This window comes from Camarhynchus parvulus, chromosome 11 (genome assembly GCF_901933205.1).
Source record: "Camarhynchus parvulus chromosome 11, STF_HiC, whole genome shotgun sequence".
Lineage (NCBI taxonomy): Eukaryota > Metazoa > Chordata > Aves > Passeriformes > Thraupidae > Camarhynchus > Camarhynchus parvulus.
The window spans coordinates 8,477,717-8,618,160 of NC_044581.1; the positions used below are offsets into that span (position 1 = coordinate 8,477,717).

General features: G+C 43.6%; 5 protein-coding genes across 6 annotated transcripts; 3 read left to right on the top strand and 2 right to left on the bottom strand.

The window, feature by feature from the left end:
* Nucleotides 1–1,178: 1,178 nt before the first annotated feature.
* CBFB (core-binding factor subunit beta) lies at nt 1,179–38,869 on the top strand. Of its 2 annotated transcripts, none has more exons than XM_030955772.1 (6): nt 1,179–1,291; nt 1,520–1,606; nt 6,015–6,131; nt 19,703–19,819; nt 23,938–24,064; nt 36,564–38,869. In XM_030955772.1, exons 1-6 carry the CDS (start codon nt 1,214–1,216, stop codon nt 36,584–36,586), a joined length of 549 nt encoding a protein of 182 aa, XP_030811632.1. In that variant the 5' UTR covers nt 1,179–1,213; the 3' UTR covers nt 36,587–38,869. The 2 variants fall into 2 exon arrangements, with proteins under 2 accessions (XP_030811632.1, XP_030811631.1); XM_030955771.1 differs by having other exon boundaries at nt 23,938–24,033.
* Nucleotides 38,870–47,778: 8,909 nt separating this feature from the next.
* On the top strand, nt 47,779–82,760 carry C11H16orf70 (chromosome 11 C16orf70 homolog). Its single transcript, XM_030955858.1, has 17 exons — nt 47,779–47,836; nt 48,190–48,316; nt 52,907–52,989; nt 56,785–56,868; nt 61,536–61,579; nt 61,868–61,947; nt 66,466–66,560; nt 69,017–69,114; nt 70,684–70,796; nt 72,790–72,923; nt 73,591–73,674; nt 74,370–74,452; nt 75,220–75,263; nt 77,213–77,256; nt 78,608–78,666; nt 80,225–80,297; nt 80,721–82,760. Exons 2-17 carry the CDS (start codon nt 48,253–48,255, stop codon nt 80,808–80,810), a joined length of 1,272 nt encoding a protein of 423 aa, XP_030811718.1. The 5' UTR covers nt 47,779–47,836; nt 48,190–48,252; the 3' UTR covers nt 80,811–82,760.
* Nucleotides 82,761–88,339: 5,579 nt separating this feature from the next.
* On the bottom strand, nt 88,340–99,473 carry B3GNT9 (UDP-GlcNAc:betaGal beta-1,3-N-acetylglucosaminyltransferase 9). The gene is given in 4 exon segments (XM_030956360.1): nt 88,340–91,255; nt 91,257–91,703; nt 92,490–92,532; nt 99,195–99,473. Coding segments are annotated over 2 exon segments (1,248 nt in total). The 5' UTR covers nt 91,640–91,703; nt 92,490–92,532; nt 99,195–99,473; the 3' UTR covers nt 88,340–90,390.
* Nucleotides 99,474–101,272: 1,799 nt separating this feature from the next.
* On the bottom strand, nt 101,273–112,803 carry TRADD (TNFRSF1A associated via death domain). Its single transcript, XM_030956375.1, has 5 exons — nt 112,711–112,803; nt 111,376–111,527; nt 107,944–108,221; nt 106,091–106,283; nt 101,273–105,154 (listed from the first exon to the last, which is right to left on the bottom strand). Exons 2-5 carry the CDS (start codon nt 111,515–111,517, stop codon nt 104,847–104,849), a joined length of 921 nt encoding a protein of 306 aa, XP_030812235.1. The 5' UTR covers nt 111,518–111,527; nt 112,711–112,803; the 3' UTR covers nt 101,273–104,846.
* A 4,423-nt stretch (nt 112,804–117,226) lies between these two features.
* Nucleotides 117,227–137,119, top strand: HSF4 (heat shock transcription factor 4). Its single transcript, XM_030956200.1, has 13 exons — nt 117,227–117,349; nt 120,880–120,988; nt 122,064–122,191; nt 123,050–123,174; nt 125,396–125,471; nt 126,904–126,968; nt 128,606–128,705; nt 129,408–129,532; nt 131,329–131,553; nt 132,783–132,888; nt 134,217–134,282; nt 135,808–135,895; nt 136,923–137,119. The coding sequence occupies exons 1-13, from the start codon at nt 117,227–117,229 to the stop codon at nt 137,117–137,119; spliced, it is 1,533 nt and encodes a 510-aa protein (XP_030812060.1).
* The last annotated feature ends 3,325 nt before the right edge of the window (nt 137,120–140,444 follow it).

Sequence of the window (140,444 nt, forward strand, 5' to 3'; positions counted from 1 at the left end):
TTGGGTTCTGTCATTAATTGCCAGAGACAGCACATAGGTGCCTGTCTCACCATTTCCCCTCACGAGGAAGTTGTAGACAGCAATGAAGAATCGAGGTATAAAGTAGGTATGTATGAAAAAACAGATTTAGAGGCAGGTGATGTATGTCCCGCAGTGCTCTTGGATTGAATTAGCTCCTGCAAAATCCGTGCTCATGAAGAATCAAGAGAACAGGCTGCTGTGTTTCTAGCCTGAAAGTGAACTTTTCAAGCAGCGCTGCAGCGAAGCGCTGGGTTTTTTTGGTTTTGCTCTAGACTGACACCACAACTTCAAAGACACCGAGCCACATCCTGAGGTGGTGACGGGTGCTCCCGCTCCCCTCGGGAACGGCTCCCACTCCGGGCAGTGCGGCCGGGCGGGCGGAGGGACTGACCGATGGACGCACCGCGTGTGGGGCGGCAGCCGGACAGCGGGCTGCCTCCTGTCAGCGGCGGGCTCCGCGACCACCCCGGGCTCCTCCAGCCTTCACGCTGGCCTCGGGGACAGAGCCAGACGAGGAGGTGCGAGGCCAGCGCTGTCCCTTCCGACCTGCCCTATCCTCACCGCCACCCTCGAGGCGGGGGACGCGGCGCGGCCACCGCCTGCTCCCCACCCGAGCGGGCCGGCGGAGCAGGTGCTGTGAGGGGAGCGCTCCCCATCGCCACCGGGGCGCGGGGGGCGGCCGCTCCCTGCCCGCCGCAGTGCTGGGGCTGCTCCCCTCGCAGCGGGGAGGCGGAAAGCGCCGAGCCGCGATGTCGGGGGGAGCGGTGACGGGGGAGCGAGCACAGCGGCCCCGCTGCGGGCGAGCCAGCGCCCGGCCGAGGGACGCTGAGGGGCTCTGAGTCACCCCTCGCCCGCTTCCCGCCTGGCGCGGCGCATGCGCGGCGGCGGCGGCGGAGTTGTGAATGGCGCGGCTGTTCGGGCCGAGTTTACGAGCCGGGAGGAAGTCGGAGGGGAGGGAGCGGGCTGGGGGCGGGAGCGGGCGGCGGCGGCAGCGGCAGCATCGAGCTCCGGCGGCGGCTGCGGCTGCTCTGCGTGCGCCGCGGGAGGAGGAGGGACGGGAGGAGGGAAGGGGGGGCGCCGCCGGCGGGGGCTAACAAAGGGCGAGGCGAGCGCTGGGGCTGGGACAGCGCGGGGCGGGCGGGAGGGAGGGAGGGAAGGAAGGAGGGCAGCCGGCGGCGGCGGCCCCACCACCATGCCGCGGGTTGTCCCCGACCAGCGGAGCAAGTTCGAGAACGAGGAGTTCTTCAGGAAGCTGAGCCGCGAGTGCGAGGTAAGGCGGCGGTGGCGGCGGGGCTCCCCCTTCTCTCCCTCCCTCCCTCCGCCCGCCCGCCGTGGGTAAAGTTTCCGCGGGCCGCGGAGGGGCTGGGGCAGCCCCGCACCTCCTCTCAGCTGCGGCGGGAGCCGAGCCGGCAGCGCGGGGAGGCGCAGTCAGTGCACTCCGCTGCCCCCTTATCGCCGGGATTGGCCCCTTCCTGATTGCGCGCCCTGTTCCCCGCAGATTAAATACACCGGCTTCAGGGACCGGCCGCACGAGGAGAGGCAGGCCCGCTTCCAGAACGCCTGCCGCGACGGCCGCTCCGAGATCGTAAGTGGCGCCGCGCTCCCCTCGGTGCCCGCCGGCACCGGGCCGGGCCGCGCTCGGCTCGGGAAATAAAAGTTTGGGGGAAGCCGTCGGGGCAGCGAGCGCTGCGCGGTGCCTGAGCCCGAAGGCTCGGGGCCGGGACGGTGCCTGGGGCCGGTCGGGGCCGTACCGTGAAGGAGAGTTTTCCTTAAGGAGGGGAATGACATCGGCTGCCTTTCAAACGCCGAGGGAAAGGAGGTTTTCGGGGTGACAGGCAGCATTTCTGTCCGCCGTAGGAGTAGCGCTTTTTCAGTCGGAGGTGTCGGCTCGCTCCCGAGCGGGGACAGCGATTGTCCGGAGAGCCGGGGTGACAGGGAAGGAAGGAAAAGCCCCGGCAGTGAGAACGGGCTGCGCTCCTTCCCTGGGCACGTGCTACAGCTACGAGCTGCTAGTTTCAATATTCAGCTTTTTTTCTTTTCTTCTTTTTTTTTTTTTTTCTTTCCGGAAACAGTAGCTTTGAGAAATGAGTAGCATTGTTCAGAAGGCACTTGCTTAAAGTCCTGAGTGAGTTGTTTGATGTATTTGTGAACTAAATCAGACGCTTTTAAAATGAGGCTTTGAAACTTGCAACTTCAGCTCCGTTTTTCTCATTCATTAAGGTTAGTTACAGACTACTGTTGCCCTCTGAAATAAGAAGTGAGGTGAAGTATGGCTCAGAGTAATCAAGAACTATTTCCTGGTTTGATTTCTGCTCCAGGTTGCTTCTATAGAATTAGTATTCCATAGCCTTGTTAAGTTTGTAACTCTACTATTAAAATGCAGAAGTAACCTCTTTTTCATTTACAGTATGTAGCGAAAGCTAAGGTAAAATAGAAAACAAACCCCACTTCCACCAAGTTTGCTTTTATGAACATTCTTTAATTTCTCATAGTATGCGTACTGCTAGTCAGTTCACAGTGAAATTATTCTTATGCACAATGCAATTACTCTTATGCACATCCAAAAATACTTGAATATCAGTTACCATAACTGATCTCGTTCTTTTGCTTTTGTCAGTAAAAGGACACACACTCAAGAACACAGTTACCTTTTACTGAATAGCTTTATTTTAGCTGAATCTTATCTCTGTTTGTTAGCTCTTGTTTTAGAACCTGTAATATTATTTTACAAGAGGCCTCCTGTAGACAGGTTCTTAATTTTACTATTTTTTTTGTATTCATTTTTCTTTGTGCATGTTTGCTTCCTTTAAGAAAACACCAGGGAAACAATGGGTAGGTAAGGAAGGTATAGTTTGCTAGCTTTGGAAGTTCCTGTACAGGTGAAAATGCATAATACACCCGAATCCCTGCCTAAAGAACAAAAAGGCCATGTAGCTTATGACTAGCTTTCTAATGCAGCCTGTGCAGTTATTTGTATAAATGGGAAATCGCTGTAGTTCCACCTTTGTACTTCTCTGCCTGCTGCTGCCTTTTTTTGCCAGAACTTCATCCCTTGGAAGCAAGCAATGATGCATATTCTACATATTTTCACTCTACTTAATTATAAAATGGGCTCTATATTTCTTCATCTGAAACATCTGGTTTTGTTTTGTGAACAGGCAGGAGTAGTCAGGTTTATTTAGAAATGTAGTGTATGTAATGACTGATGTTAAAAAGGGCTGGTAATTTTACTTCTTTTTTTTTTGGTCTTGAATGTTTTTCCAGACATCAAGGATTTATTCTTTTATCTCCAAAGGGAGCCTTTGCAAATGACCTTACATATTTTGAAGCAGAAAAAAAAAGCCCAGAGAACAGCTCAGGGATTTAATGTAGAACCGGCAGTAAGTTGTTGGTTGCGTGTGTCAAATAGCTCTTGATTGAATAAAGGAAATAATTAGCAATATTACTGAGAAGTAAATGTGAAGTGTATTGAATAAGATTTCACATTTACTGGCAATGCTTTGATAACTTAAATAACCTCACATGTTTGGTTTGCTTTGGAAGGTACTTGTATTTACGTTGTCTGTGTGTGGGTCAGGTTGCCCTTGTACTACCTGATAAGCTTTTCACAAAATTCATAACATAAATGTCTGATAGCTTTTCAGACTGAGCTTTAAAAGGCTCTGCAGACAAGACTAGAGTTTTCTTACTTTCAAGTTTAAAACCAAATTAGTGGTGTGATTTCTTTTTTAATCATTATTGTTATTTTTTATTTAATTTGTTTGTTATTTGGTGCAAATTAATGGCTTCCATGTAGTCTTATGTGGTTATTAGCAGGATTGTTCTTGAGTTTTTCAGTATTGACCTATGATTTGATTTAAGAAGCATGTGGGTACTTTAACTGGATGGTTTTGTCTCTTCAAAGGGAGGGAACAGGCTTCAAAAATCCAGAGAACAAATATCTACATAGCTTTTCATGGTTTAAATGGTGCCTGCCTGACTGTGTGAGGATGTGGAATTTGTGTACTTTTATCTTCTTCTTTTCTCTCATACTTTTCCCCTGTTTTCATGGCCCTCCAGCACACATTGGGGGTGGAAGCAGGAAGGCATGGGCACTTCACTGTCTTCTGGGTTTCCCAGAAAGCAAGTACAGTTCTTTTGACCCAGTACCCAGAACTGTCCATAGGGCTTCAGTGGACAACTGGGTTACTCTCAAAGATCTAACTCCTTGATATTTTAAATGTATGAATTAAGGAGTATAAAACACATATTTACTAAAGATGCTTGGAGGTAGGCAGACAGTTCTTGAGCAGACTAAGTGGTGAAGACTCAGAGCCACAAATATTTGGAGATAGGTGTATTTTCTTTTGTTGATACTAATAGCACCCCTTGCTAAAGCAAAGGGATGATAGGAGGTAGTGAGCCTGACAGTGATGGTCTGCAGCTCTGACAGGTTGAATGCCTCCTATTTGTGCAAGTGTATTCTTGATGAAACTTCTGTTACGTGGATTGAAATGTTTGTCTTTGCAAACAAATATTAATGCACCAATACAGAATTCTTCTGCTATTACTAAGACTGGTTTGTTAATTTTAATGACATTGAGAATGTGCTTACAGGAGACCAAGCAAGCAAACAAGAACAACAACAAAAATTTAAAAATCTGTTTTTAAGAATAGCCTGGAACCAAAACTGATTTCAGAGCATTAGTCTCCCTTGCTGGAGGGGGGAAGAGCCAAGACAAAGCACTTCTACTTTCAAAATGGGAGGTATTAATCCTGTGACATTGGTGCAGTCCACGACTGGAACTATCTTAAATAACATGTAGCTATAGTGGTACAAACACAGGTAGCAGTACAGTTATACTATGAAGTGGCTGAATTCTGGGTTGCTTGAAAGAAATCTGCTTGCCAGGAATTTCCAACTGTTAAAGTAGTAGTTGTATAGCTTTTAAGAAAAACTATATTCTAGGTTAATGGCCATATAAATCTAAGTGATCATGGCAATAAATACTGTCGTTTGATTGCAACAAATTATGTTTAACCCTGGGCTTTTGATTGGAGTGATATGCTGTGAGCCTGAGTATGCACACGCTTACAGGACAGCATGCTCACCTGTACCAGAGAAAAGTATATAAATACTGTCAATCTGATTTCTGCTTGCAAAAATAATTTTTTATTTCATGTCTAGGAATTTCTGTACTCATCATCACTTGGAGTTAAGATATATTAACAAATACAGGCAGTTTATAAAGAAAACTGAATCCCATTTTCATTTGAAATTGTAGAAAATTTTTTGCTTAAAAGCAATGCGGGCTTTTTCTAATGGGTCTAAGCCAGTCCCCTTAATGATTTTACAAAGGGCTGCAGCTGAGAGGAATTCCTACAGTTGCCTTTTTTCACTGACACAGCATCTGCTGATCTGGGTATCACTGATGTCTTAATGTGGCATGAGGACTTTGTCCTGTGCAGCTTGATTGAACTGTGTATTGATGCTGCATGCCAGCAGATGACAGAATAGGAATATTTATCTTTCAGTTAAGTGTCTAGCTAGGTATAATTAGATTGTGAAAGGAAACAAATCCTTTTCTTTCAAAAACAGTTGTCCTTAGTAATGGGTCTAAGGAGTTAATTTTCCTTCAGCAGTACTTCTTTTAGAGATAGGCAGCCTCTTTGAAAAGCACGGGCAGTTTTTAATGTTGCAGGTACTAAGTTGGTGCAGGGTATCCAGACAGAACTGAAAGGACAGATTCTAATGTCAGCAAAACTGATTTGAAAGAAGTATTGATTCCATGTTGTATTTTATATCTGAAGCAGCCAATGGCAAATGTTGTCAAAATGGAATCAGATGTTTGTAACTTAATACTTAAGAAAAATGATGAGTGCATGTTTTTGACTTTAAGTATTCTCTATGCTGCCTGGCTTAAGACATAAACTGATGTAAAAATAAATGACTGCCTGCATAATTTATGTAATGTCTTGCTCCCTGATCCTGTTTGTATTGATTTTTCTAAAAGGCTTTTGTGGCCACAGGAACCAATCTGTCTCTCCAGTTTTTTCCGGCCAGCTGGCAGGGGGAGCAGCGACAGACACCGACCCGGGAATATGTTGACTTTGAAAGAGAAGGAGGCAAGGTAAGGAGGAAACTGTTCAAACTGAAAGAATTTTTTTTGTTGTTGTTGTGCTTATGGTCTTACTGGTATAGACTGCACGTATGATGTGAGATTTGTAATATTTCACACCTCCATGCAGGTAGGTAGTGATGTGAGTACAAGTGGAAGATGGTAAGATAAAATACTGCTTTGTTTTAAAACATGCTGATGTTTAGGCAAATGGAAGAATTGGGAAATGTGGGCAGTACTGGTGGCTTTGCATTTATTTTGAAAAAGAGAAATATTTCTGCTGTCATGCTACGATAAAATTTTGGGGAACAGTCTAAATTTGGGGTTATGTGGCTGCTTCTAAAGAAATTTGGCCAATGAATTGTGGTAGACTAATGAAAATTTGCACTTTCAGCGGGTTATTTCATTGTGTCTTTGGCTGCCAGTTGGTACAGCAGGCAGTCAGTGTGCTCTAAGTGGAATGAATCTTTTTCTCAGTTTCACCATCAGCTACAATACAGAAGCATCACCACGTTCAGAATTGATTTCTGAGTCTCTTTTTTTCTGAGGTGGTTGTCCCATAGGCTGATATTGAAAGCTCAAATTCCCTAGTGGCAGTGATGGTTATTGTGAAGCTGTATTAGATTTAAAGTCAGAAACCTTGCTTAGTCTCTTCAGAATAAAGTTACTGAAATCACCTACAGCTGGTTTGGTTTTACAGGAAAAACATACCTTTAAAATATAGATGCTGTCTCTTATCTGTGCTCGTGTGGGTGCTTTGGGACTGATCCAGAGATCACTGAATTCAATAGGAGACTTTCTTCAGAACTTTCTTCAGTGGGTGTATACCAGCACTTAAGCCCTCATAGTTTCTCTGTTTCAGACTAATTTTTGTGTATTTTTTTATTTTGAAAAACTTTTAATGGACTACAAAATCCTTCCTTTTGCCTACATTTTTTCTACCTACCCTTGTAACAAGAAACAGCTAATGCTACCAAACCTACCAGGCTGGAGGAAATACTTGAAGCATATTCAGGTTTAATGGCATATTGGGTCTTTTAAATGCTGCTAGGTGGAAGAAAAATATTTCCTATAGTGGGAAAACTTGATTGGAAGAAAAAAAAATTCCTGAGGGCAGTTATGGTATGTGGAATTCCAGTTAATGAGTTTTTTGGGAAAAAATTGTTTTCCATTTAGTCCTGTGAGGCTTGCAGAAGTTTGACAAATTGGGGGAGAAGTGAAGTTGGCTGTCTGGATACTGACTGCTTTGCTAAGGAAACTGAATTGAATCTGGCTCTTACTGAAAAATATTGATTCTGGCTCACAATTGAATGAGGAATTTTTCTTGTAATGTGTAAGAAGACTGAAGTCTCTCTTCTTGCCAGTTCAAAACTAATTTTATTTACTCCTATGATTTTTTTTAACTTTGTTTTCTCTGAATGAATTCTTAAAGTACTGAACTACTTCATCCATTTTCTTGTGTTGTCTTAATCATGTAAGAGCATGGTAGGTATGCTGGATATTAAAATAGAACATGAGCCTCATTAATGAATGCCACTCCTCCTTTTATGTGTGTTTACAGTAAATTCTAGACTGCTTCACTGAAATGTTTAGAAGAATTCCTCTGAATGAGGCTAGAGGTGGACAGAGAGATAAATGGGAATAATGCTATGCTCTGGTATGAACAAATCACAAATTCACTGTTGTAATCAGCCCTCACTTGTGTAAATCACTGTGCTCTGCACAGAATTAAAGTGCTCTGAAAGTCAGCCACTCCCATGATTGGAGCAGAGGAATGAGCAGTGGGAGAGTGTTTTATGTTATCAGCGGAAACAGTTCAAGCCTTTCATATGAATTGTCTGAGATTGTTCTCTCTAGATTTTTGTCATTTGGCTTAATTAAGAATTTCTTTCACAGGCTTCAGCAGTCTCTTAAAACCATGTGATTTTTGTAGCTCTGTGCAACATTGTTTTATGAGCTTTGATTCATGAGGCAGTGCATAATGTGTGTTTGTTCATCACTGGATTTATGCCAGTAAGGCATGTTTTTAATTATATGAATAAAAAAAGGCTAAGGGGGAAGCTGTCAGTTAATAATTATCTTAAGCATTAGTTTGAGATCTAGAATGTAGATAAACTTACCAACATTAGAATATTTTTATCCTGGAATTCTGCTTTGGTGTTTGGCTAAACAATGATGGCCCAAAACAGTTTATCCAGATTTGAAGTATGTCACTATTGTGCTAAAGCAGTTTTTACACAGATTGACAAAGCTACCAATGCAGCAACTGCTAGAATTGCTGCTTAAGTGATTGAATTTTAGAAAGAGCAACACTCTTGTGAAAGTTGGGATTCTGCAAATACATACTTCATAGGCTTGAGGTTTTTCAATCTGGTATTTCTTAACTGAAGGGGTTTTTTATATGCTTAATTTGCCTTTTAATTTGATGCATCTGATGTTCACAATGGGTGGGTAGGCCTCTGGTGGATACCCTGTCTTCATTAATCCAAAAATTGGATGGCTCACTGTACGCTTAATGTTTCTGCTCATTTTAAACTCAAGTTTAACATTTTTTTGAGATAGCTTTAACATTCTGTGCTGCCTTTGACCTGCAGCAAATTTAATTGTGTATTTGAGCAATTTTTCAGGTTTGTCATAGCAGAAGAAAAAGCAGCACTAAAAATAGGTCCCTAGATCGTAAAAATGATGGAACATTGTATTTCATTGGGATTGTGGGTGTGTGTGGGGTGTGTCAGATGCTGTGTGTGTCCTGTTTCTGGGGCGTTGAAACATACTAAGACTTTCTGATCATCTGTGTTGTTAGCTAATGTCCAGAGTGTTTTTATTTGTTTTTTTGTAAAGAATAAATGAACAGATGTTAAGAAATTGAAAGATAGGTAATGTAGTAGTCTAATGTATTGACTGAAATATTAGTTAATTGAACCTTGCAATTAAATGGAGAGCTTTATTTTCACCTTGGTTTTCTGGTATCATTTATGACTTAGGCTAGTTTTATTGTGATGAGTGAAGTTTGGTAATTTTTATTTCAGTTTTGTACTGATGACATACGAACTTAAGGCTGAGCTGTATATCGACTTCAGCACTTCTTAAAATCTAATCTTTTTCAAAGTCCCTCTGTTTTGTTAAGAACTGTCTGGTCAACTTTCTTTGCATGATTCATTTTGTATACTTCTTAGAGTAAGATAATGTCCCCAGTTTTCATTTCTTCTTCAAGGTGTTTCTATAGCTCTACTTTTTCTTACTTGGAAGAACATGAGTTCTCAGATACTCTTTTTCACTGTTAAAATACCAGTCACTGATGAAGTCTGTGAAGTTGTTTTACTTCCCCTCCCCTTTATAATAAAATTCTCCATTTCATTCTAGTGCAGCTTTACTTCCTGTCTGTTTTTTGGTGGCAGCTGCTGGTAAACCAGAGTCTTCCACACAGGTTTATTTCACTGTAATATACCATGAACTCTGCAGCTTTGGAGGCAAGCACATCAGACATGATTTAAATTGATTCAGATTGCCTGCTGTGCCACATGTGATGGGGCTAGGATTTCTACTCACTAACTGTTAACTTTGTTCTAGCCATAACTAAAGATTTTGAGTTTTCTTCCTAAAGATGCTGAGTTTCTACTTGCACAATTTTTTGTCAAAACTAGATTTTATTTTGCTCTGAGTTGGTGTTAACTGCTTGGGTGAAGATTAAAAAAAAGAAATCTTTGTTATGCTGCAGGTGTTATGGCAGGAACAGAAGTGTAATGAGAAATAGTTTTTATTAAAATACAACACCTATTCAAATGGCAGCCAATAGTACCAGCTTTCCACTTTTCCTGAGCAGCCTTAAACAATTGTTACCCTCCTACTCATACCTTTTTGGGGGTGTGATGACCTCAAAACCTTGTGGTAGCTGGGAGAGGTTCTTCTGTGAGGAGCAGCAGGTGGTCAGGGAAGAGGCATCAGCTGCTGGTCTGTCTGTGTGCTCAGAGCCTTCGAGATACTTTTGCCTGCTCCAGCCAAGGGAAGTGGTGTTGTCCTGATGAAACACACATCAGTGTTCTTGCATTTGATCTTTCTCAGGCTTTTCTGTGAGCTTTAAACAAGGAGGTCAGTGTGTGGTTGTTCTCACAGCAGATGAATGGGTTTGGTGGTGTATCCAGTTTGTACCCAGGCTGGCTAAACAGCTTGATTTTATTTTTTTTTCCCTTGGAGTTGCTTGGTGGGAGTCCTGTAAAGGCTTTGTGAATGAGAAGAATCCACTTTTCTTGATGATCCCCTTGATCAGTTTTCATCCAGGAGCATCTATATGGTTTGAGTAAAATACTGGTTTTCTATAGGTGCTTGTGATTCTAGAATTTTTGTGGTTTTGCTTAAGAGTCCTTTAGCTGGCAGAGACTTCTCTGTTTCTTTTTCTTTCTAGTATTTTTCCCAGCAACATCCTTTGTTTATGCTCCTGAACTCATTTTTGCTTTAGAGAAGAGTGAAAATTTTTATCTTTTTTTTTGTCTAGATACTTGGAAGTGTTCTTCCTTATGAGCTGCTGTTGCATAGAGGAGTTCAATCTAAACTCTGTCTGAAGCCACAGTCATAGTGTACCTGTGCTTATTCACTTTACCTCACAGTTAGGAGATGCCTCTCTGTGCATACAGTTTATGCACTGTGAACAGTTAGAACTTGGATTTTGGGAAGGGAAATCTTTAGAGGACGTAGACTGGACACGTTGTCCTGGCAGGCAGCCCCTGGCTGGGTTTGGACAGTTGTTCCTGCAGAGTGATTTATCCTCAGTGCCCTCTGCCACTGGAGCGTGAGTCACCCCAGGCACCTCTCATGTGACAAGGAGCCACAGCCTTTCCTCTGGAATCCTTTCACCCCCCAGTCCTCCAAAATCCTTTTGGGACTGCCCACAGGCTCATCCCTGTGACACGGTGCAGGCAGTGACGATGCCATTTTGAAACAATGCTTGGGAGCAGTGCTTGCAGCACGGCTGTGCAAGTACTTAGGGGCTGCTGTCTGTAAACCTGCTCCTGCTTAGCCTTTATTATGTATTCTAAAAGCAGTTATTCAGTCATACTACCTTGAACTCTTTCCAGTGGCTTAAATGCACTCGTTTGAGTTGTATAGACAAGATTTCAAATATACCCATGTCATCATCCTAAAGTTTCCCAGAAGAGGAACAAAATTGGAGTTAGTGAGCTAAATTTTTCATTTGGGAAGCAGCTATATATAAGGACAGATGAGTGGTGTGTGGATGAAAGCACTACTTGAGATTTCTGCAGCATAGATGCTGGAAGAAGTCCAGACATTTGGATTGTTGAATTCTCTTGTTTGCATATCAGTCTCCACTTACTAAGGAAAGTTGCTAATATTATGCTTCTTTCCTCTTCTTATAAATGAATCAGAAAAGTAAGAGAGTCATTGTTGAGAATGTCTGCTTCTTTCTGAAAATCACTTAATAATTCATATTAAAAATAAGAAAAATTCAATAAGATGATGAAACATTTGCTTCAAGAAACTGTCATTTTCTGAAAGCTACTGAAATGGTTCTTCAAGCTTTATTGTCCAAAGCACAAGTAACGAAATGAGCTCATTAGCTTGCATAATTGCAAGTTTGATGTTACTCTGTTAAGGACAATTTCCAGTCATTGCTAAGGATGTTCTTTGCAGAAGCTGATAGTTTTCTACAGAATAATTATGGCACTATGAAATTTTATTGAATGATGAAAACTGAATAGTTGTTATAGCATACAAAAACAAAAAGCTACTAACATTATTGTAAGCCTTGATGCAGCACTACTCGTTGAGCAAATGTTTGAACAGTTTTTTCCAGACTTGAATCCTGCTTAAAGGGATGGGTGAGGCTCTTGGAGTGCTCAAGAAGGCAATGAAAGCTAGAGGGTAGAGGAAACAGCTTTTCTTGCCCCTACCTTGCTTGAGTCAGAGTCAGTTCCTGGATGTTTTTATTACCTGCTTGCCCGTATTGTCAAAATCAGGTAACTTCTTTTTTGTGTAGTTGAGTATATTTGCATTATGTGTTTTTAGTTTCCAGTCCAAAAGAGGATTAGCAGGCTGTTTATTTGCACCCAGGCAGCATGGTGGGCAGGTGATGTGTTTTAGATAAACCTCTCTTTGTAATCCTCTGTTGCAGTTGCTAGTTGTAACTAATTTTTGCTCTGTGATTTTCTGAAAGCTTGAAAAGAATAAATCTCACAACCAATTTTGAAATTTGTCTGGAAAAATATTCTGTCAACGTGGCAGAAAGCTGTGTGTCTGTTAGTTACTGGGTTTGTGAGCAGAAGCATGCTTGTGTACTTGGAGCTGCAAAACCAGCAGCCATCTCTGGGCAATATTTTGCTGCAAAAGCATTATTTTTTTTAATTGTTGCAAGAAAAAATGAGTCTTTTTTAAATGCATGCCCTCTCCATTAAAAGAGAGTATAGGTTTAAAATCCAGTCATCTCTCTCTTGCAGAATCTAGTGTAAAAATAGGCTGATAAAAGACCCTGTAAGGTTTCACAGGGGAAAACCCCAGCATATATTTTCCTTTCAGATTTTTCTTGTTATGCTCCTTGCATTTTTGTTGATTTTCAGTTCCAGCTCTGTGGCTGGTTTTGTGTTTTGAAGGCAAATGGATAGAGCCTGAGCATGACATGCATTTCTCTTTGGGAGTCCCTTCTGTAGTGACAATGTGAAAACTAGAAGCCGTCTACTTTTTGCTTTGTACTGGGGCTTTTTTGGTGGTTTTGGTCAAGTCTGGTTCATGTTTTCTGCTTAGTTGAAAATTTGCAGTATTTTGGAATGATGAACTGTATCTGGAGACTTGGTTATTAGATGATGAGTATAATTTCTGTGCAGTAGCATTTCAGTATTTTTTATCTGAGCTTCTAAGCAGATGTACTGACCAGTGATCTTAATCCACAAATAAAATGCTCCACAGATTTTAATCACATTTGTTCTGACATCTTTACTGCTTCTTATCTGTTCTTAGTTAGAGACTTGGTTTTAGTTAAGTGAAATAGCAACCTGCATAATTTAATGAAACATTGATCTGCTTTCGAAAAGGAGTCATGATTACATAGTTGAGCTAACTATGCAGAAAAAACCTAACAAATGAAACCAACCAAAAAACCATAATAATACCAGGTTTTCTACAAGGGACTTGTAAATTTTGACTCTGCAGTAAGGTTAGGGAAATTCTTCAGCTATTCCTTTTGATGTTTTAGAAACCGACCCCCCCCACTGTAGTATTTCAGTAGTACACAAAGCATGTTGAGAGAGGTTTTGTCACAGCTCTGATATTACTTACGAAGATATTTTTGAAATGAGTGTGTACATGGGTATTTCTGCTACATAGAATTGTAAAAATGGACTGTGTTGCATTGTTTACTGATATTTGTAGTAAAACCTGGTGACTTACATAAGCATATTTGAAAATTGAACAAAGTAATATCTGACCATCAGGTTTTGCTATGAAGTTGAAAATTGTATTATGTTCTGAGGTGTTTTTCTAGTTCTGAATTGGAGTGCTTTCTTTCCTCAGCTGCAAGTGAAATGTCTGTGTGTGATCACAAGGAAGCAGAGCTGGAGGAACAGGTCCCAGGCAGAGAAAGGGTGCTGGGCCCAAGGAGGTGTCCCAGGAGTCCCACCTTGGCAGCTGCTCAGGAAACAGCACTGGCCTGCTGGTGGTGGTGTGGCACAGCTGTGCCATGGGTGCCACCCTTGAGGAACTTGAAAGCCACAATTGGGTAATTTATGCACGAGTGTTTAGGAAAGGCTCTTGTTTGGTCAGAAAGTATCAATTCCCATAGATTTTTGCAGAAGAGTGTAAGGTTTGAATTTTAACAAAACCTCATTCTCATATAATGGAAGAAATTCCAAGATGTAGCTTTTAAAATAGAAGATGTTTTCTTCGTGTGTTTGAAGAAAGAATAATATGTTTTAAGGGATGAGACAGAAAGATTCATAAAAATTAAAAACACTAAAAAGTCTTATTTTTCTTATAGTTTCTTTCTAATTGGGATCATTTCCAGCTGTTTCTATGTGTGTTTCATTCCAGTTTAAATTATGTTGCAGGGGTAGCGTATGGGAGTCAAACTTTGGAAGTCAGATAAATGCTGTAAACTCTGTTCAGGACTTGGTTGCTTTTCATTAGTTTCTTATAAACCAGTGATCAATATCTGAAAGAGTAGTGTGAAGTCTTGCATGAAGTTATCAGCTTTTGCTGTGACTTCAGTTGGTGCTATACTAGTGAAGTTACTGTTCTGTTTTGTTCCCCAAATAGTTGAGGATTTTAGTGTGTAGGTTCTGTTGCAAAGTTTTAGAAAAGCTTTTTTTGCTTTTTTCTCTTTTTTTGCATTTCATGGATTCCTTCCTCCCTCATGCTTTGCCCCCTTTTTGAAACCCAGGCTAGAGACCCTTCTGTGTGGTATGAAAATGAGTCTTTGTATTGTGGGGGGAGCACAGGGATGGGGCTGATGCAACTTTACCTTTCAGAGCGGTCATGCCACATCCCTGTGGCAAGATCACAGCATTTTAATTATGAAACTGTATAAATTATCATATACTGTTGCTGTTAAAGGAAACAGTTGAATACATAATTTCTCATTTGAACATTTTGTACAGGTTGTTTCCTTTTACTTGCTAGTGTATACAGATAATGTCAAGAGAAGCTGAAACGATGAGGTTAGCCTTATCCCATTTAACATTTTCTTTCTTGCAGTAAGTGTTCAGAGCTGTTTCTTTTTTGGTGGTCAGTGTTTCACATATGAAATCACCAGGGAAATGCAGTTGAAGTGTTTAAAAGTGGGGTATGATTCAGGGGAAGGTGGGATGGGTGGATGGATGGCCGTGGCTCAGCCGAGGGGGGCAGCCCGTTATGAATGGGCAGATGTGTGCGTGATGAGGCACAGGGTGAGTCAGAACTGAGCCTCTTCTGCAAGAATGCATTCTGCTCCAGCGTGCTGGGAAAATGAAAACAGAAGGGAGGGGGCTGCGCCACTTCACTGGGGACTGGTGTTTCCTGGGGGGTGAAGCTGCTCTCCTCGGCGGCGCTGGCTGTTGAGAGCCTGCTGATTCATGAGTTGGTGGGTGGTGAGAACTGTGTGCAAGCGCTGGGGGAGGAAATGGCTTGGTTGCTGTAGGAGAAGGAGCATTTTCTGTAACTGCAGGATGTGTGGATGGAGCACACAGATAGCATTCCTCCAGCAGATCAGTTAAATACCCTGCTGGTGTGAGATAAAGGTTTACTAGATGACTAAAATAGGATGTGAAACCGAGGTTTTTTGTCTTGTGCTAAAACACAGTAGCTTCTTAAAAAGTAATTAGTTTGGATTTTAAAAGATGAATGAATGGTGTTACAGGAGCCATGTCCCTGCCTGTTCTTAACAACAGAGATAATTCCCAGTTAATTGGAGTTGGGGGAGAGGGTTGTTCATTTAAATGCAGATGAAAAGAAACAACAGATTAGTTAAAAGAATACAAAAGGGAAGGTGAGATACACTAAATGGTGAAGGTGTGGCACGGAGGTTTTGAGAACAAGCCAGCAGGAGGCCGAGGAAGCACAAACACAGCTCAACAACTTAGAGCCCAGCTAAGCCTATTCATGCAGCGCCTTCTCAAGTTTGTGTGTGTTTACGGTGCTGTTTGTCCTCTGTCCAGATAATCTGCCCGGAGATAAGAGTGTTTGCTCTTGCTGCTTGTTCGGTCAGCAAGCAGAATATTTGTTCTAATACTAAAAGCCTGTTTCCAATGTAAAAGTAACATGTCTGTGTTTCTCATTTAAAAATTCTAATGCTACTTTGATCTGTAGTAGGAGTTTGAAATGGAAGGTGTCATTTGAGATGAAATTAGTTCTGTAGTAGCTACCTGAACAGAAATTCAGCTGCTATAAATTAGTAAAAGTGGCATCTTTCAGTGTGTGACAGTTTGCTTAGGTCTCCTAGTCCAACAAAGCTTTGGCTGTGCTGGTGTGTGGAAAATGAGGGTGCAAAATGAGAGAGAACTTTCATCCTTCAACATGTGTACAAAGATTCTTAACTTACCTACACAACTGTTCACAGTCAGTGGCAGAAAAACCATACTTCCTTTGGTTTATAGGATGGACTGTATTCTGAAAAGAGGCTGCTGCATAATTTAGCTTTTCCTCTTTTATGTCCCTATAATGGTGTTTCTTTATGTAACATTAAATTTGTCCACTGAATATGAATTTGGTAATTGCCTGACTTCCACCTTCTCCTTCCTTCTGTTCTGTAGTGCTTTTCACCTGTCTCTTGAATTTTACAGCACTGACTGCCAGACATTATTACAAAAAGTACCCAGAGGTGTGTGGAGGATTTATAAAATGATTTAAATGCAGGTAATCTGGGTTAGCATAAAACTTTGAAAGAGTTGTTCTAACAAAGACATGTTTTTATCTACTTCCATAATATTAGGAAGGTGGGGGGAATTTGGGGTCTTTTTAGAAATAATGCATCTTTTGCCCTTGGTCTTCTACCACCACTGTCTTGAGGCAGTTTTCAGAGCAGACAATTCAGAAATTTTTTAGAAGACCACTTTGCTGGATTTTGAGGTGCCATAATAGATAATGTGTTCACAGACAGAGCAGTAATTTATTAATAATTCTGTTAAGTTCAGAAGTTGAAAGGGAACCAACATGGCTTTATCTGAAAAGAAGGAAATATGTGGTTAAACGTTTTTTGCTATAATCTTAGGTGGTTTCCATTTTCCTGAAAGAGGAGAGGGGGGAAAAGGAGTTTAAATTCCTTTCTTTAAAATAAATTTAAAAGTACCAGTATGCATTATTGTGTTTTAATGAGAGAAAAGTTCCTACATAAGCTTGTGGGGTTTCAAGATGAATGATTCCTACGTTTGAATGATTGTGTGGTAATTTCAAAACTCAGAATATCTTGAGAATGAATTCATGCTTTCAGTAGTGAAAAATGTTTGTTTATCAGAGTTTTGAAGACCTCCTGAATCTGGTAGTGTAAGGCTTCCAGGGCTCTCATTCAGGAGCAAGGGCAGACTGCTTCATCTGGAAAGGTCAGGCTGCGTGCCAGAGGTTCCCAGGCTGCTGTGTCAGCAGCTCAGCTGCTGGCCGGCGTGCTCAGGGCAGATTGGAGGGATCAGGAATCACATCAGCTCTGTCAAATTGTTTCCCCTTTGACTTCTGAAGGTTTTCATAGCATTTGCAGCACTGCTTGGGCTTCCAGGTGATGCATGAGGCATCGCTGAGCCTCAGCAGCTGTGTCTGAGCTACCTGCTGGTACACTGAGGCAGGAAATTTGTGTGTCAGGCACTGGCAGCTGCAGTGACCAAGGCAGCTGAGCGGCCACTGAAATGGGTCAGTGGCACCATAACATTCCTTATCAAAGAAACAAACAGAAAGTATTCCTGGACAACTTGGGAAGCTGGGTTTTGACATCTGTGGGAAGGCCTGTCTAACTTTTGATGTCCCAGGCTCCTGTTGTGGGCCAGAAGGATAGGGGAGGTTGAGTGAGAGGTAAACCCTAAATGAAAGTCAGCAAAGTGCTTTTTGCTCATGTAAAACATAACCAGCATTAGAGTACAGGCTTTTTTGTCTTTACAGACCCATGGTTAGCTTATACTGCCTTTTTATTTCCCCTCTTGAATTATTCTTCATTTGCCTTAGAAGAGAATGACAGTTCTAATAGCCTCTTTTAACTGTCTTTCACTTCTCAACTAATTAAATGCATCTATTAAATGGATGCTGCATCCTTCATTTGTTTCTTGTGAGATGAATGGGTGAAGACTGTGGGAAGGGCTGCAGCGTACTTTGTATGTTTGAAATGTTTAATCTTGAAATGAGGGCTGTGGGAGGTGGTTTCCTGGTAGTCCACATCTTACTCATGATGGTTCTGACACCTCTGCTCACAGAGGCTGTTGGCCGGTGGATGTGCCTGCTGTGCTGTCCCCACGCTGTGCTCTCCCCATGCAAGGCTGGCCTGTGATGACTCTCTCAGATGAGCTGTGAGTGCATGCACAGAAAGCCAGGCTGTGCTCTTAGCAGACAGCCTGCAGTAGAAATGCTGGTGGGAAGAAGAGATGCTCAAACAAATAACATTTATTGCTTCATTATTGAGCTGCTGCATGTTGTACTAATTAAAAGGTTTAAAGCTGTGTCACTTCATACCAAAGTGTGATAAGTTGTAAAATCAGGTTTGGAGATCAAATGTTTGTTTTCTTTGGCAAATAACTTTACTTGTTTGTCAGTTCAATTCATGTTATTTGCTCCCTGTTTTCCATTCATGGGTTGCCTTTCATGTTGTTCAGTGCTTAATTCTGCCAGCACAGCCTTTGCATGAGGGGGGCTTCCCTTCCTCTGTGCCTCCTGGAGCCCTCTCTTTTCTCACTCGAGTGACCTTAGCTGGTAAGTGTGGAACTGAGCAAGCAGGCACAGTGGGGGCGCTTTGAAATGCGTTATAGTGCTAAACATCAATTAGGCTTTGATGAGGATTTGCCAGAGGATTAATTTAGAACTGTTAGAGAGGCACTGTCTGAAAGTTCCCTACCTAGCTGAGCCCCAGCTGCTCCTGAAGGCTGAAAAAACCTCAGATGGCTTTGGAATGTCTAAGCAGTCTTGTCGATTACTAAATTCATATTCAGTGGACAAAATCTGGAGTGGGTGCAGGTGTGTGTGCAGGTTTGCCTCTCTGGTGATTCAACACGGACAAACTCCCATCCCATGAGAGGTTTTGACTTGCCAAGTAGGCTGAAATAACTATTGAGGGTTGATTTTCCTAACTTTTTTTTCTTTTCTGTACAATTCAGGTAATTTTATTGTGACTGTTTTGTTTAAGAGGGATATTATGAAGTATAACATGTCAAACTCATGTAATTTTGTATTTGCTTCTTTTTAAGTTCCCTTGTGACATCACTTTGTGCACTGTTATCTGGATGTAGGGCCTTAAGATCACACATTATTCTGTGCTTCAGCACAAGGCACAGTGCACATTGGTGCTGTACTTGGGTTTTCATCAGCTGGTGTTGCTTCTTTTGAAAAGCCTTTCACACATGCTAGGATTGACACAGGAAGACTTCCTTATTTTTAGCACAATGTGTATGTTGTTTATTTCACTGAACTCTGAGTAGTTTGTAAATTTGAGGAGGACTGAAACCAGTGCTTGGTCTTTGTTGAAATCACTCATTTATTGGGATGAAATACAGTGTTTCTTGGGATTAGGAAGGAGAGTGCTCATTTAACTATTTAGATGTGCTGTAGGATCCTCCCTGACTGGCAGAATGCCACTTCCTTTGTGACACAAAGGTAAGCTGACAAGAAAAACTCCTGGTTTAACTGCAAGCATAAGAATTCTAACGAAATCCTGGTGCACACCAGTTTATAAAATGAGAACACAGCTTAAATTTATTCCATCCAGTACAGTAGGCAAAAGTTAAAGCACTCACTTGATTAAAATGAGTTCTTGGAAAGGAAGCAGTAGAAGCTGTTAAATGGAGTCTCATGTTACCAGCTGGTTTGGATGTTCTTCTAAGAATACATATGGAAGCTTCCTGGATCAGTATTTTCATTGTGCAGGCACATGTGTAAGGGCTTGCAAATTCATAGCATGTGTTTTGCTTTTATTCCAGGTGTACTTGAAGGCACCTATGATTCTCAATGGTGTCTGTGTAATCTGGAAAGGCTGGATAGATCTCCAGAGACTGGATGGTATGGGCTGCCTGGAATTTGATGAAGAGAGAGCGCAGGTAAGGCAGTCTGCCCTTGGCTACTCACATATTTGTTCTTCTGGAGGGAAACCCAGATTTTGCCTTCACTCTGAGTACAAACTCCAAGGAAAACTTGCAGTATGGAAGTTCAGAAACATGTGGTTGTAGCAAAACACTACTTTAGTTGCATTAGGTCAAAATGTTAGGGGCAGGAATCATTTGTAATTTGCAACTTTGAGTGATTTTGCACTGTTACTATGCTACAGAGTAATAAGGTATTTTAAAACTTCGATTCCTCCAAAATACCAAGAACACTCTTCTATTGTGCCTTGCCTCTCCCTAACTTAAGAAACTAATTTTTACATTAATGAGGTGATGTTAATGTGACTATGTTTGGGATTAAAAGGAAACACTTTGTGTCAAAGTCCCTGCCCTGAACACTTCTTCCATGATGCCTAGAAAGAGAGAATAGTCCTGCCACCCTTTGTGAATCCATGAGAAAAGCCACAGACCAAAGCTTTTACTCTAAATCAACTCTTGCTGTGCATTCATCTCTTTCTAAGCTGTGTCAGTGACTTGGGCAAGCTCAGTTCCAGCTGCAGCAGAGTCATTGCTGTGGACTCCATGGTTTAGGGGACCTTCAGGCTGTAATGCCTTACACAGCCAGTATTTAGCCCTGAGGAATGTAACATAAATCCCAACGTTCTTGATCTGTAGTTAATAAGTTTGATACATAATACTATGTAGTTAATAAGTTTGATACATAATTCTGAACTGAGAGCAGGCTGATGGGAACATGCACTCAGGAGGAGACAGTGTCATCCTTTCCAAAACTGGAGGGTGCCTGAAGAAAGTGGGCACCCTTCCAAAAAGGAGAGGGGTCAAGTGACTGCTGGGTTTAATTTTTCTCTTCTTAATTTCCCAATAAATGCTTTTGCAAGTGCTTGGATTACTTTAGTTTCCCAATGTGTATATGCTGTCTTAACAACAATTAAACAATCCCCTTTTGCTGTCTTCAGGAGGTGTTTGTGCACAGAGGTTGTGATTTACTCTTTGTGTGTGTGAGGGCAATGTGTGCATGCTCTCAGGTGTCAGTGCTTTCCTGAGTTGTGAGTAAAGGATGCTGAGCTGGAGGTGTTGCTCTGTATGGATCTACAGAGATGTTTGCACTCAGTTACAGGTGTGTAACTTGTTTTTAGTTTGTGATTCTTGGTGAGGTCATCAATGGTCATTCTGTTTCCTACAACAGTGGTACCTAATGGTGCCCAGTGTCATACAGACACAGGAGTAGCTGCACCCTTATATGTGTTAGTATTGTAAACATTTGGGCAATCTTTTGCATTCTTCAGTTTCCTTTTTCCTGTATCTGTCACTGCTTCCTTGTTTAAAACTGTTGTAATATTGCTAATGGCAGTTGACTGAACTGCTGACTTTGATCCCAAAATAACCCTGATGTCAGAAGGGGCTTAAGTGCCTCATGTGGTATTGCCTGTGTACCCACGTCCTTTGTAAGAGGTCCAGCTGCCCTTCACCCCCTCATTTTTTGGAAGCTTGTCTTAAGCAAATGTACTCCTGCATTTTCCTGTCTCTTACCACTTCATACTAATGCTGGGATCAAATAAAATTTTTCTTTGCTGTCATACTTTGGAAAATGTACTACCCCTCACCAGGTCAACAAATACTTTAGGGAGAGAATCCACATGTGTTAACAGTGAAATATTTTAATTTTACCTGTTAAGCTATTGGTTTTTCCACTTAATCAACAGCCTATCCATGTCTTGCTACTAAGTGGTCTAACTTTTTGTTAGTGAAAGCTCTGGTTCTACTGCTTGCTCGGACTTTGATGGACCAACACACACAAAGCTGTACATACGTGCTTGAATATCTTACCTCTTTGGGGCTCAAATTTCCCTGGATTTGATCTTTGAGTGTCTTTAGGAGACTGTTTCTGTCCTCAGTACTTTTGCACCTCTTCTGTAGTAAAGCATCTTGCTATCTCACCAAGTCTTTTCCTACTGGGCTGCTGTGAGGATTTGTGTATAAGTGTGAATGTGTGTAAGCTCATTTTTAAAATATTTTTTAAATTTTTATTTTCTGGACTGGGAGGTTTGGTTTTGTTCTGTTGTCATGTTGATTGCTCATTCTGTTGCTCATGTTTTGCTTATTCTTACTTTTCTTTGTAAATTTATACCAGGAACATTTTAAGAGAATAAAACTAAGACGTATAAATTATTTGGACTCATACAGCTGAATTTGCTAGGCTATTATTACTAGAATTGAGAGACACTTAAAAAAAATCTTTGTTAAATTCTTGTTCTATAAAGTTGTGTTGTTGGTTGATTTGTTATAATGTATCACCAAGAATAGAGCAGAGTTTTATGTTTTACTAAAAAAGTTCTGATGCTTTTATCCCTTTCTCAGACATGAGCAAACCAGTATTTCAGCTGTTAGCATGTCTTCATTCTGGATGTCAACATACTGATTTTTTTCCCATGCATTTCTAATTTAGTTTCTTTTGGTTATGACCATTTCTTTAAAATATTCCATCCAAGGCTGTATGTCAGCCTTCTATTTCATAACCACTCTAAATGATGGTAAAATGCAAAAACCTTTGATAAAAAAGAATCTTTTTCTATTTAAATGTGATTTAAAATAGAAGGTAATAAAACCATACATCTCTTTTGTAAGCTAAAACTAAGGCAGCTTTTCTGGAGTCATCTGGGACACGAGCTTATCTGTTCTCTCTCTAACCTTCTGCATTATTAAGAACAAACTTACTTTCCACTCTCTGACCCTGATTTCTATACCTTGTATGAACACTAAAATGGCTGTAAAGGGCAAAATTCTAATCTTAAAAAGATCTTTGGTGTTAAAGTATGCTCTTGTTGGCAGCTTTAAACATTGCCCACGCCTCCCCAGAAAGCAGAGCCTGGGCCTGGCAGCTGTTTGTATTTCCCTGCCTTGGGCCACCAGGGAGCCCCTGCACAGAGCAGCTCCAGGGCCACGATTGTGCCCACGGCAAAAAAGGCAATTTAACATTTTCTCAGGCTGGGGATGCTTTATCTTAAATTGAAAAATTTATGCACTTAGTCCCCAGGTATATTAAAACTTAGTTTTGCTCTCTACATGTTTATGTCCTCTAACAGTGAAGGTCAGCTTTTTAAAAAAATTATCAACTTTGAAATAACATTTGCATGTATGTGGGAATTGTCAGCAGAGTTAGCAGTAATTACAGTTGAAGAGCTGGAAGGAGAGAGAACCAATACACTTTATCCCTTCCTGGTTTGTGGGGCCTCTTCAGATGGGACTCTTCCGTTCTGATGGGGAGAAGTAAATGTGTTAAAAGGTCTCTTTAAGAAAAATAACTTCCAACCCAATTAATAATGGCTCCACATATTGCTAACTTTTTCTTTAAAACATTTTCTAATAGAAAATACAGTTTGAAGGAATTTTTTTTGAGTGTCAGTTTATTAAATCTGTTCCTGTGCATAAGCCATTATTGGAAATAAGCAAAAGGGCTGTTGAAGACCTGCAGGTTTCTCCTCCATTGTATGGGAATATGTGCAGATTGGTGGAGGACTAATTTCTGCTTTGCACTTTCCTGTGCATCTAAATTTAAATAATATAAATGATACACAAGTATTGAGAATGTTCATACTGATGCACCTGCAGCAGCTTTTGATAAAATGAAGGATTTATTTGGTTTGTAACTTGAGTAATACTTACTTTTAAATACAAGATAATTAAATTTCCACTGTTTGTGTAGTGATTTGTCTAGCTATACCTGTGAATACTGTCTTCAAAATGGCTTTTATAAGGAGAGTAAAATGTATTGCCTTTTACACAGAACTTCTGAGAGTTTCTAGCCTTAAAATAAACCCAGCAGCATTTAAACTACTTTGGAACAGGAGCTCTCCTTTGAAAATGTATTTTAGTAGTAGCTGCATTCCAGCTTTGGTTATCTCTACTGCTGTAGTGAAGGTGAGTAATATTTCATTAACCTGTATTGACATTTGCTGGAACCCGCCTGTGTTCTAGCAGGTCCTACCGGACATACTGGACTTTGCTGCCAAAGGGTAGTTAATATTCAAAAGAAATGTGATTTGGTGGAAATGAGAGTCACCTTTTGTGTCACTCTGTGTCATCTGCTTTGGTAGCAGGAGGATGCATTGGCACAACAAGCCTTTGAAGAGGCTCGACGAAGAACTCGTGAATTCGAGGATAGAGACAGGTCTCATCGGGAGGAAATGGAGGTGAGGGTTTCACAGCTGCTGTCAGTAACTGGTTAGTACTTTCCCAAACTTTAGATTGTTTCCATTTTTGTCTGTTTGTACAATGTCGTGTATTGTGTTTGTTCGGTGATGTTATATAAAAATTGCAAAATGCATTGTTTTTTACTCTTGTAAAATGGATTTCAAGTTTTTTAAAGTTTTGATAAGGATTCTCTGATCATGTACTTTTTTCCTTTCTGTAGATGGTCTTTGCTGTGGGTATTTAAGCTGTAAAGATGTTTATTCAAAGAGTTGCCATTTCTCTCTGAAATTATACTTTAATAGCTGAGAGAGGGATCTTTTGCCTCGTGCATTTCTCATGAACACAGAAAAGGCTTTGGGAGCTGCAGGGGCAGAATTTTGGAGCTTGTTATCCCATGTTTTGGGAAAAATTACCAGCCAATTTAATCAGACGCCACAGTCTGCTTTCTTGTACAGGCTAGTTTTACTGTCTTCTCACCTTTTTCTTACTGGTGGGAAGTCTCATTCCTTTTTTTCACTGGTTTAGTTTCCCTGTCTTGTTCTTTGCTTCTTCAGGGCCCCACAGTCTTGAATCTTGTTCTTTCTTGATGAAAGCAGAAATTACTGGGATTGAGAAAAGAAGAGCCAGGAAAGGGAATGGAAACCAGCTGCTCTGAGATGTCAGAAAGGCAAGAGCTGTAAGAGGACAAGCAATAATACATAAGGGGAGTTGGCAAGTTAAGGCAGGCTGCAGGTCAGGAGAGAATAGGGAGAACACAGAAAGGCTTTGAATTTCTTTCCCTTACTAATGCTGTTTCTTACTTCCTGCTTCATCAGTAGATGAGAGGGCCTGACCTAACTGTAATCAAATATGATCAATCTGCTGGTTCTATGGTTTTTAGAAAATTTGATTATTATTATTGCTAAGCTACTTTTCTTTTGGCATTCTTTTGGATAATTGGGATGATCAGACAGGCTCTCTTCCCTTCCAACTACAACTGGAAGGCACTGAGCATGAGAATGAGAGGGAACAGATAGGCACAGAGGATAATATCTCTCTTTGAAGTGGCTGGAGTGTGTCTCCTTGCAAACACTGCTGCAGCCAGGTCAGATGTCAGCTGTAATAAAGGTAAAATCCTTGCCTTGGAGGCCCTGCTACTGCTGGATTCTTGGACCAGCTGCTGGATTGCCTGAATAATTCTGTCTCAGCATAGCTACAACCTGCTTGTAAGTTCAGAAGGAAGGTAGAATTAGCTTTAAGCTGTTCATGAAGACCTGTGCCAGCCTGCTTTACTGTTAACAACACAGTAGGAACTTCAGGTTCCTACTTTAGGTTCCAATCTTATGTCTTTGACCTCAATGTACTTAAAAATTTCTTGATATATTTTCCTTGCACTATGCCCTTCATCCCCACTCCTCTTATTACACAGAAGCCATGTGCATGCTGAAGGTTAAAAAAGAATGAGGCTTCCTGAAATAACTTCTGGAGTTCTGAGACAATTTTCCTCCAAGTGTAGAAAACCTTTACTTGCAGCTAGGCTGTGCAAAAACACTATTTCAATTAACAGTGAGATTGAGGTAATATGGAGCATCTGGGGCTTCATGACAGACATCAAAACTTGTGACTGAGACACAAAAAGCAACATTTTTGGCTGTCTGCAGGAGCTGGATGCAATAACTTCTGAAAACACTCTTGCTTTTAATAAGGCAGAAGGCTGTTGCCATTAAGTGATGTCCTTATTAGCTGCTGGTACCCACTTTCTCTTGAAACACAATAGTTGTTATCTGAGCTCTAAAGCGCTGGTATAGATCACCTACAGAAAGGAAGAAAAGAAAAAATTACTGACTTTTCATTCTACTTAAACTTATTTTAAGTATTATCAAAGGCTGTTTCAAATTTGTGATGTCAAATGCAAATCTTTAATAATTGTAATACATTGTTTTGCATACTTTCCTGTTTATTTTACTGTGCCTCTTGGATATGTCTAACCAACAGATTTTTTTCCTCCAGTACTCATAGGTCTATAATTGGTTTTTACATTTCAGTTTTCATTCCTGTGTTTGGGGTAAGATGCCCTGAACGTATATCTGGAATGTTTACAGGCAAGCTTTTTTACTCTTGACTGCATAAAAATCAGGATCTTTTGGGATGAGATGGTAGAGAGCAGAAATAGACTTACAATGCATTCCTAAAGAGGAATCAGATTTCCAAATCATTCATTGTTACCCTTCTTTTCAATCTAAGGCAGCATTTGGGCAGAATCAAATGAACTTCAATCAGTAAGCACTTGGTGTTCATGATCCTTGTACCCAATTCTCAATAGAAAGTGATGCATAAAAGTTCATTCCTGTGTTTGTTGTATTTGTGGCCTGTATTGAATTTTCTGATGCTGACGTTCTCAGTCAGCTTGGAAATGCAGTTTGCCAGTGGCACCCTTCTGATGATTGCATTGCTGACAGCTGCAGAAACCTTAATCCAGACTGCCTTCTGTTCTGTTCCTGTAATTTCAGTGGGGCCAGCAGTATCTTTGGTTTCACTACAGAGATGGTACTTGAAGGCTTTTATATGGGAAAGGCCAGTTCTGAGTGTGCTGAGTGAATTTTCATGTATGTTATACTACACACAAGTGAAGATACTTTCCTGGTGATCATTTTAATATGTTTTCGTTACAGCTTTCATCCTTAGGAAAGTTTTAGATTTTTCTTTTCTGCCATGCTTGGCATGGACAGTAAAACTCAGAATTCGCAGATGTGGAACAGGATCTCATCAGTGTTAATGATGGTTTTAAGAATTGCAACACTGTAGAAAATCAGGATATTTCTGACAGTAGAATTACAGTTGAAATGCCTTTAATAGAGACCAGATTCTGCTTCAGTGGGGGAGGGAAGGGGGATCCTGCAATATTCCACCCATTCCTACCCAAAACAGAGGCGCCAGCTCTTTGGAAATATTTATCCATCCAAAGCCTGGCAGCATATGAAAATGATCAGATTAAATTATTTATTTATACAGCTTTCTGGGTAGAAAAGATTCCCTATTCTAAGTCTTTCTGTAGACTTAACATGTAGTCTGTAGACTTATCACTGACCACTCGTCTGTGGGGAGTTTTAACTCATTGAAAACAATGTTAAAGTGTCTTGTGTGTGACAGTTGGATTTTAGAAGGGTGACACTTTGCAAGGGGAAAAAATTGCAAGTGCAGTAGCAATTTAGAAATTATCACTTTGCTAATTTTCATTTTTAAGTATCCTAAAAAACTCCCAACCAATTAAAAAATTCTTCCCCTTAAAAAAAAAAAAGGCAAAAACCCCTTCAGGGTGTTGTGAGGTTTTGTTTGCCATCTTTTCATCATATAGAATCTCTTCCATTCTAGTTTAGCACACCAGATCTTTATTTTAATGAACATATTCTTTGCATCTGAGGGCATCTGAGGTCGGTTGTGCTTGAATTTTCAAAGGTGATCATGTTTTTGTGCAATTACAGCACTCTGATGTAAATAGGGTGGGCGTGGATTTAGGAATTTTCATTGAAGTTTTTAAGCACCTCGGAGTTGAACTGCCTTCTGTTACATTTTTAACATAGTTTGTTTTGAATACAAGATGCTTTTGAGTTTTTATATCAACTTGTATAGCTCAGTTACATCAAATGCTGCAAATCCAGCCCCACTCTCCAGGATTCTTCTGTTTCAAAGATGCTTTTGAAGTCCACTGTTCTTAGTGCCTTCAAAATTAATAAGGTATCGCAATGACTTTTACTTCTACAAAAATGCTGGAATGCTGAGACAGAGAATGTTTAATAATACACATTAATAAAGACCTTATCCCCATTTAAAGATTGTTTAAAAAATGAGGTGTATGAACTTGAAGTATTTGAACACTCCCCTTTGCCAAACTAGAAGAGTGAGGAAACTGAAGGGATGTTGGTGAGGCAGATGTTTAATTTTCATGTCTTTATCTCCTTGTGTCGTGGTTGAGAGTCAGTCTGAGTGTCTCTGCTGTGGTTTCAGTATGAATGACCAGAGTTAGTGTCAGGACAAGAAGTGTTCTGCAGAAATTACTGTGAAGTTGCTGTCTAGACGTGAATTTCCAGGAAGAGCTTTTGCTTGTTTTTCGGTCTTCTGGCATAGTGGCATGATGCAAAAATGTGTTACACTGTCCAGAATGTCTTGGGGAGATTTAAACAGCCTCTAGTTGGCGAAATTAGAATTTATTGGAAGCAATGGCCCGTGTTCAGTGAGGAAAGGCTGCAAGCAGGTGCCTCCTGACAGCTCTTTGCTGGAGCAGATGGCACAAAAGGATGGATTTTCAAGGGGTGGGTGAAGAGAAGAGGCCCTCTGGTGTGTTGCTGTGTGCAGGTGTGGGTATTCTGTGAAGGTTTGTTTTGTACAAGGACAAGCTGTAATTTCAGACTTGCAGGGTACACAGTTTGTCCAGCTGGGCTCTCCAGAGCTTGGCTAAGGATGTCCCCATGGCTTTACTTGGGGATGGGTTGGATCTGTTCTTAAGTCTTCCAATGTCATTTCTTCAACCAGTATTTTTAAAAGGTCATATTTTTCTGCTTTGTGTTCCTTTCCTATGTTGCTGCCATGCTCTTTATTTTAGCAATGCTGTGAGTAAAGAGACGGAGTGGTTTGCTCTCCCTAAAACAGCCTAGTCTAGCAATCTGTCTGTTTGTGGTCTTGTGCTAAATATAAATTACATTAATGGCTAAGCAGAGCCATTTTGGGAAACTGCATGAAATTCCCATTTTAAAAGCCTTCATTTTGCTGAAAAAAACCCTGTTATGGAACTTGTTTTTCTTTCAGAAGCAATCCCTCTCAATACAAAGCACCAGAAATCCCCACCAACCCCACCCTTTAAAAAGTGCTGGAGTAGAAATTTACCTAAATTTTAAATATTGTGTCCTGCCCTAGGTTTTACATATTATTCTTGTTTGTTGGGAATTACCAGTTGAAATGGGCAAGATACATTTCATTTAATTTTGCTGAAGTTGGGAACTCTTAAAAAACAAACAGGATTTTGTTACAGACATGTAAACAGTTTACAGTTGAAAGAAAATAAAGTAGTAAGACTGACTTTCATGTTCTTCCCAAGGTTCTAGACACTGAAATTATTCTCCTTAATTTTTTTCTAAGATGAAACTCCTGGTGTAAATAAATGCTCTAACTAATTATATTTTTCTCAAATACAACTGGCTTCAGAAGAAAGTGTATAGTATTACAATAAGTATGTGGGGACTTTTTTGTTTTTAATTTTGGCTCGGGGTTTTTTACAGAAAATTTTCTCATCAGATTTTAAAGAGGTTTTTTCCTTATTAATCTGGAATTAATTTAATGAGTGTTTATTGTATGTACTCTCCAAACTGATGATGATAGAAAAATAGTATAACCTTTATCACAGGTTTTTGGATATGAAAGAAACCCAAACCATTGTTTTTTTATATGGAGTGGGTAGTGTAGACTTGGTATGTGCTTGTATATAAGCATAAATAATTTGTTTAGGTGCAGGATGGGTACAACATAACTTGGAAAGAGGTGTTTGGGTGGGAGTGTGTTGCCTGAAAAGGTTCTGCAGTTCCAGTCCAGTACAAGAAGGCCAGTTAAGTTATGACTGGTTTGCTTCACAAGAACTTAAATAGCTGGTGTTTGTGCAAAAGTGCTATAGAATGCATAGATCAGAAAAACAATTTGTGCTGTACAGAATCAATGCTGACTGTGGGACAGAGGAGATCAATCTTGCAAATCAGGGAATTCTGTAATATAAGCGTCTTCTTTCAGTCAATGAAGGTTAGAAAGGGGCTGAGCAACAGAGGAATACTGTCTGGAGGCAATCAATATTAATTATAAATTTATAACCTTTAGACCAGCTTTCAAACAGTGCTTTCTAAAAGGGAGCACTTTAAGCTTTTTTCCCTTGGAAAAGAAGTTTTAATATGAAAGTAAAAATTTCAGTCCCTACTCAAAACTCTTCAGAGCTACCTATTCCTGCTGTGCTTTTTTCTTCCTTGGCTTGCAGGGACCTTGGTCCAGTTTGGGGCAGCAGAATCATTACCTTCATAATAGCCTTTAAACAAAGATGCAACCATTGCAAAGGTTTCAGGTGAGGGGGTGCATGGGGTCAGGAAGCAGCTGTGCTGCTTGGCCTGGTTATGCTCTGCAGGGAGAGCAGGCTCTGCAGAGAGTACAGTTCATGGGCGTTTTCAGTCTGTTCCTAGGAAGTAGATAGTAGTTTGAAATGAAGTCTTGATGGAGGTAAGTGCTAAATAACTCTTATCAATAGCCTTTGTCAGGAAAATTTTTTATTTTGACTTTCAGTGAGCTCGAAAGACTATCAGAATGGAAGTAGGAATAAAAAAGAGCATTGGGTATAGAATTCATGGCATTAATAGTTCTACAGTTACTTCAGTCTAACATCCACATCTCTTGCCAAGTTTGAAGGCCTGTTTTCCATTATTTGCATAATTTAAGTGGTACTTGACATTATAATTAAGAAAGATCAAGGCTACTTCTTCCCAGGTTCAGTGAAAAGGAGAGCTGATAGCAAAATGAATGTTATGGGCAGCCAACAAAGCAACTGCAGAGACTGGATCCAGGCCATGAAGTCTAAAGCTGATAGCTGTGCCTGCTAGGAATGTGGTAAAGATCACATATATCCCCTCTGGCTGCCAGTGGCTCATGGATGCAGTGTGTAGTGGTGCTGCTGTGGCTAAAGTTCTGGGAAATGCAGATTGAGAGTCTGTGCAAGGCCCCCAGAGACTAGGAAGCACATGGCCTGCTTCATCAAGCTGTGACCAAAGGAGTTCTGTGATATATAAGTTGACATTCTCACTGTGCTGTAGGGCCCCAGCTTTGCTGACTCCAGTTCTGAAGGCTGAGTTTCTCCTGCCCTCTGTCCAGTAAAGGTTACTGGAGGCAGGGCCAGCATTGTGAGCCATGCTCACATCTCCATGGGAGAGGCTGTTATTAACCAGCAACTCGAAGTTTTCAGTTCATTGCTGTGGGTCTGCCTCAGGTACCAGGACTAATGTGAAGGTGTGCTTGGGTGTAACTGGTCATTTTTCTCAGTATTGCTCTCTTTATTTCAGGGCTGGGTTTTGTTGGTTTTTTTTTTTTCATTTGGGTGGTTTTTATCCTGTGGTTGTATACTTTTGTAAAAAGTATCTGCAAAGTATTCTCAGGTTTGGTTGGTTGGGGTTTTTTTATCCATTTTCGGGAGGTTGGCAGTCCTAAGAGAATCCAAATGTTCAGTGTTTAGTTTTTCATAGCATAGCCTGATTTTTCACTTATTTAGTAAATTATAGATGGCAGATGCCAAGGCACATAATGCTTTTGCTCTGTCTGTTTCAACAGGACAGAGCTGCCAGAATCCAATTAAAGAATTGCAGTGAAGTTGTCCATGGAGAGACTTTATTTTGGCTATTCTTTTTGTGACAGCCCTTCTTCAAATTAGCTCCCTCTTCTTTCCCTCCTCTTCACCAGTGTCCCAAGTTGTATATGCAGTGGGTATGGTTGTGTTTGTCATTTCACTGTGTGGCATTCAGAGGTCCCAATTTTCCCTGCTACTTTTTGTAAGCAATTCATATAAAGGGGGGGCCATCTTCCCTGTCCATCCTTACTAAATTTGCTTCCAACTTTCTCAGTTCTGCTTTCTCAGAGCTATCATGTAACCCACACAGTGGGACTGCATTATCTTTTCCTGATGAGCTCATGTGGTAAGAGGAGTTGGTTTCCTTAGGTATATTTGAGGCCTCAGAACATGCACAGGAAGGGGCTGGTTAGAGATGCTTTCCTAAAGTCAGTTTAAGGAGTTTTGTTAGCACAGTTGGAAGCACAATAGGCTGCAACATTGAGTGGCTGGAGAGGAGGAGGAGGAGGATGTGTTCTGACTGTCTTGGCCGCTGGAGGAACTGCTTATGTGCCACCTTCCTTATTGCCCATCTGTTTTTCCTTTGTGCCCCAGTAACAGATGTAAAGCCTCCAATGTGGTTCTTGTTCAGAAAAGTAAATGATAAAACTTACTGATAAAATGATTCCAAGCTATCTAGTTTATTGAGAAGAAAAACAATATGATACAGATATTACTGCATCTTACTCTTGCTAGGACTTTCAGTCCATTCCCCTTAGCCTGTGTTTAGGCTTGGGAAAAGCTCAGACATGAGAGGTTAAAGAGAGCAGAGGTGTAAAAAGTACTATAAGGCACACTTTTCATGTTTACTCTCAAAATGCTTTTGTTAGTAACTCTTTTTTTTGTCAGTCATTAGCCCCATGGTACCAGCATTATGAGTTCAGCATGAATAAGTCTAGAGTAGCATTTGAGAGAAGGCTTTGAAATGCCAGATACGTTCCTGCAATTCTTTCAGTTGGTCATGACACCCTCTCCAGGGTTAGAGGTTTTCAATGGCTTGTGGCCAGTTACAATTCCTTCTGTGCAGCAGAAGATTTGCATGGCTTCATGTTCTGAAAGCTGAGTGCTAAGTATTTTTCAGTGTTGAAACTCCTGATGTGTCCATCAGGTTAACTCTTCTGTTCCTGGATATTTGGAAGAAAACTGGCAATGTTGGTTAAAATACATTAATTTTTAGGATAATTGCAACTCTGGTGGGATCTGTGTATTAATTACAAGTTTCTCACAAGCAAATATTTGTTATTCTTTCACTAAAGAACAGATGAACATGTGAAGTAGTGCTCCTTCAAACTTAAAATCAACGTTTGACTGAAAAAATGAAATACACAGAGAAAAGATGAATAACTGCTGTTTTCTCATGGCTCATTAAGCATGACTCATAGCAGTGTATTCCATTTCCCAATGGCAAAGATAGATGCATCTTTCTTAATTGAAGCAAGTCTCCTTAATCCTTGAGAAGCTGAGCCCATTATTCACTGAGAGTAATACTGCTGCTTTTGTGTGGCAGCAAAAGGTATGCATTTCAAAAATTACAGCAAAAATTGCAATTTAGAGGATTGATTAGCTATGCTGGGTAGTATAGGACCCCCCCAGTGGTGAGAAGTCTGGAAATTGCTGGTTTACATCTATAAAAGGGAAGTTTTAGCTTCCTGTAACAGACTGAGAACTAGCAGATACTACCCCACTTGTGTAGGGTACTCGTGTGGTAGTCACGCTCCTCCTACAAGGGAGTGTTAAGGACCTTGTGTCATTTCTTATGGGAGTGCTTCTTGCTCCACAGCATGCTTCCTGTCTTTGTTTGAAGTGATTTTTCTAGTCTTTACCAAGCATCTTTTAATTTTTGTATTTTTCTTTCAGCATGTGAAGCCCAGTTGTAGTTGCTGTATACTGAGCGCGTTGTGCCCTGGCAGAATGGCTGTGACTGCTAGAACAAGCCTGCTTCACACATTTGTCTTTTTGCTCAGTAGTAGCACAAGGAAAGGAGGGTGCCCGAGTCAGAGCTGTCATTCCAACATGTTGCAGTTGCTCGTGTAAATCCCCACTTACTGAATTGCAAAATTACACCTTTATCCACATACACTGTTGTAAGATACTGTAATGACTGGTTTTGGTATATTTGAGGGTCATTTGTCATGCCTTTTGCATATCACTTGAAAGGGCAAATCTGGCAGTTGTTCACTAGTGGCTTCTGCAAACTCTACAAGTAGCAATGAGGTCAGGAATCATGCAAATTCCTTCATATGCTTTGAAAGAAAGGGCCACTTTAAGCAAAGCATAAATGCAACCATATGCTCATATCTTGGAGCCTTCACTGAAATTTGACAATAAAATTGCTGTGCATATGATTTGTTTTCTGAAGAAGAAACATTGTTGTTTTTAGAGCAGTATTATAGCAGCAATTAACTTGCTGGTCTTTTCTAGTTAAGTATAAAAATGTTTATCGAGTGCAAAATTGGTAGAAGTAAGATTTTGGTAATTGTTAAAGACAGAGCATGTCTTTGTTTCATTTTAGAAGAAAGAGGCACCAGTAAAACCAGAAGAAATCTTGTTACAATCTGTTCAATAGAAGGATATGCAAAGTAGAACTGTTGCTGTTTTGTTAATCTTGGTACAACTCTTAAATTAGACTGGAAGTATCTATTCAGACTTGATGAACAACCATTTCATATGAAGAAAATATTTACAGCACAGTTGACTTTTCTGTTGAAGGAAAAAGGAAGTGTGGGGTTTCCTTCAGTGATTTTGATAGTCAAAGCTGAATTATTTGGCTTTTGGAAATAATGTAAAAAGCTTAATTAAATACCATCTTATAGTACTTTGTATCTCTAGAAAGAGGACAGTGTGCAGAAGTTGTTTCAAGGGCCTCAAGGAATATGCCCTTAAACACTTAAAATGATCAGTGCTGTGTGGTGATTAGAGCAGTTTGCTTTAATGTGATTCCTCAGAAAGATTACTGAGAAATCTGTGGGTTTGTGCACCAGCACTGGTGTTGGTTCTCACCTTCAGATTTCTTCTGCAAGCAGGAGAAGCAGATTGTTCCTTCAGAGTACAACTAGTGCAGATAGAACGGAGCGAAAAGATTGGCTCACTCTTAATTATCTAAAGTGCAGCCAACACTGAATACATAAATGTAGAAGGTAGCAATTGTGATATTTAAGTTAGTGGAGGTGTTTCCAAAGCAATATTGGCAGTGTGACCATTAAGGAGAGTGCAGGAGGGGATTGTCAGCTCTGGAAACTTGCTGATTACTAAAGGGATTTATTGAATGAACTCCATATGCATCAGAAAGGGACCACTGCACATGAAAGGAAAATGCAGCTTTAAATTGGCTTTTAAATAGGAGAAGGAAGCAGCAGTTCTCTGTCTGGGTGCAGCTAACATAGTGCACTGGGAGCATGCAATTAGGCAGACAAGAAGGATGGTAGATAAGGGAGGAAGAAGTGAACAAAGGAAGGTCTAAGTTGGGAAAAGTGGTGACAACAGTGCATGCCAGAGGGTCTGGGGTGAGCTGGCTGTGCTTGCTCACCCTTTGGAATGGGAGTGCAGCACCTGGTGAGCTGGGGCAGCTGCTGTGCTGTGGGGAGGCTTCCTCTCTGTCAGTAAATGAGGCTCAGAAGAGCCCAGGGAGCACCCAAAGCAGCACCTGTGCCCCTGTTAGTCACAGCTCTGTGTGATGGTACCAACACGGTCACTGCATGAAGGGTATTGCAGTGGCACAATGTCTGTGTTAAGGCTGTTCCCCAGCCTTTCAGGAACATAGGAAAAGTCTTTCAGAACAGGGAAGTTGTCACTGGTTTGCATTTTTTAAAGCCCTGAATATGGCAGGTTATTGCAGCTGATGGACTAAAGCCTGAGTAGTGACACCTTCCACCAGCTGAGAATGTGGCCTGGGACTGTTTGGGACATGTGGCAGTTACAGGCCACGGTGCCAGCTATTCACTCTGTAAACCTTAAATACAAGTGCTGCTACTAAAATGTCTTAAAAACCAGCTAGTGTGTATTAAATGTTCTCAGAGTTGAAGTATGGCTTTAGAATTTTAAGGAAATCAATGTTTTTAACTATTTATGTGCATCATTTGTGTGTGCTGTACAGGTAGAGAAAGTAGATAGCCATGTCTTTCACTGTGACTGACCACACTTCATTCCCTTTTTACAATGTCATTAACTCAAACTGTTTAACAGAATAATTTATTTAAAGGAGAACTTGCATTACTTTTTTTTTAATACAGGGGTACAATCATATGTCAGAGTTTTCTCAGTTTGTTAACTTTGCAGGTGCACCAAGGAAGAAAGTAAAATCCCAGTTTTTATGAGGTGTTAAAATGTGTGTCCATCTATGGATTTAATTGTGCTCATGTGTTACTGTAAGTCTCTTGATTCTAGAGGAAGCTAAAGTAAATGTTTCCCTCATAAAATTATCTGGAAATGATGTGATGTATTCTATCTCATATTGTAGCCTTTCTCCCTAAAACTGACAGAAAAGGTTAACAGAAGGGAACTTCACAGGAAAGAAAATTTTTTTTTGGAAGAAGAGACACAAAATTGTTACCTAACTATTGTGGGAGTCTCTTGTTGATTGCTGAAGCAATGTTTGAAGCCTGGCAGTGTGAGTGTGCACGTGTGTGAGCACGAGCACACAGCTCCTGCTGGGGAGGCACAGCAGGCTCTGAGCCCCCTCAGGGCTGCCCTCCTGAGAGCCTGGGGGGCAAGAATGATTTTAATGTTAAAAAGTATTGTTTTGCTCACTGCTGGAATTGTAAAATTTCTTTTAAATTAACATTGCTATCTCTATGTAAATACTGAACTTTCCCGATCATCATTTAGCATTCTGCTGCTTTCCATATCTTAATGCTGGCATTAAGATCACGGCCCTTACCCTCTGCTGGTTAGTGCAGACTTTTTAAAGTGCATTTTAAGTTGTTGATGCAATTTGATATTTTTCATAATTTCTATTTAAACTGAAGTTGCATCATCTTTCTGGAATTCATCTCCTGTAAGAGTTGCCTTAAGCTACAAGGATTGCTTTTGCTACTTTTTGTGTTGTACGTTTAACTTGTATTGGTTATGGTCTTATTTGTGTTAATATACTGAATAAGAGAGCTGATCATTTCCTGCTTGCTGATGCTCAGAGTGTGTTTGTTCCTGCAGGCAAGAAGACAGCAAGACCCTAGTCCTGGCTCCAACCTGGGCAGTGGCGATGATCTCAAACTGCGTTAACCAGCGGCAGCAGCATCCCCCGGCTCTGCACACATGCATTGCTTCTACTTGGCAAAGGATTGAATAAAAGACCAGAAACTGTGAGAACTGGGTATATTATGGTCTGTTTCCTGACCTGCGGCAGTCCGAGTCACCAGAACTGCCATGGTTTGCACTATGTTTATGTTACAATACCTGCATTTCCCATTTTAAGCATGTAGCCAGTGGCAATTCAAAATTTTGTTTTTCTATGCAAACTTATTTTTGTTGGCACTATTTTAGTGAAATGGAAACTTATGCAGCTATAAAACCATTTTTCTCAACTGTAATAAAAATTGTCACTTAAAAATAGGTCAAGATATTACAGATTTAGAACAACTTTTGGCTTTGTTTTTGTTTTTTTTTTGTTTGGTTGTTTTTTTTTTTTTGTGTAAACTGCTGGAAGCCAATGCATTCCAAGCTTAATTTTTTAATATGGGCTTTTGGAACTTTGATTGTCCTTATTGTGTTCCTGCTTTATTTTAGATAATGCATTCTTATCTTTCTTTCAGTTTTCTTTTTTTCTAAATTTGCAAGACCTTATTAAAACTGCTAACATTATTTTGCATTATTTCCAAGCTAAACCCAGTGAATCAGAGCTGTTGGAATCAGTTTTCAAACTTTGTGGGTTTGTAAACGTTACAGTTGCAGTATTCGTTTAACTGCGAACAATTCATTGGTTCCACTTTTAAAATTATAAAAATCTTAAAATGTATATTCTCATGCATTAATGCATTCTGCCCCGTTATCTGTCTCAGATTTTATTCTGTTCCAAGTGAGTTTGGGTGGCTGTTATACCCTGTATATAGTGCTTTACTGAAACTCAGAGGAAGTCGCAGGCTGGCTTCTGTTTTATTCAGGGATTTTTTTAACTAGCTCTTCAAAGGGATACTGCAACTCCACAATCAGATTCAACAGCATTTAAACTGGGAACAAAAGTGATCAGCTGCCAAGGTGATATATATTAAATCATGTTTAAGATAACTGCTTTAAGTATATTTTATATCTTAGGCTTTTTGTAAAGTTGTGCTGAATGGTGAAAGCTGAGATGAGCTTGTGTGCTGGAGTCTCTTACTGCACATAGGCCCCTTCTATTAAATCTTATGCAAATTAAGACTGTTGCAGTATATATTGCATTTTCTAACAGGGTAAGATTTGGGATGAATTAATGTATGAATTAATCTTGTTTCATTTGGGGTGATGGTGAATGGACTTGCTCCAAAGATTTCATTGCATCCAATATTTGAAGAAAATTGATTGGAAATGGGATGTCATTTGGCTTTGTTAAAATGTGGTGCTTCCGGTACAGCCTGATTGATTAAAATGTCACTTAAATACCTTTTTAAAATAAGGGATCTGAATCCAGTATTTTAAGAATTATTTTAAAGGTAGAAACTCTATATGGTTAAAACAGTTAAATCTTAATTAAATTCTATGATTAAGACAATTATACATTCCTCATTAATGGCAAAACAATTGATGCAAAAGAGGTCTTGCAAAATGTAAGCAGATGTCAATGTGAAGGAGAATCTTTGTATGTTAATAATATGAATATTTAACATTCACTTAAAAATGTCATTAACTGTAAACTGTGAGAATGTCATCAAATAGAAATATTTTGATACTTCAATTTAAATGTGATTCACCTGAAAGATAATCTTTTTCACTCTGTGGCCACATATTCTTCTTGCTCTTCTTCTCCCAAAGAAATAATTTTTCTAAAGTGTTTCTGCAAAGAGTTATTTAAGGGACACCCGCATGCATCCGCACGCATCCCTGGCCTTGGATCTTCTCTGCCATCTGTGTATTTTTGATGGAATAGTCTGAAGATTTATTTTAAAAGGTTTCCCTAACGTTTCAGACAGTGGTTTTAAACCATAAGTACACAGGAAATGACGCTATCAGATATTAACGTTGCTATCTCTGTGTAAATACTGAACTTTCCCTATCATCATTTAGCATTCTGCTGCTTTCCATATCTTAATGCTGGCATTAAGATCACAGCCCTTACCCTCTGCTGGTTAGTGCAGACTTTTTAAAGTGCATTTTAAGTTATTGATGCAATTTGATATTTTTCATAATTTCTATTTAAACTGAAGTTGCATCATCTTTCTTGAATTCATCTCCTGTAAGAGTTGCCTTAAGCTACAGGATTGCTTTTGCTACTTTTTGTGTTGTATGTTTAACTTTCATAATAAACTTCTGTGTAGTGAAAACAAGGTACTGTAAGTTTATTTGACTCCCTGGTAGTCCCTGCTGACATATTTTGTTTAGGTGCAAGGCTGCCTTGGTGTCCGTGGCTAAAGCAGTGGTGACATCCAGTGGTCACTTATCTAACTGACCCCTCTGCTGTGTTCAGCTGCTGTCTGGGAGCAGCCTTTAATAGAAGGGTCTGCACTGGGGAAAATGTGGATTTTGCTGCCCTAAAACTCTAATTTCTTAAAACTGATATGCCCTTCTTACTCTGAAATTGTGGATCTGCTCCAGGGGCCCCAAGCAAGGGGCTGTGTGAGTTTACAGAGTGCTGTTTGTGGGCACATTGTGAGAGCAGCCACCAAACCTTGTTAATTCTGCTGCTTTGGGCAAGGGGGGAACTGGGGGGGATTACTGTGTAAGTGCAGGAAATGTGGTGAAGTTCTGTGGGGAAAAGATGAATGTTGTATGCTACACCTGGAAACTTCCTGAAGCTGCTAAAATTTTAGGTGGTGTAACTTCAAATAGCTAACGCTGACTGACTGACAGTGCTAAGTCCTGAAATCAGGTAAAGGATTGCTTGTTTCATAACAATGTTTTAGAGATATTTACATGCAAAAGGATAACAAGTAACCTTATTTTAGACTTTTAGCACTTGGCTGTGAACAGACCAGAGAGCATCAAAGAAAAACAGCACTGCTGTGACCTGTGGCTTTCCTGGAGATGTTCTTCAGTGTGAAAGGGAGGTAGCTTTTGAAAGAGACAAATAGCAAGCCATGTTGCTCTGCTTCCCTTGCAGAGGGCAGATGGTGTCTGCCAGCCCTGCTGTCCAGGCAGTGTTTTAAAGGCATCTGCAAACAGCTGCTCACAAAGCCATTGGGTAATTTTTCCATTTACCTGCAAGCCCATGGATGGGTTCACTTTTCTGCCCAAGGCACATCCCGAATGGGTGAGTCCAGTACTTGTACAGCCTTTTCTTGGCTGAAGGTGAAGGACAGAGGCACTTTGTCCTCTGGCTCTTCCTAGATGGAATTTGCCTCTCAAGTGTGTGATTAGCAAAGGGAATCTGAAAATCTCCCTGCATGAAGCACATACAGCAGAAAAGAATTTTAAAAGCATTATAATCCAGTGCCTTAACTAGCATGACTTAGGGATGGCTGTCCTTGATGTGGGAGTGAAAGACCACTGGAAATGCTGAAACTTACTGGAATTGAGAAGGATGTCAGGACCTGGACCCCAACCACAGCAGGTGAGATATGGTCACTTCCAGATGGGTTTTTTAACCTCCTGCTCTTACATGACCTCTTCTGAACCCAAGAGAACAGAGTATTAACTGTTTCTCAGAATTCTGAAATAATTTGGGTTGAAAGGGAGCTCATCTAGTTCCAACCTCCCACTAGACCACGTTGCTCAAAGCCCCATCGAGTTTGGCCTTGAATGCTTACAGGGATGGGGCATCCACAGCTGCTCTGGGCAACTTGTGCCAGGGCCTCACCACCCTCACAGGGAAGGATTTCTTCCTTAATTCAAACCTCTTCTCTGCCAGTTTGATGGCATTTCCCCTTGTCCTGCCAGTCCATACCCTTGTCAAAAGTCTCTCTCCAGCCTCTGCTTACTGGGAGGGCTCTGAGGTCTCCCTGGAGCCTTCTCCAGGCTGAGCTCCTGCCTGCACAGGAGAGGTGCTCCAGCCCTCAGAGTTTCTTTGGGGTCTCCTCTGGGCTTGCTCCAGCAGCTCCATGTCCTTTTGTTAAGGACCCCAGGGCTGGATGCAGCATTGCAGGTGGGGTTCTCAATGTTTAGTCCCTTTACTGAAGTCCTCAAAATGTGGATAAGCAGGTTTCCTAGTTTCTCTGGAGGGAAACAGCAGCTGTCCTGGGCTCATGCTCCCCTTTCTGAAAGCAGAAAACTGAGAAAATGAACTGTGAGTGAAAACAACAGCTTTTCTGTTCCTGCAGACCTATGCTGGTTTGTCTAATACCAAACCTTGTTCAGGTGAGGGCTGGGAAGTTGGATGAAGATGTGGTTTCAGAGAGCTCCAGAACTGCATGGCCTGGGATGACCTTGGCAAGACTTCTATATGTATATATTTTTTGTTTGCTGTTAGTTCAGGATTCCGCTCTGTCATAGATGTATTAAAGAATCCATCCTGTCTGCACAGAACTAGGACCAGTTTCTGTGAAGTTGCATTATTTTGTTACTACATTTCCAATGCAAATAAGAGAATGACAGAAATGGCTTCAAGGATGGGAATTGCAGTGAGAACTTAGAGCAGAGTGAACATTTGCATGGGCAACATTTCTCATAGCTCATTTGCCTGACATCCTGTCTTCACACTGCCACCAAATGTAAATCCCAGGCCATGCATATTCATCAACTGCTGCAGCTCAGAGCTGCTCAGGGTTTAAGTAACTATTAAATAGGTTTCTCAATTACAGGTTGAGATAAGTGAATTTTCAGAATTGCCTTGGGCTCATTTCTTAAAGCTCAGGAGTGAGGGGAAAGTAGCACAGAAGAGGTGAGTGCTGCCTCCCTGGTGCTGTCACCTGGCACAGTGCATGGCTGGGGAAAGGACTGGAAACCAGAGCACTTCTTGCTCAGTTTTGTGCCTCTCCCTGGGCCTGGTCCAAAGTTTACCACAGCTGGTAATCTTCTGCCAAGTCTTTGTTACTTCCCACAACTCTTCTGAGATGTAACTGCTTTCTACCCTGACTTGATCATGGGGTCTTGGAGGACCCCAGACTGGGCTTTCCTGGGGCTCCACTTTCTCTTGTTCTACAGGCTGTGATTCTCTGCTTTTCATGGGAACTGATGGCTTTGCCACCTTTCCCCCTTTGCAATCTTCCTTCTTCCCTGGAGCAGGTCATGGGTTTAACTTGAAAAGAGAAAGACCTTCTAGGGATGGAGCAAAATTCACACCTGAAAGCTCCTGGCTTTTCTAGCTGTTATCCACTGGCTTGCTGGGAGAGTCTGTCCCTCTGAGCCTTTCCCACCTGCATGTCCAACCCTTTCACCTTTTGTTAATCATACCTCACAAAAACCCAGCAAAGTCTAGGCATAGAGAAACAAGCAGTGTAAGGAACCAAAGCTCTTTGTCTGTGGGATGCACTTGTCCCTGATCACTTCCCATGTGACTGTTACTGAAGCAGATGACTGGGGTGGTTCTGCTGCCCTTGCAGGATTTTGGAAGAATTTCAGGGCTTTGCCCCTCACAGCAATGGTGCACAGTGGAAATGACATCCTGATGAAACTCCAGGAGCTCTAAGCTTGGAGGAGAGCTGAGAGGTTGGTGGAGGGAATGTGGGTTTGCTGCTGGATTGCAAACAAAGCTGTGGAGGGGACAACTCTTACCAGAAGACAATTCTTAATAGAGAGGCAGCTCTACCCAGAAACACCAGACTTGCCATCACCTCAGGGCCAGGAAGGCTGCTGAGTATCTCACTTCCCAGAATTATGTGCCACCTACCCAGAAGAAGCACCAGGTTCCCTCCCACCCCACCAAGAACAGCCTGTCCTTCACTCCAGCCCCTGCTCCCCCATGGTCCCTGCACGTGAGATACTGCAACCCCCTTCCAGCACCATGCAGTTCCTCACTGGCCTTCCCCGGCCAACCAGAGGGTGGCCACCAGCCTGCAGACACCTGGGTAGCCTGTCCATGGAGCCAGGAGCCTGTGCCCACAGCTGCTGTGGCCCAGGAGGATGAGGATGGCTGGGGACGCTCAGACCTGCATGTGATCCAGGCCACAGAATCATACAATGCTCAGGGCTGCAAGAAATCTTAGAGAGCATTTAGTCCACCCCTGTGATGGACAGGGAAGATTCCAGGTCATTTGCTTTGGCTGTGTTTGAGGTCTGGGGCCAGGCAGAGCTGCAAGCACAGCCTGTCCCTGTCCCTGAGCTGCCCAGTGAGTGCCTCCTGCTCAGGTCAGAGCTGCTGCTGAGGAACCCCCAAACACTTCCTTGGCAGCGACAGCCCCGGTCCAGAGCCCCTTGGTGGGTGCTCCCACGCAGATGAGAGGACAGATCCTCTTTTTGGTTCTGCTTTCAGTTCTGCTCTGCAGAGCACATCTGGCGTGTGACTGCCGGGACCTGGGGCTGGTGGTCCCGGAGGCTGCGTGACTTTCTGAAACCACCACCCCCAGCAAGGTGCCTCAGCACCAGCTCCTGCACACCCTCTCCACGTCCAGACCTCTGCCTCAGGGGCAGCACGTGCCAGCAGGACCACGGGGCACTGTCCTGGGAGGAGGCTCAGGGAGCACCTCTGCTGTTGGTTCTGTCCACCACAGCCCGTGAGTAAGACCCGAGTCACACCCTCGCTGCTCGTTCACCAGAAGTCAGTGACAATATGGGCACAGATCTTCAGGGGCTCTGAGAGGGCCCCTGCAGCTCTGACTCTTCTTCTTTTAAATGATGAAACCCCAAGCACCAGAGCTGGAGCAGGATGGTGCAGGGGCTGAGTCTCCTCCTTCCTTCTCATACGGTGCCCCACGGCCCTTCCTCATCATCAGCTGTGACAATCAAACATCCCTTTTGGAAATATACCTGGAGGTGAAACTGAGCCCAGGTGAAAGCCCTGCCACATGTGCAGCAACCCTGGGTCCATAAACCCTTGCAATAAGGGGTTTAGGAATTCTGTAGAATCCCCAAATCCATCTTTTACCTTTTTTTTTCTCCCATAGAACCTGTGCTTTAAAATATTTTTTTTTTACAGAATCCCTGCGCTTTTCCCCAGGGTAAATTTCCCCACCAGGCATGATTAAAACCCCAAGTGCTGGGCTGGATGGCAGCTGAAGGCAGGATGCAGCAGCTGAAGGCAGGATGCAGTGGCCAGAGGCTCCTGGAAGGACTGATGGTCCCTCGCAGCAGCTGCTGAGGCCGCTGGCTCCGTGCTGAGCCCCCGGGCAGGGGTGCCCACCCCCGTGCCCACCCCCGGTATCCACCCCCGGTGTCCATCCCCCGGTGCCCATCCCCAGTGCCCATCCCCAGTGCCCACCCCGGTGCCCATCCCCAGTGCCCATGCCCGGTGTCCATCCCCGGTGTCATCCGGGTCCATCCCCGTGTCCCCCCGGGCCCCGGTCCCACAGCACCCTGGCTCCCTGCCCACGCCTGGCGGAGAGAGAAACCAGCGCATCTGTTTCTAATGAAGCCGAAGCCAGTTTAGATGTATCCCTGCACGAATCAGAGCTGTTGGAATAGATCTGGAGTTCTGTGAAATGCACACGAAGCGCTGCCCTGGGGCGGTGCAGGGGAGCCGCTGCCTGGTGGTGAACAGCCCCTCCCGAGGCCGGCCTGTGCTGCTGCTGCTGCCTTTCCTTCTCAGGAACGCTCCATGCCCATCCATCCCAGCCCCTGCCCTCGCCCCAGGCCTGTGAAACGCCCCGTGTGGCGGGGCAGGGGCTGTGCCTCTGCCTGGTCAGGGTTTTAGGTGTTTTATCTCATCAGCACCCTCGGGTGAGCGCTGAACCCTCCCGTTCCTGCCCGATCTCCAGATGCCAAGCACGGTGCAGAAATTCAGGAGAGCTCCTGCAGCCGCCAGAAGCCCAAATCTGGGATGCGAGGAGTGATGCTGACAATCACCGTGGTGCTGGCTGAGGACAGGCTTTAGCCTTGCCATGCTCCCCACAGCCCGTGTCAGGCACGCATCACCTCCCCACCCCTGGCCAAGCACGGAATCACCTCCAAAATCTTTCTTGCGGATGTGCTGCACAGTGCAGCACGCAGCAGGGAGGAGGATGCTGGCCTGGAGCAGCCCGGGGAGGCTCCGGACAGGGCTCAGGACAGGCTGGAGGCTCTGTGGGCCCGGTGGAAAAGGCACCTTGTGCCCTTCAGCCCTGCACGGCAGCTCCTCGCAATACCGAAATTTCTGGTTTTGAGCGCTGATCCTGCACAATCCGCCCGTGTCAGCCTCCGGAGGGTGTCAGGGGGACTGAAAACCACGCGGGCACGGCAGGGCAGGGCAGGCTCAGCCCAGGCGAACACGGGAAAAGCGCTGAGCCAGGGAAGAACAGAGCCGAGGTCTCCTTGGGAAGTTCGGGTTCGGTGCTGCAGCAGCCCCTGCCCGCCCGGGAACCCCCGCCTGGCCCTGCCCAGCTCGGAACCCTTGGCTGTGGGATAAATTCCCCTGAGGAGGTGGGATAATCCCCCTCGGAGAGTGCAAGGCTCCCTCTTGGAGCTGCCAACCCCGTTTGGATCCATTGCCGAGTGCCAACCCAGAGCGGGGCCAGCAGGAAAAACACCTCCAATAAATCAGAGCAACTTCAGAGCTTTACAGCAAATATCTTTCCTCCCTCTGAATCAGCGCTGCCAAGGCTGGGATGTGCCTCCAGCCCGTTTTTCCGACAGCCACGGGGCAGGATTCCCTGCAGAAATGTGTGCTGCTCTGGGATCCATCGGGAGAGGGCAGCTCGCCTCCGCCTGAGAGCGGTGCTTGTCCGTCCTGGTGGCTTCTGCAATTTTCTGCTTGCTTTTCACCAGCTGGGCTGAAAAGCCCAACTCTCCTTAGCAAACATCTCCCCGCAGACGGTGTAGAATTTAGAAAAAATCTCAAGTCTACAAAATTCTTAAAAATTTTAGAAAAAAATCAGTAAAAATTCGATTTTCACCAATTTAGGGATTCATTAATCCCCTATAGCTGCTGATCTCACTCCAAGGATTTGTTAGAAGCATCTCTGATGAGTGCACCCACGGCCATTCATTCAGTCAGAAATGTTAACAACAGAGCCAGGCTTTAAAAATTTATTATGATTTTCAGAAAGATGTGCATTGCTTCCTGAGCCCTGGGGCTGAATTTCCCAAGAAGTGCTCCATAATCTGGAGAGTAAGAAGGGTAGTTTTATCCTTTTAAAATGTAAGTTTTGCCGGTCATGAGCAGTTGCCAAAATGATGGTGCTCTGCCCAATCTGCCCCAAAAGTGGCAGAGCTGGCAGTGCCCAGCCCTTCTCCACTTAGCCTGGGGTTTGGGTTGATGTGTGAAAATGGGTGGTAGTGGAGAGGCACACAGAAATAATTTCTTTCTTTTTTTTTTTTTTGCCATTGTATTTGGCCTTTATTCTCCTTGGTGAATTTGGCTTGCGCTCATGATACTCTCCTACAAAGGAGGTTGAATCTTTTTCAATGAAAGCCCAGAGTGCTGCATCCCCCAGTTTGCAGCACTGGGCATTCAAAGGGCATCACCAAACACAGGAATGAGGTGGAGAAGGGTTTCTGCAAAGCCCAACTGCTCTGCAGCCACCTGCTTTCCACCAGCACCTCAGCCTGAGGGCTGCACTTGCCATGGACCTGCTCAAAAGCAGGTGCTGTGCTTTGTCTTCTGTTAAATGAATGAGGCATGCAAAGCTTCTAGCTGCATATTTATTCTCTCAAGTGCATTCCTTATGGGTGTCACAGAATGAACTTACATATAAAAACACACAAATACTGTATATATACAAATATATATATATTTATTCATGCATCTACAGTGAGCTGGAGAGAGGCAAGTGGCTCATAAGGATTAGCTCTGCTCCCAGGAGAGGAAAGGCTAATTTCTGGTTTTGAGCCAATAAAGATGTGTCAGAGGGCTGGAGTGAAGGGGAAACATTGGCAGCACCTCTCTGCTTTTGAGCATATTAAGATGTCACCATGCTTGGATTAAAAAAAAAAAAAAAAAGCAAGCAAGGCATGAATAATAAATAGAGCAACATGCAGCTGACTTCAAGGGAAAACTAATTTCCCTGGGGCTTGCTCCACTCCATATACACTAAAATCTCACCTGCTTTGACAGCTCTGTGAGCTGAAGAGAGATGCTGAGAAATTGGTCTTCAGAGCAGAGTCTGGCCGAGGTCCTGCTCCCAAACATGACTGGGATTTCTCTTCAATGCTTTGATCCCCCCTGCCAGCCATGGCTTGCTCTGCCTGTGGAAGGAGCCACAGTGCAAACCTAGCTGCAATTGTGTTTGACTTTTTTTTTTCCAATATGCAGCCCTCAAATTCTGGTGTTTGGCTACCTGAAAGGTGTGCTTTCCTGATATTTTCTGTCTTGCTGTGGGACAGTCCATGTGATGGGGCTGCCCTGCTGCAGACCCATGGTGGGCACAGGGATGGGGTGTGGGGTCAGGCTAGGATTGCTACTATCCTCAAATAAATATGGAAAAAATGCATCTCCCCCCACTCTCTGCTCCCCCCTGGAGCCTCAGCCTGTCAGCAGCAGAGTTACAGCTGCCTCCACACCCTCTGCACCCTCTTGAATTTCCATCTCTGGTGCTGCCCTACTCCAGAAGAGCTGTCACTTTGTGTGAGCATGGCACAAGTCCATAGCCTTGGTTTCTCTCTGTTAGTTCTCTGCTTATTTGGGCAATGCTTGACCTGGCGTCTTTCATCTTGGATCAAGTTTCCACCATAACAACGAGGGCTGGTCTCATGTGGGCTGTCCCAGGTGGTGGCACATCCTGGCAGACGGGGAGGGCTCAGTTTCCTCCTCATTCTGTGGATGTTTCTGGCACTGGGGATTTGGGTGTAACCAAAGCAGGTTCCTGTGCTGAGCCCCATCCCAAGGGAAATGTGGCCTTTCCCGGGCTCAGCACTCTGGGGTGGCACTATTTGCTCAGACAACACTGCAAAGCCACTGACCTCGTTACTCCTCTCTTCCTGACTGAGTCACTCCCGAGCTCATCCCGAGCTTTGCTCGTGCCAATGACTAATTTCTCCCTAACTCTTCTTTCCTGCACTCTGCCCTTTCAACTGGAAGAGCGGGCTGGCCGTGGGCAGTGGTTTGGGTGGGTTATTGTTTTGGATCCCGAGGTTATCTGGGTGTGACTGGCGCTGCAGGGCTGAGCCCCATCTGCCAACAGTGCCGAGGCGGGACTCGAACCCGAGCCTCCGACTTCTCCAAGCCGACGCCTTCCCCGCTCGCCCACGGCCAGGAGGGCGGGGCTCACCCCGGCCCCGCCCTCACCCCTCCCCCGCGCGGGCGCGCCTGACGACAGCTGCAAAGCACTTTTTCAGCAGCCGCAAGTGAGGTGAGTCGTGGCCCCGCGGCGCGGGGGGGGTCGGAGCCCCCCCGGCCCCTCAGGCCGGGCCGGGCCCAACGGCGGGGCCGCGCCCGCTCCCCCGCCCCGCCGGGACCGCGCCGGGGCCGCAACGCCCGCGCTCCGGCACCGGGCGGGGCGGGGGGCGCGGGCGGCGGGGCCGCGGGGCGGGGAGGGGCGGCCGGCGGCGGGAGCGGCGGAGCCCGCGCCTCCCCGGAGCCCGGCGCGGTGCCCGGCGCCGTCCCGGGGCTGGGGGCGGCCGGTCGGTGCCCTCAGGGGGCGGTGGCGGGGCCGGGCTCGGGCTGCCCGCTTCCCCGGCGCTTCCCTCCCGCGTCCCTCCGCAGGGGTCCGGCGCCGCGCCCCGGTGACCGCCGTGCCAGCCCGCGGCCTCCGCGCTACCGGAGCCAATGCTCGATCTGGAGGTGGTGCCCGAGCGCTCTCTGGGGAACGAGCAATGGGAGTTCACCTTAGGTAAGTGTGCTCTACCCCCGGCCTGCGCTCTGCCGGTCCAGAGGGGCTCTCCCAGCGCGCTCGGGGAGTTGGGGAGAAAAAGGGAGCGAGAGGCAAAGCTCGCCTTTTGCTGTCGCTAAAAATACCAAAGTACGAGCTTTAAGGATTTCCTTAGTTCATAGTTTCACCTTTAGCTTTTGCGTGCCAGCTCGTGCTTTGTTTATCTGATTGTGTGCTTTCATCTGCTCGTTTGCTTTGTTTTGTCTTGCCGTGTAAGACTAGTCATTCTTTTAAATAACTCCGAAAAGAGGAAGCATGAATGTGCTGATTGTCACCTGAATATGTGTCAGGTGATACTTGCTCTAACTGCTGTGCTTTTCTGTACAAACCCTTCATAAACATGAGTCGAGTTTCACAATTTCTTTGTGTCGCTGTTGGGTTGCGAAATAGTGGAGAAAGTAAACTTTGGAGATATTTTCTCAGGGTTGGATAACAAGTATTTTTTCCCCCAGTCACTTGTATTTTTTCATCTTGCTGAGTAGTCCTTCCCTGCCAGTTATTGCTGTAGTTACTGTGATGAGAAAGAACTTTCCCTCAGCTGATGCAAATTTGGCTGGTGCTCAGGCAGGACACTTACATGAGCAGTTGAAATGGGATGATGTGGATTCTCCGGGTGACCTGTGTTTTCAAGCAGATATTGGAAGTCCTTAAAACTCTCAGAAAGTGCTGTAGATGTCACCTTTGCTTGGTGGTTGTGTGACATATCAATGTTGGCCTCTTTCATTTCCGTTTTGCATCGTTGCTGCAGCTCTGTGTGTAAAGGTGGTGGGGGTTTGGTGGGTGTAAACGACCCCTCTGTGTCACCCTCTGTCCCTGCATGAACTTGAGTTTCACTCGGTCTGCTGCTCTTGTCACCTGGAGCAGCTCAGACTGTTCCTCAGGACACTGTTACACAGTTGCCCTGAACTAGGCTGGTCCTAAGGAGTGGTGCTGTGCCTTGGGGTTGTTTATGTGAAACCCATCAAACACAAAGGGCTGTTTATGCTGCTGTGCCTTCAGTCGAGCACAACGTGATGTTACAGACAGGGCTCACTGGCTTTTGGAGGCTAATTATAGCACCTCAGGTCCCACCCTTGGAAATCTGGGGAACTCCTTGTACCCTAAATGTTCTGTGCTCTCCTCTTGTGTCACCTGGGGAAAAGCAACCTCCAGCTGCCTACCCTCTCTTCATAAATACAGAGTACCAGCTCCCCTCCATTCTCCATATCAAAACAAGAAAAGGAAAGAGAACATGTTCTTCCTTTTCCAAGGAAAGCCTGTCAGTGCAGTCTCATGGTTAACATTTTCCAGTGTCTCTGTGTGTGTGCACAAACACACACATGCATAGATGTGAGAGGAGGAAACTCAGCTGTATTTCTTGGAGTAAACATAGCCACCACATGATGTGTCTAATATATAATTAGCATGACCTGCTGGTGCAGAGCAGGAGGCTGGCTGGGTCTGAGGATTCTTGACTGTGTCCTGCAGCAGCAGTGGTGTGTGAGGATTGTCCCTGCTGACAGAGCTGCTGCAGCTGAGGCAGTGCTGGTGTCAATGGGGCTGTCACTGCCAGCCCTGTTCCACTCGTGATTTGTTTAGCTCTGCTCCTAGCAGAACTAATGGCAGTATTCCTGAACTGCTGCTGACTCTGGCTTCCAGCACTGTGCCCACAATGGAGATGACTGAGGGGAAATGCCAGGAAAATTTTGTACATGACTTTTTGGATTCTGTTTCTGGCTCCAGTGTTGACTCACAATGTGACTAAAGCATGAAAAATTTAACTGAGACTGAGTTTAGATACCTGTGCCACTGCACCTCTTGGGCTGCATTCCTGCTGTTTTAAAGGAGAACAATTAAATAGTTATTCTGTAGGGCCTATAGCTGTATTATTAGTGTTTGAGATGTATAATTTCTAAGGCATACTTGCATTTCTCTTGGGCTTTATACTTTCTTTTCCTACAGAGTTTCACATATCTTTATTTAATGCATTATGATTCATCTTAGATTTTCTTGTATTTTTCTCCTAATCTTTATTCCCTTCTCTATCCCCATCCCTTCAAGCCACACATTCTTAGCATAGGCTGATGCTTCAAGCCATGATGTTCCTGACCAGTGTATGTGAGAGAACTGCTTGTGTCACTCCAGCATTTAGAAGAGGGAAGGTCTGTGACAGAGGAGCTCTAGCACTGGTCTTTGTGGCCATTACTGCCATGGCTCAGTTTGGTTGGGTGTCTGATGTGTTGGAAACCATGTTTGCTTCCCCATTCCGCCTGACTGGTGAGCAAGGGAAAAAGAATTCTTTGTTTTCTTCTTTGACTGCAAAGGCTGACGAATGTTGAGGAAAAAGGGGATGTTGTGTGTGAGAAGATTGGAGAAAAATAGCCCATTTTTTTAATCCTTCTTTGACTTTCTAGAAGCAAAGGGAGGATAGTGGCCGTTCAACACATTTTGGGTGCTGTAAACTGTTCCTGGAGAATTTGGGTTGCTCACTGTAGCTCTGCTAAGCAGCTGCATGGCCAAATTTGATTCTCAGTGGCTGAAAACTGAACCAAGCCAGTCTACGTCCATTTGCTTACAGCCTGAGAAAGCTGTAAGAGAGTCACATGAGCCATCTGTTTGCACACTTAGCAGCCCAGGATTGCATCAGTTTACGTGAACTTGGTGTTTCTGCACTTCTTGAGTTGGGTGCTTTCTGACTGAATCCCCACAGGCTGCTGGCACCATTGGCCTGTGGGCTCTGTCAGCTCTGCTGCCTGGGCTTCAGCCTGTGCCACTGGTTTATGTTTTAACTGAACCCATGGTCTTAGCTCTGCAGGACTTATGAATACTGACTTAGAACATGGGTTTTGTACTCTTCAGTCAACCTTACTTTTCTTTTTTTCTGGATTCATACTTTTTGCTAGGTTGAGAAATGTGGAACTTCTATGGCAACATCTTTGATCTTAGCTTCTTGCTGCTATTCATGTTTCTATTCCATTTTGAAAATATTATCTAATACATAATAACTGTCATCTTCAAACTCTGCTGCCTAGACTGCAAGGTAACTGCTATTTCCTAGATAATAGGAAACAGTGCTGCTTTATTGTGTGGCTCTGCATTTTAATTTCATTACCGTTATTAAAATAATAACTCTTTCTTATTTAATGTCATCTACTGATGTATAATTTCTAGCTGCAAACCAAATTGTCCCCAAGATTATGAGCTAAGGTGAAAACCAGTTTGGCAGACAGGTTTTTATGTGGTATTTGCAAATTGAATCACTGTAGTTGTAATCTGTACATCTGTTTTACCAAAACTTGATTTCATCATTTCAGCAAAGCTGCAATATATGGGTACAGCAATGAAAATTATATTTTTGGTTTTTTTTCCATGTTATGCCATTATTACTTTAAAGCAGTACCCATGGTGAGCTAGGTGTGTATGTTATAAATAGATACATATGAAAAGGGAGAGTTTTCTCAGTTTAATACTGTAGATAATGTCTAAAAGGACATGGCATATTGTCTGAGTTTGGTTGGTGTAGCAAGTAACTAGAAGTTTTGAATGTAATAAATGTAGGTTCTGAGGTAAATTATGCCTAATCAGGCCAACTTTCTTAACGTTTAAAAACTAGGAATAGAAAAGGACAGGGCAAGGAATGGAAATAAAATGTCAGATAACAAATCTAAATTGACTTGCAGCAGTTAGTAGGAAAATTAAACTTAACAATTATGAGCTCATAACCTCACTTTATAAATGCCTGCTTTGAATCCAGGAATGTGATCACATTTCATTTGGAAAGGCAACAAAGGTTTCTAGTGTGATAAATGATGAGATGGTGTGGTGCTATTTTTTTCTGCAGAATCAGCTGTTCCATTCTGCTTTCAAAAATATATAATTGTAAAGATAAGATATACACTAAGGAAAGAAAAAAAGCCCTTTAAATTGTATGAGAGGCTGAGTGACTGTAAGTGTATTGTCTCAATTGAACCAAATTTTTAGTATGTATATCCTGTCTGTAAAGAAGAAAAAGTTTCTTCCTTGACACAAGTAGAGCCATATCTGCAGCTAATGTGGCCCCTTAGGTTTGAAGAGAATCATTGCTCTGTGTTAGTATTAGTATGTGTCTGGTGTGAATGCCCAGTACTCCACCAAGGTTAATAGAGTGTAACAAAAGGTGTTTCAGGAGCTATTGAATGTGTGTAGGAGTGCCCTAGCCAGCTCTAGTGGAGTTTGATATAGGCTATTTTATCAGTTATTGGACTGATGACCGCAAAAATCAGAAAACTTTGTGCACAGGCTGTGGCAAGCTCTTTGCTTTTTCTGCTTGAACTTTGCTGTTTAATTTTGTGTCTAGAGAGACTTTTTTTCATATATGCCTAACAACTGCTGGATAAACAATGACTTTTCTGTTTCCAAACACCAGGTCTGTGCTGATACCATGAGTCAGGTCAGCTTGTTTGTTGACCACATACCTTTCTGTTGTAACTCAGTGTTTGCTGATGGTGGCTTGGTTGCCTCACGTGTAACCTTGCTGTTAAAAACCTTTGTTAACTGGTTTCTGCACTGAAGAAAACCTGTTTTTATTTCCAGGAATGCCGTTGGCTCAGGCTGTAGCAATTCTTCAGAAACACTGTCGCATTATCAAAAACGTCCAGGTTCTCTACAGCGAGCAGGTGAGCAGGCATGGGCTGCCCAGGAAAGGCTGCTCATGCTGAATCCTTTGTGCTCATGTACATTTTGGGAGAGTTGTGGGGCTGCTTGAAATTGAGCTACACCAAATTATTGCCACCATGTGAGAGATGGAGCTTTTATAACTTTCTTATCAGATGTAATAATCATCAGCACAGCAGTACAGTGATTTAATGGCTGTCAGTTTTGTACATGCAATGGAGGAGTGGCATTGTTTTTCCTTTAAAAAGTGAAATGTTATGTAATTAGCTGGACAATTTAATTCTAGTCTATTTACTTTATCATTGTGAAGTGGTGCTGCAATTTTAACTGAATCACTCATTACTTTCTACTTGTGTATATGGTCCAGTGGTGATGAACCCCATTAAAACCTTCTGCACCTTTTTTCTGCATCTGCAAATTTGTTTGCAGAAAGTAGGTGCAGTGATTTAAGCCAGCTATAAATGTCTTAATCATTCTTCATAACTCAGCAGTAAGTTCCTGATATGTTTGACTTCCATCAAGAAGTAAAACCCTTCTGCTAGATCAAATAAAATGTGTTGTTCTGATGGAAGTGTAAGGGGAGATAGGACAAAGGAGTCTCAGATGTCTCAAAGGACTCTCCAGATGTTTTATGTGCAATGCATGTTAATAAGAAGATGATATTCATATGTTGCAAATTACAGCTCTTTGCATCAGGAAAAAGGCAGAGTCTGTACAATGTTAGTTTGTATCAAATAAGGATTCAGGCCTTGTGCATTTGCAGTGAGTACTGAATGGCTAAGAACAACCTTGACTCTGGTGTTCAGTGCTGGATACATATTTCATGTAACTAAATGAATGATCTTTTTTTTTCACTTTATGTGGATTTATGGGTTTTCTCATGACTGAATTGCAAATCTGGCTCCTTGTGATTAATGCATGGGAGCATCCATCTGGCAGTGAGCACGTTCCTTGTTTTTTTGTATTCTTTGTAGGGTTTTAGTTTTTCTTACCACAGTGCATTTGAATTATTTCTGGAGGTGTTTAGATAAATGATGGGATTCCTGTTCCACTCAGCCTGTAGAATCACAGAAGGATTATTGGTTCAGTGGTAGTAAGTAGAGGTTACCACTCCTTGGGTTTTTAGACCTCTTGGAAAGTTATATTGTTCTTGACTGTGTACACTAAACTTCTGTTCTGGCTGCAGAGGGCAGGTTTAGTGGTTTGGGGTTTTTTAAAAGATGTTTTAGCAGCTGCATCATCTAACAAAATAGTTGTTCCTATCTTTCTGGAAAAGTTCTGATGATTATTTTTTTCCTGTATATTATTGCAATTCAGTGCCTGCTATTTTTTTTCACACACCACTCAGGGCCTGCATTTGACTGTCTGGCTCTGTCCTCACCCTTGTGCAGAGTGTCATGCATTTCATTAGCAGCTGAGCACAAAGAGCTCAGTTCTTAGAAGATTCAAAGCCTTAAACTAACTTTGCCATGCACAACTTCTGTCTCAAAAAAAAAAACTGTACCTGAGCAGCCTTCATGTTTTTACTCTTTACCTTGTAAAAGAATGCCTTTGAGCACTGTGATCAAATGTTATTTAAAGCTGTTGCATCTCTAAATTTGAATTTCTGATCCTGGAACTCCAGCAGTGAGTATTTCCTTTCAAAAATTTATATGGCAATTAAATGCAATTAGATCTGCCCATGGTGCTCTCTTTAACTTGACATTAATGGGATGCCCAAACTGTGCCAGAAAACCTTGATGAATCCTTTTCTGTGACTAAAAGAATTTTAACTCATTTTTGGTCAGTTTAAGTGGGGTTGCCTAATTGCCTAAAATAATTGCCTTTGTTTGCCTGAGCTTCTTCCTCTGGATTGTGGTTGATGGGATTGTTCAGTGATAACAGTTTTTCCTACATCTTTGTGTGGATTAGCAATATAACTGCAGATCTGTGGTGTTTCCTTCAGGAAGATCTCTCCTGTTGCTTCTTGGCATCATCTTTCATACTTGAGGTTCTGTTTTCTGTATTGAAAGTCACATGAACTAAATTTGTGCCCTTGATTCTTTCCATGTATTAGAAAATATGCCAGCATAGAACAGAAGTTATTTGCTGTACTAATTATCAAGCTTTTCCTCAGATGTTTGGGGTTTTTTTTTCCATCCACTCAAAAGTACTTGTAATGCTCTCATTAATTTTGGAATAACCTTATGGAAACTATTTAGAAACCAATGAAATGCAGAGCATATCCCATAGCAGAACAACTCAGCTGGTGTATTTGAATGCCAGATTACAAGGTTTTTTTTGCTCTATCTGTAGCCTTTCTAAATTAGATTTATAAGGGATTAGAAAATGACTGCCATGATCAACATTAGACCTTTTTATCTCAAGCTTATAGTTCTGTTGCAATGCTGCTTCAGTTCTACACAGAGCCATACACGTTTGTCAGCAAGAGTGAGGTGCCATCAGTTGATGGCATTGTGTGAAATGTTGTGAAAGTTTCATTTAGGACAGAGTTGGCACAGCAGATCACTGGTGTTCAGGAAAGATGGGCTCAAATTGGACCAGCTTCAGGACAAGCTGCTGCAGTGATCAGGGGAACAGGAAATCTGCATCACAGGGGATGGAAAGCCTCATGGTTTGTTTTAACTTAGTGATGTGAGGTCTAGGACCTGATTACTTGGCTGTATGGTTTGGGAAGAGGTGGGACATGCACATGAAAAAGCTCAGAAAGTATCAAGGCTAGAAGACAGTGCTGATGTGAGAAAATTGAGGATGAGAATTGGGCTTTTGGCAGTCAAACCCCAGAGCTCCTCTGAGTAGAGAAAAGCAAGATAGCTTATGCTTAATTCATGAAAGGGCTGTATGGTGTGGCTGTCTACTTTAGAAGCTTTTATTTGCCTCAGTTGTCCATCCCCTTTCTGTTTTTTAGCTAGCAAACTGCCTGGTGCCAGTTCTAGGGCATGAATCTTGCTGCCTGCCTGCCATTCAACCTTTTTTCTCCTCTGAGACAGCTGTGGGGGATAGAGCATTTTGAAGCAAATGTGCTTTAGATGGTACATGATCAAAAAGCTGAGCTGGGGCCAAGTGACTGTGTCTGTGTGCATTGCCCTGGTGGAGCAGAGAGCAGCTTCCCCAGCAGACTGAGAGGGTGTAGAGCCTATACAGACACCAGCAAAGCCAGAGGAATGTCTCCTATTAACTCCAGCAGACTGCAAATTAAGCCCTTAGTTGTTATGATTCACAGTAACTAAGGAAACCTAAATTCACAACATGAGAGTCTGAAGCCTTCCTTTTGAGGCCTAAAAAAGACTGTGACAGTTTGATTTTTGAAGTGGAAAGCCATCTCTTTGTCAAGCACATCCCTGGCTCTGATGTGAGCCTTGGTATTTTTGTGTACCAAGAATGAAACAGAGGCTGTTCCTAGATGATGAAATCTCTGATGCTAAACTGGGAATGTTAATTTTCAAGGTGGAGTTTTGTTTGTTTTTCTTTTTTTTAATGGGCTTGGGAGTTATATTGTTTTGAGTTTTGTTGGGTTTTTTTTCCTCACAGTAGTGGACAAAGCACTCTTAGGAGTTTTTGCAGGGCACAGATATTATACAGGCACTTCTGTTTCTTTTCATAAGGAAACTGAAGGGTTTGAGAGGTTTGGCCAAATGTATTTTAGTTATGCTTATTCATTGAACGAGTTACTGTTTTCTGAGGTAGTTTTGTTGTTCTAAAGTAACCAATTTATACTTTTACAGTGATGTATGTATATCTTAACAAAGAAGTCTTGAAATTAGAAGCCTAACAGCTTTTTTTCTTTGTTTTTACAGTCACCTCTTAGCCATGACCTCATCCTTAACCTGACTCAGGATGGAATCAAACTGCTGTTTGATGCTTTCAATCAGAGACTTAAGGTAATAAAACACCCCTCCTGGAAGCAGACAATGCACACCAAAACCCTGGGATGTTTTGACACTTAACAGAGCATAAGTGGCTCCTGTAGACATTTAATTTGTCTTATGTAGAGTGCTCTCCTGTGATTATGAACTGCATTTCTTCAGTTTGGGATTTAAACCTTTGTTTCTGGAAGAAAGACGCCTTAGCTGTGCTCTGGGATGTACAAGTGCCACAGAGGTGTGATGGTGCAGTGTGGCCTCACCCATCTTGTCTTGAATGGCACAGGAAATGCACAAGGCCCTTACTAAAGCTGAGCCTTGGGTTTGAAATCACATCGTCATTAATGCAAACCAGACAGTGTTGTTTCCTGCCCAGGTTGTTCCTTTATCTAGGCTGCCATTTTATTTATGAAGTTAAACTTCCTCCTATTCACAGTTTTCATTTGAGCTAGCTTTGCAGAGTGCTTGTGTGGCTGTGAGTGTGTGAATCCCCCCAGAAAGCCACATCCAGGCCTCTGGTGAGCAACTGGCTCCTGCACTGACTTCAGTTTGTTCTGGATAAGTTTTGATTGTTGCAATTGATGTCTTCAGTTCTGCTTTTGTGTTTTTGGGTGAGCAAGAGTTGATCTGCATGTCTCAAGGTTGCTTAGTGTAGTTAAGATGCAGAATAAAAGGCAGGCTGGTCACTGCCTTCTCATGGCATTTATCCTTGCAAGGTATCTGTAGTGGAAGGGGTATTTTTTATCCATACAAAGTGGGCAACTGTGGGACTGTAGAGGTATGACTACATGGGTATAAATTTTTGAAAACCTCTCAACTGAAGCCTTTAAAATATCTGTGTGTAACTCCTTAGTTATTCAGAGTGGTCCTTTCAGCCAGACCAGCTGTGCTGAATAATTGTCACTGATTCTCACCTGGTGGGTGTAAATTTCTCTGTGACAGAAGTGTTTAGGTGTTGATTTGGCTAATTGGGTGAGAGTGAGCTGCTCTAACTGCTGTGCTGCATGACATGTGAAAGCAGAAGTGTGGAGTTAAGTGTGATACTAAAAAATTGAATGCTTACAGTTTAGGTAAGTCTGGAATATGGTGCTCACATCCAAACCCCTTGCAGGGTTTGGAACAGTGGTAGGTGGAACCCTCTGCCCTTTACTCACATCTAAAATAAAACCAGCAGAAAAATACCCCTCTCCAAAGTTCAGCCATTGCCTTAGCCCAAAAATTACTGTAGGAGAGAAGCATGTGCTATCAGCTGAAACTCAAGCTCTTTACATATATATATATATATGTATATATATATGAAATTGTTGAATAGCAACCCAGATTAGTTGTTGAAAGTACTTATTTCTCTAAGAATAGGGTGTAACACCATGGTATGCTTGTATTTTTCTAAAAATTTTATATTATAAAAATACACATTTCGAAGAAAATTTTCAGTTCAAATTGAGCTCAGCTGAGGGACAACTGAGCACTTTTCCCCCCAGATTTCCGTTTGTAATTGCCTTATGGTAGTTTCTGTTCATGAAGTCTTTCTATAATAATGGAATTCTTGTTTTTAACAAGTTTTTGAATTTACTTGTTCAGACTGTGCATGTGGATTCACAGTTTTTAAGATAATATCTTGAAAATTCTTTGTCAGCTCTCCAGAATCTTTCTAACTGGGTGTAATTCTGCAGGAGACTGAATTAGAAGTTGGCATAATCATTTCAAGTACATGCCTTGCTTGACTGGCTTTTTTGGGGGGAATATTGCAATATTGTAGTGTTTTTGAGGTGCTGTAAGAATTGTATGCCATGTATCTTCATCTCCAGTTTCTGAGGGTCTGATTTTGTCACACCCAGTGGGCTAAAAACCAAGCAAGAGCTTTTCTTGCCTTTCTGCATTTCTTGCCTTTTTTTCCATGCTTGTCTGTATTTAAAAACTAGTTTTAAAGAAAAAAATAGAAACCCCAAACTCTTCTGGTATGTGTTTCTAGGTTTGTTTCAAAAATAAAAATAATACAGGAAAAACAATCTCTTCTGTTTTGTTGTGGTTCAGTGATCTGGTGATACTTCTGTTTGTTTGAACTGTGAATAGTCAAGCCGTGTAAATGCATACAGTGCTATGAAAACTTATACTTGTAAAAGTGTCCAGAAAGGTTTATAGAAGAAATTCAGTGGGATCAGCTCAGAAGGGAGCAACAGCACTTGTTAAAAGATACAGTAGGTGTAAAGCAAGTAATGCCTGTTTTTAAGACGGTGGGATTGTGTTTTCAGTGTTACTCAGCAGCAGCAAAACTGGAAAAATCAGGAGGCCTTTATTCTTTGTGTGTTTTTTTAAATACACACTTGCTAATAAGTTTGTGAAAGAGATTGAAATGTAGGCTCCTAAGATGGAAAATCTTGACAATTCCAAGGAAGCTGGTGCAGGAATAAAGTCAGCAATATTCCTAAGAAGTTTCCTCCCTTTTTTCAGGGAGAAGGGGGAAAGACTCACCTTCAGTAGCCAGACCATAGCAGGAGATGTTGCTGATGTGAATTGGTAGATCCAGGACCAGGTTCTGAAAGCAATTTTAGCATTAAGGTCTCTCATGTGTCCTCCCTCTGAGCTGGAGACAGAGTTGGCTTTTATGGCATTGGTCTGTTGTTGCTGGTAACAGACACCAGAACATTTTTGTAAGGCTTTGTAGTAATTGTCAAAAACAGTGACTGTGAGGAAACATCAGCTTTTACTCATTTAAAGCAACTGTCTTCTGACTGTGTAGTAAACCCACACTGAGAAGACCAAGGACTGTTCAGTGATATGTTCTATGCACACGGAATCACACTGGTCCTTTTGGCAGCGTAGCTACTGTAATTTAGAGAAGAATTTTTTTTTCCAAGTGCTCTGGCCTATTCTTCATGATGACTTTCATGACTTATGAGATCCTTTGACTGCCATTAATTTTTGCTAAGTTTTACTCATTTATTCCTCTGCTGTTGGTAAAAAGAAATGTTGATTTGAGTTGATCTGTTTGAGTCTTGGGAAGAGGATGTTAGCAAACTGGTGCCTGTTGGCTGCTCTCAGAGTGTTTCTCCTGGTGGGAGCCACATTTGTGCCACTGCAGTTCTTTGTGCACTGCTCCTGGAGTTCAGCTCATCCTTCTATCTTGCACTGTGCAGTTTTGGTAGAACTTCAGGAGGGTGCCCAGTGCACACAGCAGTGGCTGCAAAACAAGATCTGAGGTGGGGCTGGTTCTCTCTATTTTCAGAAAAAATTTTGTGGAGGGAAAAGATGTGCAAGAGCACTAAAAAAACCAGTAAAATCAGTCCTAGCTTTTCATAAAAGTAGCCTTTGTTTTTTAATAGGCTTTAACAGTAAAGGAAATCTGGACATGTCGACTGCACTTGAATTAAAGTACTAGATAACTAGGTTTTTCCAAGAAGCATAATTCCAAGTGTATTTTATTAAGAAGAAGAATGTTTGTCGTCTTATTGGTTCTGCCAGAATATTAATTTGTTACTTGCTTTGTGCCCTACTTGTTGCTTATATTTCGAAATGCCATTAAATGTTGATTTTTTTTTTTTCTAAATATATATAGAGGTAGTGGTTTAAGCATGGCAAGTTGTTTTATTTAGGGTTATTTGCTGGGCATCTCCCAAAACCAAGACTTCCTTCTCAGCTGGTGATATTTTTAGGTTTTAAAGCCACACTTGGTAGCAAGCTCCCTGGGAAATTCTGCTTTATTCTCTTGCTGAAGAGTGTGTCCTGCCAGAATCTGCCAGTTATTTGTTGGAGGATTATACAAAACAAAAAACATGTTTTACCTTTGCTTTATGGTGGTTATGAGCTGTGTGTGTTTTCTTTTCCTGCTGACACAGGAACATGTATGTAAGGTGGAAGAAGCTTGTGTTTTCCCATGGCTACTTGCCAAAAATCATCTGCTTAAAGCCCATATAGCCTCAAAATCCAGTGGCAGTCATAAAAATCATATGACGTCAGTCTCAGATGCATGTTTGCAGTAATGTATTCAGAACAAAGGATCCATATCTTATATTTTCTGCAGAGAGGAAATCTCCTTGGAATATTCAGTAAGGTTTAAAGCATTTTCTGAATATCAGAACTGGATATTACTGCTTGCCCTGATTCCTCATGGACTGTTCTTCTGATTGTCTTCTGTAATGCTTGGCAACGTTGCAAGATATCTTAAATATAATTGAAATGGGATGTTACTGCTAAGCCTTGCTGTGTTCATCTTTTACTTTAGAATAGCTGGAGAGTTACAGCAGTGCAGTCAGTGTAAGGCCTTTGTGCCCTCACAGGCATTCTTCAGGGTAATAGGAGCAACCCAGGGAATGGCCCACTGACATTCATCAGAGGATTCCTTAATTAGCTAATCCTTGTTGTTGCTTTCCTTTGAATTTGTTTGAGTAAACTTTGTAGAAATCAAGATCCTGATGTGTCAGTGACAGGGTTTCTTCCTGCAGGCAGTGCTGATATACATGGGATATGGGGGCTCTCTCCTGAACCCAGGGTTGTCCAGTCCTTATTTTAGATATGCAGTTGTTGAGTCAGTTTTTAAAGTTTGATCTCTGACACAGTGGTTTATCATGGCAGAGTTCTGTAAGAAGGGGAGCAAGCAGCACTAGCTAGTCTTGCCCTTTGACAAGGATTTACCTCTGTAATGATTTGCAAGTGTCTGAACAATGTTTTTGTTTCCTGTGTTTCAGGTGATTGAAGTTTATGACTTGACTAAGGTGAAGTTAAAATATTGGTAAGTGGTTTAAGACCTCCCATGATTTCCTCTTGGTTAGAGTGGCTGGTTTTACTCACTTTTTTAAAATCCCGAATTCATTTTTTCAATTATTCATTTTAAAAATCAAAAATAGCTGTCATAAAGGAGTGTGCATAATCATCCTTTCTTGAACACGGCGCTCAAATTACTGGTTTACTCTTCAGTCTTGGAGACTTCTTACAATTTAGATGTGTTATTGCCATTAGTAAATGTTTGTAGCATCTGTTTGGCTTCCTTCAGGCAGATTAATTATGTTTTCTTTTTCAGTGGTGTCCATTTTAACTCTCAGGCAATTGCTCCAACCATAGAACAAATTGATCAGTCATTTGGAGCAACACATCCAGGAGGTAAGCCAAAAACTTTCTGGGAAGCACACCTAGCCTGACAGACTTCTTTCTAGGAATTCTTTCCAGTATGTCTGCCTTGAGCAATGTGTAGGCAGTTCTGTTGTCATATGATCTGGAGCTGTGTTCCAGAATGGTCATATTCTTACAGTTGGGAAATCATGTAAAATGTGTTGTCAGTTCACTCGTGGCTCTTTTTTAAAAGGGAAATGGTGAGGCAGAGAGTCACTGGCACAGAGTGATGTATTCAGATGTCATTAATGATCTGTTTTGAAGTGCCAGTACCAGAAAACTGTGATCTTTGTTGTTGTTACACGTCCCTGTGCATGGTCAGCTCTCGGGCATCCTTAGGGATTGTGTATACCATGAGCACAGACATTTGAGCAGCTCTCTGTGCAGAGGCAGCCAGGGCTGTTTGCTGAGTCTCCATGCTCTGTGAATGTGTTAAACCCCTGCTGGGCAGGAGCAAACATGAGCTGTGTGTGACTGGCTCACACCTCCCTGAGCCCCCTCCTCTGCTGGGGGCACCGGGGGCAGGTGGGCACTCAGTCAATGTGCAGCAGGAGCAGAACCAGGACAAGTTTGTTTCACCTGACTGAACGCACTCTGACTCTTGCACAGCCCCTTGGCTGTTCCCCCTCTCTGCAGCGGGAAAGACTATCTGTAAGCTCCTTGTTTATGTATGAAAATGAGGAGTGTATTTCAGGGGGTTCCTAGGCCATGAAAATAAGCCAGTGGAAAAACTTTTGAACTTTATAGTTAAACTGCCCGGGAACTTTAAAAAAATGGAGCCACAAACTGGCACAACAAGGAAGAACTTTACCTCCATATAGTCAAGATACCATTTTCAGAGCCTCATATTCTATTTTTAGCTGAAGCCAGTCCATTTGCAGTAGTCAGGCTGATCCCAAACAGGCGAATGTTCTTTGTGATGGATGGTGATTGCATATCCAGCCTTTGTCTCTGCTCTCTGCAGACAATCTCTTGCACATTACAGAACAGGATTTATTAACTGGGGAGGGTCATGTGGCTAGAGCAGTATTATTGCATAAAAGCCTGCAGTAGTAGATGAATATGAGATTGAGATAAATGAAGCTTGGAACATTTCTAGCTGTAATACTCCGAGGATCAGAATTAACCTTCCTAAATTTTGGTCCTGACATTAACAGTTCCTCTTAGACAGAAGCTCTGAAATCTATGGTTAGATCTATTATGGAAATGGTATGTACAAGAAACTGTAGAAATAAAGAAGAGTAAAAGTGGTTCCATGTCCTGGGTGGGTTATAATTTTTATTTGTTCTGTGATTATGGTTTATTTGCAAATATGTAGAAGTGGAGCACTTCCAAAATTATGGTATTATGAACTGTAAAAATACGTATCTAGACATAAGCATTGCCTGTGGTAGTGACAGCATATTTTATTACTGCATAAAATTGTATGCAAGCACTTAAAAACATAGTTTGGCACCACGTGTCCTTGTGCTGAATTTGCAGATCTTGTGCATCTGTCATACTCAATTAAGAAGACTTGCATGTTTGCTTCATCTGGTGATAGTTTTTCATAACATCTTTTCATCTAGTGACATGTAGATAAGAAAATGTATTTATTAAAATGCTGGCCTCTATTACCATTTCACTAGTGCTTTTGCTTATTCAAGTTTCCTCACTGGAAAAATACTTCTCCCATTAACAGCCTACTTAGCAGAAGCAAATGCTCTGTATTAAGCTGCCTGTCACAAACAGTTTGAACTGTATTATGCAACTCAAGTTTTTGGTAACTCTTTTTTTCCTTTGGGTTTTCTGAAACAGAAAGGGTGAAGAAGGAGAATGGTGTTCAGCATGGGGGAGGGATGGTGATGGTGTTTTGATGTCTCACAAAAATTGGAGCTGGGATGGGAGGAGAAACCTTCCTTTTACTGTGACCAAAGCACCAAATACTAGGTTTCATGAATGAAAGGAATATAACCATCCCTTTTACTTCTCTGTGCTAATGCTCCTCCAAACCCCCAATGCAAGCACTTCAAACTTATTTTGTTTTTTATCTCTGTTAACTAACCTCCACTAGGATTTCACTCAAAATGTTGCCTTTCACCTAAAACCAAGGCGGTTGCAGCAGAACTTTCCTGCAACAGGATACAGTGCTAGTTTCAAAATAAATTTCAAAAGGTTAGCAACAGTTTTGTGTTGAAACCAACCTTCAGTGAGCATTTTTGGTTTTGCCAGATCAGTGGTTTTAAAAAAGAAGAGTCATCAGAAAAATCAATCAGCTTCATTACTTTTTGGCTAATGGTGGTTTGAAACATTGCAGTACCTTTGTCATGGGGCTTACTGAAATGCAACCACTTTGGAGGTCAACAGCTTCATCAAAGCCAAGATTTTTATCCCACATTTCCATGATTCTCTGACCTGACCTCCTGCTGGGAAGGACTTGCTTTTGCCAGTGGCTCTACTGAAACCACATCCTGTCCTGAGTGCTCATGGATGTGGCTTTGTGCCAAAGTGCCGTTCAACAAAGACCAGGGCTGTGGGGTTGGGCTCAAGTCATAAGGTAGAAGAACAAGTCCTCCTTCCCACCTAGCACAGGGGCCTTGCAGGGATGGAGGGGTTGCTGTGTTCTGGCTCTCTAACTCTCAGACTTCACCTTCCCCTAAGGTGCCAGAAAAGTTTTGTGCTTGATACCAGTAAGAATTGACTTTTCGATCTGCCTCTGCTTTTAGTTAAGCTGTGTCCATTTTGCAGCCTTGCTGGTGTTGGTGGTTTTGTCCTGTCAGCTCTACAGAAATATTTCCCAGCTGGTCACACTCTGCTGCCTTCCTGGAAGGCAAACCTCCTCCCTATCCTCCACCCAGAGTGCAGCAGCAAAGAAGCAGTCTTTTTGCTTCTGTCAGCAATTTTGAATGGAATTAGCAGGATACCTGTGTGATGAAAAATAAATTAAAAATAATAATACAAAAAATCCTTACCTTGTTCAGTCATGTGGTTGTGATCTATGGTTTTGAGGGAGACAGGAGAGAACTTCCCAAGAATAAAAAACTTCCTTGCCCTTTAAACCTAAGCATCAACAAACATTGCAGGAGATGGGAACTGATGCAATTTGTATAATCAGATATCACACTTGGCATGACTAGGGGAAAAATAGTTCTCCAGCTGGCTGTGGGCTTTGGAAAAGATGTATCATAATTTATCACATGAGAGAGATTTGTATAATTTTCCTGCCGATCAAAACATTTCCCTCTCTCCACACGTTTTCCTTTCAGTGACAAGCGTGGAAAAGACTCTTAGCCAGCACATTCTGTAGAAAAGGCAAATGATAACTTTTGAAAGTTTAATACTTATTGCTCAACTATTATTTTTCTATCCTGGGTGGCCTGGTATTGTCCAGATACCCTGTGATATGTCTTTTAAGTTGAACACTTGAAAGACACTGTGGGAGGGAGGGAATAAAATATTTCTTTATATGTATTTTCTCTCTATGCTATGTCATTTTAACTATAACATCATAAGAAATAAGGGAATTTTGAGCCTTTGGTATTCCTTTGGTAAAGTGGAAGAAAGCAGCTTCTCTTTTAGAGGGTTTCTTTATTGTTTTAAGCCTCTGGTGTTTTCAAGCTGTCAGATCCTGTGTTACTAGAACACTCTGTTCCCCCAGTGGCTACTGGGCACAGGTTGGAGTTTGTAAAATCAATCCTAAAACAGTTCCCAAGCTCTCTGTCTTCTGGGATTGTTTTTTAATCTTTCCATAGTCTCAGAAAACAGTATGTCTTGTTAGAGTAAGTACTGGGACGACATTTATTGTTTTCGTAGTTGATGTTGTGCAATTGATTGCAATGAATCAGGACATCTCGTGATGTGGTGACAGCTGGAAGTCTGTGCGTGCTCTAATTTATTAGTGCTCTTTGTGGGAGCTGACTGGTTGGCTGCTGTTTCTGGTGATGCTATTTTTAACTATCATTGTAAATGGCCTAGGACCTGTGTGTCTGAAGCATTTCCTCCTTGGGCTGTGTCAGTGTTACCCAGGAATGCAGGAGCTGACTGGGGCATGGGAGCTCCTCCTGGGAGGAGAGGTGGAAGTGCAGGTCACAGGGTGAGCTCTCCTTTGAACTCCCCATGTGTGAAAGAGGAAGTTATCAGTGTTTGCGCGCATCTCTCTCAAAGCCTTTCTGGTTAACACTGTACAATGTTTTACATAACAATGAACAGAATTGTTTTGTACCAGTAGTGGCTATTTAAACTACTTTAGAGATATTAAGGTATAATTGATTGTGTCATGTTGTATAATTGTATTGTTAGGGATTGGTTAGTGCCTGCAGGCTTGCAGAGGCAACTGCAATGAATCTATGGTTTCTCTTATTGCTGTATTTTTACTGCAAGAAATTAAAAGCAAAGCTGTTATGGTTCAGTGTAATTGTGTTCCTCCTGCATTCTGAGGTTCATTGAGGTGATGAAGGTGCTGTTAGATATGAGCTGGAGAATTCTCAGATTATTTTGATAACTCTGTTTTTGCTTTATTTTCCCTTCTAGTGTATAACTCAGCTGAGCAACTCTTTCACCTCAATTTCAGAGGACTGTCGTTTTCTTTTCAGTTGGACTCCTGGACTGAAACCCCGAAGTACGAGGTCAGCAATCATTCTTAGTTAATGGATGGTCTTTTTGCCTCTATGGTACTTGCAGAGTATCACCTACATTGTGTCTTGCTGTCTTTTGCCAACAAAAGAAACCAGTAATTTGAAAGGAATTGAACTCCTCCGTTGTGTTCTTATTAATGCTATGTAACCATCTCAAAGTTAAAAATTTACTTCCTGTTGACAAAAGGCGTGTGATTAGGGGTTTTGCTTGCATCATGAACTGGGACTAGCAATCCTGTTGGTAAAAGGAGTTGTCTAAAAATATGAGTGCTGTCTATGCAAATACATAAATATTAAGCAATCTACTGGGAGGCTCTTCTTTTATCAGATATTTTTGAATCTCATTGAAGTGATTATGCAACTAAAGTAGGATAGACTTCATAAAATACATTTTCTTCTTTAAGTGTCCTTCAGTATGAGTGCTTCTAGCAAGCCAAATGAATGAGTTTTATTTGTAATGCCTGTTTGCATATTCACCAAATGTTTGGATGAGTTACTGAATAATTAAATGCATTACTGCATTCTCTGAAATCTTTGGAAATTCCCGTCTAAAGTGGAAACAAGATCAGGTCCTCTGTGGTTTCCTTCTGTACTAATGAAAATGTATGTGTAACTTGGTTTGTGTGAAGATGGAAGTGCTCTCAGTTGTATAATCTGCATTGACCAGTTAAAAAGCATTAAAGGAGCATATAAAAAGCCAAAACAAAGAAGAAATTAACCCACATGATGACACATGTTCTTTGTCACAGCTTAGTGCTTTAGAGGTTGTGGTTGACATGTCACAGGGGTAACCAGGGGATGTTATTGTTCAGCAGCAGTGAAGGTCAGTTGGGTTTCAGATTTGAAGGTGAATAGAAGCCTAATAAGGCAAACAAAAAGAATGCCCCAACAAAGAGTAGCTTCTTTTCATGCAGGAGTTCCCAGGGCATTGGTGAATGAAATAGCCAAACTACGAGGAAGTAAATTGTTTCACCAAAGATTTGAAAATATCATAAAATATCTCAAGTTGGAAGGAGCCTGTAGGGGCATCGTTGAGACCAACTCCCTGTCCCTTCCAGGACTACCTAAAAGATGTTAAAATCAAACTGATGGAACAGTGGAGAAAGTAATTTTGCATTCTCCAAGTGTCTCATTCAGTTGCTCTGGTGAGATTAGTAAAATGTTCTTTGCAAAGCATGTAATGCCAAAGTCTCCCCAGGAACAGGTAAAAGTAGGATTGTTTTGAAAGCAGAGCAGTATGAAACAGTCCACAGGGAAGACAAGTCTTTGTGGAAGTTTTTAGAGAGGAACATTAGAAAAGATTGCAGAGTGAAGTCAAATTTGAATCTGTCCAGTTCAGGGAAGATCATAGGAATGCTAGGCTACTTAGCAAAGCAGTGTAATTTTCTGCTTATGGAAATGGAAAAACTGTGAAGAAAACTTTGGAGTTTATTGTCTAGCTGGAAACAAGCTGCAGGTGAGGAGAACATGAAAACCTTTGCTCACTTCAATAATCTGTAATTTCATGTTCTTTAAGAAGCAAAAGGTATTAATGTTCGGGGCAAATTCAGGATGAGAATTGAAATTGGGATCTCTAGATTTGCTAAGTAATGGAGGTTCCTTTCTTAATATCTACAGCAGTGTAAGTTATTGTTCTAGGTTAATTTTTTTCCTAAGAATTTTGTGTGTGTGTGTGTTTACCTTATGTGATGTCTGCTAAAGTAGACCAGGTAATAATTTGCATATTGTCCACATCTTGTTTTTGTTGACTGCTTGTGACAAAGATAAGGTTTTTCCTGTCTGGTGACAGCTAAGTATGTTACTGGTCTTGAATGTTCTGTCACATTCAGAATTGAAAGAAATTCCTTCTTCTAGGGCAGTAAGAGTCAATCTGACTTCCTTAACATGCTTTCTATTTGATGAGAGCACTAAATCCCTGTCAAAACAGTATGTGTAAGAATGTGGTGATAAGGAGAGCGGAAAATCTATTTAATGAACAAGTTTCTGTTCATCAGATAAGGCATCTTGGAAACCAGCAAAAATGTTAAAAGGCAGAAATTAATGCAGTGGGAGATAAAAAAGGGAAGTTTTCCTTTAAGACAGATGATTTTTTAGACCTTAAATACAACAGTGTATCAGTACCAATACTTGGAAATTGCTAGCTGCCCATGATCAAACCAAGGAAAGACTTGAATTCTCAGTTCACACAGTGGCTAATTGTCAGACTAGTGGCATCTTTTGACAAATAAACATGCTGAGTGTTTCACCCCAGCTCAGGAATGCAGGAGTGGTGGAATATAAAGAAACATCACCTAGAAGCTTGGGTTTTCTGTTATTTTGCCCCCTTGTCTTTTGCTGGAGACTTGCTTGAATTGGTAAGCATATACAACATCTCTAAGGCAATTTCTGGCCTTAAGCTTGAAGTGTCTGCTGTGGTGTGTAACAAGAGTGATTTTGTGTTTCCCCAGCCTAACTTTGCCCATGGTCTGGCCTCTCTGCAAATCCCGCACGGCGCAACTGTGAAACGCATGTACATCTACAGTGGGAACAGCCTGCAGGACACCAAGTATGTGCAGCTGCTCCTGCTCTTTCCATCTTTTATTTAGTGCTTTGCCACTGGTAAATAGAATAGTATGGTTTTTTAGTTCACTTTGGGTCTTCAGAATGCCTTTAGATACTTTAGATTTCTGTAGGTGTTGTCTTCAGCCCTTAGAATCAAGTGTTGGTTTGATTTATGTTGCTGTAAAATGAGCTCGGTTCAGCTGTAGTAGGCAAGTTCAATTGACCTGAAAATGAATTAAAGTAGGGAACATTGTGCATTTAGTAACACATGTTAAGGCTATTCTTCCTCTAGATTTTGTTTGTGCTGATTTGCTTCCTAAGCAAATCAGACTTGGTGTAGGCAGTCTGTAAGCTTGTAGGATATTGGTAATATGTATGTCATGGCAGGGACCTAATCAAGAGTCTTAAACTCTCTTGCTAAACAAAACTAATAAAATATTCCATATGCATAATCTGCCATATGTTCAATGTGTTTGCAGATACCTGACTGATACCCTTATTATCTTAAAGGCCAGGCTGGATGGGGCTTTGAGCAACCTGGCCTAGTGGAAGGAGTTTCTGCCCATGGCAGAGGGGCTAGAATTAGGTGTTCTCTAAGGTCCCTTCCAACCCAAATCATTCTAGGATTCTGGGATACCTAATCTTAGAAATAGCCAAACTGATAAGAGAGTATTTTTCTCAGAGACAATTGAGTTCTAGGGCCAGGAGATAAACACATCCTTGGATTACTGCTCAGAAGGGAGGGAGCTTAGTTTATGCAGACATTGTCTCTTAATTAGAAATAAGTGCACTTGAGAGAAGTGCTGTTGTTTGTGCCCGTCTGTGACATGGTGAGCTTTAGTGAAAGCACTGATTGTTGCATGGGGCTCTGTTGTGTGTGTGAGAGAGCTCAAAGCCCAACTTTTATCTTGTCATTCACCCAGAGGAGGAACATATGAACAGGGAATTTTAGGGAGCACATACAAGTTGATACACAGAAAATAGGCTTTCCATTAAAAATATCTCACTTGGGACTGTGATTATTTTCTAAAATAATATTGGTGTTGAATTAAGTTGAGAACTTCCCAGTAAAGAAGCACAATTGCCTTGGGTGTACCTTCCCAGACTGATTTAATGTTCTGGGCTATGAAGTACCTTCCCAAGAGCAGTGGGAGCATCACAGAGAAAGCTCTTTTGCTGCATTTGGGTGATATGCCTAGTTCAAGGATTTAGTTAGCTCTAAAACTCCACAACTTCATTTTCCCTGAGAGAAATCTGAGCTGACATTTCCTCATAGGCGATATCCAAAGGCTAGGTACAGTTTCTATAATTCCTTAGTTCCTGGAGTCTTTGAAACTTGCTGGTTTTTTTAATTAATGGTAAAGACCTTGCATTTGAGTGCTGTCTTGTTCCTCTTCCTTTTACCCCACACTTTCCGATCCTTCTGTTTAATACAATTTTTAATCATCAGTCTCAGTTACATGCAGCTTTGTCAAAATTAATGTGCTCTGTTCCAGTGAACTGGTACCAGCCCGTTAGAGGAAAATTTGGAGGTGAAGCAAATCCTGTGCACATTTTGTTTGATTGGTTTCAGGGCTCCCTTGATGCCTCTCAGCTGTTTCCTTGGGAATGTGTATGCTGAGAACGTCGATGTTCTGCGAGATGGAACTGGACCCTCAGGTTTACGGCTTCGCCTACTCACTGCAGGTAATGGAGAAACTCAGAACATTGCACTGCTTGTTCCCCTCAGGGAAAGGGTAAACCTGTGTAAATTAAGCACAGGTTATTTGTGATGATTCAGTAAGGGATTTCAAAGTGTTCTATCTACCTTACTTTGAATTATTGGAACAAAACCCAGTTAAATCCTTTTGAAGATGAACCTGCTCAATGCTGCTTTTTCCTAACCCTGGAGAAATTACTGGGAACTGGAGCCCTCACATGTTCCAAGTCCTTAGAATATGTTTGCAGAAATGGAATTTGTCTCGAGATGTATGTAGAAGAAAACACATCGCTGTTCCCAGTACATCACTAAAAAAAACCATGACAAACCAAGAAACCTTGTGTATGTGTGCATTTTCCAGACATTCCAGGGAGCTGTATGGTGTTGATATTTTTGTGATTAAATCTGGAAGGCTTTTAAAAATGCTAGCAAGTGACTACATTAATGCTGCAGCATTAAACTGCACTTCCCATTCAGTTCTGTTTTCATTTACTGTAGGAGACAGTGCTGAAAGCGAAGAGAGGCTGATGAGTCTCTCTTTTTTATGTGCTTTCAGAGATGGGAGGGTGCTTAGAAATTGGGGCAGATTTAACAGCTGCAAAGGAGTCTTGTTCAGTTACCATTACTTGAGACTTGACAATGTTTTTAAGAAAAACAATTTTTAACAATTTTCATTAGGAGGCTCAGCTTTTTACCTGTCCTGACTGCTAGCTCTATGTATATTGAGGAAACATTTGGAATACACACACAATATGCAAAAGCTGAAAAAAGAAAATTATAGGTGAGGAATAAAAAAGGAGAAGATATTTTCAACTTACTTTGCTTCTCTTATTACAGAGGAAGATAAGGTAGAACTGTCTAGTGCAGAGAACATATAGCCTCATGTACTGGGGAAGGAGTTAGCTATAGCATCATAATCATGTAAATGATTTTGAGAAATTGGACACTTAGATTTTCAAGTTTTGTTAAAAATGTATATGCATGCAGTTTAAAAGAAATATTGTCAATTAATAAAGTAATTATTAAAATATCACTGATGTTCAGACAAACTTGCAGAGAGGCAATCTGGACATGTGCTGTTCTTATCTTACAAAGTTTGTAGAAACTCGTGTAAAATATATTACCCACCTGTTCTAGCTCAAGTTTCTCTGCCTGTGTATTAATTTGCAGTTACTGTTGCTTAAGAAATCAAGGATAGCTGAATTGGATTTTTCTGATTTATTTTAGTGGGTAACTAGCTACATAAATAATGCATAGTGAGGAAAGCTAAGTGTGTATTTAGAGCACATCCTGTGTTTTGCAGTAACTGCTGCATATGTGTCCTTGCATTCTTGTAAATGTAAGATGCTGCATTCCTGAAAGCAAATGGGCTCACAAACTGCAACATCTTTCCATTTCCTCACATCTGGTAACATTTGTCAGCAATTCATCTGTGTAATGGCTATTCAGTAAGATCTGCTTTAATGTTGTTTGCACAGGGATGTACTTGCTATTGATTTAGTAAGTTATGGGAATCTTGAGTAAAGAATGTGTGTTTTGTGATACAGTTAATGTGGATGAGGGATTTCACTTCATGCACTTGATGTTTTTAGCTGGAGATAAATCTCTAGCTGCTAAGGTAGAATATTCTAGGGATAGAAATAATGCCTGCTATTTACTGCTAATAGCCAGCTGATCAAATTGAGATGGGCTGGGAAACCAAATCATGTCCATGTGAATGGCAAGGAAGTGAAGGTAGTATGGCTGAAATTGGAGGTGGAAATGGGGAGCCATGCAACAATCAGCACGTGCACTGCTCTGATAAGAAATATTTACACTGCTGCAAAGTAAATGGTTAAATTTAGTTTGGCACTGTTGTCTGAGGAGTGCAGCTGTTTGGTTTGTGATAAATAGAGGAATGATGCTAACCTTTTGGTGTTGATTTAGTGATGTATTCTGTGATCAGGAAGGATGCATGTAGAGTTGTTTTCCATTCCTCAGGCTGTGGCCCAGGTGTTTTAGCTGATGCCAAGATGCGGGTATTCGAGCGCTGCGTGTACTTTGGTGATTCCTGCCAGGATGTGCTCAGCACCTTGGGCTCTCCACACAAAGTCTTCTACAAGTCTGAAGACAAGGTGAGGGAATTCATTCAGGCACAGACTTTGTTCATTGGTATCTCAGTCTCATCATAGTGCTTGTGTTTGGCAAGGTCAGTGAAGTTGAACTGCCATGTAGCACAAATTAAAAGTGCTCAGCATGTTACTTGACATGATAGACCAGGCTGAACCATTATGTAATAGGTTTTAAGAAGCTTTTTTAAAATCTAAATTGATGCAAATCTGTTTACACAATTTGATTTTTAAAATAAATTTAATGTTAACTGGATTAAGAATAGTTACAAATGGGAGTGCTGTTGTATCCCAAATGTGCCTTAGAAAGTGTGTGCTGCCTATTTTTTTTCACTTATAGTGTATGTAAAATAACCTCAGCATACACTTTGATCTTTTCCTAATGTTTTTACACAGCATAATCTAAGTAAACCTTTTAATTATGATTTAATTATGATTTAATTATGACCTTTTAATAATGTAAGTAAACCTTTAATTATGATAACTGAAAAAGCTGATGTGTCACTGTGCCTGCTGCAAGCAGGTGATGGCCCTGTCATGAAGCACAGTATCTTCCTTAGTTGAACAAAGGCTTCAAATGAGATTACAGCAATTTGTTTGAATGTGGAGTTGTTATTAAAGGCATTCATCTTTAAGCATTATTGAATGCATCTGAAAAGTGTATCTCTTGCAGATGAAAATCCATTCGCCCTCGCCCCATAAGCAGGTCCCATCAAAGTGCAATGACTACTTCTTCAATTATTTCACACTTGGAGTGGTGAGTAGAAAGATTCCCCGAACGATTCATGTAAACTTCTGATTTAGTTACACAGCAATCCTTTCAGGAGGCTAAAGGCTGTGGGAAATGAGAGGCTGCAAAACTCTTCATTGCTCCCTTAGGAATCTCTGGATATGAAAAGCTACACTTGACTTTCCTTTAACACTTAGAAATTTAATCAGCAGCATTTTATCTCCACCAGTGGATGGAGGGCTCTTTGCACGCTGTCAGCCTCTTAGGTTTTCTCCTTTTTCTGTAGTAGCTGATGCATAGGTAACTAGTTCTTGTTCCTGAGATCCATGCCCCTGTCCCACAGAACTGAGGCAAGTGTGCCATAGCATCAGCTGTGAAAGCTTGCTGAGCTGTGGGGTGTAGTTAAATCTTCATGTGCCTTCTTGCAGCTGTTTTGCTTTAGTTTACATTACTGTAAATAATATGCAAAAACCAGGACCTCCTTAGAAAACTTGCCAACATTAGCAAATGAAGCTGCAGTTGTGATTGAGTGCTGGAGGAAATGTGTTATTTGAATTTACAAATAGTCTTATTTTCAAATACTACTTTTCATAATTTCATTCAGTTTCAGTGAGATAAATGTATATCACTCTATACAGGGGCTATTTTAAGTAATCTCAAGTTAGTTTAGGGAACGCCCCTTCCTACCCAAATTGCTTCATCTTGTTTTTTGTCTTCAACAGGATATTCTCTTTGATGCAAACACTCACAAGGTGAAGAAATTTGTCCTGCATACAAATTATCCTGGTCATTACAACTTTAACATGTGAGTGTACAGAACTCATCTATGAAAGAGTACATTAAAACAACTGAAAAGGAAATCTTATGTTCTCTTTATAGAATTACAGTATATTTTGTGAGTCTCTTTGGTATATCTAGTAACCTGTGGAGGTTGCAGACATCATTGGTAACATTTTTAGTAGTATTTTCTTTTTACTTTTCAATGCCTTTATATATACTGGCAAGTATGTCGTAAAACAGTGAATGAGGTAAGGTAGGTCTTGGTCCAGGTGTGATGTGCAAACTCTTAATAGAGGCAAACATTGTATTAGCCAGAGTGCCCATTTTCTGGAACCTACATTGCTGTTTTCTTCCTAATATGATTTCAATTAGTGATTAAAAAATCTCATCTTCTGAATGTGTTTTCAATACTTTCTAAGTGTAAAGTCTTTAGAGGAGGAGTATGAGGTAGTGATTGGATATCTGACTAAAGCAGTTAGTAGCAGAGAAATCTATAGTGCTGTTTCATAGCTAAATATTTCTCCTTCCACTCTGTATAACAACAGAGTGATTGGTGCTGAAGGACTTCTTGTGTCCTCTAAAGAATTGTATTAGGACATTCCCAGGCTGCTGCCTTTTTTGATGTAAAAAAATCTAACTGAGAACTTAATCTGCTATCATAGATCATCACTTTCATTTTATTATTGATATGGCTTTTCACGAAAGGGATTATTAAGAGCTGTAAGTCTGTGGCTGTGCAGTTTATCTTGGCTTCTCTGTTCTCTAATAGCTTTTACAATTTGCACTTTCTAGTTACCATCGCTGTGAGTTCAAGATTCCACTCGTCATTAAGAGAGGTGAGCATTTCCCTGCTGTCCTGCTGCAGGGGGCACAGAATGCTCCAAGGGGAGCTGGGATCAGTCTCTAACTGTCCTTCATTATCAGAGGATGCTAACAGTGACAGTCATTGAGACAGAGAAGTAGTTTAGGGATTAGGTTTCTATTTAAGTGGAAGAGACACTTCAGGGCAAGGTAGCAGTTCTCTGATTTTACTTACACTACCTCTTCACTTATTTGGATCATGCAGATATTTAGCTGCAACATCACAATATCCTGTAATGCTGCTGCTCTGCAAAAATCAATTACCTTGTACCTGGAGGCTCAAAATCTGTAAGGCAGTGTTAGTCTGAGCTCATCTGTCCAGTCCTCTGGTATTTAATATAATCTGGTTTATCTGGGAATGAAAATAAACATCCTGATATGTTTGCTCTGTGTGCTACAGACAAAGTATGTCTGTGTTCACCTGAAAATAAATCTATAAATCTATAAAAAATAACTCTGTAATCAGTAGTGCTGATTTGGCAAGGTACTAAGATATGCCCAGCTCTGTGCAGTAACCAGTCTCAGCAAAGTAGGGGAGCCCTGTCTGAAGATCAGAGTGATTGAAGTAGACTTCTTCAACATAAGAAAAAATGTGTACTGGGAAGGTATTTGGATTATCCAGGGAATGCCAGATGCTGCCTAGGTTTTGGCCAGGGGATGTTTTCCTCATTCTGATTGGTATTTACTGCAAGCACTTTGCTTGCTGTGTGAAGTGCAATCCTCCTGTGGCTGTCACAGCAGTTTGAGCATATGGAGGATTAAAAACCTGGAAAAACAATGTTTGTGTATACAGGCTTACATGAAAGTTGATTTGTACTTCAGCCAAGAGAATGAGCATGAATATCCTCACTTCTAAAATTATTTTCCCTTAGGTCATTGTACTTCAAAGCATTAATTTGTGATTAATTTTATTTATCTCAAGTAGCATTATGAATTTATTCTTAATGTGTCTGGTTTTTTGTTTATTTGGCATTTCTAACCAGCTTTTCTGGCCTCTAGCTTATGTCCAGGACATGCAACAAGTTGTGAACAGATGCTGTAACAGTTTTGAAGAACCCATCTTCTTCCCTCTGGTGGCAGTGCCTGATGCAGTTTTATTAGTTCCCTTTTGTACTTCAAGTTCAGATGATAAATTAAGAGCCAGAGTTCAAGTTGCACAGACACTGAACTCTCAGCACAAAGAGAGCATGTTTAGAGAGGGAAAAATACAGAAGAGCAAATGATCTTTAACTTGACTGAAAGCTCTGTTTGACATTTTAATGTCTAGGTCCATTCCCTCTGCTTTGGGAATGTGCTTTCAGTATTTAGGAGTACCCACATATATGTATGTAAGATATATGTGACAGTACTTGAAACCACCAGCAAACAGTTTCTGTTTAAAGGCTGTAATTGTAAATGCAATGCTCTCCTTTTATTTTTTAATAGGTAGGCTGTGATTCCCAAGCTCTCTGCCATCTTTATTGTGGAAGAGTGATGTTTTCACTGATCTCAGGCCTGCCAGCTCCTGAGTCTCCAGATGTCACTTTTAGCCAGCTTTCCTTCCAAGTGCAGTGGAGTGTTTTGGAATTAATGAGTGACACTTCATGTTACCTCCTGGAGTGGCTGTGCTAGGCTTGTTAGCTTAGTGCAAAGAGATGGGGTTTCTTCTACAGTGATGTTCTTCCATCTAGGATTTAATACTAAGCTTTTATAATCTTAAAGTTGGGACTTGCTGTAAATAGGGAGTTTTGCTTTATCACCTTAACTGGCATTTAGTCAGTGTTACTGACAATTCTGATTGCTAGTGAATGCTGATAAATTTGTGTATGACCTGATCTAATGCTCCTGTGTCTCCTGCTATCTAAATTAACATGCCAAAATAAAGGATTATGCAGGGGACTGTTCAAGCTTAAGCTATAAAAGCTTTTCTGTTTTTGTTTCATAGATAGTGCTGATTCACAGACAGAAACGTGTACAACATACAGCAAGGTAAGCCTGTGCAGAACTAAATGTTTTTCTGATTTTCTTAAACCATCTAAATGATTCACGCCAACTTTACAACACACTTCAAGGAAATTACAGCAGTGGTACCATGCTGCTTTAAAGTGGAATAGTAGAAGGCCAAAAGTTAGTGTGTATCTTGGGTTTTAAATATTTTTGTATGTTAAATGATTGAATTCATTTGTAATAGCACTCTTCAAGTAAACTAAATTACTGCATTATGGCATAGCTTGCATTTTAACACAGCTGTAGGTAGAAATAGTGAAATAAGTGATGGGGAAAACAAGAGCAGTGGTGGCTGAATGTTAGCTGGAGGCCTGTTCCTAAACAAAATCCTCACAGAGCTATTGTACTAAGCATAGCTCTTAAAGACGTGGACTATTGAACAGGAGAGTCCAGTGCCCTTCCACTTTCTTCTGAAGGGCACCAGTAATGGGATTTTTCTTAGGCAGCAGCCTTTCCAAAATGTCACTGCCAGTGTGACATCTCCAGCAGACTCCTTGAAGACTCCACAGCCTTTCCACCTAAACGAACTTCCCAGCTGGGCAGGTGCTGCTGCATATTTGACAGCTGCATTAAGTTGAAAAACTTCTCAAAAACTGTTCATGAATGTCTGTGCAGTCAGCATTCAGCCAGGGTCACTGCTGCTCTCTTGGTTCCTGGGGTGCCAAATGAAGGCTTTCCTGGTGAATTTTGGGTCCCGTGCTGGGAAGAAAAATTGGAGTCAGCAGTCTGGAAGATGCCATTCTATGCTTTTTGATTTGAATTAACTTACTCCCTTCAGTGCTTTGACTTATTTCAGTCTTGTATGTGAAACTGCAGCTTCTTGGAGTCTGGTTCAAATGAGGAGAACTATTGGACAGTCGTCAAATAGTGCAGCTTTCCTCTTCTCCAATATTGTTGCTTAAATCAAGGAAAGACTTATGGGAGAGGTAGCAGTGGGGCTATTTTTCCTCTCTGCAAATGTATGTAAGAGAATATTTTGTTGAAGTTTCCCGCAGCTGCTTTGCTCTCTGAGGTGCCCCATAAATGCCACAAGACTTTCCAGCAACATTTTATCCATAAGACCAATAGAAATTTTTATATTGGTAATTCTAATTCCAACCTATTTTTAGACAAAAATAAGAATACACCTTAAGATAATTTACTAGCTCTAGCAGTGGATAGTTCCATTACTGAGTATGGCTCCAGTCACAAAATATTTCTGTAAATACCTCAGGGGTATTTGACAAATAGGTTTGTCACTAACAAATGTGCATGGCACTCTTCCTAGATAAAAAGTAAAAAGAAGAGTTTTCTTGTGCCTCATTCTAACACAAATTCATTGATGTATTTACAGTGGGACAGTATTCAGGATCTACTGGGGCACCCTGTAGAGAAGCCAGTGGTACTTCACAGGTAAAAATCTCTCTTTATTTTACTTGGCAAGGATTGGGTTAACAACAGAGGATGAGGAAGAGTGTTTATGGCACTGGTTACTTTTGTTCTGCTTTGCTGGTTAAAGTTTCAGGGGTTTTTTGGTCACTAACAAGATGAGATAGCTGCTCTCAGAGGAAATAAACTGACATGCTGAGTGAAAGCATTTCCAAAATTCCTTGAAATGCAAAATCCAGAGAAGATCTCAGAGAATACAGTGCATTAAAAGGTCTTTCTTTTTGAGTAATAAATAGTGTAGAGTTTTTATACTTAAAAAAAAAATTTCAATAACATGACATGATATAGCACAGTATATATGCACATTATAACATACACAAAAGCAGTCTGTCTGAAGAAGCTTGTCTTTTATGAACATATGTGGTTCTACAGTTCCTTCAGGCTGACTGAAGATGGAATAGCCCTTAAATTTCCTGTGTTTCTGCAGGCATTGAGGTGGATACTGGTTTAAATGGGCACTATCTGTTTGCAGAGTTATCATTTTATGATGTGAAACCATGATTTTTATCTCGGGACAAGTGTAAGTGATGGGTACTGTGCAAATACCACAGCAGTTTCAGATAAATTAATGTATTTTTACCAGATTTTCACATGATTTTGACTTTGATTTATTTCTTTCCCCCCCTCCCCTTAATCATTGTGCCCTTTGTTCCCCTTTACTCCTGTGTTATGCCAGTGAGATGATTAGAGCAGAAGCCATGTGAATGAAGTAAAGCTAAGGTGAAATAGTGATGACATAGAGCCCTTCTATTTCTTCCATCTGTGTTGTAGAGAGTAGTTCAACCAGAGAGCGCTTTACTGAGCACATCTCAAATGGCTCAGACATGCCATTTGAAAAACTGACCAGTTTACAAGAAAGGACAAAAGGTAAATATTTATTAGGGTTTTTTTTTTTTTTGGCTGTAATCTCAAATTCATTGCAGTCAACAGAAATTCTCAGTGTACAATCCAAAAATACCAGAAACGACTGGAAGAAAGTGGTACATAGATCTTGAAAAATGCTGTTTAATAAAACTTGGATTGCTCTATTTCAGCATCATATAGGTTAATCTTCTTAACGTGCTAAATCCATTTGATTAATACACAGTATCTAGTTAATATAAATAATAGACTATATATAGTAAATATATATGGTAGAGGTTGAGACACAAAGGGAATGATCTTGCACAAAAATTATGTGTAATAACATGGTGCTTCTCTCTTCCTGTGTATCTGGGGGTTTTTTAGGGTTCTTCCTGTTCAAGTTAAGTGCAGGAGAGTTTTCCTGTAGAGGTCACTAGTGGCTTTTTTTTTTACTTTATCCCCAAGTGTTTTTAATATCTCTGTGGCATCAAACAGAGTTTCCTTTGACTCACTTGGAGTCTAGCAATGGTGTTGCATAATGTAGAGGTACTTTCTTCTGATGAAAGCCATGATAAAGATGCTGTGATTCACCTTATGTTGCTGAGTAGTTATTCCTCCTTAAGATGTTCCTGATCATCAGATACCCATTTTAAAAATTTTTCCCCTCTTTTCTGTTCAGGTCATCATCTCCAAACAACACTAACCCATTTGGGTCAACCTTTTGCTTTGGACTGCAGCGAATGATCTTTGAGGTTAGGAAAAAACCTTTTATTTCTGTCTGAGCATGGGAAGATGAGTTTGCTATTACTGTGAGTGGCTTCCTATTGCAGTAAAAGCCAATGCTTGGGAGTGGTATAATTTTAGGATAGGGAAGCTTTGCAACCTCTTCTCTCAGGTTGTACATTTGTATGTTAAAGCTGAAACTTCAAGTTTGTCACCTGGAACTTGTGCTAGCAGGAGATATATTCACATGGCTGGTTGGAGCAGATGGTGTTGTGTCATGGAAATCTAAGAGACTGTTTTTAGGAACTAGCCAAGAGCTTGTTGCTGTCATTTGTTGTGGGGATTTCTTTCTTCAGGCAGATCACTTGTGTATTGACCATTTTAATACTTCTGATTTTCTGTTTATTGTAGCACTTAGTTTAATTTCCCTTTTCCCTGCTGTGCTTTTGCAGGTGATGCAGAATAATCACATAGCTTCTGTTACTCTCTATGGCCCCACACGGCCCAGCAGCCAGTTGAGAACGTCGGACCTTCCCCAGTGAGCATCCCCTGCAAAGTCAGCTAATCTCAATGCTACAGAATTAGTACAGCGTGCCTTGATTTGCTGCCACTTATAATATGGAAAGCACGTTATGATTTTCTTTTTTTTTTTTCAATAAGCCTTTCCACCCTAGAGTGGTGTGGAGAGGAAATTTCTCTCAACCCTTCATCATGGGGCATGGAACTGTTGATGGAGGAAAGCAGCTTAGGTGCCTGTGCCGTCATTTATTCCTCTCCGTTGCCCTCATCCTATGCAGCACAGACGTGAAGAGACTGTCCCTCCTGCTCAGCTGGCAGAAGGGGGAAATGGAAGAGGGGCACGTAATGACTGCAAGAATTAGAAGCACAAACTTTCTGAGCCTTGGAGCATCTGGAAGCAGGTATTGATTTTAGTCTGTTTGTGTTACTGTATTGATGTGGTGGTCACATTTTAAGAAAATGTATGTGTATATATATATAGATCTAAACACCTCGGTATTTCTGTGGCTTAGGACATTGTACCAAGTGTGACAAGGATGTATATATGTCCATGATTTCAGGCACCACATCTTTGTGTAACTTTAAAACCAAGCAAGTAGCATGTGCATAATACTTGGTTGTAACATTTGCACTACATACACTTTAATTACTTGATAAACGTTTATCTTCACTGAGGAGCATCTGTGTACTGGGTGTGAGTGGGGTGTGGTGGTTATTTAATGTACACTGCGCATAAAGCTTATTTATACAGTGGATCAAATTTATCCACCTTCCTGCACTAATGTGTACTTGATATGCTGATACAATTTTTTTCTGTCATGGCTGGTTTACTAATTTTTTTTCATATGCAATTTCGAAAGAAAAAAAAAATTCTGGAAGGGGTTATTTCTATGATTGAATTATGTTTTAATGAAAAGATTTGATACAATTTTTCATACTAGTGAAAAATTTAATGAAGAAATAATGTTGCCTCATTTGCCTCTGTTCCAAAATCCTGTATTCCTACTCTATTTCCTCAGAGAAAGAAAAGCTGTATATAATGGTATCTCAGAAAGAAATTCTGGAATTCCGCCATCACCGAGATAACCTTTTCTGTAACTTCTGATGTATGATTTTAATTTATGCCAAAGGTTTAGCCAAAGACATCCTCGTTGTAGTTTTACCATGTCTGTACATAGATGCTAACTGCACACCCCACCCCAGCAGACAGGATAGAGGCTTCTTTCTAGTTGGGAGATGCTGCTCGCGACATTTTATCCCAGGAGGATACTTTAGGTTTCTAGTTCTCTTACCAGTCTTATTTGGGAGAAATAGGTGGTCTGTCTTTGAAATAATGAACCCTTTTTAAAAATGGACAAGAGAAATGTATAATTTTTTCCCATTTTTAATATTTTGGTGTCGCAACTTGTGATACATAGATGACAATTTTGTGAGTTTTACTATGTGTGTACAGATTTTTGTAAATATGACATTTTTGTAATTTTAACTCCATGTACAGTGTAATCCTGTATAGTTTATCAATGAATGAGAGATAGGAAATTGAATGTTAACTGAAGTTTGGGATCCTGGACCAGTAGCAGGGATAAATGTGTGTGTGTGTGTGTGTGTGTGTGTGACGTTCTTTGCCATTTAGTCTTCCTGTATACTGTGATACTCTAAACTGTTTTGCTAAAACAAACAAAAAAGCCCCATGGAGAATCTAATGGATAAGGAAAAAGTTACTGTTTACCTTTATCCCTAGGTGTCACTCCTGTTGAATCCCTGTTCAATCTGTGCTGTCTCCTGTGATCGTTGCTTGCTAAGAAAATTCTATGCCTCAATCTTCCTTTTTGTTTCCTCTCTAATTTTAATTTCATTTTACATAGCCCTTCTGTAAATTAAATGGAATAATAATGAGCATGTACACTGAAAGAAAAATAAAAAGAGACTCTCAGTTACTGTTTTTGTGTTAAATACAGTTGCTGGGTGTTTTTGTAATAAAATCATGGATGTTCTTGCTTTTTGTTATCAATTAATTCTTTTTTTTTTACTGTTTTTCAGCCATTGTATTAGAAGTACCTGACTCGTGTATAGTGACTTTATAGCCAGTTCAGTATGTTCTCCAAAGAAACAGTAACTAACATAACTTGAAAGATACATGAAAGCATTTTGTAAGGTTTTGCCCTGAAGTGGAGAAGTCTTTAAACTGTGGTCGATAGCACCGTGGGCTCTGCATTGTGTTCAGAAATGAGATTGTTATGCTCCTGTGGGCCCTTGGGGGATCATGGAAATCAGTTGAGCTTCAAAGAGGGGAATATTGCACAGCAGAAGGGAGGAAATGCTTGCAGTGAAAGCTGCAAATGTGAGTTCTCCTTCACAGAAAAGCTTTGGGAGTCTCTGTGCCCTGAAGCAGCTCCAAGGTTAATGCAGGGCACAGGGAAGGGACTCCTGCACTGGCTGTGTGGGCACAGAGCCCTCAGCCCCCTCCTGCAGCCTCCCCAGTGCTGAGTGCAGGCTCATCCTGCCTGCCCTGGCTCAAGGTCTCTCACAGAATTCTGGTCTCCCAGCTGAGATGCTGTGCATGCTGATGCTTGTTACTAAAATGTGACAGCAATCCTGATGCTAACTTTAATTTTAATCCATCCTTTTCTAATAAAGGCTCCAGATAAGCTGCAAGAGGAGATAAATCCTTGATGAGATGATTTGAGTAATGGCTGTGGAGATGCCACCACTATCCTGCTCTCAAGCATATTGAGTTGAAGTTCTTCAGAGGAGTGAGGTCAGGCCTGCTGCTGTAGCATGAACCCTGAGACCTAGGACAGGAGCAGCAGCTAACCTGTGGTATTTAATAACTGCAGTGGCTCCCAGCTTCACTTGTAATGCTCTGGTGAGACCTAATGACTAAAATAGTATTGGTAATTAAGTTCTCTCTTAACAACTCATATACTTCTCTGGGTCAGCCCCTTGATATTGAAAAATTCTCTGCATAGATAAAAACTTCAAGGCAATTTTGCATCTTGGCTGGTGCTGCTGGGCTGAGCTCAAAGCATTTGACTTTTGGGAGAGGCAGATCTGAAGGAGCACCAGGAGAGAGAATGTGGAGCTGCTTTCATGGATTTCCTCACCCACCCTTTGTGAATGCAGCTGTTCACAACTCTCGTCTGAGATGTTTTGATTTGTTTGCTCCTTTTTGGACTAAGCCAGGCTGTTCCTGAGCTGATGCATTAGAGAAGCCTTGTGGAGCATTTAAGGACTTGCTGGCATGAGAAGCTCAGGAATGGGTAGAGGAGACTGATGTTGGGTTTGAATCAGAAGAGAGGAAGGAGCAGAGGAGCTCTGGGGACAAGGCAAGGCTGGCAGTGTGGCAGAAGGGAGGCTGGATGAGGCAGTTCACCTGAACCAAGAGCTCTTCTGGGTAAAGGGCTGCTCAGGGGGGAGCAAGGGGCCAGCTCTGCCTCCCCCTCCCAAAGGAACTGAGAGATTTGGGCTGCATCAGATCCCACTTTGCCAGGTGCTCTTGTTCCTTGTGATAATCCTGTGTGGTTTGATACAGATCCTGCATGTTGGCAACATGTGCATTGGTCCATCAATGTGGATTCATATGATAAAACTGTTTGATATAAAGTTAAGTACAATTGCATTTTTAATAAAATATGTAGTGCATATGATCCCCTTGTGATGTGTGCTGTTTTCCTTTGTAAAGAGGTGCGGAGTTTTTGTGTGTGTGTGTTTGCTTAATTTGAATATTGCAGTACTGTCCACAGTATTTCATTTGTTTATACTTAATAAAACTGATTGTTGTGCCCTTCTTTAGGGACATGAAGCTGACATTTCCTCACCTATTCTTCAGCCTTCAAGCACTCCCTGGGCTCCTGTGATGGCTCCAGGCAGTGCTGTAGAGATAAGTGCTGCTGTGTAATACTAGAACTCTCTGTTCCCCAAAATGCAGTTCCTGACAAGAAAAAGCAATCTTCTGTTGCCAGGAACTGCCACATTTTTTAATTCTAAACAGATTTTTTTTTTCTGAAAGACTAATCATATGGTGTGTGAGAACTGATTCATGTGATCATGATCGTTCAAATTCCAGAGCTTCCATCCAACGTGTTTAAAACAAAATCTTTCAGCACTACAAGAAGATGGTGATTCATCATTGCTTTGGGGCTGGCTGGAGGTTAGGGGCCAGCTGCTGTTTGCCAGAGGGAAATCAAGGGGGCTGCTGCCCCCTTCACACTGACTCCCGAACTGCTGTTAGAACCTTAGTCACTTCTCTAAGCCAGAACTTCTGTTAGGTTTTTGTGCTTGGTGGCTCAAAATGTACATTGTAAGTAAATCTGCATGTGTGAGTCAGTGTGGCTCTTACTTTCAAAGAAATGTGATGTCCAAGCCTTCTCTGCTTGCTTTCTCCAGAGGATTTGGGCAAAGACCAAGTTGTCTGATTTGGCACAATTTCCCATGGGCTGGTTGTGTTCAGAATAATTTTTGATGTTACTATGCAAGAAACATTATTCCATGCAAGAAACATAATTCCATTACAATTGTTCTGTATCAACTTTTGCCTGATAAACACCTTTTTTTAAAACCTTGATTACACCAGTGCAAAGCCCCCTCCTGTCTGCCTGACTCTGTCAGCCACAATCTGACACAGCACATGTGGCCAAATAAATACCTCACTGTGTCTGCGGAGTTAAAATACTGGTTAGTTCTGGTGGTTCTTTTCATATGAAGTGTGAACCATGTTGTTTCAGAGAGAAGATAAGGCTGAAGTAAAACAAGGGGAAATGAAAGATGGAGCTTACTGGAGATATAACTCTTTAGCATTAAAAATAGCCTCAGTGAAGCAGAGCCCATGAAGGATTTTTGGTGGAGGAGTGTATGTGTTACTTGGAGGGCTCTGGTGCAACTTAAATACCACATTCTTTGCCTCTGTGAATTTTTGGTATAACTAATAAAGTCACTGTTAAAATGTTTATCTGCCAAAGCTTGCATCCCAAGCTCTTGTGTTTGTGGGGATGTCTGTTTTTCCAGCAGGTGAAATCATTTCTCCTCATGATCTGGAAAAACAAGTGCTTGAAACAGCAGAAAAGGTAAGCTGGAGTTTGCAGAGCTGGGAACTCACTGTGGTGTAAGAGACCATTGTTACATAACTTTTGTTCTGGATTGGCTGGTTTAATGTTATCTTTTTCATACATTAATGAATTCCCCTTTAAATTTTACTCCTTTAGTTATTTTAAAGTACTGCATATTCCAATTTTAGAAGCTGGTTAAGTGCCTTAATGCTTTACACCTACACTATATATATATATATATATATATATATATATATATATATTTCCACTGAGTGCTTAAGTTTCATTCTTTTATTATTATTATTCAGAGACACATTTAGTTTAAATACCAATCACAAAAAGCCCTGCATGATTATGCAATGTGCAATCTAATCAACTAAATTATCAAACCAGCCTGATTTGCTGTATTCCCTTTCCCCCTCTGCTCATCTCAGAAAAACTGCAGCCCTGAAATTCTGAATTTACCCGGTCCCTTGCTGGGTAAGCTCTGCTGCATCCACAAATAGGGAGGTTACAGAGATTATTCCACCCTTTTCTGCTTCTCTGGCTGTAGACACCATTTGTCATTGTCACACCTTGATTCCCACCCAGCTCAGGCACCCCCCTGGGACAAGGCTGCCACTGCAAACCTGTGTAGGGTTTTTTCCATGGTTTTAGCCCTTGGATTGTCAACAGATGGGCTGGGAAAGGGAGGGGGGGAGAGAAGATCCATGAGCTGAGTCTGAATGGTTTGGAGAAAGCATTGGGCTGGCCAGGATTGGTGGGGGAGCTGTTTGCCACTCCTGGAGGGACTCAGTTGTGCTCCTCCTTTGGGTTTACTTTCCTCTTTGCTTTCCCTCCTCATTCCTCAGTATGGTTTTCTTACTGATCATAAGCCTAGAAAGTAATGAACAATTGTATTTGAAAGTTTTACTGGTTTTTAAAACTGTCACTGCAGTTAGTAGCGTCATTAGGGAAATGTGGTGGGCAGATTTTCTGAGCTGCTGAGACTTGCAAGTCCAGCTGCAAGAGGTACAGCCCAGGAGATCAGCAGTTTTTCATGCTGGGCTTTGGGATTGACTTCTTTTTCTCTCTGATCTGAGTCTTTCAGCACTCCCAGGGAATGTTCTCAGTGCTGATATGTAGTGAAGGCTCTCTGAGCTGTTTTGATTAGTTTGTGCTGTTGGAGTTTGCAGCTGAGGTTTGCTTCTGAGAACCTGCTGTAGAAAGATGAATAATTAAGCTGCAGACAGGAAGCAGAACATTTTAATACTGAATTCCTTCAGAGTCCTCTTTGGCTTTTTTTGTGATGTCTGTCTGCAGTGGCTTGACTGAATGATGGATCTTGGCATTCCCTACCAGTTTGTGTGTCCAGAGATGCACTTGGAGGTGCTGAATGTGAAGCTGAAGCCAGCTCTGCTCATTGTAGTGACCAAATCTGGCTACTTATGTACAGCAGGAACAAAACTTGACTGTGTGTGGATCCTTGGGACTCCATAAAACTTACTGTACTGTATTAGTTTCAGAAGTTTATACTGAGAAAGTCTGCTTGCCTTGTTTGCTACTGGTGGCATCCACTTAGGATGTTTTTATGTTTTCTTTTCTTGTCCTGGGTTAGTCATGAAAAAAACTGCCAAGCAAAGATTTATAGCAAGTATGACTCAATTGGCCAGTTAATAAAACCTACTCAGAATTCTGAAAAGGATGGGTTTGGGTTTCTGTGATGCATCAGAAGAGTTGGTAGAGGCTCCTTCCTGCCAGTTGCCATAAACACCTGAGGTTTTAGGGTTTTCTGAAAAGACCCCCATCCTTAAGGAAACAACCTTCAGCCAAAGCCTTTGCCTACTGCAGCAGTGAGCAGAACTCAATGAACTGCAGGGAGTGCAGCAAGCCCTCAGCATTCCCTAGAGCATTATGCTCACATGTGGTGTCTGTGAACTTCCAGCTCAACTGCAGAGGCAAATGGAAACTTAAAGCCAGGTCAAACAGGCCATGCAGCAGAGGCTGGAGAACAAAACCAGATGGATCTTTCATCAAGAGAGACTCTGGTATTCAATGGATAAGAGAAGTGAGCTATTCTATAGACTAAGATAATGGAGTAAACAGTTTACTCTAGTTCTGCTTCTGCCATCAGGGTGTGTGCTGGCACAGACTGTGTCAACACAGATGTTGAACAACTTTGATCTGGGACAAAATGCACTCATTAATTCTGTGCTGTGGATAGATTGCAGATCTCAAGACATTACAGAGGGAGGACCCAATCTCTGCATCTTCAAGTGTAAAAAGAAAACCTTAATGAGGATTGCTGAACCTGACTAGCTGCCTCATAGGAAATCACAAGGTAAACTCTGTTTATTTCTCTGTCATTGCCATTAAAATAAGTCCAGCATAAGGAAAGACTTACCAAGTTATCCAAAATAATGAATAATGTATTTTTCATGTGACTGTCTTAATGAAAAATCCCTGTGGTTTTAGTCTTACAACATGTGTGCAGGTGTACGTGACAAACTCACTCTGACAATGAGAGGCACATCTGCATGCTGTCTTTTAATGATGGTATAAGTAATTTCCCAAACTGTAAACTACTTCCAGGTAGTACATTTCTGTACAGTCTCATAAATACACATGTATCACACATGTTAGCAGACATGGGCAGGGGTGACTTTGTTCTACCAGTGAGGCTTTGGCTTAGTTCTACACCCTGCAAAGCTCCTTGTGAAGCTCACATGAACATTCTGTATTTCAGGATTGCATCCTGAAAATATCTCAAACGTAGAAATCTTTCAATTTCTATAAAGCTAAACTTTTCTTGGAAATAGATTTTTGTAAGGCTTGAGCTGATGATGAAGATGACCAATGTGTAAAGCTGCTGTCCATAGGCTGTTTGCCAGCCTGCTGCTCTCCCTGTGCATTGTCAGTACCAGCACTGAGCCCAAAGTGCTGCAGGGAGGGAGGGAGGGAAGGACGGAGCTTACCCACGGATATGAAATGCAGCTGTGCTCCAGGCTCTGTGCAAGGGAAAGAAACTTTGGGCTCTCTTTTATGGCTGATTGTAGTTTCCTTTGAAGCTGTGTGGATGTGCCATCCTGAGGGGTTCTCTGATGGACAGGAGTTTTGTTGAGGGGGTAAAAACTTGTAAAAGAATTAACAAACACAGTATCAGAGGTGAATTCAGGCTCTTTGTCCCATGAATTTCACAGCTTTGTAATCCTGATTTAGAGGAGTTTACTTCTGCTTTGATGTCTGATAAAAGTATATACTTCTAAGGTAGTCTGCTGTTGGGAAAAACAAAATGCATCAAAGTCTGGACTACACTTTGAAAAACTGAGCAATTCAGTGTTCTTGTCTGATGCTTAAAATACAAAGCTCCTGACTGAACCTTGGAAAGCCAACAGAAAGATTGCTGTGTGGTTTTGATTTCTTGCAATAAATTTAGATGGACTTTTATTCTGAAGTCCTTTTGTCTGAAAACTTTCTCCCTTCACATGACATTTGCAGCAGTATGAGAGTCTTGGCTGCCCTCTGCAGCTGGCTGTGCCAAGCAAGAGCCCAAGGTCTGTAGAAACCAGCCCAGTCCACTCTTTGATTTGAAGCAGCTCCCAGATGTGATGCAAGCAGCAGCTCTGTGTGGGGTTATGCTTAAGAGCAGAGGCCAAAGGATCTCTCCAGATGCAAACCTTCTGAAAATCTGGGTCAGATCCTGAGAGTGATCAAATGCTGTTGATGACTTCTGGATTTTCCATGAATGTCAGTCAGTGCAGTGCAGAGAGCCTGAGCTCAGGGAAGTGCCAAAACCTGCTCCACTGGTCCCCTGAATCTTGAGCATGTCAATAGAGCAGATATTTGAACTGAGAAGAATGATGAAAAATCAAGACTCAAAGTGATCAATTTGAAGTTCTTGTCCTTTCTCTAAAGGCCCTTTAGTCTGCTCCTTTCTAGTTATCTACTTACCTGTCCTTTGCTCCACCAGCCATGCCAGCCTCAGCATCCAGTTGGATTTCTTGTAATCCACCTGAACTGCAACTGTAGGACCCCATTTCAAGAGCTGTTTGTTGTTCTCTTCTTACAAGGCCTTTGGAAAACCAACCAGGCAGCAGTGATGTGATCTGAGCAGACACTAAGGGGACTCCATTTCCTGCCCTCTAGTTCCTGTCTGGTCGTTTTTCAATGAGTCCAAGTCAAGCAGGGAGTTGGCAATGATCCCTGTGCTCCCTGGTGTCTGTTCTCACCCTATGTCTTCTTTCATTTCTCACACTTCTGACCATGCTGAAAAATGTCCAAGGACTGCATTTTTCAATGTGCTTTTACACACTGTCCCACTAGGCACTACTGTAATGCTAATAAATAATAATAAATTATATATATGTTATGATTATTTGGACTCATTAGTACACAAGGACCCACACGATATGTATGTGCAAGTGTGGAATCTGAGCAAATTCCTGCAATTGTTTGTTGTCTTCTCTTAATGTTGTAAATAAGACATGCTAAAATACTTGGAAAGTTGGTTTGTTGGGCAGTTTCAGTTCCAGGCTCCCTTTCTTGGCTGGTTTGCTGTGTGTGCTGCACTCTGCCTGCATTATCTGAGGGGTGATGCTGGTGTTGTTATCTGAGCTTTCTTCTTCCATTGGAAAGGCTTCTTCACCTGCTTCTTCTGAGTACAGGAAAGCCGTGGGCTGTGGAGCAGGTTCCACATCAGCCAGATCTCAGCAACTTTCAGGCTATGAACCACCATGAGGTCTTTGTAAAAACAGGGATCAAAGGTCTGTAGGTGTGGGGCAGCAGAAGGCTTAACAATGCCAAAGGTCTTGAACCCTTCGTGCAAAATGGGCTTGAGGTTGATTCTCTGTAAGCACATGCCCAGAAAGACATCATCAATGGGGAAGAGCTCCACTTCTCTGCACGCCCTGGAGAGCTTCCTCATGGTGCAGCTGGACAGCAGGAAGCCTCCTCCCCCAGCGTAGGCAGGGTAGATGCTCAGCCCATACACGCTCTCGGGGATGTAGTACTTGCTCTTCCGGACGCGGATGGGACGGGCATTGTAGATGATGTCCCCAACAAAGAGGTCTTCAGTGGGGTCGTGCCTCTTGAGGAAATCAACAATGTTCTCCACATTGACAAAAACGTCAGCATCACCTTTGAAAATAAATTTCACGTTGCGGCAGAACTCAGCAGCCCAGCTCAGGAAGTGGATCTCCTTCAGGGTCAGGTTGAAGAAAGTGTCCATGAAGTCCCAGAGTAAGATGTCCCGGTATGTCTGACTCTCCTGGTGCATCAGGGTCTCCCATGTTGCCAGCACTGTCCTGTTCTTTGGTGTTCCCAGCAGGAACACTCGCTGGATGTGCTCCCCATTCACCAAACCCTCCCTGCCCCACGTTTTCCGGACAATCTCACGCCTGTCAAAGTCTTCAACCACTGATTTGATAGCAATGAGCAGGAAAGGGACCTCCCGGTGTCTTTCGGCATTTCCTGGGCTGGTTAATGAGGAGATTGAAGTTCCTGTTATCTTTGTTTAGGAGATAGAGCTTGAAGTTGAAGGCAGAATCAGTCAGCGGGGCTGGAGTTGTGGTTTGGACCCTGGTTTTGGCCACTTCTGTTCGTCTCATGGCAGGGGTAACTTGGGGTCTGGGTGCAGTTGCCTTTGCTGGCATCAGTCTCCGAGGTGCTCTAGGATCAGAGAATGTTTTTGGTGCCACTCGAGGTTTGTTCTGTGCTGGCTCCTTCTTTCCTGCCGGGACCAAATGTTCCAGCTGGGAGTAGAGCAAAGAACAAAGCGCCACCAGCAGGAGGAGGGTACAGATCACATCCCCTTTGAGGCGAACTCTCATTGTCTCTCCGCTGTTCCTGGGACTGCTAAAAGCTGTGTTTGAGCTGCCTGGCACCACTGCCCATCTGAAAATAAACACAGAGCATGTCAGCAGTGAGGATTTGGCAGGTCTGAAGCAGGCAGGCAAGACTAAACATCATTTAAAAGCCCAGCAGCAAAGTACATTTTACTCACACAAGCATGGAGATATTGAGGAACTGTCAAAAGGCACACAGGGTTGCAAACTTACTGCTGATCCCAGTGCCAGCCAGCTCTGTGACTTGGTTAAGCAGTCATCCATCATCCTGAAAACCACCCTCTAAGCACAACCCAAAATCCTGCATCCCATACTGCTGAACGTGTTTTGTCATTTCAGAGATTTCACTGGGAAAAGCAAAGTGGAAAATTATGAATGATGCCATTCTCCCATAAATAATGACCTTTTTTTTTCCTAGCTTGACAACCATTACTTGCTGCTTTTATCCTTTTTGACCAGGGAGGCCCAGAGCTGACTGCTGAAGGGCAGACTCCTCATGGCAGTGTGCTGCTGGTGTTTCCCTGCACACGGAGCCAATTTCTGTTAAACTGTGATTTGTACTCAAAATGAATGCATTGGGTGCAATCTGGAATTCACACAGGACCTTTCTCCTGCCAGTATTCTTTATAAAATATTAAACCATTGTAAGTAACTTCCATTAATAAGGTTAGAAGGGGCCATGGGTATTTCTCCTCTGCCAAATCACCCCTAAGTGAGAGGTGGGGAAATAAATCCCAATATGCAGAAGCAAGACAGAGCATGGTGTTAGGAAAATTTTGTTCATGTATGACAGATGAATCTGCCTTTTGAAATACAGGAAATTTTCCTCACTTACACTTTTCCCGGAGATCTTCTGTCTTATTTGATCAGTTCTTCAACTGCAAACAAAATGAGAATGAAAGAGCAGTAAGAAGGCAGCAAGCAGCAGGTCCTCTCATCACCCTGTGGGTGCAGCCACTCCATGCAGCAGCAACAGCAGAGCTGGACAGAGGGACCCCACAGCTGCTCCAGGAGGAGGTGAGTGACCATCATCATTCCCATGACCCATTCCCATCACCATTCCTCCTGTCCTCAGCAAAAAGGAAGTTGAGCCCCACCCAAAAATTTCCCCACATGTGCATGTAAGTATTTTATACCTCCAGTAATAATGTATCATGTTCATGTGTGATTTGTGGCTCTCTCTTGGCTGTGCTGTACTAAGAGAAGCTACCTGTGAGGGTATTACTGTTCTCTGTCCTGAATTAGCTGAGATCATATCCAAAGATGACTTCTGGGATAAAAAAAGCTGGAGAGGGATGTTTGGCAAGGGCATACAGTGATAGGACACGGTGCAAATGCTTGGTAAGAATTTGGTGGTATCTATATTCAGCAAATCTCCTTTTACTGGCCTGGCCTGGATCACTTGCTAATTGTTCATTAATCATCCATTTTGTATCAGCCATAATGTTAAGTTTTCAAACTCAAAATTAGATTGACTGGTCTGTAATTACGAAGTAATAAAACAGTGGCACCTGTGGTATCTAGGCAATATTTCAAGACTTAAGAGGAAGAAAATTATTACACCAGTTGACTTCTTGGCCAGACCCTTTAAAATTCTTAGATGCACATTGTTTGGACATCATTATTTAAATACTGTGCTTTTTCCTTACTGGTTAGCTTCACCTCCAAGGTACTGTTGAAATAGAGTATTTCACCATCATAGGCTATTGCATATCTTTTTCCCAAGCTCCAAAAACGTTTACTGACCTTATTCTCTTTGTCTCCATTATTTATGAAATCATTATTTTGGAAAACTGCATACCCATGCCTTGGTGTGAGGCTCTCTGCACTCCTGGCGGATTTAAAATCCCTTTGGCCTTGTCCTGATGACCATGGGTTTTTTCCTTAGGCCTTGTTTCTTGCCTTTTCCTGCTCTCTGACAGAAGCTTTTCTTCATTTGTTAGCTTTTTCTGTTTACCTTTCCCTCCTCTCCTAGGCAGATGTTTTCACTGGCATAACTTTGTTACTAATAGCAGGATTGAACAGTTTTCTCAGATCTCTTGTAAATTGTTGTACAAATGTTTAGAATATTCAGGATCTGTTTTCTGTTTATGTTCTTTCTGCCACGTGGCTTGGCTCATAACCATGAAACAGTCCCTCCTGACATGTATAGGATGTTGGTTTGCATTTCACATCTGAAGTCTCCTCTCTTTCTTCACAGTAACAGCAAATTTCTTTTTCCTTTTCTATGCAAAAGTTTGATCTTATTTCAGCTGCCAGGCTTCAGATGTTAATTAAGGAGCTGGATGAAAGTCCTGGATTTTTCCTGTGTTTAATGTTATCGACAAGGGTTTGGAATAAAATGCGCGTGTCATGAAACTCGTAATTTCCATGGCTTGCAGCTTCATACTGCCAGCATCTCAGAATCTGGCAATAAGTGCCCTTGGAAAAGCCAAGAAAAACCCTGAATTGTTACAAGCCTGGGCAGATAGCCCAGATTTTCCTCTGTGTTTTCTTTTATTGAAAGTAAAGGATCCGAAAGAGTGATTTCCATGCTGAAATAAAGCAGTTCATTGCCGAATACAGACCTCTCATTTTCAAATGAAGTTGCCAGCCCTTGAAGTCATTCCTTGATCTAATTATATGGATTTTCCAGTCTTTGTTAGGTATTTCCTTCTTTGGAAGGAAAATACCCTTGATTATTACAGTGGTGTAAGCTCTATCCATGGATGTCAGTGTGGGAAAAGCTGTTCTGCTCTCGAATACAGAGGGACTGATGATTCTGGCAGATGCTCTGGCATGTCCTAAAGCCAAAAGGATTATTCATCCACCTTGACACCAGGGGAAAAGAATTACAGGGCTATCAAAGTGAGCAGGAAATATCTGATGCCAAAGGAAAGAGATGAGAGCACAGCAGAGTGTTTCTCAGCACAGCACATCCCTGAGTGTCTGAGGCACCTCTGCTTCCTCTGCTGCTCTGGGGAACCTCCATCCAACCTGAAATGGAGCTGGGCTTACAAACTGCTGCATCACAGGGCCTTGAGGAATGGCCTGGCTGCCAGCACTGCCTCTTGTGTCCTCCCAGCTTGGAAAAGCAGGCAGCTGTCCCTCTTTGTGTTGGCTCTGCGGGGATGGACACAGAGAGGGGTTGAGTTTGGCCTGATGGGGTCTGAATGGGATAATGGGGCTGGATAATGGGACTGGGGATGCTCCATCCTGGGCTGAGCAGCAGCAATGTCAGAGGGCTGAGCTGGGCAGCAGGAAGAGGCTGAAAGGTCCCATATCCACGAGCTGGCAAGATGAGCAGCTATAAATAGGGAATGAGCTGGAAGAACCAGGGGGGCACAGCCTGCAGAGGCCAAGAGACAATGAAAGGCTGGAAAGCTGGAAGGGGCCAGAGCTGGGCATGGCACCCTGAGGAGCATCCAGGCAGGGAGTCTGACCTGTGCTGCTGCATGCTCAGGCAGAGGGCCCAGTCCTCTGCCTGGTTTTCATTTATTTGAGAGGAGGATTCTGAAATATGGCCAAGAACAGCTGCAATAAAAGCAGTCAAGTGATGATAAAAAGAAAAAAATTGCTAGCCCTTCATTCCCAGTTGAATAATATGAAACCTTGAGCCCATCCTGGCAATTCTTTTTGCAGCATTCATCACATCTCCATCACTTGGCACTTCTGCTCAGGGCCAAAGTGGGAAAAAGTCCTCTGGATCCTGTGCTCAGATTCAGTCAAGAAGCCTTGGTGATTCTGGCACGCTGCTTTGTGCCTTGAGAAGTGGTTATTTGATCCAGCCAGCCCTGGGAAAAGCAGCTGAGATGATCAAGCTGAAAACATGATGCACTGAGCATGGGGGCACAAAACCAGCAATGAGCTCTGCTGCCCTCTCATTCCAGCCTGGCTCACAGAAACATCCATCCCCACCAAGCTGTGGGATGTCCTTGGATCAGCCTCTCCCTGCTGCAAGGGAAGTGCTCCCAGCTCCCTCCTGACTCCCCTCCTCACTCCTGATGCTGGAGCTGCCACTGGTAGGTTTGGGTTGGGCAGCAGAGGGACACTGTGTGCCCATGAAACGTGTGGGGCTGGGGCTGCTGATGGAGGTGTCCTATCTGTCTGTCCATAAAATGAGCTAAAGAAAGTGTGGGGGATCCAGCACTGATGGGTTTGATGAGGATTTTTTGTAATCATCAGAGAAGATTATACAGTCTTGGTGGAGGGGACACTTTGAGGCAATGCTTCAGGTTTGGGATATTTGTTTTCATTTCATGTTTGCTGAATGCATTCCACAAGAACAAAGTCACCTTGTAGCAGCCAGTGCTGGATACTGAGAGCTGCCCAGGCTCCGGCCTGCAAGGGGAAAAGGCTGCACACGTGTCCCTCTCCTGCCTCATTTACAGGAATCTTTCCATCCAGATTCCCTCAGCAAGAGCAAAGCAAACTCCCAGGATCCTCCTCACCTGGTTCCTCTGCCTCAGGAAGAGCCCTGCCCCTGTTCAAGAAGCAATGATGACATACCCTCTGCCCACGCTGCAGCTGGGGCTGTGTGGAGCAGACGTGTGCAGGTGAGCTTTCACCCACCAGAGCAGGATGCTGACACCAAGAATTCTGCACTGCCTGCAGCCCTGGAGGCTGCATCTTCCCCCTGACACCCTTGGTCCCATCCCCTGTACCCCTGAGGGCTGGGAGAGTGTTTGACTCCTGTGCCTGCACCACTTTAACTTAAATGTCTTGCTGAGCACACTGATTGGGAAGTGTTGTTTTGGGTGAGGAATCACATTTTTCTCACTTCAAGCTACATTGGGCTCCATCCTTCTCCTACCCTTCTGCAGGAACCTAAGGTGAAGGGCAAAGGCCAGGGCTTCAAGTTCTCAATCCTGTGCTGGCAAAATCTCCTCTGTGCTCCTTGGGGTACCCACAGGGAACTGTGTCAGCTGACACATGTGGGGTCATGTAAATGGGGTTTGTTCTGCCCCACACACAAAAACTTGCATGAAGCAACTTGAGTTTAATAATTTAAGCTGAGCTTGAAGTGTTTAAAGGGGAAAAGTAGCTCTGTGTGTTGGAGCAGGGGAAGAAGCTGTGTTCCACTTCTGTGTTTAGGTGTCATGTAATGGCTTTTATTCCTCCATGGGTTTGGGGTTTGTTTGCTTCTTTCTTTGCTTTTCTATCACCCCACTCCAGGCAAAGTCAAAAACCTCACCAAAATTATTGCTTTAAAAGTGACCCTGGTGTTGAACAACTCCTCTTTGCATTGTGAAGAGGTCTCATTTGGAGTTACAGATCATAAAGTGATGCTGAATTATTTGATCTTCTTGATTAGAAGACAGAGGTGGCTGAAATACAAAGACCCCTTTTGGCATATTGGTAAGTGCAAAGCCCTAGAAAAATGAAGTAACCAAAACACTCACTGTGCTGCCTTACCAGATAAAAACTCATCCTATTCAGCTGCTTACAAGTTCTGAAGTCTATAAGCAAACTGAGAGCAGGCTGTAGGATTTAATTAGCTGAGTGTCTTGAGAGCTGTCCCAGGAACTGGGTTCCTGAACCAGAACCAAGGGAGCACAGGGAGAGGAGCAGAGGCTCAGAGCTCAGCTGCCCATGATGGCACAGCTCAGACACTGCTGCCCAGTGCCACAGGCACAGCACTGCAGCATCACTGCTGCTGGTATTTGCTGCAGCACCTGGAGGCAAAAGCTCTGTTGAGTCAAATACTGAGGAAGCAGGTAACAAAAATGCAGGCTCTGCTCCAAAGACAATTTCCAACTTTCCTGTCAGAGCTGCTTTTCAGGGCATTTTTTTTTTCCAGGCCAGAGCAAACGAATGGATGAGATCCATGCTGTTACAGGACAGGGTGCCTTATTTATCTGCCTGCCTCAGTCCTCAAATATGTAGTTTGATCAACTTCCCAGCTGGCTGGTCCCATTTTATTGCAATTTCTCCTGTTGGCACTGCCAGCCTTCCCTTCGCAATGCCAGTCACGTTGGATCACTGCTTGCTGCTGTGGTCGCCTCCTTTCACCTTCCAGCCCAGTCAGAAACTTCTGTCAAGTGTAGAAACTCAAACACAGAGGAGCTGCAGAGCTGCTGTGTGAGGCTGCTGAGGTGTCTGTTTGCACATACAGGGGTCCCAGAGAGGAACTGGCTCCTCCTTGATGGGGATTGCAGTCCCATGGGAGCGCTGCTGAGCCGGGGCAGGAGCAGCTACCTGCAGGACTGAGCTCAGGGGAGGCTGGCAGCCAGCACCCTGCTCCCCTGGCCCTGCTGGCAGCCAGCCCCCTGCTCTCCTGGCCCTGCACCCTGCTCCCCTGGCCCAGTGGAAGCACACAGGGCACAGTCTGGGGCTGCAGCTTGTTAGGCAGTGCTCGATGCTCTCTGTCCCTCCTGGGCAGGGGGCAGTGCCTGCACAGCACTGAGTTGAGCACTGAGCTGTGCCAGGCACCCGGGCTGGGCCCCCCACACCTCTAATGAGGGCTCAGCCACCTGCAAGGCAGGGGAAGGTAAAGCCCAACAACCTTCTGCAGGCCCAGCAGCCTCCAGAGGTACTGTCCTACCTTCAGATACAGGTTTGCTGCTGGTAGTCTGATTTTCAGAATGGCAGAGGGCTCAGCAGCTCAACTCACACCGAGTGCTTTGGAGAGACAGGTCCCTCCTGAGCAGCCAAGGTAAGGAACCTGCTGTCTCTCTTCCAAACATTAATTTTTCAGGGCCCCAGGAGGGGAATAAAGCCTTGCAGGTTTGTGAAGGGGTAAGAAACTGAAACAAACACCTTCCTTTCCCAGCCCTCCCCAGGCTGCAGTGCTCACAACCTCTTCAGCTCCCAGACCTTCTTCTGATAAATAATCTGCCCAATGCACCCCAAACCCAAGCAACTGCAGTGCAGTAGCATGGATGTGTTGTTATATCCATGGGTGATGGTGAGACAGGGAGTTGAAAATTTAACTCGAGGTAGAAACAGGGAGTACATGCTGATGTGCCCCACTAATTTCAAGATTATACCCAACACATAAGTTTCTCAGAATCTGCTCAAAAGCTATTAAAAATATCAGTAACTGCCTAATGATTCACAGGGGCTAAATTATTTTCTATCTTTGTTACCCTAGAGAGCTTGAAAATTCCCATGTTTTGCTCAAAGCATACCACAGGGTAACATGGGGAAGATTCATGTCCTTTTACTGATGAAGAATGGCTTGTAAATGTAACGTGCCACCGCTGGAACATGTTTGTGGTTGGGAGGAAACTCTGTCTCAGAGCACTGCAGGCACTGTCTAAAGAAGCCCCACATTTCTGTAAAAACAGCCTAAACATTCAAACAAAGTTCTTTGGAAAGTAAAGAGTAAAGCAGATGTCTCGGGGCTGGAGCCTGCGCTTTCAGAGCCTGCAGCCGAGCCTGCCGCGTGTTAACCATCACGGGCCGGCCGGGCTGCTGCATTTAACACAATGCAAGAGCAGCAAGGTGAAAAGAAAAGCTGGGAGCAAAGCGAAGCACTAAGGACAGACTCCAGTCCACCCTGCTCGCGGCACAACCCTCCCCAACCCCCCGAGATCAAACACACTTAATAGATACTTACAGCCCATTTGATAGCGCTGATCCTGCGTCCCCTCGGTGCCGTCTGCGCAGCGAGCTGCCAAGCAGGCACATCTGGATGTGGTTAGTGAGAGACATCGCTCAGCTCAGCCTTCCAGCGGAGCCCGGGACAGCCTGGGGGCGCCGAGCAGCGCTGGGGCCCGGGGCCGCTCCCGCCGGCAGCGAGCGGAGCTGCCCGGCCGGGGCTGCGGCGGGGCCGGGAACGGGCTGGGAGCGGGGCTGGTATCAGGGATGGGGCTGGGAGCGGGGCTGGGAACGGGGCTGGGAACGGGCCGGGATCCGGGCTGGGAGCGGGGCCGGGAACGGGCTGGGATCCGGGCTGGGATCGGGGCGGCCCCGAGCGCAGCCCCGGCCCCGCAGCGAGGGGAGCCCGGCGATCACGGCGGGCCGGGGCAGAGCCGGGGCCCGGCCAAGGCCGGACACGTGATGGGGCCGGGAGCGCCGATGGCTCCGGCGGGACAGGGCGGAGGTGTCGAGAGAGAGAACCCACAGCCAGGCTGGGGATTAGCACCAGTTCTGCAAAAAGGACGGCTTTTGCTTTCCCGCCCCTCCGCCGTAACTTTTTTCAATAGGAAATGTACTAATTTTTCTGAGTTTCTTTTTCTTCTATACTTTGGCTTTTTTCTTTTAATTTCCTTGTATTTACCTCTGCAAAGAGTCAAATTGAAAAATAGAGGTTGAGTTCAGCTCAGAAGTTAAATTCACTTTGGGGGTTGTTTCTTTTTCTCCTAGTAGGGAAATGATGGGAGGATGTGTGAGCTGAGCACTGCAGAGGCTGAAGACAGATTCAAGCGTCCCTTCGAAAACCTGGAACAAAAACAAACAAACAAAAAAACCCCAAAAAACCAAACCCCACTTTTTTTGCCATGCAGTTGGGAATTCAGCTTTGTGGTAGATAAAGAAGGGCTGATCTTGCGATTTTCAGTGTTTGAGATTTAAGAGATTCAGGGTAAAACACATCTCTGCTCCAGTTCACGGCAAAAGGAGTTTCCCTGGATTCAGCTGTCAGGTCAGCCAGTGGCTTCCTGTGCAAAGCTGCTGCAGGATTTATATCCCAGCTCCTTGGCTCCCCTCCTGTGGGAGAGGAGAGCTCACTGGGAGTGAGGCAATTGAGATCACAGAGGTGCTGTGGCCTCAGAGGACTCCCAGGTATCCAACAGCATGGAAGGAACACAGTGAGCTCCTCCAGGTGCCAGGGCAGGGACAAACCTCCCCTTCTTGCCATGCTGGCTGAAAAAGGCTCAACAAAGCAGTGACTGGAAACTGAACAAACCAGAGGCTTGGCTTGGTGTTGTAATGAGACCTGGTCCTTTGCAGGTAGGACATCAGCCTTGGCATGTCAGGAGAAATGTGACTTTGGGCAGAGCCCTGCTGGGCATCCACCCTCAGGCTGGATGCTCCTTTGGGGCTGGTGATCACCGAATGTGGCCAGAACTTCAGTGACCCCTCTCTTACTAAAGCAGTTAAGTGTTCAATGAAAGTCTCTGAGGCAGTTTTCATCAAAAGTATGTATTTATTTATAAAAAAGAATGGGGAAAAATATATATCAAAGAGCTTTTTCTGTAAAAGACAATTCCTTGGAGGCTGAATGTCCTAGACCCAAGTATGCCTGGCATTGCAGTCCATAGCTGTAGGTGGCTGATCCAGATCTGATGCTGAATATCATGGGAATTTGGAATCAGATGGTCAGCAAGGGATTTTTCCACTGAAAAATAAGAGACATTAACCACACATCTCATACAGGTTTCTGTTAGAGATGTACAGCCAGCTCCCTTCAGGGGAGTTAAAATTCAATCCAAAGAAAAAACCTATATTTTTTGACTCTAGGCCTTAAATTGCTTCACTGTTTGAGTCCATCGCCATACAAAAGACACATGGCCAGCCCCCTGTCCAGTGTAAAGCACCAGTGTCAGGCACACACTCCAATAAGTGGGTCAGACTCAAAAACCCTTTTGATGCCTCTTCTTGTACCTCCTTGGTTTAAGGATACCAGATACAGTACCAGAGGTTCACCAGAATTTTCAGTTTAACTAAATAATCAATTTAAGTGAATTTGAGGCTCCTCATTCCGCCCATGCTCACTCCTGGTTTCAGTCTGCCAGGGTGTGGTTCCTTGGGAACACAGAGGGGAGACAGTGACCCAGAGAGCAGGAAAGCTCCTCGATGAGAAACTTGCTTTTGAAATGAAAGGCAAAATAAACAGAGGCAAAATTGTCTCTTCTCCTTTGAGACAATTCTGTATCAAGGGATCCTGTCAGGTTTGCTTCTATCAGATACCTCATGTCAAAGTATATCTGGGGAGCATTTTAACTTCACTCTCCTCTTTATCATCTGTTTGAACACTGTAGGTCAGCTATGCCAAAACAAGTCATTCAAATTCTCCTTTGGATGGATCTTTTATTCCTTCTGGCTGACTGAATGGAGGCTCCTTCAAATCTGAAACATGGTTAAAACGATAAAAACAATCTGTACCAGAAAAAAAAGCCCTCTTGGATCTCTTCCTGTAAGCACATTTTGGCCTGATTTCTGCTGCTTGTTCTATGTTTTTTTCTGGTTTAGATTTTATATGCAACTGATTAGCACCTTTATTTGCTTTTAGTATTGTGTTTGATTCTGAAACACCCCTGATTTTTTCTTTTTCACAGATATATCTCAGTATATGGAGAAGAGCAGGTACTGGCATAAGGCCAATTTCTCCAGCAGCAGCACTGTCCATGGCTTATCTCCCACCAGGATGATGACTGCTCATGGAAAAGGAGGTATGAAACAGCCACTGCTATGTCCCAAACCATGCCATGTGCTGGAGACAATTTCACCATGGAACATCACTGAAAAGCCCTTTTCCTTCAAGACTCTGCAATGAAGGCACCTGTGAATGCTGTTGAAGATTAAGACATTCCAGAAAGATTGCCAGGGGCTCCAGCACTTAATGGCACTTCTGAGGGGGAATTATAACAGGGAATATGTGAGTAAGAGGAAATACACATGCCAGTTACTGGCAGAAAGAAAACGTTTACATTCAGAAGAAAGTATTCATGGTTAGTCCTCTGTAAAACAGTAACAGCAGTAACAAAGTTTTCTGGACTTGAAGTAGATGCTGAATAATAAGAGTTTCTCATTTTGAGCATTTACAGATGCTAGAAAAACTAGTAATTCTCACTACTCAGTGGCTGCCTTATAAGTATATGTGCAAGTTGTGCACAAATAGCTGGTCTGAGAGCTTAGAAAAATTAATTGCAAATGAGACAGCAGGCTATGCATGTGACCTTCTTTTCTTAAAAAGCAAGGTCATATGCATATGGCATATGGCAACAATTACTTTTCTTAAAAAAGTAATTTCTGCAAAATCAAGAGCAAACTCTCTTGCTCTTAAAGTAAATTTCTAGTTTCTGATTTTTCAATTTTTTAAAATACGATTTGTCAGGTGGGTTTCTGCCAAACAGAGTTCCCCAGCTGGAATTTGGCAGGAAAGCTAAATACTTTGAGGTATGGATCCACAGTAGCCTAAATTAGGTAAGATCAGCACCACTGTGTTGGCCCCAAAAGCAAAACTGTCAGAGAGGTAATTGCTTCATTTAGGAAGAGCACTGGTACTACTGGAAGGGAGAGGGTGGGATGTGTGAGCAGGAATGGAGGGGATGAAACTGCAATGGCACTGATGTAAAATGGCTTCATAAAAGGTGATGGAGCCACATGCAGAGATGGTGCCTGCATGAAGTCCTGCTTCCTTGGAAGGTAGGGGCAAGATGGAAACAGATTCACTCCCACCCTGAAAACCTTCTCCCCATACACAACCCTCTTCCTTTCCTGGTTCTGTATGTAACCTCAGGGGTTCAAAATCTGCAGAAAACAAGTGATGTTTCCCTGGCTTACACTAAGGATGGGATACTCAGCTCATCTGAGGCATGTGGACCCCAGCTGGCTCAAAGCAGGCCATCTGAATCCTGCCCTTCCAGGTCTCCAGTGACTGATGCTCAGCTGTTCCAGCAGAAGGTACGGCAACGTCTCCAGCCCCAGGAGCTTGGATCTGAGCCCACACCTGAATCTGAGGTTGTGTTCCTCCTTACTGAGTCACAGCTTTGACTCCAGGGAAGGAGTAAGATGTGAGTTGTGGTTTCAAAGGGCTCAAAGTTGTTCCTACCATGGCTGCTAGCAGCCTGATATTGTCATGTGCACACAGACTTTGTGTGTGTGGCTGGAGTCCCCCTCTGCACCTGAAAACATTTCCACAGCCCACTGGCTATTCCCACTGATAGGAGGGGGAAAAAAGTATAGAATTAATGGAAAAGTATTAGTAAAAACCTATCAGGAAAGCACTGGGAATATGGCAAAGGTAATTGAGCTGCTGTTGTGCTTCACAGGAGCCATGTCATGCAGACACTCATTGCTCTGTGCTTTGTCACAGCAGAAGTGCAGCTGCTGTGCTGCAGTCTGCACCAACCATACCAGGAGACACTCAGCTTCTCCCACAGGAACTGAAAGCAGGAGCCAGCCCTGGGGTTTGGGAGATTTGTCTCTTAAACCATTTTTACCCTAAAAAATCAGTGCAGGTGAATTCAGGCACGGTGGCAGCTGATGCTGGATTGTCACACAGTGCCAGGGAAAGGCTCTCTGTAGGTCCTGCCACCTGTGGGACACAGCAGGGTGAGCTGTCCCCTCCGGGGACCCAGCAGCCTGAGGGTGGTCAGGAAGTGAGAGCAGCCAGCTGGGTGTGCTGATTGCTCAGCTCTGTGGTCTGAGGATGGCATTTGATGCTGCAATGCCCTAAGGGCAGCAGTTCCAAACCAGGCTCCACAGGTACCTTGCTGATGAGGAGACTTTTCCTTCCAGCACTGTGTTTTGCTTTTCATAGCTGCAGGCTCCTTCAGGCTGGCAGGCAAGAGCTAATCAACATATTACTGTCTACCATAGATGAGAAAATGTTGACAATCATTGTCTGAATTTGAGTTTGTCCATATTGTTTGTTCAGTGTCTGCCATTTGTTGTACAGCAGCAATCTTTTACCCTGTGGAAGACAGTGGCTGTCCCAGGTAGAAGGAAAGCCTTCAGGTGGTGAGAGGTGGGAAGGAGCTATAACAGAGCAGGGCAGAACAGATATTCTGGCCATGAATGTTCTTTGTTCTTCAAACAAAGAAGGAAAATAACGTAAAATTGACATTTCCTTACTTTCTTGTTTTTCTTTACTTGATGTCATGGCTGAGGGCAAAAATGTTTTCAATGTAAAAATATAATGCAGCTCTCCAGGTGATGGCCCTGGACACAGCCTGAGAAGCAGTGGCATTTTCTGCTTCCCCTAGAAATTCTATGAGAAGCCTTGCTCGCTTTTCTCCTCTCCCTAATTCTCCCCTAGGGCTCTCTGTCTGGCTGCTTCCCTGTCACAGTCCTGGAGGAAGTCAAGGTGAAAGCCTCTCACCATTCACAGGAAGGTAGTGCTATATTTCTGGAAACACAATGAAATAAGGCAAGTCAGAGGTCCATGCTGGCTTCTGCAAACACAGAACCTCTCCCCTGAGCATTTCCACCTCGATGGAAACCTGTGGTGATATTCAGGACTTTACATTCCCAGACACTGGCAGCAGTTTCATACAGTAGCTAAAGCAGGGAACCCCTTAGCAATGGCACTGTCCTCTGGGCTCTAGGAGCACTCCTCACTGGAATGGAGGCCCAGGAGCTCCTCAGCCAAGCTGACAAGACCATTCTCCTCCAGAGCTGTGACCAGCCGTGCTATGGTGGCCCTCTTGCCCTCGGACTGGATGAACCTGAGCAGCATCTGGTAGGCCTGTTCATAGAGTCCCTCCCGCTCGTACTCCAGCGCCACGGTGTCAATGGCAGGGTCCCGCAGGGCCCGGCACGACCTCTGCAGAGAGCGACCCACTTGCTTCCACTTCTTGGACACGGACTTGGCAAACTTCTGGTGGTCATCTGGTGTAATTGTTCTGTTGTCTGAAAGGGGCAGAGGCCAGGTAAGACACAGAAGTTTCATGGCTGATGTGATGCAGCTCTGGCCAGTTCAAGGTTTGGTCAGTACTCTGTGGAGCAGGGAGTCTGAGCTCCTGCCTTGCCCAGCTGTTCCCCTACAGAAATCCTCCCACAACAACAAAGCAGCTGGGCTTGTCCCTACCCTGCAAGCTTGGCAAGACCTATTCTCTTTTTTCTTCTCACTCAAAACTGTCCTGTGGTTTGCCAGAGCCCTTTGTTTGGTTTTTTTTTGGATGGACACCCTCTTCATTTGTTTTAGCCTTTCAAAGGCAACTTGGTAAGGCCTTTCTGACAAAGTCCCTTGTACTCCACCTAAACATCCTCAAAACACTGAAATGCTGACAGGATCTCCCTCCTCAGCTGTTTAGCACTGGAGACTATACAGGGCTTAAGCAAGCTCAGAAATTATCTAGCTTATCTCAAGCTGATATTGCTATTGAGACTCTCTGAAAGCTCTCTGTAGGGACAGACCCCAAAGCCAGCTGGTGAACTGAGGGAGTCTGGACAAATCAGTCCTGTCTGAAAGCAGGGCTGAGGGTGTCCATGAGAACTCCCCAGTCTGACCCAACCCACACTATTAACTCACCTCAATCAAGTGACATGGAAGAAGAGAAAAATACTCTCTATTCTTCCTTTCACTATTAATTTTAAATTGTGAGGAAGGTGGAAGGGACACAGACTCTGAAACATCTGTTCTGTGCCACCCCAGAAAAGAAAACAGGTTGAAGCCTGATATGAAGCATCATGGCAATATCTTAGGACTACTGTAATTCTTTTCTTATGGGATGCTGGGAAATCTTTGGTTTATCAGAGGTAGACCTCAACATGTAGTCATGATAATTCTCCCTGCTGAGCTGTGAGGCAGACCAAGGGCTCTCTTGGTCAGCTCTAGCTACTCACCAAACTGTTGTCCCTGAAAGATGAAGGTGAGCTCTGTGGGAAGGGAGCTGCCTTGAGGAGGATAAGGCTGAGATGGGGATTTGAGAGATGAGCAGTCTTTTCCAGCCACATTGTTGTTGGTGCTCTGGTGAAGCATCAGGCTCTTGAGGCATTCCTCCAGCTCCGTGATCTCCTCATCCGGCAGGCGGTCAGGCTGTAACACAAACAGCATCAGTGACTGCCAGGGCCACCAGCTGCAAAGCTGTGATTGCTGAGGTCAAGAGAGAAGCAATGAGACATAGCATGAGCTGTCAACCAGCCCAATGAGGTGGTCTAGTGGAGCTCTGGCTGTAACAGGATGGCTGAAAGTGGATTTGAATCTGTAATGCGATATGAAATAGACAATCTCTCCCCCCTGGGTTTCTCACCTGCACCAGTGAATGCTTACAAATTGCACAAAACTGCTACTAGCACATGTTAGTTTCCAGCAGCCCTCTGGAAGAACCAGGGTGCACTGCAGGCAGCAAAAATTCTCCAAACTCCCTGTGAGGGTGAGACCCACAGAACAGGGTGATGTGATCCAACAGCTCATGCTCACCCAAGCAGGCAGCTCCTGTTACCCACCTTCTCTCTCTCTCTGCCCCTCTGCTCCCTAAGGTTTGTTGTTCCTGGCTCCTCACCAAGCCAGTTTTTTTTACTAGCCAAGAGAAAATTAGTCTGACCTCCAAAAAGCAGGTAGTGAGAAAAGGAGTAAAGAAGGCAAAGCACATGGGACGAGTCAAACCTGGCAGTGCTTTGCCTCAATCAGAGGTAAACACTGTTTAGCTCACTTACAGCAGGTACCCAGCACTGCTCTCAGCTGCTGAAGGCTGTGTCCCATCTTTCTGCCTGTTGCACTGTTAGGCAGGGTCAGACTGAGTCACTTTTGAGGAACTGAGAATAAGCCCATTTCTTTTGTCCAATCAGCTAGTTCAGCACCGGGAGGGAGCAGCAAGGCACAGTTCACAGGGTATGGGATATCACATGTTGTTTGGTTTGGAGATGAAAGGTTTGGGTTTATTCTCTGTGCTTACAGAAAAGCAACCTGGAAAAACATGCTCTTGTGCCTAATATTCCTGATTGATAGTGAGTGCCTGTTTCTCAGGACCATTTAGAGAAACCAGAGCTAAAGTTCCAGATGGAAAAGAGAGGAGGGGAACAAGCCAGTGAATTTAATCATGTCAAGTGCCTTGTAGTGAGATGACAAGATTTCACTGTTCTTGCAAGCAGGATTAGAGTGCCAGTGCCAAAGTGTGCCAGATGTCAGATGAGAGAGACTTTGCCTTCAGAAGGGCAGCCTACTCCTGCTGGCAGCAGATGCTGTGTGTCCTCACTCTGACACAAGTTTTTGGTGTGATGTGCAATGTTTGCACTTGCTTCCACTACTCATTTCCAGGTGCAGTTACCTTTGACACTCTGGGAGGAGGTGGTGTGTGAGGCAGGGGAGGGAGGTGCAGAGCAGTGATGGCTCCAGCCAGGGCTGCTCCTCTCTGCCTGCCTCACAGCTGTACTGAGGCACACTTGTGCTGTCAGCTGCACTGTCTAGAACTCCTTGTCTTAGTAGGGTTAACAGCCACACTAGCTGTTATACACAGAAGGCACAGAGAGTTAGCAGGATTTTTGCAGGCTGCTTTAGGTAACTCTGCTGCCCTTCCAGAAAAGTGCACAGCTCTTTTCTGAGCAAGGGCAGAGCTATTTCTCCACATTAAAGAGCTGAAGGACTGAGAAGTTCGTTAACCCGACATGCTGCATCAGAACAAGATTTGCACCCACCTCTACCAGCCCAGTGCCACCCCTCCTCAATGCGGTCCAGCCTCCCTCCCTCTCCCACTCACCTTTTCTCTGTAGATGCACTCCAGGCAGCGATCCTCATCCTTCAGCATTTTGTCAAGGTGCTCACTGCCAGCCTTCAGCTCCACTTCCAGAGGCACCATGGTTGTGGCCAAGGAGAGCTGGAGGTGGCTCTGGAGGGATTTCTGGAGCGCTCCTTCGCGGTAGCTGCGCAGGAAGCGGCGGCAGTTCTCCTGCCTGCAGAACCTCAGCTGCACAATCAGGTGGGGGTGGCTGCAGTGCACCTTGAGCATGTCCACACCATTCACGCTGCCAGTGGAGTCTGGCAGGGACAAGGGAGCACAGTCACAGTCCAGCCATGAGCCAGCCCACCCACACCCATCGGTTGCATTGTGATTTCAGGATTTACCTCAGAAACCTGGTTCCTCCCATGATAGTTTCCTGCCAGGTGTGTCAGTCACCTCTCCCTGCCCCTCCCTTGCCCCCTGCCGAGCACTGTCTGTCAATCCTGGCATTCCAGAAGGGCATCGAGTGATTGGGCAGATTCAAAAGATGACCCCTACCCCTGGGGGGACATTGGGCCGTCCAGGTGTCATTTGTCCCTTGAGACCTCCCACTCTTTGGCAAATGTGTGTCAGAGACAGTATTAAAAGCAGCTAAAAGCAGAGATGCAATGTCCGAGCTGTCAAGGTGATTGTGGCTGGTGGTCCCCGTGTTCCTTCCCTCCCCCTCTCCCCTGGGTAAAAGGGCAAGCAAACCACACAGTTTGAGAGTTCTCTTGGAGCTGTTGCTGGGTTCAGAGGCCTGTGGGCCAGAATAAAGCTCTGGATCGAACCCCTCCATCAGAACCGACTCCTTTCCTTCACCATCGCCTTAAAGCTTCTCTGCCAGAGGTAAACCTGAGCTCCTGCATGTCTGGACTTGTCTTCATACACCCAGCTGCAGCATCCAGCTAGCAAAAAGTGTCTCTGGGGTGAATCACCACAGTTGCCACTTTTTGGTCAAGCAGCAAGGGCCAGACAAACTCAGGCACGTCCTGTCCAGCTATATTGGTAATTAGTCCAATACCCATCCACAACAAGCCTGCAGTGGAGGAGCTTTTGAATTCTCCTTGTGATAAAGTCCTCTGGGATGGAAAAATGTGTTAAACCAAGAGGGAAGGATTAAGTTCATGCTGCCCTGCCACCACTGATCTGCATGAAGTGTGGTGTCCAACTGAAGAGGTATGAAACTACATCCCAGGTAATTATACCAACACTGCTTATTAGGGCAAGTTTTAAATTTGAGGTTCCATTCCCAGGGCAGTGATGGTTATGATGAACTGGTAGCACAGCAAAGTTTCATAGACGAAAGCTCAGTTCACCTCAGTGCTCAGTCAGCCTTCAGTCCTTGTGACTGGAGTTTTATGCAGTGATGGAGGTCCTGGAATGAAACCCAGTGTTTCCTCTCCACCTGTGCCTAGAGGTGACTTTTGTCTCTCTGAGCCTTTAATACATCTCACAAACAGCAAATGACAGATCAGCCACAGGGATTAAGCTGCTAGAGATTGGGCTTTGACTTGTTAATTTGCACAGAGAATTAATTCATGGTAAAATCTAAACAAGGAGAAGCCAGGGATGTACTCTCTAACATTAGTGCAGGAGGAGCATGAGCGATGTGGAAACAGAAAATGCCAGGACTTCATTCTTCCTTCTCCCAGCAGAATTTAATTTTTATTAGCTGTACTCATTATCCTTATCTTCAAAGGGTTTTATATGCTGATGATGAGTTCTAAGTATGTATTTTTCTCTTTTTTTTTTGCAGCAGAGGCCTGTGTGAGGCTGCTGTACTGCTTCTAGACCTGACTGACCTCGTGGGCTGTCACAGAGGGCTGTATGGAGCCACCAGCTCACATTGGCACTACACCACATGTCATGGCATGGAGGACAATCTCAAGGCAAGGCAGACTTGTGTGCTCCACATTAAGCAGGGCAAGTGACCTTGCATTTAAAAGTATAGTATCTAACAGTGGTTTTACATGTTTACTAAGTCCTGTTTGCATCTGGTCTAGTTTGGACCACATGTGTAACTGACACATGGGTTTAGGCACCTAGAAAAGACATTTCAATTCACTGTGGGTGATTTTTTATCCCCTCCTTCATGCTTTGCTTTTTATGAGTGCTTATTAAACAAAATTTCCGTAATAGGGCAGGAGGGCTGTGGAGGGAAAGCTGCACAGACATGGAAACCTTTATGAAGAGTGTACAAGACAGCTGCAAAGCTGCCTCAAAAGATGGGACTTTGCAGGCATTTCTGCATGAAACCTTAGACAACTTAAGATTTCGTGTCCTTTTCAGGTCTGAATAAGTATGGTAGGATTTCAGTTTTGTGAGCTGTCCTTTAAATGTGAGTAGATTCACATTCCAGTGCCACAAAGCAGCCATAAATCAAGCCTAACTGGACAATTGTGTTAGGCTGCTTGCTTCCTGTTTCCTCTATTTGAGCTGCAGAATGAGCAGGCCTGTATTGCCATGATTTCCAGAAGAAACTGCAGAATAGTTAGACAAGCCCAATTAAACAATAGAGTCTCATCTGTATGACAGGTAAAGAACACCATGAGAGTCTTTCTGGGTAAGTGTGATAAACTCTTCAAATTACTATTATTCTGCAGCGTGCTTGGTGCAAGGGTGGATAGAAAACTATAGTTTTAGAGCTATTTGCATCTCAAGTAATTTTTTGATGTAAATAGGGTTACATACACCTCAAGCTAATGTGTGTCTGTTTATATCAGAATTTGAATAGAAATGAATTTGTACTGGCTATGACGATTTAAAAACCAGCTTCTCAAAGCAGGAATCATTCTTCTGTGGTGGTATAAAGAGAGCAATTAAATCTTCTTTCACAGCAATTGCAATCTTTTCCTCTCTTACATAAATGGGTTTAAACAAACATTCATAAAGTTGGATAATTCATAGGATGGTTCAAGTTGGAAGGAAGCCCAGGCAGTGTCTAGCCCAACCTCCTATGCAAAGCAGGGTCAGCTCTGAGGTGAGAACCAGTTGCTCAGGGCTTTATCCAGTCCCATTTGAAGCCCTTGAGGATGGAGAGTACACATCACTCTGGGCAACTGCCTGGCTGTCGTAATGGGGAAAACATTTGTCCTTTTGTCTGGTCTCATTTCAATTTGTGCCTCTCGCTTCTCATTCCCCATGCACCACTATGAACAGTGTGGCTCCATGTCTCCCTCCTACAGCTATCAGCAGGCTGTTGGTAGGTCCCCTGAAACCTTCTCTTCCCCAGGCTCAACAGGTCCAAGTCCCTCAGCCTCTCCTGACAGGAAAAGTACTCCAGCCCCCAACCATCCTGGTGAACCTCTGCTGAGCTTCCTCCACTTTACTGCCTTTCCTAAACAGAGTGAGCATGAGCTTTCCTTACCCATGAGGGTGAGATTAAAGAAAGGCCTGGCACTGCACACCAAGATACCAGAGGATGGGTACCTGCTAATGCCAGCTTCAGGGCCTTGAACACACAAGGCTTCTTCTGGGAGCTCTCGTAGAGGGACGGCAGAGCGATGGTCTTGCAGGTGGACTGAAGGAAGAGATAAGCGCTGCCAGTCCAAGGAGGGGAGCTGCCTGCCATCTTCAGCACCCTACAAAATCACACAGGCAAGCTCAGAGACCATAAGGAAAATGGCCTGATGCCAGGGGAGTGCTGCAGCACAAGCACAACAGACTTATGGGGATTTACTCTTATTTCTTAGAGCAGTGCTGATGTTGCTAAAGCAAGTGTACCCTTTAAAAGGATTTACTGTTACTCTGGAAAGCACACACTTCTGTCTTTGGGACACCGTATCCCAAAGACAGAAGCTCACAAAGCTTTGCTTTCATTTTCCACTGGAATCCATTCATTTTATAGTCCAAAGATACTCTGAAGCAGAATTTCAGTCCCTGTGCCTCTGACTAGCCAAGCCGGCAAAATGTGAAATGATTGAAGTGCTCCAGGGACCACCCAGCAGTCCTGGCTCTGGCATACTCCCATGGACTGAAGCCCCATTGCAACCAGAGATGTTCTCCTTAAGGTCCTGGTCCCCGGGCTGTTCACAGGGCCCAGAGCTCTTGTTACAGGATACTCTACACAGGCAGGACAAAGGGTAATCGTTTTAAACTAAAACAGGGTAGATTTAGATTAGATATCAGGAAGAAATTTTTTACACTGAGGGTGGTGAGGCACTGGCACAGAGAGGTGGTGGATGCCCATCTCTGAAAATATTCAAGGCCAGGTTGGACTGGGCCCTGAGAGACTGAGTTGAAGATTTCCCAATCACCACAGAGCTGAACTAGATGGCCTTGGAAAGGTCCCTTCCAACCCAAACCATTCGGTGATTGTGTGACCCAGGGCTACCCCTCTGCTTTATTTATGCCCTTTGTGCCCCTGCAGGGTAACCCAGCGGGTGAATCTCCCGTCCGGTGAGCACTGCCCCGTCCCAGTCCCCGCTCCGCGATCAAACCGCTATGGGCGCTTCCAAAAGCCAGCCCGGACGGCAAGCCACGTTTGCGATCACGGCTATTGCCTTTTCGCTGACTCCTGCAGGGGTCAGGCCGCTGCTGCGGCTCAATTCCCGTCCCAGCCAGGCTGGGAGGGGGCTGTCCCTGAGGGAAAAGCGCCGGGGCAGCCGCCGGCCCGGTCCCGCCGCGCTGTGCCGCCCTCAGGGCCGGCGGCTGCCCCCGCTGCCCGGGTGTCGCCTCGGTACCCGGGGTTCCCCCCAGCCCGGCACCGCGGCCCCTCCAGCCCGGCCCCGGCCCCCTGCCCGCGGCGGCCCCGGGCGGCGTTACCTCCTCAGCGCCGGCCTCGGCCCCGACACTTCCGCCGGGGCGCGGCGCCGCTCGGCACCCGCTGCGGGCGGGGAAACGGGAAGGCGAAAGTAATCCCAACAGCCCCTGGAATGGGCAGCGGCACTTCCCTGTAATGCCTGCTGTTTGTCCCGGGGCCGCGCGGGACAGGGGCTGCTGCGGGGAGCCCTGGCCGGGGCTGGCCGACACCTTGGCGCTTCCAGGTGTCCCCGCCGCAAGGCCGCCCGCCCAGCTCGGTGGCTGGGTGTCTCGTGTAGGTGAGGATCTGTCAGAAATACTCCGTTCAGGTGGCTCCAGAGCTGCCCGAGGGCTGGCGTGGATGTGTCTCTCTGGACCATTAGGGATGGAGGAGCGCGGTGGCTTGAAGCCCCTGCGTGGCTTGTGTCTGACACGCGCGAGGCTGGTGGGTCCCGGCTGGCACTTGTCAGCTTTTCCCTGTAGTGCTGCTGATGAGCGTTTGGGTAGGTAGAGAGAATGAAGCAGCATTTCCCAAGTCCATGAGAGGTTCCGTCAAATCAAAGCATGATTTGGGTCTCCATTGCTCAGCCTCAGGTAGCAGCCTCCTGCCCTGGCTGTATCTGCCCTGCACAGGTGCCCTGTGAGCTGAAGGATAGCAGCAGCTCCCTTGTTTGTCCCCAGCTGGTGAAAGGCTGGCATGGACCTGGGGCCAGAATTTGGGCTCTCGTGCAAGCTGCAGTGACTCTGGCTTGGCAGTGGTTTGTGCAAACTGGGGGACTGAACTGCAAAAAAAAAAAAAAAAAAAAAAAAAAAAAAAAAAAAAAAAAGCAGGAAGCATTTTAAAACACTATAAAAATACCTATATATCTGATGCTATTTTACAACAACAGTATTTTAACAATATAAACCTAATTTGTTTGCTAAAGGAAAGGTGTGATTCAAATGGATCTGTAAAGGGGTTAATCTGGGCAGGATCTCCTGAGTGCTCTGGATCACAGGGTCAGATCTAGGGGGGCAGGCAGTGCCTACAGACCCCTTCAGGGTGAGCAGGCCTGATGGTGCCAGTGCTTCTGGAAACAAAGCATTTACAGTTTAAGCAAGTGAGTTCATACATTTAAGGTCTATCTGATGGGGCTAAATGAACCTGGACATCCCAACATTTCACTCCAAAAACTAAACCTGAAGCAGTGCTGGCTTCCAGAACCAGATGGGAACCACAGTGTGATTGCTGTGGGGAGCATCACCCACTCATGTCCTGGAAATGTTTTGTCCTTGAAGCCAATCCACCTGCTGTGTATTGTGGGGTAAGAAAAGAATGGGTAACTGAGCCCCAAGTTTCTCCTCTGCTGACCCTTGCTGAGTTTGTGCCTTCTGGGAGCATCCCATGGGGCAAAATCAAAGTGCTTGATGAGCATTTGGAATTTCATCTTGTTTCCCACTTGGGAAGTAAAGATGGCAGTGAGGGGAGAGGCTGTGGCTCGGTGGGGCTCAGCTGGCACAGAATTGGGGTGTCAGGGTTCAGTGGCAGTCCCTGGCGGGCTGGGGCCAGCTGGGATAGGACAGGCCGCCCTGAGGTGGCAGCAGTCAGAAGGCTAAAAGCACACTCTTACTGTTAGTGAGATTGACAATCCTGCTTAATGGCTTCAAAGGCTTTAAGGAAATCATAAAACAAAAGGAGCTGAACACATGAGATCTCATTTTGCCTTAACTCTTTGGCAGATGTGTGTTAGAGACAGCATTAAAAGCAGAGAAGCAATGTCCGAGCTGTCGAGGTGATTGCCAGAGAAGATGGCAGAAGATGCTGAGTTCCCAGGAAGGAAGCAGGACAGTGTCACTGGGCTGCTGTAGCTGGGCTGGCTGGGAAGGGGGTTGTCACTGATATGATGGCAGATAAGATAGCAGAGCTGCTGTGCTGCTGCCACCTCACACTCCCAGTAAGGAGTCACGCTTCAAAGCAGCACATTCTAGAAAAACGTGCAGTCGTGTTCCCCTCTGCCTTACGCTTTCTGCATTGCTGCGCTGTTCCTGCTTCATGGGTTTCAGCTCCATCCCTTCTTTGAGGCTCTCTTGGTGCACAGGTTTTCATTTCAATGAAACCTGCCTTGCTGAGGGAATGCTGTGACTCTGGCTTCCCCAGCCCCAGAGAGGGCATGCCATGAAATTCAGAGTGAGACTGTGAGACTTGGCCCACACTCCAGTGCTGGCCTGGGGAGGGGAATGTTTGCTTTTAAAAATCTCTTGCTTGGTTATGAGAGGCCTGAAAAAACATGTCCTGGGGGTAGTTTAATTTGTGCAGAAATCTAGAAGAGAGGTGCAGCACATTTTGGAGGAAGGCAAATAGAAAAGTTAGGTAATGATCTGATGCTCTAAACCTTCCCAGGCACTTACTCTTCTGCATTATAGTTCACAGGAAAGGTTGATTAAAATACACTTTTCCCTTATTATGTCAGACCTTGTAAGTACAGTTACTGCAAACGAGAGTCAAAATCAAAAGAGGTTTTTTTAACAAACTGCAGCATCTCATCACAGGCAAGGACCACTGTCATTAAGCTGCTGGTTTCTACTCCAGGCCTTCTGTTGCACTATCAGTAAAAAATAGATATGTGAGGCTGTTTTCTGTGCAGAGCTTCTGCTTGCAAAGAGGTTTTTTTCCCTCACAGTTTGAGAAATCTGTCTCAGCTTTTTGAATACCAGTGCAGCAGTACCAGAAAATTCCCTTGCATTTTTATTACTCAGAGTAGCAAAATCTCACTGTAGGAAAAAAGACCATTTTTCCCAAAAAAGCTTTGATCTGACATTTTTAACTCTTGAAAAATATCAGTGAGCTTGTTAGGATTGATTAAAAAAAAACTATGGAACCACTGACCAAGAGATTTTCATAATTTTTTAAGTTCAAATTCAAAAAATGGTGAAATTTCAAGTTTGATTTTTTTAACCTCCTCTGTAGTCCACTTTGATTTGTTAGTTAAATCCTAATGTGTGTCAGTGTCCCTTTTTTGATGCATTTGTTTTATTTTTCTCAACAGGGACTCTTAAGAATTAATTGCAGTTTTGGAAGTTTTCCCATGTTTAAACCTGACTGAATTGGCAAAATGTCTGCTCCAGTGCCAGAACTGTGGCATTACATCCCAGAAGAAATCCCTGTCTGAATATTGTATTATCTTTGAGGTGGACATGGAATATTCCAGGTATGCAGATAAGGAGCTGCAGCTGTTCCTTCCAGCTCTGTTTGGCGCTTCAGAGAGGTCAGGTGAGAGGAGTGGGATCCTCTGTCCAAGCACTTTGCAGGAATAACCTGATCCTGGTTTCCAGTGTGTCTCAAACATCTCCTCCACTCTGCTGAGGCACTGCTGACCTTGTGCCTTCTCTGTGTGATGATGTTACCTGGCATGACTAGCACCTCGTTATATCAAAAATTTGTGTTACTTGCTGGGTTTTGTCAGTCCCTAATGGTGATTTGGGTTTTAGGGGAAATACCACATTCTTAGGTACACTGTTCTAAGTTGCCCTTTAAAAATGTCAAGAAAAAAACAATGGATTGTTATCCTTATCATGACACTTACTTATCTTGTCTTCTTTTATCTCTTGTCTGTCACTGAAGCAGCTTTCTTTTTGGGCTTGGCTTTACACAGAAACACAGTACATTTCACCTCTTTTCTACTCGGGGGGTTTTTTACTATGCTTCAGTCTCTTCTCACTTCCTGACTCTTTCAGTGTTTGGCCTGAAAGGACTCTGTAGGTATCAGGTGAGAAGTCTGTTCCCTTTTTTAGCAGGAATGTTGAATTTTGCAAGTTTTTGCTAAGGACCTCAGGGAAATTTAATGTTGATTTTCTATTTTATTATGTTATTTAAAGAGCAGTTTCTGAGTTGAAATTACCCTGGCATTAAGCCACACATGTATTTAGAGCTATTTAAAGCTTTTATATTAATGATAAAACCATCTTGTCTAACAGATTCTATGTGTAGTTGTTTTTACATCCTCTTTTGTCATGCAAGAACTAAATAATTTCTGTTGACAAATAGCAGCTAAACCTGCTTACAATTTTGACTTTTCAAAGTCGTGCTGAAGACGTACAGCCCTGAGTCTGGCCAGCTCTCGTTCGTCTATGCCAGCCAAAGTTTAGGACAAGAAAATTCTAAAGTAGCAACTTGGGTGCCTTCAGAAACCTGGATTTCTGTGCCTGGGCGTCCCCCAGACTCTGGGCAGGTGGGTTTGCTCTGGTGGCTTGCCCACCTCCCAGCATAAGGTGGGCAGCACGTGTTCCCTTTGCATGACGCTGCGGATTTATTCACAGCTCTGCGAGATCGGCTGTGGTGCATTTTCATTCTGTGCATTGTTCTCTGGGGCTGGTGATGCCATCCCATTGTGCTGAGTTTTTAAGAGTGTGAGCAGCACTGCTGATGTGACTCCCTGGCTGCCTACTTTCCACTGGCCTGGGATAAAATTGGGTGGCTCATTCTCTGCGGGACGCAGGCGCGTGCGGGGAGGCAGGCGCGCCCAGGGCGATGGGGTCAGTTTAGCTGGGACGCTGCAGAGCTATGCAGGATTCACCCAGCTCTCTGGTGATGGATGGATACTCCAGCAATGTCCCAGCCTTCCTAACAAAACTCTGGACGCTGGTGGAAGACCCTGAAACGAACCATCTCATCTGCTGGAGTTCTGTAAGTGCAACAGGTACTGGGTGTCACTAATGCTTGCAACAACAGGGGAAAACCCAGGAGAGCTGCATGGCACAGGAGCTGCCCTCTGCTTGGCAGGTGCTGCCCAGTCACTGGCAGAGTGCAAAAACCAGGATTCAAGTACAGGCACTTCTGGATATACTTGGTGTTATTTATCTGAAATATTGTGGCTTTTCTGTTTCAGAGGGGAAACTGTTTTGTGGGTGTTTTAATTATAATATTTACATATTTCACTTGAAACATCCTAAAAAGTGCCTAATGTTCTAATTCTAAGAATTCTACTTTGAGAGAAATATTTTCACCTTGCTTGAATCTGCAGCTCCCTAACATTTATAGGAAATGTGCAAAGCCCTTAAAAAGTTTCACTGCTGTTTGGTATTATCTCACATGTGTTTCTTAGCAGCCTCTCACAAATGGCTAGGTGGAAGGCAGCAGATAAACAGCTCAAACCTATAATTTAAACAGATCTCAGACTATCACCCTAAATCATTTTGGAAGAGCATTACTTGACTTTTCAACGAGTCGGTGTGATGATCATGGTGATGTGGGTACATATTGCCTGTACAACTTCATAGGGATAGATTGCTTTTCTTTGGCTTCTTATTTGTCACAGAGGCATTAATATACTAAGTGCAATCACAGAAATAAAATTATTTATCCTCTTTATACAACACTTTGATACCACATTGTGCTTTTGACCCACAACTTGCTGCAAATAATGATTTGTTTTCAGCAGGGAGTTATTAGATAAGCTGTGTGCATAAACTTGTTCTCCAAAATCAAGAATCTATAACACAAGCAAATTTAAAGGGGGGTGGTGAAAAAGTCTAAAGTAGCCTTTCTTATATATACTGTGTGTCCAATAGACTTTTCATTCAAAACCTGAGACAGGATTGGAGCTGCATTGATATCTGTGACCATCGTGGTTTGATGCTGGTATTACATGGCCATACCTCTGAGAACCACCAAGTTTTAAATAAGGATTTTAAAGCTAGAAATTATTTTCTGACCTGTGTAAATAGTCCCCTCTCTGTTGCACTTAGAACACTGTTATTTTTGACTGACTACCACCATGTTCTACTTTCCTGCAAACTAACATTGGTTGCAACTGCATCCTTGGAGGTTTGGGGTAAGGCTTTTAGGTGTCTCATTTTCCTCTTGTTGCAGGTATCCATGTTTCACATATTCAGCTTCTATACAACAGTAATGTTGGAGCTGAGAGATTTGTGTGCATACCTAAGATTTCTGGGTAATCAGTACTTCTAGAAAATAGGACCCATAAGGAGCTGTGAACTGTTTCTTAGCATGAAGAAGAGATGGAGAGGAGATGCAGTAATGGTTTATATATACACTAAAGTCTGCTGTAAAGTGGAAAGGAAAAGTCTGCTCTCAGTGTCTGTGGTAGATTGGGCAGGAAGTAATTAATTTTTAAAATGGCAGTGCAGTAAGGGAGAACTGGCAAATTCCTAGACTAGCACTTGTCTTGTCAGAGCACAACATGTCTGTCCTGGTGGTTCTGTCAAAAGCAGTAAAGATAAGCATCTGCCACGATTGTTGTGCTGCAGTCAGTTTTGCTTTGGGCAGAGAAGACTTCCAGAGTTTCTGAGTTTGTGCTCCTGTTGTGTAAAACAGCCAAGGCACAGCTGCAGTGTGGGAACAGACTGACACATGCACAGTTCATTGGTGAGCACACAGTAACCCCAAAGTCTCTTGTGTCTGTAGGAGCCTTTCTGAGTGTGACAGCTTCTGAGAACACTGTGGCCCTGAATTCAAAGGAATGGCCACTCATGAGAGGCCAGAAGGACTTGTTGAGGTATACAAAACTCTCATGCTTCTCATTTTCCATCAGGGGGTCCAGCCTGGGACACACAGCTGTATCCCAGAGTAAGGGGCCAGAAGCACAAGGGAAGCAGAATAAACCAGCTGGGCCCCCAGGGCAGTGTCTGCAGTGTTGGGAAACCTGGTTCCTGCTGTCCTGTCTGCAAATTCTCAAAGACAGGATAATTCCAGCATGCAGGTTGTCAGTGAATCTCTTAAATGCTTGATCAGCCTTTGCTTCTGCTGCATGGGATAAGGAATGATAGGGAAGACCCCAAAAATGGTCAAAGAGCAGTGTTGAGGCACAGTCATGTTCAGTATTTGCAGTAGTAAGCAAGGAGCAGAAGTGCAGCAGAGCCAATCCTGTGTTAGTGGGTGTTAATTGTTAGAGCTGCCAAATGAGCCTGAGCTCAGAGGCAAGTGGCACCATGTGCTGATGGAAACGCAGTGTAGGGCAGCAGGGTTTGCCAGCTGGCTGGTTTCTGGAGGCCATGGGCAGGCTGCAGGCACACAGCAGCCCCTCGTTAGTCACTCACCTGTCTCATGGCCCTGACTGCAGTCCCTGTTTCAGAGATTTCCACACTTCCCTGAGAGCACCCTTGCAGCTGCAGACCCCCTGATGGTGTGAGGTGGGACTCACACCACTGGTACCCTCTTCCTGCACACAGAGCCTGAGGGCTCTTACAAAACACTGTCCCGTGTCACAAACCAGCCCCTGGAACGCCCACCCAGGCTGACACACCTCTGCTTGCTGGGAGTAGCACTGAACACAGCAGGAGGATGACTGTGGTGGGCTGGTCTCAGACCCCTCCCTGCCAGCACAGTGCAGGCTCTGGTGTCCTTAGCTCTTGTCGCTTGAAACTCAGCTGCAGCTGAGGCAGGTCCCTAATATCTGCTGATGTCATTGCACTGATGTAACTGTCAGCAGGTAGAAGGCCAGGCAGGGAAAGCACGTGGCCTGCAGTGCATCTTCTCTACCAGCAGTCCCAGGCAGTTTGCCTTGTTTGGCAGGCATGGATCATTGCAATGCAACCCCAGAAATGGAAGCTTTATCTGATTAACGTGTGTGTTGCTAGCTCGGGCTGCAAAGCGTGACTGTCAACATTTTGTGGGTTGCCCTTGTGGCTGTTTACTATTAAAAATAATCAATAAAATGTGCGTAGAGCTTCTGGGCAAGTGTGGTGTCTCCAGAGATGATTTGCTTCTTGCCTTGCTGTGTTTCTTGTGCCATGTCTCCAGGCAGTGCTCCCTCCAGGACTGCTGTGCTCTGGAGCAGAAGGACTGGGGTTGGAGCTGAGCAAGTAGGTTATGATGGCAGGGGTTGTAATGGCAATTCTCACTTTCAGGCCTTTCTTAAGACCTGAATCTTTTTTGTGAAGTCCATGCAAGAGGGGATGATCACAGACTACCTACCAGCTATTTGGGCACAAAAGTCAGCGGTTTCTTTCTCACATCCAAGACTCTCAACTAAGCAGTGACAAAAAGCAGAAAAGGATCAATCCTGCAGCCACAGAGGCCTGACTGTACCAGAACTGAAAGGAGCACATCTGTCATCGAGGGCTGTTGTCACTCTTCTTAGCTTCAAAGTGGCAGTTCAGAGAACAAGACTGCCCTTGCTGTAGGGCTCCTCCTGGGCCCCTCTTGTGGTCAGGGATGCTCCCCTGACTTTGCCTTTGTCCTTGTCTCCTTTGCAGAATGGCACCAGCTTCCATGTGTTCGACCAAGGCCGCTTTGCCAAGGAGGTGCTGCCCAAGTATTTCAAGCACAACAACATGGCCAGCTTTGTCAGGCAGCTGAACATGTGTGAGTGCAGCTCCAGGGCCCAGGCATGGGGTCCCCACAAACATGGGGGGACAGGAGGCATGGGAGAGAACTGTGCAGAGGAAGGTTTGGGGTCTCATGTACATGACTTGTTGTGGCATTATTGATTTTGCCAAAGAGGATCTGCCTCTCACATCCCAGAGTAGTGATCTCCTTGTGTTTACCTTAAATTCCAGCATGGAATTTCTGTTAGATTACATTTCAGGATGTGGGCTAAGAATTTTGACCTACCAGGTGTTCTGCTTCTCTTGCATTGATTTGATGACCTATTATTATTCATTTTCCATTTTATTCTATTTGGAGTTTTATCCAGATACCAACTGTGACACCTCCCCCAGAGTGTGCTGCTCTTGTGGGTCCTGTGCCCTGAGCTTATCCCTTTCACCAGCCATATCACTGAACTGGTAACAGACAGTTCTTCTCCCTGCAAACCTTGCCTTGCTGATCAGACATTTTTACCCCTTAAAAGAGGTTTAGGTGTAATTTTCAGCTACTTTAACAATATGACTGTTCTGATAGTTGTTGAAATTTTTTCAATGAGTAGTTAAGTTCCTTAGTCAAGTTTTAACTTTGCTATTTCACTCTTTAGTAGCATTTTTAATATTTTAGGCCAGTCCTTAAATACAGCTTAGAAACTTTCAAGGACTTCAGAGAAGTACCCAAAGCAGATTTCCAAATGTGGACGTGACCCTTTTTTCCAAAAGTGGCACCTGTTGATGGTCTGTGCCTTTGAAAAACCTTCCCCTGAATCCCTGTGGCTTGCAAACTGAGACAGGAATCCCCTAAGAGCTGGCATTTCAGCTCCTGGCAGACCAATGTGCCTGTGATGGAAAAGCTTTCATGGCACAGGCTGCAGCAGGGGTGGCCCGTGGGATGCACAGGGCTCTCCCTTGCCCTGGGTTTCTGGTGGTTATGGCCCACCAAAACATGTCCAGGGGTAAGCACTGGCAGCTCAAACAGTGTGGAGGGTGATCAGAAATGTCCTCAAGAGTGATGAGGGTGGGTGGTGCAGGGAGTGCTGGGTCCTGTTGCCAGCAGGTGTGTCCTCTCTGTGCAGATGGCTTCAGGAAGGTGGTGAACATCGAGCAGGGCGGGCTGGTCAAGCCTGAGAGGGACGACACTGAGTTCCAGCACCTCTGCTTCCTGCAGGGCCACGAGCACCTCCTGGAGCACATCAAGAGGAAGGTGAGGGAACTGTGTGGGAGGGGGGAACAGGCACCTGCCAGATCCTGCTCAGCATAACTCCAGCATCACCCTGGTGTTGTTACTGTCCTCCCCACACACGTTCACCTAGGCTGGGGGTTCTTGGTTTGCAGGGCCTGGCTTGCATCAGAGTTTTGTCTGTGTTTTTCTGCTCTGTTGCTCTGCATCACAAGATGTTTGTGTAGTGTTTCAGGGCTAGGCTTGCTTCCCCCCCTCTGCCTTTGAATTGTTACTGCGTTCCTAGAGAAATATGGCATAAATCCTGCAGGGTCTTCAACAGCCATCTCTTTTTCTTATACAAGAAACAGCCTACTCCTGCCCTCTGTTTTCTGTCTTTTAACCTATTATTAATACTCCCAAAGTGTTGTTCTCTCACTGAATTAGCATAGCAACTTCTAAAAAGGGATTTGAATAAAAGCCTTTTGGAAATCCACGTGTAGTATGTCAATTTGAAGCATTTCATCAGACTCATCCCTGTAAAACGTGAGGCTTGATTGGATATCTCTGTAATTAAAGTAGAAAGATTAAATCAATCTAGATAAATTCCTCCCTGATACTCAAAATACTTTTGTTTTCCCCCTAAACTAATTTGAAATAGGTCCCCATTCTGACAGGGAATGTAATTCTGCCAGCAGACCCTCTGTATGAATAGATTTGTCCTGCACTTTGCTCTGTCTGGCTCTTGCAATAGTACCCTGGGATAGTTCAGACTCTTTGGCATGTGGCCTGTCCTGGTATTTCAGCCGGTGACAGTCCTGCACCTGAGCCACCACAGTGACTCTCTCTGTCCATGGCCCTTCTTGCACAGGTAAAATCTGCCTTTGATTTCTTTCTCCTCAGGTGTCAGTAGTGAAAAGTGAGGAGACCAAGATGCGCCAGGAGGACCTCAGCAGGTTGCTATACGAGGTACAGATTCTGAGAAGTCAGCAGGAGAACATGGAGTGTCAAGTGCAGGACATGAAGCAGTGAGTTGAATCCTACTCAGGCTGCTTCCTATGGGCATTTGCTTCTCTGGAGTGGGGAATGGTTGAAAGGAGGAGCCTGGCACACTTCCCTCCCCAGGGAGCACATGGAGCCAGGGACTGACCAGAGATCTGTTGAGACAACAACATGTAGGATTTCTATGCACATCTGATTTACAAAATACGAATTAATGCTCAGCCTCTCTGTCTTGTTTGTTTTCCCTTCAGAGATGAGGAAAGCACAGAGAAGGTCAGACAGGAAATATGTGCATAACCTGGGGACTTAGATAACTATTGCCTCCAGATGGAAATGGGGATAAAGATGTAACTCACACATACAAGAGTCCTTGGCAGAAATGTGGTGGAGTCCACTTCAGCTATTAAGAAATTACCTTTCTGCCATCATTCACCTCCAAAATTTATGACTGGCCTAAAAAATATAGTATGTTATAAGTTATAACATAAGAACTTGTGTATAATTTAGTCCATGGACTCATCTCCCTGAGACTGTGTCATCTAACATGGCCAGAATTGTTGGATAAGAGCAAAACAAGCTGATGCAATGCTTCCTGCATGGGCTGCCTCCAGCTGTCTGAGACTCTGGGATTTTCTTACTCAGACATGGTCACTAAAAGATTAGGAAGTGGATATAGTTTTATAAATCATATACTTGGAGAGGTTTTTATTTGCCTCCAGAATTTTAATATTTACAGAGAGCTTTGTTTAAAAGCACTTGAATAATCAAATACACCCAAACCCTTTCTTTTATAATGAGAGCTGATATTCATACACCACCAGATGACACTGTCATTATGGGCCTTAGGAGTAACACTGCATACTGGGAAACTTCATTCCAGACCAGCACCTTACATGCAATGGATACATATTTTTATCCTGCATCAATTTTTAATGACTCCCACACTTAGCGCAGGCATGAGTTTGCACTGTGAAATCCAGATACAGCAGTAATGAGTTTCTGGGCTTGCATTTGATTTAATTTTTGAGGAGTTCCAGTATTAGTGATTTGGCATTGATTTTAATTTATTCTCCCTTTTGATTTGCTTGCTCCTTCCCTCCATCTGGCAAAATTGCATTCAACAGATGCAAATAATATGATTTTTATAAAGTAAGACAGAGGAGAAATCCCAAGCTGAATCCATGTTAAGAAATTTACACTGGTGAAGAACAATTAGGACATAACTCCAGTGCAAGCTGTCAGACTCAGGAATGCTGCTTTGCTGAAAATCCTGTCAGGACCAGTACAGAAAGCTCACTGCAGAGATTCTTGCTGTACAAGCTGTTCTACTGTGCTCTTCAGATCTCTGGGCCTTACCTTCCCAGTTCTAGCATCCATCCACATTAGAAAGACTGAAAAGCAAAAGGATTTATCAGTTTCACCTGTATGATAGGTTTTGCTGCCCTGACAGTTTAGGTACATCCATATACTCTGGAGATAAATTGGCTGGCAAAACCTTTAGCAGCATGGACTTGGCTGGTATCCAGACTTGGAGACAGCACAGTAAATAAACTCTGCCTCTCTCCCTCCCACCTAATGGGACTGACTGTTAGAGCAAGCCTGTAAGCTCCCTTCTGTGCTGCTTCATTTACAGACAGAAAAGACATTTTCTTTGTGCAAGCTGGACACGGGTCTGTGCTGGGTTAAATCAGTGGCTCCCACTAATAACATCATTAGAGTCCTCCTAGTTCAAGGCTCTGAGATGCAGGAACATTTTTTTGTCTGCTCCAAACATGCATTTGAACCACCACTTGTATGAGTTTTAAGCAGGTAGAATACACAGGGTCTCTGTTCATGGTCTTGTCTTTGGGAGCGCTGGTGCAGTTGTGGAGAGGTTGGGCTTTTTTGGCTCCCATGGAAGGACAGTGTGGGTGATCCAAATAACTCACAGTCACAAATCAGGCCTTGCTGAAATTCTGAGTTTGGCCCAAATGTTCCACAAAAACTTGTGTCCTCCTGTTACCTTTCCCTATAAATGCTGGCTTTTCTTTATGTTTTTCCTCCATGCTTTGATCTATAGCTCTTTTGAGCTCAAGGAAGAAAAAGGAAGGCAATTGTGTGAGCTTGTTTGGGATACTGAAAAGAGCCAAACACTGCAAGAACCCAGAAGTGAGACAGACTTTGCACAGTTGAATCTACTGCTATCATGGCAGCACCATGGGCTGTTGGTGTTTCTGTTCTCATGGAAAATGTCTGTTTCACTTTCAGACAAAATGAAGTTCTTTGGCGGGAAGTTGTTTCTCTGCGGCAGAACCACTCACAGCAACAGAAAGTCATCAACAAGGTAGTTATCATATAAACTCCAAACTTGCTGGTGCTGTCTGGTCTATGAGCTCCTCTGATTTTTTTTCTTGTCCCATAATTTCCACACTGTGATATCACAGTGTAATTATTTTCCCTTTCTTTTAAGTTGGGTGATGCTTTTATGTGTCCTATACAAACAAGTCATTAACAAAGCACAGACCGTGCCTTTGGGCAAAAGATTTTAATTTCTGTATCAGTCCTTTCTTTGATGTTAGAAGCACTTCTCTGTTGAAATCCTGGGCAGGAGAGCACAACTCTCACTATTTGCCCTGTGTTGGCTGTGTTCTGGTTGCACCAATGCCTTTGGCCTTCCCAAATCTTCCTCTTCCATTTGCTCACAAGAGGAACCCCACTGCTTCCAGCACCAGTGGGAAGCTGCAGGTGGCAGAATCGGCCACCCATTGCCCCACTGGGGGAATGTAAGAGCAGCTGCTACATTTTCTGGTGTTACTGGTATAGTTGAGGAATTACTGTACAACTTTTTAGGATGCAAAACCGTTTCCCTTAAAATCTAGCATGACCAGTGTAGAAAAGGCCTCTCCAGTGATTCCTGGATGGTGCTGACATGACAGAGCATGTCACACATCCCAGTCCCCTCGTTCTGACCCTCACGTGGCATCATGGAGTCACAGGACTGGACAGAAATGCATGAGGCTACTTATCAAGCCTCCTCCAGCTCTGAGGCTGGAGCAGCTGTATACTTCATTGTAGAGGCTTTTATGCAACTCCATTTTGTTATATTGAGCAATGAGTAAGAGCCAGCTGTGATATATAATAATAATGCTCTCTTTGTTTGGAGGTCAAAGCAGAGCATTAAGTTCAAGCTGACCTGGGAATATGTTGCAAAGTGATTCTTCTCCAAAGCTACTCTGCTTCCTTTTTAGTATCCTGTTACAGCAGCACTAATATTCACAGAACTGAAAAACTCAACTGAAAGAGCTCAGACCTTCATCCAGGCTCTACATAGAGAGTTGCCTCTCTCACTTGCAAAGTCTTTGCCGGACTTTACAGCACCTCTTCTAACTGTCTCTGAAAACTTTAATGGATCCAGCTCTAACTCCAGGCCTAGGAATGTTTGCATGTGCACTTCACAGGTCTGTTAGGACCAGCTGAAGTTCTTCATGCCCAAAGTGAAGAGAGAAAGTGCTGAGCACATGCATCCAGGAACCTTTGCACAGAGTAGGCACCTGGCTGTGTCCCTTGAAAGCCAGGCAGTCTGTTTTGGGTTCTTGGACAGCTCATTTCTGTTTTGGGCTCCAATGTCTCATGCAGTTTGGCTCCTATATTCTATGGCTGCTCCCAGCTTTGGGGTGCTGTTTGGAGGGAGAGTATGTGGGATAAGAATGGCTGCGAGAGCAGGGAGTGCTGAATCACTCTGCTGATTAACACCGGATTTTGATCTCTCCTGACAGCTGATTCAGTTTCTGTTTGGCCAGCTCCAATCAAGCCCCAGCAGCTCTGGGATAAAGAGGAAGCTGTAAGTCCCCGTGTGTGGTGCACACGCTCACGGGTGCATAATGCTGCCCCCTCAGTAAAAGCACAAGCTCAGCTCGCCCGGGCGGGCGGTCACCGGACCAGGCTCCATGGTGATGGCAGCTGAATGGGCTGAAGTGCAGAGTCAGACCTGCTGACAGCCCCATTCACTGCTCTGTGGAGAAGCACCCTGTCAGCTCGTGACCTTTATCTGGGGAACACAGCACGCAGTGGGACATGGGAGTGCTAACTAGAGAGAGGCCAAAGGGCAGGACCCCACTGCTGCTCCTGCAGGTTCCAGTTTTGCCACTTGGCAGCCCACAGACACCTTCAGTTTGACCCACAGTCACTGAATGGGGTGTGTATCCAACACTGGCTTGCTGGTGTTAACCTTCAGGCTTTACAAAGAGGATGGTGGGGAAAAATTTTAGCTGAGAGGTATCTTTAGGTAGGCTCTTAAAGGCAAGTGAATAGAATGATTTGAATTAGGAAGCTTAGTGCCTTTCAGGAGAGCAGCTATGCCTTTCTTGCCCTGTGATGCTTGTGATTTAAAGAAGGGGGAGAGACTATTGAGTGGAATTTACTGAGGACAGGGACGTGCCTCCAGTTCCTACCTTTATTACCTTGTGGCCTTTGACAACTTAGAAACTTCTCCATGCTGAAGAGAAAGGAGCCAGACCTCCCATGAGCAGCTCAAAGGAGTCAATTTGCATTAAGTCAGTGTCCTTGTTCTTGACTGACTCCTCTTGTGAGGATTGTAAAGACAACACAGGGTTGAATGAAGGAGCCCATAATCTGTACAAGCCAGCAGGGTATGTGCATCTCTGCCTAACCTCTCTGCTAAGCCTCTTGGAAGAGCAAAACACTGCAGATAGCAAAGAAAAGGGCTCAAGGGGAGAATAGCAGTTGCTGAGGTTCGTGACTGGGGAAATTTTCATCCAGTAGAGTGGGCAAGCAGAGAAATGAGATGCCAGATCTGACCTCTCATTTTCATGGTCAGGGCTGTGTCCTCCCTGTAAAAGCTTTGCAGCCCAAGAAATGTCTTAGACCACTGCTTTTTTGTAAAAAGGCAAATAATTAGTGAGAAATTGTGCTGAAAAGGGCAGAAGAGCACAGAACTACCTGCACAGCAACTGCATTTCCCCCCTTATGATGGGGGTTACACTTCACACAACCAGCTGCAATTTGCAAGGTAATTTGAGTTCTGCTTCCTTGGAAACACAAAGGTCTGTCTTCCAGAAACTTCAGCTCTTGTGTCTGTATCTGCATCCTTAGTATTTTATCTTTCACAGTTGTGTTTTCCTGCCTCTTCTAAATGGCTGCAGGAAAGGATGGTGTGCAGAGTGGACACCTATACTTGGTACAGAGCAGAGTGCTGCCTGGGGGCTCTGGGTAGGTTTGGCAGCATGGGCAGCTCTGCATCCTTCCCCTCTGTTTGGGTAATGCTTCTTTTTAATGGTGACCTCCTCCAAAACTGTTGTTAGCCTTCCTTGCCCATAACACTGGGCAAGAAAGACTCTTACAGCTGAGGAGAACCAGAACAGACAGGGGAGAAGAGCTCTTGGCTCGGGGATGTTTTGTGTATGAGCAGCCAGGAGCCAGTCAGTACATGCTGGAAGACAAAAGTGTTTCTCTCCACAGACCTCTGATGCTTGACAACGGGATCTCAGCTCCACCAGTGTCCAAGTTCAGCCGGCATTTGTCCCCAGAGCCCCTCCACGAGCCCTATTTCATCCAGTCGGTGGGTGCAGCCTCTGGGCCTTGGGATGGCTTTGGCTGGAGGGAATGCTTGAAGTAATAATAGAGATTATGGAGTAAGTAACTTGGCAAGAGTTTGGCAGTGAAGAAGAAATGAGGTTTGCTAAGCTGGGTGACATTTAAAGCTACTTCAGCTCCCCAGTTTCATGGATGCCTTCATGAGGGAGGCCATGGACTTTGTGGGGAAAGGCAGACCCTGCACACTGAACTCTCCGTGTTGTTACCCCAGCCTGGTTCACCTCGAGGGAAGATAGGAAGAAGTGAGTTCTAAAAGTGGGATTTTTCAACCCTCTAAGGGATCCCCACCATCATCAGAGCAGACACCAGACATTTCTGTCATGCAGTTAAAATACACGAGCTGGCATGAGAGGCTCATACAGCCCTGTTGGGCTGTGTTGGATCTTTCCCTGCAGAGGAAGCTGAGCAGTCTAGGCAAAATGTCAGACATGCTGAAACCTCTTGGTTGCTGACACTTCACAGGGTTTATTTCACACCTGTACCTCTGTGTGGTTGGAGGAAAAGTGAGAGGAAATTATAATGTTGCATAGTAGGTAAAAGCTTTCTTGGCTTTCATAAAGTGGGGACTCAAAGTCAGGGTGAATAAACCCTAACCATCTCAGACAGGGCCTTGCACCTGTTTTGGGGTCAGAAGGATAAATCTATATGATTTTTGCTTTCCTGTTAGCCCTCGACAGAGCCTGCCTCTTGCTTAAACAGCCCTGCAATCGCTGGAGGACCCATCATATCTGATGTTACTGAAGCATCACCATCCAACATCATGAATATGCAATCCCCTCCTGAAAATGACAGGTAAACATGTTTGTGATTAAAAATAGAGAGAGTTGGGTATAAACATGCTTATGCAACTCTTCTCAAGAGTTTTTGGTGGCTGTAATTCTACCAAAGTTTCTGTCTGATTCACAAATCTCTATAGAGATGTGGGATGGAATGCTTTTTTCCAGTTTGCAAAGTGGGTCAGATTTTCAGAATTAGAGGGGGGTAATAACAACATAATTTTCAAAACAAAGTCCTGAGTTTCATGCTGAGAACTTCCACTCCCCTCTTCAAGAAATATTCCATGTTTCTTTAGTCCCAAGTCCCAAGACAGGGACTGTCTCAGACTTAATCAAATAATGAGATACTAACATTTGTTGGGTTTGTTGAGAGAGAGAAAGGAGGGTTTCCTTTTGGCTTTGGCAGGGAAGAAGCAATCAAATTGTACATCTAACAGCTAATGAGAACAGAAAGGTTGCATCACAACAACTTCCTATGTTTGTCAACTTTTCTGTGAAAAGGCCCCAGTAACTTAAGAACTGAATGCAGAGGTATTTTAATGCTTATCTCTTCCTGCCACAGACATGCAGTGCATTTAGGGCTAGCAGCAGAATAGCTAAAGCTATGTCAGTGGAAAGTAAGTAGACAGATGAATCATGGAAACAGTTTCTCAGGCATAGAGGCAAGGCAGTATAATTTCTAGTTACACTCTAGAAATTGCCTGTAAATCTGTTGCATAATTGAAACCAAAGCCATAAAATTAACTAGAAGCATGTAAAGAGCTTCAGATTAAAAAGAAAAAACAAACCTGGAAGCCATTTCTAAAGCAGAAAATCTTTAATATAACCTTCAAGTTAAGTTGCTTATTTCTACTAATTACTGAGTGCCATCTGGTGGCTTCTGATCTGCTCTGTGTCTGCACAGTTTTTAACATCTGAGCCCATGGCCCCAGTCAGTTCAGGTGTGGTGCCTCCTAAATCAGCTGTGCTTCTGGTGGGAATTTAAGCCCCGTGAGATGAGAAGATGGTCTGAAAGGAATGTTGAGGAAAGCTCTGTAGTGTCACTTATCATCCCTGTTATCTCCATGCCTTTGTCACTTTGGCTCCAGCTGTGCAGGTTCACAAGGAGCTCTAAAGTCTCCTACAAGTAACACAGAGTAGGTTTTTACACACAAAATGCTTCTAAACAAAACTTCACTGTCATTTGTCCATCTGGAAATTATGTGGGGTGCCTCTCCCATTGGAAAAGGCAAACCTCTGCCTCCAACCAAGTAAAACATCTGACTATGACTGTCAGATCTCAACAGCTTCTGTTCAAGTCCTGCAGGGCTACAAGATCCTGACCTGAGTCATTGGGATCTCTAGAGTGCCTGCTGAGCCAATCCTAACTCCTGCATGGGAGGGTCTTACTGATCCCATTCTTATCTCTATGGTGGAGACTTTTCTTTTTTAGGGGAATCTCTTTAGCCCAGTGTCCCTTGAACCTGTCCCTAACACTCACCCAAGAAATGATCAGTGCGCAGAAATTTATTTTCCATATTTGCAAAACAATTGAATGGGGCAAATTCATTATAGCTGTGACTGATGAAATGACTGCAGATATTGCAGCTGCATTCCAGCAATACATGAGCATGTTTCTGGAGCTTGCTGAAAAGAAAGAGAGGCTGAAAAGAAAGAGAGGCTGCTGACTTCTTTTGCCCACCTGAGGAAATGGAAAGACCTGCAGCAGTTTGATAGGAAGTGGAAGCAAGGCCTTGTGCTTCTGCCCTTCCCAGTAGCTCGAAGCCTTTGCAGAGCAGCTGTGTGTGGTGCTGAGCCTTGTCTCTGCTGCAGGGAGAAGTGCCTCATGCTGATCAAGGAAGAGCCAGTGAGCCCTGGAGTGAAAGGCAGCACAGAGCCCGAGGTGCCCCTGCCCGGCTGCCGCGCCTGCTCTGAGCCCCCGGTGCTGCCCGTGGCCATGGTCCAGTCTGTCCTGGAGGGCAGGGGCAGCTGTGCTGCAGCCCCACCAGGGACCTCCCAGGCACCTGAGAGGAGAGGCAGGAGGGCCCTGCTGGACAGGTGAGGCTACCAGGGAGAGCTGTGGCCCTGGCTGCTCGTGGCCCTCTGCTCCCATCCCCAGGCTGGGGAGGGAGGGTGACTGCAGGCAGCCAAGTGCAGCCTGGTGAGCTCCATCCTGGACATGTGGCACCTGCCAGAGGAGCCCTGAATGCCAGGGGACTGTTCACAGAGGCAGGGGCATGTGGATCACCTGCTTGAAGAACCCAGCAGAGGAAGAGGTGTCACAGGATGTGCATCAGAGCTGTGGGAGCAGGAAGAGGCTTTTTGCATTGAGGGGGATTTGCCCAAGGTCTGAGTGACAGCTGGAGCCCAGGCCAGATCTGTGTCTGTCTGCAGGCCTGCACTGGACTGTGCTACACCCCTGCCCAGGGCACTGCACTGTGACCCCAGGCTCAGCCTCTTCTGGGGCTGTGCTCTGAGACTGAAATCCCAACTGCAGCCATGTCATGGGGAGTGTCCAGGAGAAGGAAAGCATGGTGCAGCTGGGTGGATGACTTAACTGCAGTTCATTCTTGATAGCAACTGCAGCAATGTAAGGAGGAACATCAGGGAGGGCAACCTAAAACACTCAGTAGGATTATCAGAAAAGCTTCCATTTTCCTTTAAGTCCTTACAAGAGAATCAAAGTCCTCCCTCTGAACCCACTGGATGCTTAAAAACAAGAAAAATAATCCCTTTTTTAGAGACCTGATTTTAAGAGAAAATTTTAATAGCTTTTGGGGGTTTAATCACAGCAGGGCCTCACTGTTGCTCTTTTAGCTAAATGTCTCTAGTAAATGCAGCCTGCAGGGTAAATGCCTGCAGCTAAAAGTCACTCCTTTAAAAAGCATTAGTTAACAGTAATTCAGGCATCTTGGACCAAGGAGAATGGCAATGCAGCCTGTTCTGGTTCCAAGAGCATTTCTAAAAGGATTTCTTCTAAGGAAAGCTTTAATTTTCCCAGTGTTGAGGAGATGTGCACAGACCATCCATCCCCAAACCACGTGTCACCCAGGAGAGGGATTGTCTCATTTGTTTTACCATCTGCCCAGTCCCCTGTGTGCTCTGCTGAGTTGTACTCTGAGATTTAACGAGGTTTTATGGCATAAACCCAGGCTGACAGCAGGCTCTTGGTTTTCAAAATGAGATTTAAACAGGAACATCCTTTTGGAAGGCTGCTCAGTCCTGCTTTCTGTAGGTATCTCTGCGAAGTTTCCTTTGTGGCAATGTTTCCCTTTGTGTTTTCTCAGAACAGATATTTCAGACCCATTGGAGGGCACTGACTGGAGCCTGGAGGGGCTGCAGCTGCTGCTGAGGAGCCAGCAGTACAGCCTGGAGCCTGCCAGCCTCTTGGATGTGAGTGTTACTGGGAAGGCTGCATCAAACAGAGCTGTGGAGTTCACAGAGGTTCCTCTGGGCTGTGGTTCAGGTCATGCTGCTTGTTCTCATGTGGCATTTTGTCTGCCACGTGTAGCCTGTGGAGTCACAGCTCTGTTGTAACTTGCTTATGAGATTTCAGCTTTAAATTGTGCCTTTATTTATTTTAAAATATGCATATTTGGACTTTTAGGGCCACAAAACACTGCATTTGGTAAAGAAATAAATATGAGACCTGACATATTTATGTAAAATAGGTTTAATATGACTCTCTAGCTAGTTTGGTAATTGCTTTGTAGGGGTTATTTTCTGCATATTCTACATCTTAGATATTCCTATATTGTGTTTAGCTTTTTCTACCTTCCCCTCTTCCTCATATTCTGGGAAGTGTAGCCAATGTCAAATCCTCTTTCTGCTGAGCTATTTATCAGTCTCAGTTCTTAGATCACCTTTCTTTAGAAATGGATAGTGGCTTTTTCTTAAGCAGACATGCAGAAATAGGAAGGTTTGTTTATTTCTCTGTTGTACATATAGTTGGTATATGAAAGGTTTTTGCCAATAATCAAATAGCTCTGTATGTTAGAAAAAAATCTATATGTCAAATATATGGCCCCTTGAGGAGATGCTTCAGATAAAGGCATGTTGTAAGCTTGCATGGATAAACAGATGAAAAGTAATTTTAAAAAAATCAATCTTATTCTCTTCAAGCAGTTCCCAAGTGTCTGTGGCTGATTCTGACTTTACAGAGAGCTTTTCTAATGGCCTGCTCTATCACTGACTCTTGGTTTTTGTTTCTTGTTTCTCATTAGGAGGTGTTTTCCTGTTACTGACACACTTCTCTCCCTGTGCAACTGTCACAAGAGTGAGAATGAATCATAAAATTGGCCTCAGATCAACAGATCCTTTTCCCAAATTGCTCAGACTTGTCAAAAAATTGCCACCAAAGCCCTGATGCAACAGTGACCTGCCCTCTGCTACTAAATTCTGGAATGCTTTTAAAAGTCATATGGATCTGGGAGTGTCCTGGGACTCAAGAGCAGCAGAAAAGGGCTTTGATTTGTGTGTGCAGTGCCCTGGTTAGTGACAGGACAGTGGCATGGGGTGTCTGTGCTGTCCCTCCCCTGGCAGGCAGCAGGGCTCATGGGTCAGCACCAGTGTCCCCAGCCCAGCTGTGCCTCAAGTCAGCCCAGGAGCCTTTGCCTGCAGCTCAGTTAGTGCAGGGCTGCACCTCCAGCAGGCAGGGGAGGCCATGGGAATCCCAAACCATTCCAGCTTTCACAGCCATAACTGTATTTTTGTCCCAACAGGTCTTTAATCCCAATTTGTCTCTGAGTGAGTGGAATGTGGCTGAAATGGAAGCCAGTCTGCCCCCGGTAAGAGCTGTGTGTTTCTGAGCTATGAGAACAGCAATCAGAGACCCCCAGAAAGGCCCAGGTGGAATGACCTGAATGTCCATCCTGTTCCAAAGGCCCTGCCCCCTGCAGGGACACCTTCCCCTGGATCTCCTTGTCTAAATAATAATGGAACTATGAAGCAGAGCTTGTGCATAACTGAGGGAGTTATTTCATAACCAGAGGGGAGAGTGAGCTGAAGCACAGCACGTAGGCATCTCCTGGGGACACCATGGCAGTGCTGTATTATACTCCTGACCTGTTTTCCCCACTCAGCCAGGCTTTGTCTGGAGTGGGAAAAACTCTGACTGACTGTTGGTGTCCTGGAGGCTTTAATTGCAACTGGCTGCTCTACACTGTCTCTTAGTGAGAATGTCACATCCCACTAATACCATAGATTTATAAAGTGTCCTTGTGCCAGAGCTCTTTATAAGATACACCTTTACAAAGTGCAGCCATCCCTGTATGTTTCAGGAGCTGTAAAATACCATGCAATTACAACAGAGATTCCTGCAGGACTGTACATGAAAAAAACAAGGAGAAATTGTTTGGCAGTATTTCTTTGGAATTGATGCTTACAGAGATATTTCTGCAGTGCAGAAAGAGCAGGTTTAATAAACAGTGAAGGAAACTGTAGGCTCACAGAAGGATTAAGGTTGGAAGTGCATTGCATGGCTAGGTTCCTTTTCTATGTGATAGAGAGTGAATTTTCAGAGCCCTTGCTGACAACCAAGTTGGATGGAGGCTTGGATGGTTCTGCCAGATATCTCTACAGATGCTCAAGTAGAGTGTTATCTACTCTAATGAAATGCAAAAAAGTCTCTAAGCCTTTTTCATGGTATCAACATCCTTTTTAGGTTTTAATAATTTTGAATTTACAAGGTAATTCCACTTCCTGAGTGTTAGGAAGGAGAGTGTCTAAGAAATGTAGCAAGTCTTGGAAGCAAGGGCTATAACCTTTTAAAAAGAATTGCAAGAAAAGGCCAGGAAAGGAGGCTGCAATGTTCAATAGTTCAGTCCTTGAGCCCACTAAATTTCTCAGGAGCTCTTGCTTGTCCTACAGAAATTCATGAGCATGGAGAAATGTGGAAGAAATACACAGGAACCCTGTGCCTAGAGCACTGTATAAGCAAAAACCAGTTTCACTTTAAAGACAGGCATCGGAAAATGGAAAGAAAATCTCTTTGTTACTGGCTGCAGAGGACTGCGGGTTTGCTCTGCATGGCAGCCACAGTGACAGCAGCCTGGCCCCTCATGTGACATGAGCTTCACACCACATTAGCCAATGCTGAACGGGGGATTGCACCTCCCACAGCCCTGTCCTTGGGCAGATCTGCCCTGAGTGTGGCTGTGAGGCTGGGAGGAGAGGCTGGGCAGGGAGGATGGCTTGTGTTCCTGTGGGTGTTGTGCAGTGGGGTGAAGCACTGGTGCTCAGACATGGCCTAGTTCTAACAAGCTCCCCTGTCTTTGTATAATTGTACATTGTAGTTTATATTTTTGCACCAAGATGCAGCGACTCACAGTGGATCTGGAGAAGAGTGCAACTGAGCTGCCCCCAAAAGTGTTCAACCCACCATTCAACAACAGCTGCCCAGGTAGGAGCAGCAGCAGCTCTGTGCACCTGCTGTAGGATGTAGCTCAGGCAGCCAGATGGGATGTCCAGCACTGACAGTTTGCCATTTGAGGGAGCAAACCACAGCTGTCATTTTACTTTCATGTGGTCAAGCAGCAGTGTTCCCACAGCAGCTGCTAAGGCATTTCTTGAGCAGTGGGAACAGGGTGGGGGATAAACTGAGGTGTAAATGGAATTGAACTGGTTTTGCAGTGGGTCCCCATCATGACTGTCAGTGTTTCCACTGCTTTCTCTGCCTGTTCACTGCCACCTCAGAGCAATGTGGTGATCTCAGTGGGTAGGGGTGGTAAGAGCTGGTACAGTCCTGGGGTTTCTCTGTTCCTGCTGCAGAGGAGGTGCCCCAGTAGCTGCTGGCAGCCAGAGGCACAGGCTGTGTGTCCCTTTCTCCACACCTTTTAGCAGACCTCAAGGGAGCAGTCCAGCTGATCCACTTGCTGACTCTGATAAATGTGTTATTGACCTTAGATGTGAATCCAGGAGTGTTGCTCTGGCTGTGGAATTGTGATGTATGTTCATGTGTGTTCAGCTGGGACACTCCTGAAAGAGAAGCTCTTGAGAGCCCCAGTTTGGTGCTGTAGCCACCTGAACCTGCCCTAGTTTTGATTCACTGTGTGTCATTCAAGGGCTTACAGCCTCAGCCTCTTTCATGAGCACCTCAAAGGCATTAAAAGCCCAGGTACACTGGAGAGAGTCTTTGAGCATCTCCTGTTTGCAAAGCCTGTCTGCAAAGAGGGAGAAAGACACATCTCAGTGAAGGAGAAGAGCAGCTGCTCTCATCCTCTTCTCAGTGTCTCCAGCATTCAGTCATCCCTTTTTCACATGTGAGGCATCTCAGCTTTCAGGCAGAACCCACCTGGTGACCTGCAGAGACTCCCCTTGATTTTAATGGGCTTTTGAGTGAGCCCAAGATTTGTCAATTTTCAGTTCTACATAGGTAAAACTAGGCAGCCTGCCTTCCAGAAGCTGAACGTTCTGCTGTCTATTCCTAGGGAAAGATGTCATCCTTGAAAGTGCCCAGCAGTTCCTCCTCGACCGTCAGTCCATCTTTGGGAACGACCTCCTCAGCTTGCCTGAAAATTCTTCACTATATGTTCCTTCTGAAAATATAGCTTCCTACATGTCCTCCGGGGGTGTCCAAGGGGATATCCCTCTAAACCTGAGTTCTTCCACGGACAACAGCCAGTGATTTAGCTCCCAAGAAACAAAACCTCCCTCCCACCCATCCAAGCATCCACAGGTTTGAATGGGAAGAAACAAAACTGACTCAGAAACCTGCAAGAGAGTTTCTTTTTGTGCCCTTTTTTTATTTTTTTTTTTTAGTAGGTGGAAATGGTCAGTAGCTGTTGCATTACCCTCCCTGCACCTGAGTTTCAATGTTTTTTAAAACAAAATACTACTACTGGTGCTTGCTCTGAGGGGGAGTGAGAACTTGACAGGATTTTTTTTTCCTTGAAAATGTGTTAGAAATTTCAAATCTTTTAATGAAATTTAAGTGAAGAGTAGCTTTAAAGTCCATCTGGGACTTCATAAAATAGTGATCCTGACTAGTGCCTGCAATGGCAAACTGTTGGATTTCACTGGGGCAGAACAGATTAGCTAAGATGCCTGACCCTTGTTGGTGCTGGTTATTGAATAGGAAAATAGTTCTACATGCCAGTCCAATGCTCTAAAAAGATTTTTTAAACATTTTCTGGGTTTTATGGGATGCATCTGTTCCTCCTAGGGTGAATAAGAAAAAGATCTCTTGGGGTGTGTAGAAACTTGTTTTCTGAGTAACCCCACCAAGAAGATGCCTCTGGCTCTTAGGGGAGCTACAGACCATCACAGGTCACTAATCTCCCATGCTGAGTTGAGAGCTTTTGTTGTTTGGGATTTGTTTTGCCCCAAATTTATTTTCTCTTACGTATAGGCAGGGCACTCCATACTTAAAAATAGAAAAGGGATAGACTTTTCTGCACACACAATTTTTCATGTGCAGAGAGGGCTGAGGGAGTGCACTCTGGGTTTTGGTGCTGGCTAAGTATTTCATGTCCAGTCCAATGGGTTTTTTCCCTTGGCTTTGACCTGTTGTATATCCCTTGAAGATGTGCCTGTTGGTTTATTGATGTGTAAGATCTGACTAAACAGTTTAATTTATTGGATCCCCTTTTTAGATGGACTCTCAGCTGCTCAGTGTAGGAGAGAGGCAGAATGGTTAGTCCACCATGTCCCACAAACTTTTCTTCTGTCCTTTGTGCATCTGAGACCAGCCTCAAAGGCTGAGCTAACCTTCCCCATCCATGTGGTTTCTGACAACTGAGTTCCTCAACAAAGCAGAGCTTTGTTTTTTATGCTGTAGTTCTAATCAGAATGTATTATTTATCTCAGTATCTTCTACCTGAGTTGCTTTTCCTTAGGAAGGTTACCCAAATGCAGTAGGACAGACCCAGGAAATTCAATTAACTCAGGCCTCTAAGGGCTTAGACAGGGAGGTTTAAGCTGTGCCAGTATCATCTGAAGCAATGCTTTGCCTGCCTTCATTGCCATGACAATTCTTGGTTATGAGCCACATTTCTGAGCATTGTGGTCAAGCAGCATCCACCCCAGAGTGTAGCAAACCACTCAGACGAGTGCAGGCTCAAAAGCTCCTCAATAGGATGAGCATTTTTAAAATGGACCTTCCTGTCACAGCCCTTTCCTCCATCCATTTATCACTATATGAACAAATGTGTTAGTTCAGAAACATTCACTTTTGAGCACATTTTTGCCCAGCAGATTGCTGTGCTGGGAGCTCTGTCACTGCCTTGGTGGTGTGGTCTGTGCAGGAGCAAGGTTGTGAGAGCTCCTGAATTAATCCCAGACACTGTTTTTGTGTTCAGGACTAAGGGAAAATTCCAGCAGCCCCAACTGGCCTGGTATTTAGATGATGTGCTTGAGTGTATCCTAGACAAGGTTTTTCTTTTTGACAGATTTGTGCTTAGAAATTTCACTTAGATCAGCCCATTTCCACCCTATTTTGCCCTTTCCAGCGATGGAAAGTTGTTAGTTGCACTCTGTTTACTTCTTTTCTCATAGGTAATTGAAAACTGCCTGGTGTCTCCTGACACTGACAGTGCATGTTCAAGATTTACACCCTTCTCTGAGCCTCCACACTCCAGCCTGCTGTCCTGTTAACACTGAATGTATTGATGCAACAAGGCATTTAAGCACATGCTTGACTTCAAGCTCCTGAGTAGTTTTCCTGTGTTTCTCTGGAGCCTGTCACATGCTTGAGGCTGGGCACAGCTCGTGTCTGACTGGATTGTCTGGTTGGGGTTGAGAAATGAGCCCCTGGGGAGGGATGCCCGTGGGCACAGCCAGGTGCAGCCCTGGCTCTGTCTCAGGCTGTCCTACAGGGCAGGCTCCAGCCTGTGCTCGCAGGGAGCAGCCTCTCAGGAGGCTTCCAGGGCTTTTCTTTAGGCCTTTTGCTCTTCTATAAAAACATGAGATTGGAGCTTGATGGTGAGAGAGGAACCTCCAGGAAGAGCACTCAGGAGCCATCCCTGTGCAGAAGGAAGCTTGTGTTCCTCAGCTTTTTACATTGTTAATTTTACTTGAAGGTGATGTGCTGAGACTGCGTTTTTGCACTATGCTGTACATTTGTAAAGTTTTACAGAAGACACTAATTAAACATGTTTCCTTTTTCTCATTTAGTCCTGCTTTGGCATTTCTCACTCCTTCTGTCTGTTCCTTACTCCCTTTCTCCTTCCCAAGTCCTCAGTGACAAGTGAAAATCACTTCTAAGCATTCAGATTCCCTTGTGAGGGCCCCCAGGTGGGTTGTGGTCACTGTGTGAACACAATCTAAAATGTCCCATCTAAAATGTGGCCAAGTAAACACAGCTTGGAATTTTTCAAACTGAATTCTTCAAACTAAAATGCCACTCAGGGTGGATATAGCTGGTAAAATCAGGATCACAGTAAAAGAATCTGCAGTTCTTGAAACTATTTGCTGCTTTTTTTCTCCTCATTTGCCCTATTTTTCTTGCCTTCAGTGATAACAGAGCTCAAACTTCACTCTTGGAATTATTTTTTTAAACCTTTTGTTTGCAAATATAATGTGGTCCTTTCTGCTTACTTGTTTTTAGTGTAGTAAGTGGATATCAGGACAGGCACTAAAACACAGCATGAAAAATGCAAATCCCAAAGTCCTAAAAATAGTCCTTATCCAGCTTTCTGTCAGAAAAGGAAGCAGGTACATTTTTAGGATGGAGCTCATACAGGTTGGTTGGCAGCATTTGCAGCTTTCTGAAGAGCAGATTCCTGCACCAATGCTTTCAGATACCCCTGTGCTCCACAGGCCCTTGGCTTACCCACACCCTGTCCTGGAGGCCAAGGCTTTTGCCAGCATATTTGATCTCGTGTAGGGGGGAAATGGATGAAATTTAAAGCAATTGTGTTGTCCTCTCTGAGGGCTTTCACAGTTTTGTGTTACTTTGAGGTCTGGTTCTCTTGCCACCAGATGGCACCTAAGCCCAGGTGATAGGAAATACA

Bases quoted from the DNA above. Each gene is read 5' to 3' on its own strand.
- C11H16orf70 (XM_030955858.1), top strand. From the start codon at position 48,253: ATGCTCGATCTGGAGGTGGTGCCCGAGCGCTCTCTGGGGAACGAGCAA. The intron at 66,561-69,016 runs GTCAGCAATCAT...GTGTTTCCCCAG, and splicing joins CTGAAACCCCGAAGTACGAG to CCTAACTTTGCCCATGGTCT. The intron at 80,298-80,720 runs GTTAGGAAAAAA...GTGCTTTTGCAG, and splicing joins TGCAGCGAATGATCTTTGAG to GTGATGCAGAATAATCACAT.
- HSF4 (XM_030956200.1), top strand. From the start codon at position 117,227: ATGCAGGATTCACCCAGCTCTCTGGTGATGGATGGATACTCCAGCAAT. The intron at 129,533-131,328 runs GTAAACATGTTT...TCTCTGCTGCAG, and splicing joins TCCCCTCCTGAAAATGACAG to GGAGAAGTGCCTCATGCTGA. The intron at 135,896-136,922 runs GTAGGAGCAGCA...GTCTATTCCTAG, and splicing joins ATTCAACAACAGCTGCCCAG to GGAAAGATGTCATCCTTGAA.
- CBFB (XM_030955771.1), top strand. From the start codon at position 1,214: ATGCCGCGGGTTGTCCCCGACCAGCGGAGCAAGTTCGAGAACGAGGAG. The intron at 6,132-19,702 runs GTAAGGAGGAAA...CTTTTATTCCAG, and splicing joins TTGAAAGAGAAGGAGGCAAG to GTGTACTTGAAGGCACCTAT. The intron at 24,034-36,563 runs GTGAGGGTTTCA...TTGTTCCTGCAG, and splicing joins CTCATCGGGAGGAAATGGAG to GCAAGAAGACAGCAAGACCC.
- TRADD (XM_030956375.1), bottom strand. From the start codon at position 111,517: ATGGCAGGCAGCTCCCCTCCTTGGACTGGCAGCGCTTATCTCTTCCTT. The intron at 108,222-111,375 runs GTACCCATCCTC...TGTCCCTGCCAG, and splicing joins CCTGAAGCTGGCATTAGCAG to ACTCCACTGGCAGCGTGAAT. The intron at 105,155-106,090 runs GTGAGTAGCTAG...TGCCCCTTTCAG, and splicing joins CTTTCAGGGACAACAGTTTG to ACAACAGAACAATTACACCA.